General features: G+C 43.6%; 3 protein-coding genes across 6 annotated transcripts; 2 read left to right on the forward strand and 1 right to left on the reverse strand.

Annotated features, from left to right (window-relative positions):
• Positions 1-1734: 1734 nt before the first annotated feature.
• LPAR1 (lysophosphatidic acid receptor 1) lies at positions 1735-67504 on the reverse strand. Of its 3 annotated transcripts, none has more exons than XM_090130496.1 (4): positions 67030-67504; positions 42684-42852; positions 30907-31654; positions 1735-2740 (listed from the first exon to the last, which is right to left on the reverse strand). In XM_090130496.1, the coding sequence occupies exons 2-4, from the start codon at positions 42741-42743 to the stop codon at positions 2439-2441; spliced, it is 1110 nt and encodes a 369-aa protein (XP_089986622.1). In that variant the 5' UTR covers positions 42744-42852; positions 67030-67504; the 3' UTR covers positions 1735-2438. The 3 variants fall into 3 exon arrangements, with proteins under 3 accessions (XP_089986622.1, XP_031464210.1, XP_089986623.1); XM_031608350.2 differs by lacking the exon at positions 67030-67504 and adding an exon at positions 66792-66929; XM_090130497.1 differs by lacking the exon at positions 67030-67504 and adding an exon at positions 66673-66799.
• A 35444-nt stretch (positions 67505-102948) lies between these two features.
• On the forward strand, positions 102949-107963 carry LOC149912865 (E3 ubiquitin-protein ligase PHF7-like). 2 transcript variants are annotated; one of them, XM_090131083.1, is made up of 9 exons: positions 102949-104810; positions 105008-105099; positions 105187-105288; positions 105547-105671; positions 105853-106015; positions 106104-106210; positions 106427-106540; positions 106702-106820; positions 106959-107963. In XM_090131083.1, exons 1-9 carry the CDS (start codon positions 104759-104761, stop codon positions 107711-107713), a joined length of 1629 nt encoding a protein of 542 aa, XP_089987209.1. In that variant the 5' UTR covers positions 102949-104758; the 3' UTR covers positions 107714-107963. The 2 variants fall into 2 exon arrangements, with proteins under 2 accessions (XP_089987209.1, XP_089987208.1); XM_090131082.1 differs by having other exon boundaries at positions 102949-105099.
• A 6640-nt stretch (positions 107964-114603) lies between these two features.
• LOC149912866 (uncharacterized) lies at positions 114604-120297 on the forward strand. The gene is made up of 8 exons (XM_090132089.1): positions 114604-117325; positions 117523-117614; positions 117702-117803; positions 118062-118186; positions 118368-118530; positions 118619-118725; positions 118942-119055; positions 119217-120297. Exons 1-8 carry the CDS (start codon positions 117274-117276, stop codon positions 120226-120228), a joined length of 1767 nt encoding a protein of 588 aa, XP_089988215.1. The 5' UTR covers positions 114604-117273; the 3' UTR covers positions 120229-120297.
• Positions 120298-129214: the final 8917 nt, after the last annotated feature.

The following is a 129214-nucleotide window of genomic DNA, read 5'->3' on the forward strand; positions in this document are numbered from 1 at the left end:
TGTTGCCTATGATCTAAAGCATCACACTTCACCTTCTACAAGAAAAAGCCACATGCTGCAGCACGTTGCAAACAGTCACGCTCCTGGTTACATTATTCAGCCGCTGCTTCTTCAAAATCACCACACACTTTCAGCACAGAAAACCAGGGTGAATGAAACTGCTATTTCTCAACATCACCCTCCCAGCTCACTCTGAAAAGAACATAAAACAGCAGTTAAAAGGGCACTGGGAAGATATAAATCTTCCCCCAGAACAAAGTGTGTGTGATGCTCCTCTTTTGTGTGGAAGGAAGGGACACGAAAGGGTGCTATCTCTAGATCCAAGGAGCCCTCTTGAAATAATAAAAAAAAAATGTTTCTCAGATGCCCCCTCTCTGTGGAGACATTCTTTCCCTCTCCTTTCTTCTGCTTACCTGCACTAGCCCGACCATCACGTAGGCACCGTTAAACATTTATGAGTGGCTTACCAAGCAGATGCTTTTAAATGAAAAAGTTAATTCTGATTGTTCTCCTCTTTCTCAGTAGAGTCATGTGAATAAAACACAATCAACCTTCGGATTCACCTGCTCTTATACAGTCAGAAAGAAACCTCTGCTTTGTCCAAAGGAAGTGCCACATAGGATACCCTGGTCAGCTGGCAGACAGTGCTTCTTCTATCCCCTCTCCTCACAACACTGCTCTTAAAAATTTGGCTCAACAGTACAAGTGAATTTCAGTTTTACTGAAAGCAGTGGCAAAGATCTCACTTTATCCAGTGGAGTCAAATTTTGCTCACTTGTTTTTCTTCCCTCAGTCTTGCTTTTTCGAAGCAATTTTTTTTCCCCCCATGATTCCAAACAGAGATGCTAAAAACTCTGCTTTGTGATAGGTTGATCCTCTCCTCTCCATTTCTTCCCTGCTCACATGGGAGAATATTGTGACTTATGTTACATTCCAGTACATTACACTGACTGATACACCTCAGATTTTTCTCAGATTTTTTTTCTTTTTTTTCTTTTTTTTTTCTTTTCTTTTTTTTTTTTTCTTTTGCAATAAAGGCATATTACTATAAGGAAAACGATCCTAAGAATTTACCACTGATATATCTTACATTGTTAGAAGAACATAATTTCTCAGGGAAAGGTCCCAAGTTCTTTATCTGCAAAGTCCCATCTTTGCTTCAGTTCATTTCTGTCAAGGAATTTTGACTAACATCTTTGATTCTTGGGAAGTGGCATTCATGTTAGTGGCATTTCTCTTTGAAACATCCACATACAAAAAAAAAATCCATCTGTTACCTTAGCTTTTCATAACAATGTCCAAGTGTGGCTATTATGTATAGAAAAGTTCAGTCATTTGCAATAGACTACTAAATATTTGTTCTTGACTTTACAAAGTATAATTGTACCTTGGTTTCTAGTAGCCCACTGCTTTTAAAATGCAAGGTAAATAAACTAAAAGACACCCCATAAACATTTCTCAGTGCAAGACACAGAAGTTGTTTCATTTCTAATTACAAGTATCTTCTTAAACAGTGTGCTTTTTTTCATGTTAAAAATCTCATTCCCTTCCATCATAAGCAAGAAAAGCATTCAAACAGCAAAAAAAAAAAAAAAAAACCACATTTTTTTTTCAGGTTTACCACCATGACTGTAGTCCTAGAGATGTGTCCTGCCTTAAGAACTTGACCCTGAAAAACTTGGGACCCCTTACATGTTACACATTTCATACCACACTTCAAAGAAGAACATTAAATACCTTGTGACTAGAGTACTGTTTATTTCATAATCTAAACAAACACTGGAATACAGTCTACGCTTTTCTACGTTCCTGCAGACTTTACAACGAGCTTTTTTCCCCCCATAATTAGAACAACGCGCATACACACAGAACATGCATGCTTTCTAACACCAGTAATGAAGGTAAGGAGAGTCAGTTCCTACCATCTTCCTGTTGCCTGTATTACAAAAAAATACTTTTGCTCTTACTGTAGTTATGGCAGTGTGGCTAAGGATACGAAGACTACAGCACAGTTTTACTCCCTGCACAGAAAATGTTCATCAAAAGCATGCTGATGGTGATAAATATTACATGTCTATTAAATGAAAGGCATACTTTTATCCCCTTTACTCCCTTTTTAAAAAGACTAAGTGGCTACATGTAAATGCAGTGAAGCAGGTATAAGCTTAATTAATCAGTTTATTCAGATTGGCACCAAGGCGCTGCAAAGGCTGACGAAGTCTCCGTGAGGCTCCCCAGGGGCCAGCTCTGCTGCAAGGTCTCTGCTTTCCACCTGCCACAAGCAGAAGGCAAAGGCCTCGCAGAACGGCGATGCCGGCACAGCGCCGCGCGGGACTCCCTGGAAAAGAAGCGCTTGTGGTCCATTAGTGTTTGAGAAAATCTTGTGAGTGGGTTACCTCCCTGGGGCAGCTCTGTCGGTGGGGTGGCCAGCTGGGCCTTTACACCACCGAGTGGTCGTTGCTGTGGACGCCGGCCAGGATGGTGTGGTTGAGCGAGGAGGCCGAGCGGTCGGAGCCTTCGGTGGGGCCGTTGGCACTCTCGCTGCGCTGGCAGCAGAGGATCTGCTTGAAGGTCGCGCTCATCTCCTTGTCCCGGTAGGAGTAGATGATGGGGTTCATGGCGGAGTTGAACTCCGCCAGGAGCAGGAAGAACTTCTCGTAGGCCAAGACATTGCACTGTGGGCAGCACACATCAAGGAGAAGCAAGACTAGTCCTGGGGTCCAGCAGATTATGAAAGCACCTAGAGAGAGAAAGAGCAGACAAAACACAACAGGACTGGTCACACACTGCGAGGATCTAGCGGTCGGCAGCCCTGCCTGCTGCAGGGACTTGGAACTGGATGATCTTTGAGGTCCCTTCCAACCCCAGCCATTCTATGATTCTACAGCCATCCAAATGGAAGCAGTGAAATTTAATTTTCTTTTTCAAGAGTATCTATTCTTCACTGACCTGATGAGATGGCTGCCCTTCAGAGACCCATGAAAAGTTATGAGCAGCACATCACATGAGCAAGGTGCTTCTCCGTTCTCATTATTTGTTCTCTGCAAGTACACTTGCATTTAACACTGATGATGAGGAACATCTTTTTCTTTATCTAGAGACCTCTGACTAATCAATCTGTTGATCAGCAGAAACAATGCTGTAATTTATTTCTCTAGCTAGTAACAAAGAAAACCATTTTGTGAGTGCTGTGACTGAAGCAGCAGTAACAGAGAAAAAGTGGTGCAGGCAGCAATTCTCAAGAAAAAAAAAAGCCTTGGGTCATGTTAATCCATATCAGTCCCATTATGTAATGGAAAGTCCTAAGCACACATCCTTCTTGCACTGAAATGTCGTCCTTCAACAGATCTACTTCTTTTCTTAGGGCTCTATTCAGCAGAAATTCAGAGGCTCCTCAGGCTTCAATAGGGTAAATGCCAAAGAGCCTTACCCTGATTAAAATGCTTCCTCCTCCCTTCCCTACTTTGTAAAGCTCTGGCAGGGACAAAGCCCTGAACATAATTCTGAGTTCAATGCAGAAATGAAATCAGAATGACTTGAATTTTTCCAGGAGTGAATGGCAATGTATATTCCAAGGTTAAGGATGTTTTGAATAGAAACACCACGGGGAAGTCCTTGCACAAGGATCATGTCAGAGCAAAGATGGTGATTCTGAGATTCTCCAGGCTGACGTGCTTGGTGGAGGTGGGAAATGAAGCTTTATCATCAGCCAGAAGGCTCAGTGCAGGAGCTGCCACGGGGGCTTCCCAACACTACTCAGCCAGTGCTGCTCCCAATGGGTTCCTGTGTCACTGTGGTATGTGCTAACACACCACCTCCTTCTTTTTGGCAGCAGTGTGCTCTGTGGGTGCATGGCTGATCTCAGTCCATCTATTCCCTGTGCACCATCAAGAAGGTGCAGTATGACACCTTTCCCTTTGGACACACCAGACTCACGTAGGTCAAGTAGAAAAGTGGTTTCCAAACAGCTTTTCAGAGTGTGCTGTGCTACAGACACTGGATGCCAACCAGGAAAGCACAGACAGGCTTTCAACACACCAAAAAGCAACTCTAAACTGAGCTTGCTTGCAAACAGTGGTGGCACAGTGCCCCTCAATGCCTATCGTTTTGCTGGCCAACAACGCTCACACAGGGAAAGTATCTGGAGGCGAGCTGCCAGCTGCTGATACAAAGCCCTGACTTCTTTTGCCAAATGACTTTGTTAGGGGCTGCCAGTAAATTTACAGAAGAGGGCTGAAATTCTCCCACGCTGAGGTGGCATGAGAGACATGAATCCACTTCATAGCTTTTGTCTGCAGGTCTTTTAGATTCCAGCAATCCTAGAAAAGAGTACTTGAAGCGTGGGCCAAGGACTTTATTCTTCTATTCCTTCTCATATCTACTCCCTCAAAAGCAGAAAATTGCATCTCTTTATGCACACATTACCCAGGTTGGTTCAGAGGCTGCCCTCTATGCAGAGCAGCTCTGCTGAGCTGGCTTCTGCAGAAACTGAGCAAATCTTGCAAATTAAACTACTCACTGCAGAAGTGATATGTGTTGTACTCACACTCCTAGCCAGTGAGGCAGTGGTGGACTTTGTTCCAGCTTGAGCATGTATTTTCTCTATTATACACTGCCTCAAGAGAATAACATCAGAGACTGAAACACTACAAGTCATGGGATCTCCAGTCAAGGGCAAAGGACAAGCATTCTCACCTGGCCTGCCGCAGAAAGCCCAATGTGGGAACAGTGGAGCTGATAGGAAAGTTCTTTTAAGGCTGTTCAAAGTTGCAACGGAAAGCTTCCAATTTTCCACCAATTCATTGATCTTGTTTTAGTTGTTGTTTTATTTCCAATGTTTTGTTGAGAAATTAAATATGACATATAGAATATTTTACTGCTATCTTTTTTTTTTTTTTTTTTTTAATTATTCTTTCAAGTATGTTAGCAGTAGCAAGAGAAAGAAGTAGGGAGCCATTGGTCGTGAGAAAGTCCTGAATTTGACTGAATTCTGGTCTCAGGTGGAGTTCTGGAACCCTTGAGCTCCACACTGTCTAGGCTAGGTCTCATAAACTACACTGTTTATGAAGAAATACATGGCTTCACACATCAGAGGTAAGTCCCTGACTTTCCAGCTAGCTTCTTCCTCACAACATCCAAGACTGACCTTTGGGCAGGCACAGCAAGTTCCACGCTTCCGAGCAGATGGTCCATTTGGTATTGGGAAGCAAATCCATTGAAGCCAGCCCCACTCAGTGTAACGGGTTTTGTTTTTCTTTAGCCCCTGGGATTTTCCTTGCACAACTTCCCACCACACTAATGGCTCCTGTGGCTTATTAAGTGAAGTGCTTGCAAATGGTGAAACAAACAATGACTTGGGTTTTCTCGCTTGTTATTTAACTGTCAATACCCTGGAAAATACTGGGTAGCATCACACACGGTGAGGGCATGTTTGAAGTAGGAAAGTAAAAATGCCAAGCTCCAGTTACTTCAGATTTAGGTCATCTGTTAAAAGTGGTATTCTTTCCCTGGAATGAAAAAGCTTGAAATTTATTTTTTCAACTTCTTACTTGGAGTACTTATCAAAGCAAAGTGCTACAAGCTAAAAGTGAGGTTAAATTCTTCCCTTTTCTGAAATCAGCTGTGCACTGATTTCACAAACAATGAAGACCTAAAAATATCATGTTCAATAAGACAATGAGTTCTGAAAGCTTCCAGCTGTCCATATACTGAAAAGGTTTCATCATATTTCAAAGTGTTGATGTATTCTCTGCTCAGGAGCATTGCTGACAACTCAAGCAACTTGCAGGTCCATCTCTACATGGCACAGATGCAGTGAAACCCACACTACAATGACATACAAAGCAGATCTCCTGCATTCAAAGAATCAAATCTGACCATTTGTCTGGATATGTCAGCATCCTGCACTAGGACAGAACTAGGAGAGCCCAAGATGCACAAATGAAGTGCAGACAGGGGCTGAGGAGCACTGATACCTGGTCACTCTGTGATGCATGGCTGAGCTCAGCCCTGGGAAGATGGACCTGATGAATTAGTGACTGTCAGATTGAGGAAAGAATGGCTAAGAGGTGGGAAGGCTTGGGGAAACTACAAGAAGTGGCACAGTATCTTTTAAAAAGATTTAGAGACAAGAGGAGTAGTCTTGCTATAGACTGGGAAGCACACTTTATAGCAGAATACAAGACAGAATAAAGCAGTCAAGAAACAAATCTCATCTTCTAGAACTTGCTGTGTGGTATATCACACTCAGAGCTGAAAATCCCACTCCCTGAGCACAGTTTTGTGCCACTTGCTGTGCTGTAGCAGAAGCCCACTGAAAGCTTTCCAGTGACCACAGTGAAACTACATCAGGTCTGCCCTGAACCCCTGTCAGGTGCAACAGTCTACACTGTATTTCTATAGTAGATGCAAGCTTGGAAATTCCTGTGCAAGTGTGGCATCATGTCATGATGTGACTGTAAGAGCATAAAGCCATTGTGGTCAATAGGCATGAAACCAAGAATGATAAGTCATACAAAAATGAATGACTTGAAAAAGGTAAGAGAAAATAATTCCAACAAAACATCAGTGTAAAGGAAACAAGCTACATGAGAATAAACACTGCCAAACCTATCACTCATTGCTAGGTCCTTGATCCTCTCAGGAAGGTCTGCAGGAATAACACAACAAACTTCAGACATCACAAGATAAAGCAGGAGAAAAGGGTATGATAAAAACACAAAAAAAGGGTATGTGAAAACACAAAAATATTACCTCAAGGCTAGATGTGAGATCACCTCTGTGTTACAGCAGCTAGCCATGCCTCCTGATTTAGCTTATGGCCAAAAACAGACCATTCAGGATGGTAAGTTTTCCTATAAGCCAGACTGTCTTACACTGATGCCTGAGCTTGCAAAAACTTGTTAACAAACAAAGCAAGTACGAGTTCCTCTCCTGACAAGCTAACATAACTGGAGGGAGGACTGGACATCGTGGTAAAGATGTTGAAGAGCAAGGAGAAACACTGCCAGCTTGTCTTAAGTATCTTCTCTTTGTTTTTCAGTGACCCGAAAGGCAGATCAAAACGAACCTTGTCCCAACTCCAGGTCCAGGCCCCATGCTCCTTGCATGGCCATGTGCTCCACAGCAATAACTCCATGGTAGCAGTGGGTCAAAGACATAATCCAGCCCTGAGAGTGAGGGCCCTCCCAGTCACAAGGCAGGGTAGCTGCTCTTGCAACTTCACACATCAGCAGACAAAGCATTTCCTAAGAAGCAGTTTTTTCTTCTGTCTTTTCACCTTGGATGGCATAAGACACCATTTGTTCCATGAACATTCATTTTCCTCTTTCTCACAATAGCTAAATAAAAGGAGTGCCTCTGCTCCTGCCAAGTCACACTGCTCGCTCACAGCCTGGCAGCCACTCCTCTGCCCACTGAGCACCCGCTGCTTCTCACAGAGGAGAAGCAAAAGCCCATTTCAGGCAATGAGGCAGACAGAAATGGAAGGAAGGTGTGGGGGGTCATCCTCAAGCTCTTGCCCTCACCACTACATCCCTCTTTTCAGACACTCCTGTTCTTCATCCTAACCACTGTGCATCCCTCCTGTGAGCCTCCTCCACCCCTGTAGGTGTGCATCGAGGCTCTGCTGTTTTCTCACATGGAGAGAGGTAAAGAAATACAGAAAGGGCCCATCTTAGGGAGCAAGAAGGGACGCTGAGCTCTCCAAACCTTGGTCTCTTAGTGCACCTGGGCAGCCACACCACCTCTTCCAGCAGGACCAGGAGGACACTGAGCATCACCGCTGGCCACCAACAGGGAGCAGGGTCTCGCCGTGCTGAATCCAGCAGCACAGACTCGGCTGGTGGGTGGCTGGGAAGGGAAGCTGGAAGGTGTGGAAAGCACAGTGAAAGAAAAACAAATCGCTGCATCCAAAACAAGCTGCAGGCAAGTGGTGGCCTGCCCGCTGTGCAGCATCTGCCACCTCAGAGAAGGTGCAGAGGAAAGTTGGCATTGCAGTTGCCTTGCTGATTGAAAGCAAACATGGAAGCAGAGAGCTCTCTGCTCGACAAAGCTTCAGCCATCAAGGGCTTCAGAAATGCCTGGCATTTTCCACATCCCCACACAATCACACCCTCAGCAGGGACAGCCGCTCGCTCATCAGCTGCAGTACAACTGCACTTCTTCATGCCCTCCCCATCTGTAAGCTGTATCAATAAACCTCCTTATCACACTGCATACCCTCGTGTTTGTGGCATGATAAGTACTGTGTGAAACAGGGCTTATTTATAGCTATGCATTGTTTCCCTCTAGATAGAAATACTACAGAATTAAATGCAAAATGAATGCTGAATTATTATAAATGCAAAGGACCTGCAAAGACCATTTATCATGCTGCAAGCATACAGAGTGTAGGCATCATTCTTCTAATTTGAATCTGACATCATTGTCCTTGATTTGCCACAACATTACTACAATATAGCTTATAGTTCTTGGTGAATGAAAACATACTTGTTGCTATTATTTGTAGTTGTTGCTGGAAACAGCACTGGGTAAGGATTACTTCCACCCATGGAATTCTTATGTGAAAATATAAAATGTGGCTACCACAAATGGACTGGATTAACAAAAGTAAAATATTCCCATGCGAAATTCATAAAAATCTGTACAACTCAATATATGACAGTCACGTCCTTGCACCCACTGACTCCACAGGTCCCTGTAAGGATGGCATTGAAAGAGCATTGTTGCAAAATATCCCATGCAGGACAGGCAGCAGCATGCAATCTGTCAGCAAGAACTGTCTTATCAAAATGGGTGCTGCCCAAACCCTTTGTTTATTTAAGGTGTTTGTATTTTTGGAGTTCCCCTGGATGAAGAAGTAGCACACTTCTTTTACCACTGTCTGTATTCCTATTTGAGTGCAAAATGTTGCTTGGTTTTCCTGGTTGAGAAGCTCTGATGCTGTGGAAACTTTGGGTTTCACACCAGACAGTATGTGTGAGGGGCAGGGGGAATATTGCCAGTAGTGTAAAACGAGAAATGAAAACAAAGGAAAGCTAATTAAAATCTGCATCTTAGTGAAAAAGCATCTTGCATGTACTTCTTGTAAGAGAATTTGGAGCAGGAAAACCCAGGCAAATTGGAGAAAATTCTCAGTTAAGAGGCATATGGGAGAACCCTGTCTTTCCCAATGCTATACTTTCCCATCCCTGGGGCTCCCTGTTCTAGTCTCCCATGAGCTGCATAACTGTGAATTTGCAGGTTACAGACAAAATTCTGACCTCCTTATGGGCAGGGAGCAAATCTCCAACAGTTTTTTTCCAATATCTGAATTTCATATGGAAAATTGACAGATTTGCCATATTTTTCAATCCACTGCATGCATGGCTGACAAAGGGATTTTAAAATAATAAACTGTTTCTCCTGGCACTGAATCTCTCATTTCCTACCTTCTGCAGATAGATGCACACTCACACTCCAATCTCCTTCTGAATCCTGCTTTGGGATATTGAGCTGCTGTGTTTGGTCAGGCTTTGCACAAATTGGTGGCTGCACTGCATAGGAGCCTTGTCCTACTCCAAATCTCACTTCTCCTTCCCAGGAGGAGTACAGGTCTGCTTCAGCTTAATCTCTGAACTCCTGTTCAGAGACAGAATTTATTCAGTGTTTAAGGTATGGCTATGTTTGTCAACAAATCATCCCCTTTCAGAGGAACCTGGAAGCTTCCTTTTTGAAACACTTACGCTTCTTAGACAGAGTAACAACTTCACTTGAGAGTTTCCTTGGGTTTTTGCCTTTGCTCTGGCTGGGCTGGGAGCAACAAGCACATGCCAACAAAAAGTAAAGTATATATCTAACATATATATGCTGATATATATTCCAGTATATATCAGCACCATCTCATTCTTGGTCTTAATCTCTAGTGTTTCATCTGTGACTGTTCACTACTTTCATCCTCACCATAGGATCACAGAACAACAGAACAGCCCAAACAGGAATGGACCTCAAAAGACCATCAGGTTCAACCTTTCATAGAAAAAAGGAGCCCCCAGAAATTTTCTAGCACCCTGTCCAGTTGCACCTTGAAAGCCTTCAGTGATGAGGACCAGGCCGCATCCCTTTGGTGGCTGTTTCAGTGATTGACTGATCTCACTGTAAAAAAATCTTGTATCATGACAAACTTCTCCTGCTCCAGTTTACACCTTTGCCTTCTCCATGTGGCACCTCATGAAGAGAGAGCCTTTGTTATCTTTGTAGCTGCCCTTTAAGTACTGGAGTACTGTGATGAAGTCTCCTTGAGCTCTCTTTTCCAGGGAGTAGGCTTCCATCTTTTTAGAAAAAGTAAATAAAATGAAAAACTCTCCCTAAACTCACATACAATTCTGACCACAATTGATTAATTTTCTTGGTGTACAAACTCTTCTGCTATTTTTTGTTTTCTCTGTTCTCTTTCAAAGCTCACATCACCACACCACCTAATACAATTTATCATTTAAATACTTTGCCTTATAAATTCTTCTGTGAAATCCTTAAGTCTCTACTTTTAAACCAGGTACTGTTCTGAATCCACACCTGTTGCACAACTGCATGTACACTGAAGATACATCTGACTCAACATAGAGACTCATGAAATGCTGACAATAAATGCTATTTAACACCATCAGTAGTATCCTTAACTGCCTTGAAGGATGGAAATGTGCACACAGAAAACACCAGTGGCTGGTGTGGTTGTATCTACAGTCCCTACCATCATTATGTTTTTCCATTTTTTGGGTAGCTGACATTTTTCAGTCTTACTCCTTCTGCCAGCCTGCATATAGCATGGTGCTTATAGCACAACCAACTTGGTTTATAGGCTTAAAGTAGAGATAACACCGAGCAGGTTTCTATGATCAGGACTAAGAAATGTCAGGCTTTCCAGTTGGACTCTGGATGGCCTTTCCACAGAGCCTTTTCCAGCTGCAGATGTTTTAGATACTGTGTGAGTCTCTGGGCCCTTGTCAGCCTCGCCAATGTCTGAAACTTTTGAAGTCCAAAATGACGACAGAAAAACCTGAGGATGACCAACATCAAAGCAAAACTGAAGAGAAAAATGAAATGTGGGCAGCAACAAGCTGTCAGAATGGGCTGGTTCACTTTGCGGGTACTCGCTGAACTCCATCCCAGGTTAGCACTTACATGGTGTCATTCTTTGCCTGCTGTGAATTGAGTTTGCCGGTCTCTGGCCAGCTCAGCAAGCCACATGGAAAGAGTCTTTGGTTGACATCTCTGCAGGAGAAATCTAATGCAAATGGAGGAGACTGAGGCTGTTTTTCAAATGATGGGTGCAAACCAAAGGTGTTTGAGTATCCCTTCATTTCAAATGTATGTTTTTGTTTTAAAGGACATTTTCCAAAGAAAGCATATTCAAGATGCTTTCAGAAAATAGAAGACTGAGTGTAAGGCAGCTTATCCATATCCATTTGGATCCCTCAAGTCAAAAGGCTGTTAAGAAAAGATAGATATTGTCACTGATCTAATGACTACAGAAGAGAGACAGTCCTCTTTCCCTCACAAAAGACAAAACTAAGCCACTTAGCCATAAAAAATGCATTTTAGACAAAAACAGGAAGTCATTAAGTGTCAATGGTCAGGATCCCAACTGGTTTTTAAATTCATAAAGATATGTGAAGCTAATCTCTGAATAAAGGCCCGGCTGTTGCCAAAACAATTTGAATATTTATCTCTGTGTAAAGACAAACAGTAGTCCCTGTGGAGTTTCACTGTTGCCAAAAACCTGACACAGAGAGGAAACTTGAGTGTCTTTTTCAACTTCTGTGTTCTAGAAGAGACTTAATGCTTTATTAAAGACAGAAATGCTCACGCAGTCCCAACCCAGTGGCAGTAGCTTGGTGGGAACAGGAGCACAGAAGTCCTGCTGATAGCAGGCTCCCAGGGCAAACAGCACTGGTGCCCCTTGGTCATGGTGACACAGGACAAAGAAAAGCAGGCAGCAGAGCTGTGGAGAAAATTACGAACAAGAAACCACCTTTCAGCCCACATCAGTTGTCCTACTTACACCACCTAGCTCTAATTCTGCCTTCTGTTTAGTGGCATAAGGTCATGACTTGATGGGTTGTTTATGGTCATTACATGATTCGCCAGAGTGGGGACAGATGGGTCTCAAAAGCAAGAGGAACCTGGGTGGGGCTTTCGGGTTCCTTAAATGGGGACCCGATAGGGTTTCTCACCAGAAAGCAGCTGCTCTGGTCAGAATCTAAGCTCTGGCACCAGACACCCTGAAGCAGAGGTGACCAACAAGCAGCCCAAAGCTGTTCCACCCCAGGTGTGAAAAACACTTCTCATGTCCACCCATATCTCCATGGAAGATGCCATTAGCCCCATGAACGGTGACAAGGCAAGTGAGAAGGCTGATGGCCAGAGGTCACCTCAGGTAGGACAGCTGGCACATGCAGACAGCTTGCAGGCTGGCTCTGTTCTGCCTGTGCCTGCAAGGTATATTTAGCAGGAGTGTTCCTTTGCTCCTGTACCTGCAGTTTTAAGCACAAAAAAATATTTCACATCAACAGTGATGTTGAAAAACAAAAGAACAAACATGTATCCCTCACTTTGCTTTTGGAAATCCATTAGCTCACTGTATTCTGTTATTTTCCCAGCGATGGTCACAATGCTACACTTAGACAATACACTTTGATTGGTAGATTTCAAACAACACTGGTAGAAGAGATTGTTTAATTGTATTTTCTTCTGTTGTTAAGCACTTCTGGTATTATGTTTGGATGGGCTCCAGTTGCAACACAAGTTTCCAAATGAAGCATGGGTGGATGCAACTTAATGTGCAAAGGCCTGCTTTGATCTTACATAAGATGAAACCAGTTATATTAGAAGAGACATATGAACTTCTATCTGTTTCCTTAATAGGAATTAAAACTGCTTCTCCCATGCTAGTACCAGACTGTGAATAGGACAAAGTGCTACAAAAGGGCAGAGACACTTGAAATGACAGCATTATATAATCAACTGCCAGAAATCCGTGAGTGCTTTCTTTTGATAGAGCCATAGTGAACTGATCCAACAACAGCTGGCTGGCTAAGGTGTGGCACACGTCCCTTGAGGCAATTGTGTTAAGTCCAGTTACTCAAAACACAGCGTTTAGAAGTATAATCCACCGTGACAGCTGTGCAAAACTAAGGGCACAGCTCCAGGGTGATGTGGACAATGTGGTGGTTAAGAAGACTCCAGAGATTCCAGAGTTAAGTCTTCCTAGAAAATTAAGACTTTTGGATTTGTTTGGTCTAAAACAGACCCCCTGCTCCCAGTATGAATGCTAACAAAATAAGATACTGCCTTAGAGCAGCAGCAAGCTTGGGATACTACTACATCATAGAATCATAGAATCCCAACACCCAAACAGCCTGCCACCAAGGCAGTACAGGGAGAGTGTCCATGCTGAAAGGACACTGCCCCTGCTATCAGACAGCAGCTGACACGTCCACAAATAGCAGCAATAAAACAGATGGAGGGAAAAGCTGTGGGATAGCAGAGAGAAACAGCATTGCTCTGCACAAGGGAACCACTAAGTGATTACCCCAATTCTGCTTGTGGTGAGTATATGCTGACAGTTTATCAGACGGTCAGATTCCAGGTTTCAGCACTTAATTCTATCTGTGCTCATTTAAACCTGTCCAGATGAGGCTGATAACGTGGGCAGAAAGCACAGCTTTTGGCCTGTATTTCTACTCTGAAGATGAGACATGATTTAAAGGGAGGCTCTCATGGATGCTTCTGATTTCCTTTTGAACATCCAATGTTTGGTATCTGGACAAGATCATGTTATACTGTAACCTATGTCCTAGGTATCAGGGAGAAGGAAGATTAGTGTTTTATCACCTGCAATGAAACCAGTCTCAGGATTCATTAAAAGTATTATCAGAAGCAGGAAGCACAGCAACAGTGTACAGTAAGTATTTTTTTTTTTTCCATCAGAAGGATATTTGCTATCCTGCAGCATTTAATTTTACTGTAGAAAAGACAGCATTTCCCATTCTTAAAATGGGAGATACAGCTAAGAGTGGAAATGTTTCACTGCTACTGGTAAATACCTGAATCCCAGAGGCAGCTTCTTTGTTAACTTCCTTTGTCTGTGCCCTCAGTGTATTGATATTAATTAAAACCCTCTTTCAGGCAAACACACAACACCACCCTGATAAAATTTAGCCTTTATTTCAACTCATAGCTTCGAGAATCACATTGCCAAAACATGTCTTAAACTGAAAAAGAGCATGCATCTTCAGCCAGTTCTTTCTCTGTTAATAATGGAATACAGCCACTGTCGAAGAGATGCTTTGCACAGCTCTGCATTATGTTGTCAGGTCAGCAGGGCAGGCAAAAATCAAAGCAAGGGAAGAATTCAGAACACATCAGACACCTCTAATTGCTAATGAAAGAGGTAGTACCAGCCTCATCCCCCAAGAGGGCCATTAAAACTGCTTCTGGGTTGGATCAGTGATGAGTATTCTGAGTTTCCTCACATTCATGCACTTATTGATGATGTGAGTTCAAAGCACTGGTCTCATTCTTGTGTCCTCACTGCTTTTCAGGAGCAGCGCCCTCCTGGTCTCAATTTAACCCCTGGTAGGAGAAGCATGGCACCTCGAAGTATCCAAAAATAGCACATGCCTTTCAGCTACTACGTTAACACCACATCCTGCGTCATTGTGGCTTAAAGATTTCTGTATAAATAGCTTTTGAAACCACAAAAAAAGAACACTGTCATACCACACTGAAGGTTGCTCAATCCATGTGTTTCTGGGGATGCGACTGCATTAACCTCTGGCAAACTGCTTGCTTCAGTGTCCCCATAAAAGACTGCAGATTTTGGCTATGATAAAAAGAATAACAACGATGAAAAAAAATAGCACAAGGTCTTCTCTTTCATTTCATTCATTCCCACCTACTCCTGAAAGAGAAACTATATTGTGTCAGAATGTGCAAACTTTCCATGGCACAATTGATCTGGTACCTAGCCACCTTCGTCCAGACAGATAAAGGTCCTTTAAATTCAATCCCTATCTGCCCAGGGAGGAAGGAGGAGGTAAGTCTGTCCTTTTTTAAAGTGAACACTAATCCCAGATGTGTAAGCATGCAGGCCACATCACTGGGTGTCAGGAGCAGAACATACTCATGAAAAAATCTGCTCCATGCTTGGAAATTCTGAGACTGAAAGAAGAACATAAAAAAGCAAACATGTAGTGCTCACTGGCATGGCCAAGCACATGTCCAATAGACTGAACTCAGGCACACAGGAATTACATTTTATTGAAATACCAGAGCATCAACACTAAGCGTTTCTCCTACAGCACAAACCTGAAATAGTGCCTGCAGGATCATTCAGAAGTTTTGATTCAGCAGTGCTCACATTTTGACTCACAGAGTCATAAAACAGTTTGAGTTGGAAGGGACGCTTTAAGGCCATCTAGTCCAATTCCTCTGCTATGAACAGGGATACCTACAGGGATACCTACAGGGACATCAGGTGCTCAGAGCTGGATCCAGCCTGACCACGCATGTCTGCACGGATAGGGCATCCACCATCTCTCTGGGCAACCTATGCCAGTGCTTATATCTGATTGCTTTGGGATGGCCACACTGATGTATGAGTTTGCAAGACTTCTGCAGTTCTTCATAGCAGATAGTTGTGCATCTAAAGCATATGGGAAGCAGCATGGGTTAAATGGGAGACCTTCAAGGCCCTCTGCTCAGGAATTTTATGGGGAAAAAAAAAAAAAAGAAATTAATTAGTATACTGTAAGCAAATTGCCTGCAAAACCTTTCTACTCAGCAAAGTAACCGCATCCAAGAAGTACTTCTGGTGTTCTACGTGAAACAAACAGCTTTTTTTCTTCTCCAGATAAGAAGAAAAAGCTTGAACCATTCAGTAATATGCTAAAGGAAGCCAATCAGAGCTGACCTCATTTTCTTTCAAAATGTGTCACAATAAAAAGAAGTACTAAGGAACATTTGCCAGAACGTGAACACAGGAGAGGGTTGAGCAGGGGTGCCCTGCTGCAGCTCTGATCAGCCTTGTGGACATGGTGGAAGGCTCCCGGTGGCCCTGACCCTGGCTGCCTTCTCACCATGAGCTGTTTCCTTCCTGTGCTGAGTATTCAGAAGCAGAAACTTGCTGACCAAATCATTCTTTGCTACAACTCTTAGCTAACTTATACTGGGAGCGTTTATATTTAAAGTGACCTCCACAGCACTGAGCACCATGTCCAATTCACGTACATGCCCTTCAGCCTCCAGCAATGGAAATAACCTAATGTGAGCCCCCTCCACCTCCACTGCAGAACGACTCAACCTTCAGGGGAGCTACGAAATGATTAAACATTTTCGGATGTTTCTGTCACTGATATCTCTCGTGCTGGTTCAGGAAGTTTCTGAACCTATCTCTAACCCTAAAAACCCTCTTCTAACAGCTCTTTAAAGTGCTGGCAACGTGCCTGACTTTTCTTAGCACTTTGCATTTTTTTTCTTTTTCCTGGAGCGCTGAAGATAGAGGTCTTTAAACAATGAAAATATACTTCTAAGTATGCAGACTTTTTTCTTTCTTTTTTTTTTTTTTAATGGTCAGTCCATGTCATGGAGGTAGCGGAGATGGATTCAAGATGTTGATCACATTCCTTATTATCACAGATTTACAAGGCACATGCAACATCAAGTATGTTTAGCTTTGTAGGCAATATTAGTGCCTTTTCCACACATAATAATAGGACTGCTTTCTTAATAACAAAAAACCTAAGCATCAGAAGCCATCTTCTCATGTTTACTTTTTGTTTGCTGTGGTTTCTGTTGAAGAGGTATTCAACAAATTGCTACATCCAGCAGACATTCCTCTTTCCTATTAGCAAGCAATAGCAGCACAAAGATGTCAGAGCTTCTCTAACAAAATTTTTGGCAAATATAACATTTTCTGTTATCCTTTCAGTTAATTTTGGGGAAATTTCCACTCAGCAATGAAATATGCAAAGGAGACATCTCATAACTGACACCTTGCAAGATCTGATCTGCTGTACAAATTGAAGGCAATGTGTTCACCAGGGAGAGAATTGCAAGCAGAGGGTAGAAACTAGCTATGATGGACCCCAAGTACCGATGGTCCATAGGCAATATATCTGAAGACAGATGTTTTGAGCTACCACTCACCTACTCAGAAGGTGGTCCTCCCACCCAGGTAGTGCTCCCCTACAGATGGAGAGATAAACCCACATTTGGCTTGTGAAATTAAGATCCATATTCATAAAAGAAATTTAAGAGGTTAAATCCTCAGTGCATGCTCCTGAACAGTTTGTTCAGATCTACTCATTGTTTAAATAAATCTGTTTTTAATACACACTGAATAAAACATGAGGTAGAATGCCAGTGGCAATGTAAAACACAAGAAATGAAGAATTCCCCCTGAAAACATGAAAACCTCATGAGAAACAGCACCCATCACTAAAGTATGCTCTGTAATGTGTTTAAAAAGTCTCATTTCTTGTGTGCACATGGCTTAATCCAGAGCTTACATGCCTGTGTGGTGGAGCAGCGCAGTGTATCCGGAAGCCTTTTGCTCTCCCTGAATAGCATATGGCAGTATCTGATGTGTGCACACACTGAAAGCCCAAATGTTCTCCTCAGCTAGAAATGCAAAGTTAATTATTTTCAGCTAATTATCTGGTTTGTCTAAATGGACTCCTCCTTACTCCACATGGAAAGAAGCTGAATTTTTCTGTTCTTCAAAACCAGCACAAGGGATCCATCCAGGGGGTCTTTGACAGTCTTGAGGAGTGGGCCCTCAGGAACCTACTGAGGTTCAACAAGGCCACGTGCAAGGCCATGTGGTTGGGGGCAATTCCAGATATGAGTAGAGAATGGGATAAGAATTCACTGAGAGCAGCCCTGCCAGAAAGGATATTAGGGTATGGACATGGATATGAGTGGGCTGGGTGGGCTTACAGGTCCTTTTCAACCCAAGTCATTCTGTGATATTCAGTGGCAACTCTCTTCATGCATCTTTGGCTGAACAGCCAAAGATTAATGCTGATTATCCTTAATGGGGGCTGTTTTAACCTACATGGCCTATATAAGGCATATATATACATAGCCTATCAGCTAATACACATTCCCTTCATTTTCACCTTTTCAAAACACAAAATAACAATATGAAGGATGATGAGCTGCAGCAAACTCTGCTCTTGATGGGAAGTGGATCCAAGTCAGAATAGCGCCTGTGGCTCAGAGAGGGCAGGTGAAAGGCCAGCTCACTACACTACTACATTCCCTGCTCCACTACACTACGTAACAGGTACTTATATTTGAATAGTAACTAAAAAAATCATCAGCTCTTTAAGGAACAATGAATACATTCCACTGTTCCATACTACAAAAGAAAGCTTTGTTGAAATAGATGCATAAACCTTCATAAACACATCACACAGCTCCTAGAAACTATGCCATGCATTGTAAGAAACACCAATTTATTCTCAGCCTGCATTGCAGATGGCTTCTGGAAGCCAGGCTGATGACATTCTTTCAAAGGTAACTTCCTTGGCTTTGAGGTTTTACACCTGTCCCCGTGCAAACCTCCTTCACACCAATACTCACACCTGCCATAAAGGGGCACTTAGAAGTTTAATATGCAGTCAGTGCAGTTATCAAATGGATACTGAGGCTTTATGATGGCATGTGCTCAGAGGCTGCAGCAGAAGAGCACTGACCAAGCAAGCCTTTCACTATTTTAAATTACATGTAAACACTCACTATAAATAGACTTAGATGTCAAATCATATGCTTCCAGTGAAGCTGTAGGAACACACATGAAAGCATAACACTGAAGTACCCCAAATGCACACTGTGACCTCTCTAATTTCTTCACAGGTTGAAAAGAAGTAATTTCTTGTTCTTGCATGGAGGCTGGAACAGCTGAACATCTCAGCCAGAACACTACATACATGCACCTCCTGCCCTAAAGTGGAAGAGCTTGCAGTCTCCTCAAATGCTCTCTTCTGCTCCTCCAAGGAGTGGGACGGGCAAAGTTTCCAAGTTACAAATGGTTAATGTGAGTTCAGAAAGTTTAAAAGGTAGTTTAGATAACAACTACAAGCAATACACAGCAGTTCCTTTTGTGTGCAGTGAGATGCAAACAAGAGCTGCTGCATAGGGAACGCTGGATAACATCAGTACAAAACAGAAAGAACCTTTTGATTCAGAAATTGGAGAATCAAATATCCCTGTACATTGCTATTGCTTCAGAAATCACCCATCAGAAAATAAAAATACGATATTTTTTGTAAGATTAAAAGGGAAAAAATAGTCCTAATGTGTTTTGGTTTTGTTCTAACTTTTTTTTTGCTTGGGCATACACACAACAAAGGCAGGGGATCTCCTGGGATAAAAGTTGGTTTGCACTGAATGCATCTGCATGGGAGCAGTCCCAAATCCTCATGTTTAGAGCATTCAAACCTTAACTGAAGAATCAGGAGAGACACACAACTCCCATACTCCAATCATCAGCCACAAGAAGAGCTGCAAAAAGAGGAACCAAGGCAGAAACCACAAACAACAAAACACACTCTATTAAAACCTCCACAACCACATAAACATGCAAAAGAATGCTGTGTCACTGCCTATGCTGGGCAGTACTGCTGTGTTGGTCAAGTTCTTTGCATCCTGGTTATGCACTGGGGATGCAACAGCATTGATTTTTAGACTGGTGCAGCTATCTTGCATGTTACTCACTGCCTCCAAAGCAGTCACCTTTCTGTTTTCAGAAAAGCAACAGAAAAGCCATGCTTTGGCTCCCTCAGAAAACCTCTTCATAGCCCTTTTCCCAGTTAACTGAGAGAAAGGGCTGCCTTCCACATCACTTAAGGTGGTGATTCCTTATTATCCATTGGAAGAAATATATTTCCCCAATAAATGTTTGTAAGCTGGAGCTTGGTATCTCACTACTTAAAGTACCCACCCAAATAAATGGGTATGCTAGCAAATTTTTAAATGTAGCCCACCTGTGTCAAACACAGACCTTGCAGCTGATGATTAATAAGGACAACAATATTGGCTTTGTAATAATGTTATCAGTCCCTCTTTGTTTCTTATCCTGCTGCCAGCTGAGGAGAGAAATCAAAACCCAGGCTGTTCTTCAGCTGCTCACTTTGACTGAAATGAAATGGTTCTCTGGTAACTATGCAGATGCTCTTTTGCACAGCTCTTGGGAGTTGGTTGATACATGTGCAGGGATTGGCAAGTGACAGTGAGTCCCCAGCGCTGGTACAACTGCATCACATCTTGTGAGCAGGGTGTGCAGTGCCCTCTCCTCTAAAAGGAGTTGGATGCAATTATGGTAGAAAATGTGTCATTAAATAGCTTTATTTTGATTAACAACGGTTAACAACTTTAAAAAAACAACCCCATGCAACTCAAGACATCCAGTTACATATCTAAAACCACTCTGCATCTTTTTTTTATTTTTTAAGTATCCTTTCTTTTCCTTTTATGGACTGAAATTTCATTTTTAGTTTGTTTAACGGAAGAGTGCAGCAACTGTTCTACAAATACACAATAGATTTATACAGCTTTTTTTCTTTCTATACACACAGCTTCTGCTGGGAAAAATTCAAGTCTTTGTTACTCCTTATACTTCTAGAAAAGCAGAAAGTGGGCACATAGAGGCAACTTCAAACAAGGGGAGAAGAGATTTATCAATACCATATGTAAGAAAGACTTCTTCCTGTTGCTACAGCAGTATCAGAAAATAGGAAACAGCTCCCAGAACTGCTTTTAGGTGAACAAGGGAGGCACTGAGTCCAAGGTGATAGGAAACAATTTCCATGAAAAGGAGATAAATACGTCAGCTTGGCAACTTTGCTCTTGTAACAGCGAAATTATCTCCCTCTCCTTCAGAGAACACTTCCTCTCTCACAAAAGGAGATATTTAAAAAAACTAAATGGTCCTTGCAAACCCACAGTTATATTTGCAAATGCATACTAAGATACAAAGTCATTTGTTGATGCAGAAAGACCCAGGGAGACATACCTTAGTCCAACACAACAAAGACCAACCGTCATGCTCCTCCTCAATTCCCTCACTGAGTTACTGGAAGTCTGGTTCTGTTGATTTGGTTGTTCCAAATAACCCTCTAGGCTTTCAACACCAGCATCCAAAGGTTACTGCTCCAGCACACTGCAGCAGATGCCCTCTGAACACGAAGTACCCACTTATGGAAGGTTTCTGAGTTTGAGCACCTCATTATTGAGCACAGCCTCCCACCACCGACAGCACTTCAGAGTGGAAAAGAAACGCATCAGACTTAACAAGTGATATCATCACTTCTAAAGCCCTTCCATACCAGCTCAGAGCCCTTTTATCTGCTCTCCAGGTTTTCCTCCAAGCTTGCACTCATCATGCTTTTTGACCTTTCTCCCTGTGCCAGCAATCAAAATAAACAAGAGTAAATTCTGAGGGAAGCCAGGCTCCGAATGGGTTTAGGATTTCTGACAGAGCAACTATGGGGAGTGGAGAGGAAGAGGAGGGACAAGTAAATGCCCAGACCCAGGCCAACACCACGCTCACCACCAGCATGTCATGGCCCAAGCCATGATGCAGCAGGCATGATCACCTGCTTTTCTGCAAGCACCCGCATTTTCCAACATCATCTGACAGACAGAGGGCTTTTTTTCTTTTTTAGGCTGAGCCAAGTGGAAGGGTTCCAGCATGAAGGGCTCTAGAATGAGACCTGCAGACAGCATGAGGATTTTCTGCTGTTGTCATTACTTTCAGCATTAAAGAAGTGCAACAAGTGTGCAAGTGCATGACTGAACCTTACTCATAGAAAGGCTGAAAACATAAATTAAAAAAGCAGACTTTCGTCTGAAACAAAAAAACACATGTGCATCCGTGAGCTCAGTGATGGCATCCACAGCTCTATGAAACAGGAAGCTGTCCTCCTAGTAACTCCAGAAACAGAAGCGCTCCGATCACATTTGTCATTCACTTTCAGCTTCAAAATGCATGCATTGACAAAAAAAACAGACCTTCTCCTTTAACACATTTCCCATGTGGAGACTGCAAGCAGGGGGGCACAAAGGCTGTTGTCTGAAGGCTGCAATCACTACCCACCAGCCAGGAAGAGGGCAGATGATGCATCTTAGATGTCTCCACATGCATTCCTACTGGAAACAATTATATATTTTGATGTTACGAGCCATTAGAACTACAGAGACAGGAATAATTTCAGACAGAAAATTCTATTTTTCTATTTTCAGGACCCAGAGTTCTTGCTCCTGCAGCCTGTGTGGAACGAAGCAACATGCCAGCATCACCCTTCTCCTCTCCCACAAAACAGCCTCTTGTTCAAAATGTTTTCCACTGCTCCAAACAAACAGTCGTTCAGTGCCTTGCTGAGTACAGTTTTGCAATGTGACAAGTTAACAGCTGGCATTTTTGTGCACACAGCCCTAAGCTGAGGCCTAGCTGTAAATTTGGCCTTGCTCTCTTGGCTTAGCACTTCAGCAGTTTCCACCGATACACAAATGCCATCCCGCAAATGAAAATGCAAGCCAGTGGCCAGACTTGTACTGTATACTCCAGATCTCTGCACACTGCAAAATGATGTACTCTAAGCCTGACTGTCACCTCTTCTAGAGGACAGATTCCCATCTTCTGTTCCAAAAATGCAGCAGGAGAAGTCTGAGATCAGAAGGCTTTCTTAGCTGTGTGCTGGGCTGTTACAAGCGTATCTACTTAGACACACTGACTACCTGCTTTTTTATTGATCACAACTTCTAACTTCAGCTTTTTTTCAGGTTGCTGAGAGTTCTGACTTAAAACAAATGCCTCACAGGCACGCGTCCATCTCAGCCCCTTCAGAGAGGCCCAGGCTGATGGCTGCGGTCATGGCTGCAGCACTGCTAAGTGGAATTACGGCAGCAGAGAGAGCACGATGGTGCTGACTCATTCTGGTTTAGCGCGCATTTTCACTACGTGAATTTAACTCTGGAGCCAGCGGTTTGTTACTTCACCTGGACTCAAGGGAAAAGGTTGTTTTCTGCTGACTGGGGATAAGGGTGTGACTTCCAAATGCTACTATTCATAATAAAGATAAAAAAACAATTCCTTTGGCCTTGTAGAGAAGAAAACCTATTTCTGAAATTTATTTTTAAAGACTTTTTGAAACATGAAACAACCAATGCAAGCAATTACAAGACTTTCTGTTTCACTTTTATTTTTAAATAAAAATGTAACCTTGAACTACTCAAGTTTTATCTCTCTCTGGCCATTCTTAGAGGAACCCAGAGAGTTCTCGTTTGCCCCTCAAGTTTATTTCTTCCCTGAAGGGTACTAAATTACAGTGAAGTCAGGGGAAAGACTTTTATTAAAGTCTCATTTCCATCGTGTGTAAAGGAATGGATTTACTAGAGCGATTTTTCCCCCTCAAAAAAAAAAAATAAATAAATAAAACCACATTCCCGCCTTGGGAAATGATGGAAGTTCCTCAAAGCACAGTTTCAAAGGATCCCAAATGCAAATAAATAGTACTTATTCTTAACTGAGGGGGGAAAGAAGGGGAAAAGTTTCAAATGGTTTCCCTAGGGTGAAATGATGAATTACAAGGGGATACCTGGAATACTTTAGAGAAAAGACGGTTACCAAGGACATATCCGCTTTAGCTGAGAATGTAATAAATTCAATTGTGAGAGTCAGTGAAGAAATTAAAACATTATTAACTAAACTTGTAACACACCCCATCAGGCTCCAGGTTCAGAGAAAGAGCTGCCTGCTTCCAAGGCACCAAACAATTCTCCTTTAGGAGAGAGAGCTTGCACAGGCTTGTTTTGAAAAAGGAAGGTAGTCAGGAGGTTTATCGCACAAAGAAACAGTCCACAGTGTAATTTCTACATGCCACGTTTCTTTATTCTTTCTCTTTTCTGTACCCTCACCTGCCTCACCTCTCAGCAGCTGAGAATTCATTTGGTTTGGGGCTATAGGTGTGATTTGATAAGATCAGCTGGACTACATTTGCAGGAGTAAATACAGCAGTAAAACTGATCAGCAAATGTGACTTGTTAAGTGTCAGAGAGCACAAAGAATACTGCTCTTTCTAGCAGCATAGAAAAAGCAAGAAAGCAAGAAAAAAACATCAAGTACAAATTACTACATAATGATGTATGCATTGTAACTTCGCAAGTTTTCACACTTCCATTATTTCAACTGAGAGCAGAAACCCATCCCTCTGATTTTTAATTAGATCTTTATAAAAAGTATTCGTCCTTTTTTTTTCAAACTGCAGTATCGAGTCAATACAGCAAGAGAACTACATCAAGAAAATAAGAATACAGACACTTACATGTAAGAAGTAGTAACCTGCTTTTGTTATAGATAATAAACAGCATGAAAATTTTATTCTTTGTTGGTATTAAATCAGAGTAACTTCACAGTTACACAGTGCAACAAATAGCAATAATCTAAAGACTGCTATTTTTCCTCACCTACGTGCAAGATGAAGGTACACTTTTTTTTTTTTTTTTTTTTTTTTTTTTTTAATTCCAACATCAAAATATCATTAGGACAGAAAAGAAAAAAAGGATAATATGTAATAACAATTTTTGAAACCATCTGCACCACAACTGTATGCACTACTTTCCTTAAAGGAAGCTTCAGAGGAGCAATCATAACTGCTCTTCCATTGAGAAAAAAAGAAGAAGATCCAAGCTACCAAAAATCATAAAGGCCAAAATATGATATTAAAAATATTGCAGCATAATTTTAATGATTTCACTTCTTCATGCACATAGTTGGTGATACAGCTCGGAAGTACTGCAGCCATACTACAGCTTTGAAAGCACTTATTATAAATCTTCTATTCCTCCACATTCCCCATGCAATAGTAATAAGAATTAATCTTGTAAACTCCATGAGGGGCACTCCATTTAGACTACGGCCATCAGCCACAATTTCCCAGTTTACTTGACTGTGGGTTAAATTCACAGTTTATGCACTTTTAAAATATACTTATCTAAAGACACTGGGACTGTGCATAACTGCACTCTGTGTGTTACAACAGAAAGTCATTGATGCTCAGGCTCATATTGCCAGCGCCAGTCCCAGAGTTTATTGCCTTGTTTTTCCGCCAGGACTAAATCAATACACAAGCAACATTACTGTGATGCAGGGGTCAGTCTGGGTTGGTAACTCTGAATGAGACCCCGTGCTGGCCACAGGGTAACCTGGTATTTATGACTTCACACTCCCTCACTTTCAGAGAAGATGGGAAATGTCCTTATGCTGGCCAGACCTCATTACGCAACTCAGCTGTCCATGAAACACACAATGTTAGTGAAAAAAAAACCTGGATACTACTGTTTTCTCTGAACAGGGCCATCAATACTTTGTAGGAGGATGTGTTAAAGATGACAGGCTCATGGCCAGCTGAAAAATGCTGCTGAAGATTGTCTCTCTCTTCCTGCCAGCACAACTCCTCAAAGAGAAGATGGAGAAGTCAAGCTGTCCCCTTCCTGTCGCAGAGCTCAGAGTTCAACCTCAGCCTCTCTGAAGCATCCTTTTATCAGCTGCATATGCTACCAGAGCTGATGTTCACTTTGGACCATGACAGTAACCTTCCATGGGCAGGGAAGGTCCACTGAAAGTCAACTGAAGTCATGACCAAGTCCTGTCTAGACAATATCATCTTGATATCAACCCAGGACCACTTGGCAATGGGTGAAACATATTTAAGAAAGGTTAGGTGTATCAAAGCCTTAAGGTTCAGGAGCTAATGAAGATGGGCAATGCCTGTTAATCATCTGATGTTGCATGAGAGTTATGAATATAAAGGCATCCCTCTGGTGAAACTCAGAATGCTCTCATTCAGACTGTAGCACTAGTTCTTGTCCTTTTCATTTCCTACTGACAATTTACAAGTCATGCTGCATGAAGAACTATGCAGTAGTTATACTCCCGGGGAGGGAGTGGGGAAAGATGTAGAATGCATGCCAGGAGAGACAGCAATGATACTGAAAACATCTTTTAAAAACATACTCTCATAGATCTCCACAGTTTTGATCAGACAATCAGACAGACAGAAAGGTTAAGGTTATCAATATCGTATTTTATTTGCCTTGGTTGCCTGCCTACAGTATACTGAAACTTGGTGCATTAACCATAATTGTTGTTTGCAGCTTTATAACCCTATCTGGTACCAAACTGTGAAAGAAAAGCTACCAAAAAAAAAAAAAAAAAAAGTCTCTTGGTCCCTCATGCAATTCATAACTGTGGCAAAAAAAAAAAAAGGCAGAAAAAAAAGCTGTTACTGAGCAGTTCCACTCTTCCAGATGTTTATACTGAACTTCCAGATGTATTCCTTGCATTTATTGCTTCATTATAGAAAGGCAAGGGACTATCTTCAAACACAGTAAGACTCCTTTAAATCAAAACAGTTTAGACAAAAGGAACCTCCACTTTTTTTTATCTGTGCTCACATTAGTTTCCACATTTTGCAGATTAAATCACGTCCCTACAAGCAAAGAAGATAATCTTACAGTCAGTGAAGGCCCAAAGCATATTCTCAGTTTTCAGGAGCTTAAGGGGTGAGCAGCAAGGAATTCATTGTTTGCTCTGCCTCTGTCAGGGTGTAGCTGTGCTGCTCAGCCCAACAAGCATGCCTGGTTTTGGCCAAACACCACGGAGAAGTAAGGCTAACTGTATCTGACTATGGAAGAGTTGTTGCTATTATTACTTAAAATGTAGTTATAAAACTTCAATATCATTATCCCACTGACAGCAGTCTCCTACCCTGTCTCATGGAGAGCTACTGACTAATTACTGAGAAAGGACGGGCAAAACTGCTTCACAATTTTAAACATTCTGCAGGGGGACCACACACCAGTTTCAGGTTCGTGGGTTTTTTTTTTTAACCTTAATTATTTTTTTTGTACCATAATGGTGCCATGAGAAAGGCTCTCAGACAAAAACTACCATCTAGATACAGAAGATTGCCCAAAGATATGCACAGAAGAATAAGGAAGAGTTATTTACATTATGAAAACAGGAGCTGTAAGCAAGGCAGGAGACCATACAGTCTGATCAGCACTTGTGATCTCTGCTGATATTTACCCACAAAAATAGTTTTATAAAAACGTCTAAAAACACTTCACCTTTCATGTCTTCTTTCAGGTCATGGAAAACTAAAGCAGAGCTCTTTTTTTGGCCTGAAGTTCTGAGATTCATTGGTGGTGCCTTCTACCACAAAAAGCAGCTTAGAGTTGTCCTTAAAAATAAAACACAAAAATGGGGATGACAGAAGGGATGACGCCAGCTTTTGGCTATTGCATCCACTGTGTTTCTGCTTGTTCATTTGATGGCTTGTTTAAACGTAACACATGGTAGTGGTGAAATGCAAAGTGTCACTGAGCTGCAAGCCAAGCCAGATCCTGCTTTATGGCTGTGTGTGGTGTACAGATCAGTCCTGCCTTGGCCCCAGTGTGCAAGAAAAGGCACGCTCTGGAGAGAGAGCTTTATGTTCCTTCCTACATTCAAAGAATTTCAAAAGCTGCCTTGTTAGATGAAAAAAAAATGGCTTAACTATGAAATCATTTCCTTCTGTTTAAAATATTTCACTCAAGAGGAAAAAAAACCCTAAAACACAACAGAAAGCAAAAACAAAAGAGAGGGAAAAAAAAAAAAAAAAGGAAAGAAAGAAAGAGAGAAAGAAAAAGGGGAAAAAAAAACCCTGTTCTCTGCCTCTGATGTGTTCCTAGGACTCGGCACCCTGGGATGATGCTGGGTGCCAGACCCTGACTACTCTTGATGCACAGTTGGCCTCTTGTGCGCAGCCAGGGACACGGCGCTCAGTGCAAGAACTCTAACAAAGGTCCTAAAGCAAGGATGTGTGCGTTTCCACCTGCCAGCACGCACAGGTGTACCCAGCTCCCAGCCTCCCTCGCCTCCAAGGGTCCCACAGTGGGAATCGCTCCAGCTCCTTCCCCATTCAGCAGTGAGCAGAGCCTCTCACACACTGCAACACTGCCTTTCCTCTCTCTGCCTTCAGAAGAAGTTGGTGTCTGCCTTCAGTGTGATGTATTAGTCTCCTCTGCATTATTAAGGAAGGCAGAGGGGTCTTTTCCTTTCTGTTACAGAGGCTCACTGATGCAGGAAAAAGCAGAGGTCATGAGATAAACATTCAGCACACTGCTGCAAGCAGCCCTGGAGATCCACTCATCTTTACTGCCTTTGCCAAAGCAGTAACAAACTTTGCCCCTACAGCATTGCCTTTGGAAGGAGGTAATCGGGAAATACCACATTAGGGAATTCAATCTGTTGCTTGAGAAAACTGTAAACGAGATCTGCAAGCGGACTTCAAGCAGCACAAGAGCACCAGTACATCAGGGGTTGCTGCAGGTTTCATCCGAGCTCAGGCTTTACCTAGCAGCGCTTCCAACTGCTCAGAGCCAGAAAGCACAATTCCCTTGCAAGTGATTATTTGGAGATGTGGGACAGCACTCGTGCGCTGGTGGCAACTAACGAGCTTTTCTCATGGCTCAGCTGGTCATCTGCTAAATGTCCTGATATACAAACATTGAACCTCCACAGTCTCTGAGGTTGCCCCCATCTTCATCTTGCAGCTGTGCCTGAGAAACCTGAGAGCAAGGTGAAAGCATGGTTTTAATTGTTGGCTCTGTGACTGAACTCGTCCAAGCAAACCGCCTGGAGATTCATTTCTCTTCGAGATTTAATACAAGAACCCACTGTCTCTCGCTATAAATGGTGTCTTATGTAGATTAGTAGAGGTGCTACTGCAAAGCACAGCACTGAATTTAGGGAAAGGAAATAAGGCATTGTTCAAGTTTTATGGAAAACATTACATGCACTACCTGCAGTACTGATAAATTTTACTCAAAATAATCTAAATGTGGCATCAGAGATCTTGGTGAACTTTAGCAGCATTTAAACTCGAGTCACCTTGACTGAATGTTATTTAACCATGGGAGAACAGAGAAGGATGTAGTCACTACTTACACAGCCATCTATTTCCATATGTGCTTCATAATAACTACAGTTTGCTGTCTATTGAGTCACTTGTATTTATTTATTCCTGCAAGAATGTATTTTACTGATATCAGTGCTTACTATCCCCCAGTCGTGTTTTTAAAAGCCTGAAACAGTCCTTTTGCTCAGAGGAAATACTTCAGTGGTGTATGAACAACAATTAATTCAGAAGAGGAAACAAGGATCTATTTCCAAAAAAGAAGTCTGCAAAATCTAACTCTATTCTTTTTCATTTTCTTAACCTCATCTTGCCTTCTGTGAGGAGGGAGGTAGGGGCAGCTGTCCAAATCACGGGAGGTTTTACGCACTCCTACAGCCTCCCATGCAAAACACGAAGTTATTCTTTTCCTGAAGAATAAAACAGAACACTTAGGACTACCTTTTCAATAGGTAAACAAGTCAGTTGACTACACAGTTCATATTAAAAAAAAAATCACTAGGTGAGAAAACAGCATTTACATTTTTTAACTAAAATAAGAGTTGCTGCAGTGACTCAAAGTTGATGATAAAAGTCAACTATCTTCTTTGTGCAGGTAGTAAGTGCTAGAAATCAAAAGTCGCAGTGTAAAGCGACTGGAACTCAGGATGTCAAAGCAAAAATTCTGGCTAAGTTTAGGTCCTTGCAGACTTGGGGTCAGTTGCACTTATGGATAACTAGGCCAAGTTTACAACACAACAAGGGACTAGCATTGCAAGGGACCCATGTGCCATGCTGAAGCACCTCATGAGTAGGTACACAGCTGGGGACAGAGATAACTAGCACCATCCCTACCTGCCTGCAGCTCACCATCATCAGCTGCAACAAAGAACTGAAGGAACTGCCCGGATAATCATCAGGATGTGGTATCATCCAGGATATGCTTTTGCATAAGAAAGCAGAAAGCACAAAATCAAATCAAATACACTTGTCCAAGAAGACAGAAAACCTTTAAAGTGCATTGTGATATTTGCTTGATATTTCCTCATTTTCCAAGCCCTGAACCTTAGGGACCTCCAGAGAACTGTACCAATACCTCATGTGGTATCTTTCCCTATAAATAGAGGCAGGTACTCCAGATGTGCCAAACCATACAGCAAAGACCTGAGCATACTGTTCAGAAAGACTTGTTTAGCATGTGAAGTCACAGAATCACAGAATTGTAGGGGTTGGAAGGGACCTCAAGAGATCATTGAGTCCAGTCCCCCTGCTAAAGCAGGTACCCTTACAATAGGTCACTCAGGTGGGTCCAGGCAGGTCTTGGATATCTCTATAGAAGGAGACTATACAACCTCCCTGGGCAATGTGTTTCAGTGCTCCATTGTCCTTACCGTAAAGTTCTTCCACATGTTAGTATGGAACTTCCTGTGTTCACATTATAGGCCATTACTCCTTGTTGAGCATCCCTTCAATAAGAGCCTCTAGCTTCTTCTTTTACTTCAGACACAAAATACTACTCGAATACACACATCACTTTTAGGGTAGCAGAAAGGAAAAAAAGGTATTTAGTGTATGATGGAACTTCTTCATTTGGCATCTTCCCATGCCAATAGGTGAACAGTGCTGGGGACAAGCTGCTAGAAAAGGTTTCAAACTTGCATTGCTTCTAAAATCCCTTACTTATCAAGATCCTGTTATTTTCATCATTTTCATGTTACGTAACTGGATGACCACATCTGTATATCCTTTTTCATAAAAACTTGATAATACCCATACAGTAATGAATGCTGGGGCTTCTTATTGCCCCTACCTCTTCTATCATCTTCCAAATGACGCTGACCTCCCAGAAGCTGGACATGCATTACTGCAATCACCTGGTAAGAAACAGAGTGGGGGAGGTAGAGGGGACAAAGTAAAAACTTACCAAGCACAATGACCACAGTCTTCAGGAGGCTCATCATGGTGTCCCGATTCCTGCGAGGTCCAGAACTGTGTCTGGACATTCTCATAGTCCTTTGGCGGACGTACCCAAAGATATGAGCATATAGGACCACCATGACCACAAAAGTGACCAGGTTGAAAATAGCCCAGAAGACCAGGTAGGAGTCACTATAGAGCGGTGCCATGTTGGAGCAGTGAGTGATATCACAAATACAGTTCCATCCGACACTTGGTATGGCACCCATTACGATGGCCATAGTCCAGATAACAACAATTACGACCACCACTCGCCGGTTGCTCATCCGAGTATGTAGCTGCATGCGAAAGACTGTAATGTGCCGCTCGATAGCGATGGCCAACAGATTGGCCACAGAGGCTGTCAGGCTAGTGTCAATGAGACCCTGACGGAGAAGCCAGGTGCTTACAGTCAGTCTTCTAGTATTAGGTCCCGTGTTGAACATTAAGTAAAAGTAGGCCAGCCCTGCAAAAAAGTCCGCAGCAGCTAAGTTGGCCATTAAGTAATAAATAGGAAAGTGGAATCGGCGGTTGACATAAATAGCCACCATAACCAAGAGGTTGGCTAGCATGATGAAGATGCAGACGGTAATCCCCAAGCCCATTACGAGCTTGCTGACAGTGTTCCATTCAGTGGCTAGATATTTTCCACTCCGGTTATAAAAGAAGGCAATGGTTTCATTGTAGTAGCACTGTGGTTCGCTCATGGCTGTGGACTGAAAGAAGAGGGGGGGCGGGGAAAGAGAGAAAAAGAACGACATCAGAACTGAAAACATATGATTGCCTCCACAGACAAGGCATGCACAAGAGAGCAGGGAGAGGCACTGGAGTAAGAAAGGGAACACACTTTAGAACAAATTTACTTTTTCAGAACAAACAGCATTTCACAAATCACAAACTATTGCTCTGAGGAGTCTAGTAACTTCAACCAGATTAGAAGCAACTGGGAATACTTCATTCTGCTCTGGGAATGAGCTCAATTTCTGTCACAGCTGTAAATTACATAATAAACATTAGAGCTTCTGTCCAGGCAGACCTGCCGAAAAATTCACTTAGGGAGACAGGCATGCAATTCATAATTAAAAGAAGTTAACTCTGTTACAGAACACTTTGTTTATGTTATGAGTGCATAAAAGCATTGTTTGGCTGTAGCTGTGATATACGACACGTTCCTCAAAAAGGAAGACCTTAAAAAGGGAGAAAGGTTGCTGCACTTCCCAGGAGGTTTTAATTCACTCAGATCTCCATCAGGGACATTTCTTGTTGTTCTATTATAATCACTTACTCAAAGTGCAATTCCCAAAAGCCAAATCTCACAAAAAGAAACTTTCTGTACTAACACAGTGGATCCTTGTTTAGAGTGCTTTATCAGAAAGGACTCAAGGATGAAATGATAATAAAAAGAGAACCAATAAGAATGTCTCAGTCTGAAGAGACTCAGGAGACCTGTCTCTGGTTTTATTGCTGTCAAAACTCTACTCACTGAAATTCATTTTTATTTTTCTCAATGCAGAAACAGAGGAGTTTTAGCAAGAAAGCAGGTAGTACACCCAAACAAATAACAGATCAACATCAAAATGTAAGAATTTTTTTCCCATTAAAACATGCAAACAAAAAAACCCCAAGTTTTGGACTGCTCCCACCATTCTGATGGAAATGCTTCAAGTAACACAACTTTCAGGTTGAAGCTAAAAATGTACACAATTAGGAAAAAAAAAATAGTAACTGCACTCCGGTTAAAGTAGTATCTGATAAAAGATTTCCTCAGAACTACTCGAGGCTATTTCTCTTTGCTTTCATTTGCACCTATTTGTCAACACAACTAAGCAAATTCCAATGAAGCAATATACAAACCTTTCCACCCATAACCCAAATGCTTTACATAACAGCTAGATCTGTGCTACAGAAAAAGTTTTTTTTTTTTTAAATGATTTCAATTCTAACCTAAACATTGATCAGAAACATTTGCAAACCCAGGATAATTAAGAACTAGAGTAAACAGTATTTTCAGCACACTGACTATAAAACTTAAATTGCTCCTTTAGGATACATCAATTCGTAGGTTAAAAACCTTTCAACCTTAATTATTTAAGAATTTTTCGAAGTTCTCATATAGGATTTCTCCACTGCCCAGAAAAACTGATTTACAAGGCATACTTAACAAAGGGAGACTTAGCTACAAGACATCTGGCTTTAATTCTTTGCTTAAGGACTGTGTGGCAATAACAGGTCAAGTGTAAGAAGCCTTGAGGGAGGGAGGAAGTCATAGGAATGAATTAGTGGCCCTTATAAAAGCTTGCCAACATCTGCATTAATTATGTGGATGGCCTGTTTTTTGCCCTCTATAGAAGTATTTGGATGCAGTCTTATAATTTCAGTTGTAGAGGAGGTCAGGACTCCAAACTCTAGTGAATGTTTGTTATCCTAAATAAATTCTCTCTTTGTCCACGTGTTTATAGATCTAAATTCTTCTTGCAGCTGGCTGCTGCCCATACTTGACGATTTTCGCTCCGCTATTGCTCCTGCAGAGAGAGGCAAATAACACCTGGCAGAACAAATAATTCAAATGCAGAAAATTGAAACCTGGTAGATACTCCTTTCCTTTCTCCCTTGTTTCAATTTTATTTTGCATATGGGCTTAGACTTTGAAATACTGCCCTGATATTGTAGCACCCTCCCTGCTCTCCTTATATGAAACGTAAAACAAGACAGGGCTCACTGTAACAAGCACCAAGTGCAGTGCATTTGTCTCATTCACAGAATGCCAAGCCAGGGCTGAACAAGTGCAATGCACATAAAGTATGTAAAATGTTACAGACTGAGCCCTGTTAGGTTTGAAAACAGGACAGTGCCTAAATGACCCTGAGATAACAGCATGAGGCTTTTTTCTTCTCTCATTTTGAAGATGCAGTAATAAAATCCTCTGCTGGTGTAAAGGATTCTGAAAGAAGTTTTGTGTTCAGGCTGTGCTAATCTAAAACCTGGAATCCTCCTTTAAGTGCAATCTTTTCAGTCCCAGAGGAAAGAGTAGTGTATCAGGATCTTGGTTGTGCAGGTGCTTGCTTCTGAGATTTGAACTGGGAGCTGATTTGTGTCCACCAGCAGAGTTTCCAGGTGCTGTAACAAATGGTCCCATTTGTGAGAGTAATAAGAAACAGGTCGCTGGCCAAAATTCAGACAGGGGACTTCCAGACGATCAGCTTTCTCAGATGCCAGCAGATACCCTACAGGAAAGTTTTGACCTCACAGGTCACAAGCATATGGAGATCCCAAGGCATCCCATTTACGCATGACACTGCTGTCTGGAGGCAAAGGCTTGAGTAAAAGGAAATATAATGTACCCCTGAGTACTGAAAGTGTTAACATCCTACAACAGCACATGCAAGCAGGCAGATCCAGCCCCTCTCCTGTCCCTGCAGGAAAAGGGGCAGGGAAGTTTATATTTTAATTTCCTGAAGTTTCACTCAGTGTGTTTCATTGCCTGGGTAAGCCAGATGTGCAGTGCCCCGAGATTTACCTCATCCACTTAGTATATCTGAACAGAAGTTTAAAACAAACTGAGCTGTAAATTGCCTGTGTTAACTAAACCCTGAAGACACATCTGTGCAAGAAAACATCTGACTTATAAACCAACAAGATAGATAAAGGAAAATGGAGTAACAGCAGGCTGAAATCAAAGCCTTCTCTAACCATAAGAGGTTGATTTAATAGTCAAGACACAGTTGTCCCACGTCAAAGAACAAGAAAATCCTGAGTACATGGGGTTAAGTCTCTTAAAAACGCAAAACCGAGTCACAGCCACAACACAGTGCACACAGACCAGGAAGCTTGGCACTAGCACTTAATAAATAAAACTCACCCTGCTTCTACATCAGACACCTATTCAATTCCTGGTGAGAATTGGCACCTCCAGCCACCATCTGCTACATATGTCCCCACAGCTCCTCTCCTGTGGTGGTACACAGCTATATTACTAGGGTGGCAGTGGGAAGACAGAGAAGAAAAGTGACTTTATCTCCAGCGTTTGGTGCTTGATCCATTCTTCTACTTCCTTGGACCCTCCAGAATCGCTGAAGGAGTGGGGTAAGGAACTGGACCGAGGCATGGGGCAGTTTTGCCCACAGGATGTTCTTGGGTGAACATCTCATTGTCACCTTCTCCTCCTGCATAAGAGATTGGAGTGGAAAAGGCACTGGCTGCCCAGAGCAGAAAGGTGAGAAGGGAGCTTGGTGGTGAGTGGCAGCCCAAGTGGGGAGGGCTGTGCACCTGGGGATGGGTAGAGTGCAAGATACACTGAGTGATACTGTCTAAATGAAGTCAGCACCTTGTGTGTGAAGGACAGATGATCAGCTTATAAACCCCTGCAATCTGAGAGTTTGGTCCTTAACTCACTTAAAAGGAAAAACTCCCAAAGACTCCCCCCACCAAGAACGTGGGCACACTGATTTCTTGCTGAGAGAAAGAGAGCTGAACATTCTTAGAATACTAAGGTCTGACTTTTACAGAGTTTTTAAAACTTGGAAGCCACAAAAATGTTTCCATATCCAAGAGAACACTTTAAAATATTTTAACCCTTCCAAATGCAGTCTGCTTCTCTCCTTTCCCTTATACTGAATTAACTTTGACACACTGCTGTTTTCTTACCTAGAACACAATGAGAAGATGAAAAGCCAAATATCTGGCAAGGAAGCCTGAGGAAGATGACAGTTCTGCACAGAATGATATGCCAAGTGGAAGCCAGAAACCTCAAATTTGTAGAAGTCATTCAACTTGCATGCAATCTCCTTGAAGTTTATGAGACTCAGAGGAGACTCATCCTATACAGGATGAGCTTTTAATTCTGAGGTAGTTGCCCTTGGATCCCAAAAATAATATTTATCGTTCTCAGTGTTATCCAGAAATCCAGAAAACATTTCAGAGGAAAAGCAGAAATTGGAATGTTAGGTTAGTACTCCAAAATAGCAATGGGTGGCTTACAGCTCTACATTTAGAACAGCAAGCATTGACGAGAGAAGCAACAGCATGCTATAAATTTAGCTAAATACTCTGAAATTTACCAACATATCAGGAAGGCTAAAGCAGAAAAGCTTGGGGAAACTGCCAATTTCAAAATCCTCAAAAAGGGTATCAATTAAGAATATCTTTAAAGTAAGCATAGAAGAGTACATTTAGGAATAATTGAATAAATATATGAATAATTTCTCAAGCTGCAATTGCTAAAACAAGGACTTTATAAAAGTAAAATTGTAACAGATGAGAAAAAAGTCCAATTTGAAGAAAAATCTCTCCACTATCTAATGAAAAGCATAACCTATTGTTCAGAGTGCAGAGGAAACAAGAGGTTCGAAAGTAAAGGGATAAAGATAAATGTATTCCTTTAAGAATAAAAGTTGAATTTGAAAGGGGCCATTTACACAACATGTCAAAATCCAAGTACCTTGAGACAAGGGTAGTGATTCATCATAGCCTTATGCAATTATTTATATCTGTAAAACGAAGTATAATACACTAACACCAAGAGACAGTAGATCTTCACATACCCTTTCCAGAATAGCATTAATTGTTTGATAGACTGGAATAAAGCTTGTATGTTAGATTTAGTGGTTCAGACACAGCAAGCCACTTCCCCATTTCACTACAAACATTTTTCATTTCTCACAGCTGAAAAGGCAGGAAAAAATCAATCCCTTTGCATGGGAGTCCCTTTAATTCTGCTGTGACATGATTAAAAAAAACCCAAACAACCACATAGGCACTGTGGCAACATCTTAAGAATGTATTTGTAGTTGATTCTACTGCTGAGTTTCAGACCAAGTAGATCTTGCAAATTGAACTGAGAAATCCTTGGTTGTCTTGCAGCTTACACCTGAAAAGGGTAACCTAAACTACCTAAGCACACAGGGCACCAAAGAACCCCAGCAACACCGGAAAAAGAAGCAGTTTTGTTGCTGGAAGGTATAATTCACAAGTGACACAGATTCTGATGGAAGCTATGATTACAACAACCTCCACAGATAGACTATAAAACCAAGAAGGGTGTTGACTTTCCTTAGTGCTTATTCACTGTGATTACTACAAAATCAAGGTCAAAAATAGCTTTTGAGGACTAAAAAAACCAGAATGGGCAAGAGCTTGAAGTCCAGCAAAAGCTAAAAATTATTTTCCTCTGGAAGCTAACTAGCCAGTCTGAAATACCCAGACTCAATGGTATAACTTTTCAGGATAGATAAATGAGGAGTCATGCCACTCAGACGTGAATTCTCATTAATGCAGTGCAGTGATAGTGAGAAACACTTTTCCAACAGGCCCCCATATTGCTAACTCTCGATTCAAATTTCTGCTGCATGACAGAAGCATGCACATGCAAATACAACTCCTTTCACTGCACAGGGAGACTTAGGAAATTAAAAAGCTAACTGAACTGGAAAAAATATCCAGTAGAAGACAGAGAGTGAAGCCATTCCTCCAGCAACTTACCAAGTAATTCAGGCCCTGCTGAATCATTGTTCCTTTCCCACAGACCCAACTTTGTCAGATGAGCTGCATTCTTCCCAAGCCATACCTACACGTTCTGATGACTATTTTCCAACTCAGGACCACCTGATTCTGGGTGCAGTTCCACATCACCACATTCCCCCCTTCCATTAGCTGGATGGCTCGGGCATTGATTACTTGTTCCCAGACCACTCAGCACTTCTCTGCTGCCCTGATGCTGCCTTCCAAGCTCCTCTCAAAGGGAGAATATCACTACAATGCAGAGATACTGAAAAAATACACTAATTGGAAAGGCAGGATTGAGCATGTTTTGCAGAATGTTGAGTCTGAATGTTCCATGCACTCTACGTAATGGGTTTTTGCAAAGCTCTTTGAGTTTCACTCTTTTCTGGAGGAGCCTTCATGACTGCTCCCCCCTGTAAGGGGGAGCTCAGCAAGGCCTAGTACAGGCCAGTACCTCCTGGCACTGTGGGAAACACAGCAAGGTGATTACATTCCATCAACTAATATGCCGACTGGAATATACTGCCTCTCACACTTTTAAAATAGTCTGTGCTATGATATAGACCAGACTTCTTCAGTGTATCACCCAATGGCCTCCTGCCTAACTCTCCATTTGATCAACGCAGCTGACATCTGACCTGCTTAGTTATTCCTGCATCAAGGGCAGCTCAGGACAGGCCTACCCAGTCCCAGGAGAAAAGGGCTTTTGCTCTGTGTGATGCCTTAGAAGCCTTCAAAGTGGAACAAACCAGAGGGAAAACAGAACAAAACAAAACAGAACAAAACAAGAAACAAACTGAAACAAGCCTCCACAAAACCCATACCTCCAACATCCCAACTGAGTTCCCATGCATAATGAAACACAATGTGCATCCCTCAGGCCCAGTTTGGTGCTCTACAAGCCAAGCTGGGGGTGAGCTTTTGGCTCCAGCAGCTGAAAGACTGGTCTTTTATGCTGAAAAAATTCTGGAGGCTACTGAGGCTGTTTGCATCTCCAGGGCACACCTTCCATCACTCCTCACAGAGCAAACCAGTAATGCAAGCACCTGGGAGAGGTTAGCCTACAAGCAAAACCCTTATTCAGAATTATGTTAACGAGACCTGCACATTTCACTGTGGGCTGGAAACCAAGATTTCAAAATGGGAAGAAGATTGTCCTGCGTTTACTGCTGCAAATACATTTTTTTTTTCTTCTTGAAATATACATTGGATAGTTTGGGTTTCTTTTGATGCACTCTTGTGAAATGTATAAACACAATACAGAAGAATCTTTCTAGCTCAGGGCTCTGGCCTAGGAATAGGTTCCCTATCAGGAACATGTCCATACTGTACTAAGAAGCTTTATTGGTCAATTTTGAACAAATTGGAATTGTACTTTAAACACCAGATTATTTCATTTACATATCATTCTTTGGCACAGATAGCTTAAATAGCGGCACAGATAGCTCTTCATCTCTAATTTCAACAAAAGGAAGGGAAAATAAAGAGGTATTCAGTGGCACTAAGTGGAAGAAGTGGTTTTTGGCTCTGGTAACCAACAGCCATGAAAGGACACTATAATGGAATCTGCTATGGGTTTCTCTTTGGAACAGCTGCAAGGCGGTTATTTAAATGTATTCATTTACTTCTAGTATTTGGCTGGTAGAATCCTCTGCTGGCAAAAGCAAAGAGAGTGATGAATTTTGTTGTTTTCTTGTTTTAAGCATTTCTGAAGCACTGTTGGAAGTCCCTATTTCATTAAACAAGTAAGGCTCACATCATTTCTTCTTCAAAGCTTTTATAGCAGAGTTCATCCCATGCCATTCACAAGAAGATACTAATCACTCCACAGAGTAAATTGCTCTGTTTAGATCACCACTTGTTGTGCTTCCTTTTTGCAAAACGCAAAGCCCTCAGGGATACTAAATGTTTCCTGCAGGCTGCTTTAACTTTCTGCTTCTGTGTATTATCAGACCAATCAGGTTTCTGTTATCTTTCTGCACATACAGAGCTGAAGCATGAAGTTGTTAGATCTGCAAAAAACTTCTCAAACTTAAAAAACCAGAAAGTTTTGTAATTTTGCTGTTTCTCCTTCTTAAGGAATGAAACAGCTTATGTCTCATTTGAAATCAATAGATTCAGCCTTACAATAAAAAAAACTCCATCACAAAAAAAAAAAAAAAAAAAAAAAAAAAAAAGTTAACTATGGCAATTTTTCTTTTAATTGATTCTTTGATATATAGGGAGTGCTGTCCTAGGACCATTTTCTGTTCCAGACCTCAGCTGCGGACACTCAAACAACCCTGAAACAACTTTATTTATCCTTCAATTTAAACATGGACAAGATGCATTAAGTGCTTAATGCTGGAGGGGGAAAGAAGGTTGAAGCAAAGCTTCAGAGAGACAGCAGAGTGTGGGAGAATATCAAGAGACATTCGTGTGGAAAACAAGTGTTGCTTCAGTAGAGGCTTGTAGAGATGCATCAAAAAGTCCCTTCCTGTGCTGACAGACTGGCAATAAGAAAGTAGTAGCAATGTTATACCTGGTATTAAGAACTTTCAAAACCTTTCCAAAATCTGAGCCTTTTTGTTGACTCAGAAAACAAATCACATGAAAAATACCAATTTCAATTATATTAGCAAAAACTTCCCATTGCGTTGTCACCATAAGCATCTGTACAATCAAGCCTAAGCCAAAACCTGTCAGAGTGGGCTCTGGACTACAAAAAGCATTGCTGAGGTCTCTGGGATTATCCCGTGTGGTATCAGCCTATTCTTGCTTGTCCTTGGCACATAAAGGGCTGATAACAATCAAAGGAGTATTTGCTTCTGTGATGAGTACATATATACCTATTTCTAATGTAAAGTGTCCAAATGAAAGGAAACTAACTGTCCTGGTAACACTAAAGGAAAAAATTCATGCTAAAAGATTTAAAAAAAAAAAAAAAAAGAAAGAAACTTTCAAGTAAAGTGGCAAAACACTTTTTTTTTTTTTTTAATAATAATAAATGAGATGCCATCTAGCTCATGTAGAAAGCATGCAAGGCTATTTCCAAGTTGTTTTATTTTTTTTTATCTTTAAAACATTAGCCCCTAAATATCTTCTGCAGCTGACTGTGGTATCTACTCAGTTTTAAAAGGAAAAATAATGTGCTGCAGAAAAAAAATAGTATTCTAACAAATGTACATTTTCCTAAACAATAACCAAAGCTCATTTTAATGCTCATTTAGCACAAATGCTAAAGGCAAGCCTATTCACTAGGAAAATGCTTCATCTCAGTAATTCTATCTAATTATTTTCCCCTTAAGATATGTTATAATGCCCTTTTCTGTTAAAAAAATATTCCTCACCCTCAGCAACACAAGTCTCCAGGCTATTTTTTGGAGCCATTTCTCCTTTACATAGGTTAAAGCCCTGTAAACCATCATATCCACATGGCTTACTGAAATCTGTGGGGAATTCACATATGCACTTATATCCTCCCATGTGGATATGATCTGTGAAATTAGAATCTGCTTTTACAATAAGAGGTTCAGAGACATAGTATTTTACAATCTACACTGAGATATCACTCTTTCCTTTGCTTCCTGTTGCCATTTTGTTTTTGCTCTCAAGTCAAATTCTATGGAAGTATGGCCTCTGAAACCTGGACATGGAAGGGAGAGCCATAGAATCATAGAATCACCAAGATTGGAAAAGACCTCTAAGATCAGCCAGTCCAACTGCTCACCTATCACTAGTATTTCCAACTAAACCCATCTTTGTTACCAGCCAATGTCTAACATAATCTATATTTAGATTATACTTTTTGCCTCTTGTCTTTGGTCTAGAGATCCAAATCCTGTGCAAGGTACAGTCAGCAGAAAGTCCCTGCACAAAGCATGCATTTATGGTAAATGTAACAGAACTGTGACCATACGGTTTAGAAAGCTATTTTCAATCAAACCCTTAAAAAGTGATAGCTTTTCTCCCACTCGTTCTTACACTACAGTTGACCTTATGTTCTCTTCACAAAGGCATTTATCCTGAACAGCAACCCCTGAACAGTAGCACACATTTCCTACAAGCGAAGAAGCTTCTGAAAAGAGAATGCATGGAAACAGTGGTGCAGGTGCCTTTCAGAGCATGCAGGAGATGGTCTGGGAGAGACTTAGTTCTGGAAACCAGAAGAGTGCATCAGTGGCCAAGCACCCTGCCACACAGCCATACAGGATCTCCTTCCTGCCAGATGTCCTGACCTGCTGCAAAGAGACAGAATCCTTCTCTAACCCTAATACGAATTTGAAAAGCAACAAGAATAGTTTTAAAATGTACCAGTTCTTAATCTGAAATCCAGGAGGAAAAGGAGCACAAATAATTCTACCTAAAAAAGATTTCGGTTTTAGCTCCACCACCCATTAGTAAGTTTTTTGCAGCTTCTCAGAGGTCCAGGGATCTCTGCAGACTGCTGCATTCCTCAGTGCTCACTGCTAAGAGATTCAGTTCTCCCGAGTCAAAAGATCTTTAGCAAAAGGAAAAAAAAGAAAAAAAAAAATGTTATATTGCCAATTTTCTGAGGTATCACCTAACTTAACCAGTTGTGGTTTGATGTTCAGTAAAGTACATACCCTTAAAAGTTTTAAGTTCCAACAGACACCTGGGTCTCAAGTCAGAGGGACTTTCCAAGATGAAACCTTCAGTGGTACTAACATCTCCTTTTCTGTTTGTAGTATTTACTTCACTAACAGGAAAAATTATGTGGTGTTCAGTGCATGGAGCTGAAGAAATCACTTAGGTATTTATAAATATCACGTCTTAATCACGCACTTTGACTCATGAAAGTAAGATTAGTAATTGTTAGTAATTGTAAGTATATTATTAATTTTATTGCTGTTTTTGGCTTAAAACCTTAGTTCTCCTGATAAGAGCACTGAACCTGAAATTTCCTGTGGTTTTATTCCAAGTGAACCCCATTGTGACCTTATTCTACTGTGTATTCATTATGCACAGTAAAATCAAACCATATGGCAGGGAACACCTACGTGGAAACAATAAAGATCATAATATGCCGTATCTTTTCTTCTACAAATAGCAGTATAACGCAGTGTCATGCCTCAAGGTATAACAACATTCTTAGCAAATGATGAGTGTTTTTAATACAATGTTTCAGGGAAAATTCCCTCAATGACTCAAAACTGAGAGAGAGAAAAAAAAAGCAGGGATTCAATGGAGAAATAAAAAAGAGGTTCAGACAGCTTGGCTGCCTGTGTTTCACTGTGATCTCCTCACCTCGATCACCTCAGGCTGCGACATCATGGAGGATGGCACCAAATCGGTGGGGATATCCATTTTAGCTCAGAATGTTCCCGTTGTCCTTGCACCCTTCCTCTGCAGCCACAAACTTCTGGTAAGAACACAGAGATGCCTCCTCAAATCCCGGTCATGCTGGCATTTGCTCCTGGCAAGAAGAAAAAATATGGTTGAGAATAGCACGAGAGCTGGGTATGCAGTCAACACCCAAGCCCACGAGCTGCTGCAAAACTAGCCTGGGAGTTTGTACAACCCAACTGGCTCACACGGCCATTTATAGTAGACTCACAGGAGGAGTTTCAAAGGGTACCATGTAATTTAGTCCAGAGCAGCAAAATAATTCACTTGACCACACAAACTAGAACTCACAGAAACTGCACACAAAGAAGTGTGTAGACCCTGCACACATTTCTAAGCAAAGATGTCACTTGAGAGTGCTACATTAACAGTAATATTTTTTCTCCACTGCGAGGAACAAAAGGAAAACCTCACACAAGATTACCCTCAGGTTCTCAACTGCTATGTCTTACATTTCAGTGATCACAAACATTCTTCAACTTAAGGATTATGACAAACTTATTGTAGGTGAATTTCAGCCATACTTATTCTTTCTGGCAGATATGTACTGTGGGTGAATATACTGAACTGGTGTGAAGACTGATGAGATGATACAACAAAGCAAGTTATTTTCTTAGCTATCATGTTTATCAAGGCTTAGATCAGCTTCAGTATATGTATCTATTCCTATATGCAAAGGAAACCAAACAAAAAGGTGGAAAACTGCAAATGGCCACGAAATCATACCCTCTTAAAAATTCCAGACTTTTGCTTCTGCAGCTATTAATTTTTTTCCACAGTTATGCAAGACGTACACAATACAGCCCACAGACTAGCCACCAGAAAGGATTTGGGAGAAAGATCTATTGCTCATAGCATCTACCACTTCCTAGTTCGTAAGTCATGGTGGAAAACCACCCCCGCAAAGCATAGTCAGCCTTCATCAAATACACCTAAAATGAACCCTGATCTAACTGGTATTATTCAAACTCAGACCATGGTGCAAGCACACAGCCAAAGCTAGCAGCTTTCCTGGCCTTTGGTCCCTTTTCTCAAAGCCAGCCCATACTTACACAGCCGAGACAGAGCAGATAAGCCGCACTCCACATGCTCTTATGAGCTGATTTTGTCTTTTTGTGTACCCATGTGTCCAAACTCAGCCTTCACACAGCACCGTGGAAATTACTCCTCCTTCTCCAAAAGCATTATCTTCAAATGCCTGCTTCACATTTCAACACATCCCAGCATGCCTGACATCACTTGTAGCTGCCTGGCTCGTCTTCCAAGCTCTAGGATCATTTTTCCCATCTTTATATAGCTTTCCAGTGACCCCTATTCCTTCTTACTCATCTCTTGCTAGCAGCCTTTCATTCTTTCCACTCCTTGCTCCAAATTTTTACTACTATGCTCATGCAGAGGACAGAAAATGGAGATTTAACATTCCTCCAAGAAAACCTTCACTGGGAATCAAAGAACCACGAAGCAGATCTTCTAGGCTTCCCACTTCCATTTCAAAACAGACTTTTGGTCTATTTTCTGAAATTCACTGATTTTTATCTCTGTGCCTGACAGATGAAGGAAATATCATTATAATGTCACAGAATCACAGAATGGCCAGGGTTGGAAGGGACCCTCATGAAACTCCAACCCCCCTGCCACATGCAGGGCCACCAACCTCCCCATTTAATACTAGACCAGGCTGCTCAGGACCACATCCAATCTGGCCTCGAACACTTCCAGGGGTGGGGCATCCACAACCTCTCTGGCAGCCTGTTCCAGCACCTCACCACTCTCAAGTAAAGAGCTTGCCCCTGACATCCAACCTAAATCTTCCCTCCCTCAACTTAAAACCATTTCCCTTTGTCCTGATGTTATCTACCTTCCAGTCTGTATGGATACCTGGGATTCCTCCAGCCTAAGTGCAAAACCTTGCACTTTGCTGTACTGAACCTCATCAGGTTCACCCGGGTCCACCTTTCAAGCCCATCAAGGTCCCTCTGAATGACATCCCTTCCTTCAACCGTGTCAACTGCACCACTCAGCTTGGTATCGTCAGCAAACTTGCTGAGGGTGCACTCAATTCCATCATCAGTGTCACTGATAAAGATGTTAAAGAGCACCGGTCCCAAGACAGACCCCTGGGGGACGCCGCTCGTTACCGGCCTCCACCTGGACACAGAGCCATTAATCACCACCCTCTGTCTGCAGACTTTCAACCAATTCCTTATCCATCAAGCAGTCTACCCATCAAATCCACATCCCTCCAATTTGGAGATAAGGATGTGATGGGGGACCGTGTCAAAAGCCTTGCTCAAGTCCAGGTAAACGACATTGGTCGCTTTCCCCTTGTTCAGCGATGCCGTCACTCCATCATAGAAGGCCACCAGATTGGTTAAGCATGACCTTTCCCTGGTGAAGCTGTGCTGGTTGTCTCAGATCACACGCTGATTCCTCATGTGATCAAGCATGTCATCCAGGAGGATCTGTTCCATGATCTTCCAGGCACCGAGGTGAGGCTCATCAGTTCCCAGGGTCCTCCTTGCTCCTTTCTTGTAAATGGGAGTGACGTGACCCTTCAACTTGAAAATGCTGCCATTCTGACTTAGGGAAGTTTTGCTATTTGAACAAGAAGAGAGTGACTTCCAGTAAAACTCCATCAATAGCCTCAAGGTCATCAGCTGCAAGAGATCATCACAAATCTAACTCAAATAACACCTCATTAGAACCTCTGTTTCTACCCTTCTTAAAACATGCTAAAGAGTAGCAACGACCCTGCATATGCCTTAGAGCAGCTCACAGCTTGTTCCTATATTCTCCTTTCTTGCTCCAGAAATGTTGGAGAACAAAATACACTATACATGATGCAGACTTCAGAGAGGACTATCTTGAACAAAATCAGGCGTATGCTCAGAATCCTGCTTGCCAGCAGGATTGATAAAATTATTTTATCAGGGATTACCACAGAACAGAAGAGAAAAAGTAAAAAAAAAAAATAAAAATCTTAAACCTGTCTGGCCTTTAACTAGCTCCAGGTACTACACCAAGAACAGAGAAAGCCTAATCTTGTACTAGACCCCAAGTACTTCAACACAGACAAAAGGAAAATCTGCTGTCTGCAGTCACTTTTCAGTATCTCTCCAGGAAACCAAAAGCACTGATCAGTGAAAAACACTTTGGTGTGACCATTTTGTGTACCCACCTAGTTGCATTTTCAATGTATGCACTGCACTATCCCTCCTTTAGGCAGGAAAAGGAGGACTCTTCTGCACACATCTTGCACGGCAAAAGGTGCCTCCAACTGGTACAATTAAAAGCATGCAGGATGCAAAAGATTAAAGCAAAGCAGGGTTCGCCATACTGGAGCTACTTGACCTCCTGAGCATAAGGTATGTGGTGATGAGGACTTTATGCCAAACAGTTATGCTCCTAAAAGCATTCCTACTGAAAATGGATCAGACTGTACAAAGGGACTTTCCCCCTGCCCCCAACCCACCCCAGCTCCTTCAGCAGTAACAAAATGCAAAGGGGACTCTGCTTTCACAGCAAACAAAGGTGGCTCCTAACCTAATACCCGTGTGAGCTCTGGGTGCAGCCTCCTGTTTTTCAAGAACTGCAAATAAAGGCAACAGGATCTCCCAATGAACTCCACTCAGGAGCATTGTGGCAAAAATATAATCTCTGCTAAAAAGGAAGTCCAAAACACAAAAGCACAGGAGTAGCTTCTTACTAATGAGGTTTTGGTGGTTTACTGCCCACAACACTGAAAAAAATTCCCCAAATCTGGAAACAGCTTCCCACATATCAGTCCCAAACACTGGAATTGGAAGCACTGTATGCAATAGTTGTCTATGTTGTCTTCTCTTGATAGGTGCTGCTGTCTTTGCTGATGCCGAGAGAACTACAAAGTGGGGAAAGACATGCAACATTTACTTTAAAATCAGTAAAATGAAAGCTACTGAACTCCAACAAATAGAATTTCACCATAAATATGACATGTAGGAAGTCATTTATGGTAACACACTGTGTTTTAAAAATTGCTGACACCTGAAAGAGTAACACCTATCTAATGCATGGACCAATGATCTTACCAAATGAAAATGTGTCTCTTAAACACATTATGATTAAACATCATAATTTCTGGATCACCCATCTGAGAACGCAGAAAAGAAGAGCAGTGTAGTTCTGTCATTACTTTAAGTAGTTAGGAGAAATGCAATTACATACCAGAGAAACACTGATTGAGCTACTTCTGAAATATCCACTGCAATGACAAAAATAATTATCCTATTTTTTGCAAAGACCTTCAAAAAAAGCCAGCTGTGTTTTCAGAATTTGGGTCTGCCTCCTGTGTTGGTTCATATCAGATTTTTGGCACTGTTACAGTTGTTCAGCCTTGACACTTATCACAGTATCCTTTCCTACCACTGCCTCTCTCCACAGACTTCAAGTTTCTGGATTAGGTGACTCAAGACATACTGATTCAGCATGATCTTGAAGCTACTGTATTTGGCTCAGCTAAACAAGGCTTCTCTCCCTGTCCATCTCTAGTGAATAAAAGCCTAACTTGCGGTTGTAAAGAAGACAAATTTAAGTACTAATTGACCCCAGATGGCTAGGAAAGTCAAGGAAAATAAAACAAAAAAATGAAGTAACTTTTAGAAAGGCAAGATTAGAAAAAGATCTGATACATGGGGTTTCACTTCCAGATGTCGCTCCAGAGACATTCCACATTTCACATGGCATTCTCTGACTTGCCATCCAAAGAGCCATCATCTGGCATCGCTCACCTCCAGCAGCCTCCTTTGCCACGCAACTCTTGCCTATAAGGTTGAGCATGTTCAACACACAAATAAAAGCATGTCTATCCCACAACAGCCTTATGAGACAAGAAAACACAGAAACCTGGTCCAGGGAATGGCTGTAACGATCACCGACCTATCTACTGCTTCACCACACCACTTGTTTAAGTGATGGCAATAGCATGACCCACCTCATGAGGAAGCTTTGCCACTCAAGCATTTTCAGGGAAAGTATCTAGGGAAGAGACAGGTCATGCTGCTCCCTGCGCTTTGCAAGGTCTTCATATCCAACAGACTGAGCCAAATCTTGCACAATGTATTTGCACCAGCAGGGTTGGTTTGATATTACCACACTTAATACTTCACTGCCTGTCTATAGTCCACAGTCTATGGAGGGCTTGTGATTTCTCCATCTCATACAGATGGAATAGCCAGTAGTAACACAACCCTTCCAGCCTCTTGTCTTTTAGTTTACAAAAATATTGTTTTCCTCTTAAAAAAAAAAAATAAATAAAGAAGGAAAGGGAGAATGATTTTACAATGAAAACACGAATTTTTTGTTACCTACTATGGATTCATGGAGTTGTTGCTTCCCTCTACAATAATTTCACTCAGCGAACAAAGGAAACAATAGATACGCTCTCTGGTACATTAAATAAAAATGAAAGACAGAAATTTCATTTCAATTTCATGCTTCTAAGAAAAAAGAAGACACTGCACTGTTATTCTTTCCTTTACTATAGTGACTGCTAGGAACAATTGCAAAAATTCAGGCCTTCTTTTGCACGTTGTAAGGCATTAGATCCTCTGCCTAAAATAAAGTTGTTCCTTCTTTTAAGTCCTTGTTATTTTATGCCTTTACCACCTCTGATACTGGTACTTCGAATAGCAGATGTGCAGATTCATTTACATCTATGTAATTTTCTTCCTTTAAACTATTCAGACATTCACAGTAACTTTTTGAACTTATTACAGAACCACAGAATGGCTTAGGCTGGAAGTGATCTTAAAGATCATTCAGTTCCAACTGCCTGCTTCAGGGCTGGTTGCCACCCAGCAGGTCAGGTTACAACAGGGCCCATCCAACCTGGCCTGGAGCATCTCCAGAGATGGAGGACCCACAGCTTCTCTGGGCAGCTGTGTCAGTGCCTCACCACCCTCTGAGTGAAGAATTTTATCCTAACATCTCACCTAGAACTTCCTTCTTTTAGTTTAAAGCCACCCCCCCCTTTTCCTATCACTACCAGACTGTAGAAAGTCAGCTCCCTCCTGCCTGTAAGCTCCCTTCAGGCAATGGAAGGTCACAATGAAGTCTCCCCACAGCCTTCTCTTCTCCAAGCTAAACAATCTGAACAAGCTAGCTTCTTCAAACTTCTCACACTTCTCTTCATATACTTTAAAGAAAATAAGAAAAAAGCAGAAAACCTCCAGGATATGCTAACATGACTTCATAAGCAAGCAGAAGTATCAGCAGCAGTGAAACAGTCACCCCAGCAGACTGGCACAGGACAATTCATAACACAGAAATGTAGACAAGAAGTTCTTGGTCACCCTGAAATTCTTGTAGCAAGCTCCAAACTCTGCTCTCAGCAGTGATTTCAGTGAAAACAGCAAACCTTGGTAAACTGCACTGCATTTTTACCCACATTCACCAGTTCTACCGGCTAAAACCAGAGAAAAAGCCATGTGCCATCTCTGTGCCCCGTCACCAAGGACATGCCTCCTCCTTCTCCCATGGTGTGCCTTGCATGGCACATCAGCAAGTGCCTGGTTCTGGCTGGGGACCAGAATGCTGCATCTCACAGTGAGTTCTGCACATGGTTTACTGTGACAAAGGCATCTGCAGAACAAGCTCTGTAAGAGATGGGGAGCTTCACCAAATGGTCCACCAAAGCATACTGACAAGCCAAATTAATTCAAGTGCTTATGACCTCTAAAATGCAATTTCCTTTCATTTCTGTCTTCTCCTTCTGCTCCTGGACATGTTTTATCTGCAAATGAAGATCACCCCCATGACCCACATTAACTTGCTTGGTGATTAAAATCATACTAAGTTAATAGCTATGATTCCATATTAAATAAAAGAAGCAGAACATTAAAATAATAATAAAAAATAGAGTTAGTTTCTGGATAGATGCTGTAGCCTCTTGTTGTATTATTACCTTAAATCTTTCTGAACAACCACAGCAAATTTGCTGATCTTTTTCTTCTCAGCAAGACTCTTCCCCTGTGGTCTCCCCTCTTAAATACCTGTTGTCTCAGAGGGGGAATCTCTCCTGCCTTACCCTCAGCAGATGTGTCACTGGTTTAGAAGCCAATACAAAATTAACCATTCCTGTCAGGTTCTGCTTGCCATGTGTGCATTAGAATACATGTTTTACAGCAGTTTTTGCAGCCTAGTTGACACCAGCTTGGCCTGTTCTCCTGATGTCTTTCTCCAACAAACAAGATAAAGGTTGTCTTTGCATCCATCACTCATTACTACAGCAGTAAGTATCAGAGTAATTCTAGTAACGACACTGGCTAAACTGGCTTAATAGCAGTGAACCTGAAATTACACTGCTGGAGTAAAAAATGAGTTTCTCACTAGCAGCATGGAAGGCAAATATCAAGTTCTGATATCACATATGCACTGAGTACACCACAGCAATACTTGCAACCATTCAGCACATCTTCAGATCCAGGGCCATCTAATGGCATGAGTTGCACCCATTACTACTGCTTGTTTAACATTACTCTCACTGTAGCACTGGAGAACTTCTTCTGTCTGTCACTCCTTGTCAGTGGACAGGTTACTTTAAAGAGTAGCACAGCTATCACATCTCACTCATTTATACAGAGAACTTCCAAATGAATGCAGTCACCGAGGAAGTGATTTGTGAGGTTTTACTGAGGGGTCATGGGAATCTAAAAGGGGATTGTCAAACAAAAGGGACAAAGTTGCTCTTTTGGACATTTCTAAGTCCAACTTCACTGTCTATGTGTTCTGTTGTAATTACCTAACATATGGAAACATTCAGGCACAGAGATGGGCAATCTTTACTGCAAAAAATGGAGAATGAAACATACATCGCAGTCTCTTTCCCACTAACATGAGCTCATGTCACTGAAATTGAAACTAGCCCTAAGCACTTGGTCAGAATTTTCAACTCAAAAATAAAGACCTAGAGGAGACTACAAATGCAAAGAATTACTCATTCTGCAGAAGCAAGCAAGACACCCACAGGAAATATGGCAAAGTCTTCCATGCTGCTGTTAGACTATCACACTGTATGGGAGGTAAAAACTGTGTTTCGCATGCACCTAGGCAGGCACAAAGAACAGACTGCAAGATGCTATGTAAATAGCAGCCCATTCCCAAAATGCCATACATATGTTGCCCAAATGGAAACTGGAAATTAATCCATACCCAGGAACATTTTTCCATCAGATCATGGTGGAGAAAGAAACTATTCATTTATTATTAGTAATGAATGGTTAATTCACTTAGGTTTTAAAAGCCATTTATCTGCAGGTGCAATTTAAGAGATGAAATACATTCTTCTGCAGGCTGATTGGGTTAATCCAACAGCGTCAATTTCCCAGATCATGTCTGTTTCCAGAATGTTTAGTGAAGTAATGCACTGTTTGTGCACAAACATTTCCAGAGCAATTATTAAAAAGGGATTTATTTTCCCAACATGACAGAACAGACAAAACACAAAGCAGCTAAATAAAATATCATTAAGGCTTAAAAGGGAAAGAAGGAGGCTGAGAGGAAGTAAGGGAGGGAGATACGCAACAAGAATAATGCTGTATTTCAGATGTTTCAGCGTCATCAAGAAACAACTTGTTAGTAACAGTCTGGCAGTTACAATGGAGTCTTGAGATTGAAAGGCAGAGCAGGGTAGTGCTTTCTTTCTCCTAGTTGGTAATACAATAAAGCAATGGGGTTTTGCAATCAGAGAATCATAGAAATATAGAATTGTTTGAGTTGAAAGGCACCCTTCTGGTCCAACCCCCTGTCATGAGCAGGGAAACCTACAGCTCCACCAGGTGCTTATACCAGCCTGACCTTGAATGTCTCCAGGGTCTGGCAGCTGCCCCCGAGGCAGGGAGCTGGAGGGGCATGGCCAGGGCTCCAGGAATGGGCACAGGATGCCCAGGGTAAGCACCCACTGAAGAACTGCCACAGGAGAACCAGCATGGCCTTTGTGGAAGGAAGCATGGCCTCCAGCAATGAGAGGCCTCCAGCACCCACACTGCCCAGACTGCTGAGGAGCAGGAATACCCCCGGCCTGGGTCACAAGAATGGAGATCCCCTCCTTCTTCTTTTCCTGTGGGCATTGTATGTTTTCTCATTCAGACTTATACAATCTAAGCACTTGTGACATCAACAGGCAAAAAAGCAGAAGGACAGCAACTTACACAAGTTTGGGCCTAGCCTGGGCATTGAACATGTCAAAGCAGAAATCTTTTTACCTGTTCACATTGCTGCTGCTGCTGCTCCATCTTCAGAGTGAAGACTCTTCAACAACTGTCTTGGAAGCAAGTCAGTTCTTCCCAGAGAACTGGGGGTTTTGTTTTTGCTGAGGTCTCTCTATCCAGTACATCAGTTTCTGTGTTTGCATGATGTCTGCTTTGCCTTTTGCAATCACAGTACAGATTCTGCATAATGCATGTACAACCACATCTTAGCTGTCACCAGCAGCAAAAGCTGGTGGTGCATTTGTTGTACACCACCTTGCAGACTGCATGACTGAGAAGAAAGCTTCATGCCACAGCACTTAGCTTCCATGCAGACCAAACTAATCCAAAATAACAACAAACACCACTCTGGGAAATTTAATTTTTACTTGCCCAGCCAGCAGAAAAGCATCTATTAAAAAATACAGATGTAAGATAGTTAACTTACTGAGATAAGATGAAAATGCAGAAATCCAAGAGTGTATTAGTAAAGCAAAAAGAGGAAATAATCTTTTCTACTTTGCTTTCTGCCAACTCACATCCGTACGGCTCAAAGAGTCTTAAAAAGGTTCTGAAGGGGAGCCTGCAGCTGCTTGCAGCTAGAAGAGACTTACACTGAGACTGACTGTCTCAGTCTTACATGTTCAGGAGAATAATACACATATTACCCTTTCCTTATATAAGGAAAAAGATGAAGTTTTCAGCAGATGCTAGAAAGAAAATTGTTTCAAAGCTATTGAAAAAAAAACCTGCTCTTGCTGTCAGCAGGAGCCTTTCACAATACAACAATCAACAGAAGATCTCAAAACTACATCGCTTGCACTCGCAGTTCTGCCCGTGCTTCAGAAAAAATGACATCAGTCAGACCTCTCTGAATAGGGGCTCTGTGGCTAAATAGGGAGAGATCATTGTTCTGGCCTCCAGAATTAATGATATGAGTGCTGCAGGCAGCTGCTAAATCTTTCCATGGACAGCTAAGAGATGGGCCTGGATTGCAGAGAGGTATGTCAGGTAGAGCCTGTGCACCCATGCTGAGCAGCCTCACAAGGTCTGCAAAGACAGGGCTGGGTAGGACCACCCCTTCCTCACCACAAAGCAGTAAAACTCCAGTGTTATTTCTCTTCCACATGCTTCACTCATTTACAGCAGAAAAAGAGGAGCACCGTGCAGCGGCACTCCCTCCAAAAAATTATCTGTTTGTGTAGAGAACGCGTAGGTCGGAGATAAAACTTCCCCGTCATACCACTGAGGCAAGATCAGAGTTCCACCCCATTCCCCCAAAAACCCCAAAAACCATCAAAGATCAATCTGAATACATATGAGAAGGAAAACATTTCCTTTCCACAGATTTGCAATGCAGAAGTTTCAGCAGACCATATACTGCCCTGAAGCTTTTATCTTGCAGGGAAATCTTTTCCATATGCCAATCTGGCTTGACTGCCACCATGCCACATAGCCCTTTGAAGATGACAAAGGCAGGCTGACCACAGCTATGTACTGGGTTCCACCAAAGGGCAGGCAAGTTCAAGTCTGTAATTAACCTGTGCTCTTCTGCCTTTCTCCCTCAGCTACTCTAATGCTGATCTGCAGAAGGGACTTCCAGATGTCTTGCTGAGGCCACCACCAAGGGTCTTCAGAGAGCACATTATTCCTAAAATTGCAAGCTGTTTACTGTTTTTGAAACTGTTTTAGTCCTTTTTTTTTTTTTTCTTTTCTTTTCTTTTGCTGTTGTTTATTCTGGCAAACCAAGAGTCTGATCCTGTGCTCATGAAGTTCAGTGGCAGGCAGGCAGACTCCCGCTTCCCAAGCATTTGCTACAGGTCCAGCTGGGCTGAAGATACCCCTGACACCACTTGTTCTGCTACACATAACCACACCATTTCCTGCTGTTGTGGTTACTTGGGGCAAAAGGTATTTTAGAAGATGGCTGGGAGATGTCACTGCAGTGTTGATAGAGGCAGAATGGATGCTTGTTAGGCCCTCCCTGACATTTACTTTCAGATTAATGGAAATGACCACCAACATCTTTAAGAGAGAAAAACAAACATCTTACCTTCCCGTGTAAGAGGCAGTAAGAGGCTCACTTTAAAGGTCTTCTCTAAGGCACATAAAAATCTCATCATGAGGGCAGGAAACTAAATATTGCTGTATCTGATTTTAAAAAAGAGGGGGAAAAAAAGGAATTTTCCTGGCCTTTCTGGTTTTCTGTGTCCAAAATAATTAACTCCTTTGCCTCTGGATATTCTAGGGGACTTGCATCTTTACTATTCTGACTTCTGAAATCAAAAGCAAATGCTGCATTTTACTAATAAATAGAAAACACATTTTAGAAGGAAAAACCCACAGTATTTGGCTTTGTAACATGTGAAATCATAAATGTACTCTCCCTAAATCTTGTCAATTATGGTAAAATCTGGACTCACATCAGCTGCAGGGTAATCAGCAAGGCATGCAGCAGCACACCAAGTTTCTCTGTGCGCTGCTCAGATGAGCTTAAAGAAACCCAGGAGGCACTTGGGCAAGCGCCGTCACCAAGCTGTCCACAACCCAGTCATGCTCCTTTTCCCCACTGAACACAGGACACAATTTCTCACTCTGTTACAGACTGAAAGCTTTCAAATTGTTTCAGCAATTAGGCAAGACTGCCTCATTTGCTTAGGCGCTCTTTTTAAGAGTCTTTTTTGTACATCGCTGGCCGAGATCATTTTGCACCAATGTGCACTCAGCTTCCTCTCCTGATTATGTTCATGTTATTTCTGTTCTACACCCATCTCCTGGACAGCATTTTCTTGCTATTTCTAAATCCAAAACTGTACTTCATCTTTTCTTGGAGCTTCCATTTCTCTGAAATGCTTTTTCTGAGCATTGCCTGAAAAGTTTAAAAAACTTCTGCATGGCTTCATCAGGTTTTTTTTCCCTATTTTCTTGCAGTTTCCCCCTAAAAGCATGTCTGCTGCCTTCCCCTTACCACCCAGAACTGCTAGACTTATTTCAGTAATTATCCACGAGCAGTGCTACTTTTCCCAGTGTTTTCCTTTAATGCCTGTAAGTTGAAGACTGCTTAGAGATGGTTTCTGGTTTGCTACTCAGCCAGGCTGCAGAGCCTCCTCCTGCTCTCACTTTGGTGCTGAGTGTGCATCTGCCTCAATGTCTGGGGCTGGCAGCAGGCACATGCATGTTTCTTTGGCTACATTAAGTGCTTCTTCACCATAACGATCTGTTCAAAACATGAACAGAAAAACCAACCATCTAAAAACACTCTTTAAAGCATATGTACTGACCACAGTGTCATCAGCTGCAAGAAGCTTACTGTCTGGAACAGTAAAATATCCCTGAAAAAGAATTTCTGATTTCCAACCTTCAAGTACATCCAATGCAGACTGGGAAAACTCCAGAGCTAACAACACAAGCCATTACTGAATTTCAACATTATCTCATCACTCTAAAATGAACTTTATAAAAGGACCACCAGAAAACAAGAGAAAAATGAGTAGACACCGCCTGCCAGAAAGAAACGCCAATCTGCTCTGGCTGATGTAAACAACCGACTACAACATGGATGTTCTCTCAGAGCACAACCACAAGGAAGCTGCTGTCATATGACAATGTTTTCATAATCTGCACTTTCATCGTAATGACTTCTAGAGAAACAAATGCTTCTAAAATAAGCCATTTCCAAGCAGTTTCTGAAACTCTTTCAAAGTGGTTCATTCTTACCAACAGACGTATGTGGAGAGTTTGTGAGTTTAACTAGCAGGGAGAAAAGTTCAAAGTCACCATGGATAGCTCATCATTTATGATGCATCACCAACTGTCACCAGCATCATTAGGGTGAAGGTGTGAAAAAAAATAATGTGTTGCATGGCTTTTGTCCTCCTCCTCATAAACAGTCACCACCACCACTGAGCAAGGAGCTCACTGAAACCATTCGCTGGGACAGCAAGCAGCAACTTTCACACTGCTGAGCCAAGTGGGGGCACAGCCTTATACAGGTAATTGGGAGAATTTCTCTCTAAGGGAACTCTCATCCCTGTTCTGCTCAATAATTGGGATGACAGTGGTAGACAAAGACGCTTATATCAAGGTATATATCACCATATAACACTATGTTACTTTTCTCCAGCTATCACTCCACAGCAGGAAAAGCAGCAAAAAGCATTCTTCGTAAGAACTTACAGCTTTCTAATACATATTTACAAAAAGGAAAAAAACAGTGTAATATGAAACAACACTTTCATGGATCAACAACATAGGCTCCATCCGCTAACCCCACCTGACATGACCAACCCCTTGTTTAAAACACGAAAGAGAAGTACTAGTCTGGCATTCCTCTGAAACGAGTTTGTGTTTAGAAGTTAAGGCAATATCCTTTTCACTAGATAAAAAACATCTGGATGATAACAGAATGTCACAATTCCCTAAACAGTTTTGAGGGGGGGCAAAGTTAAAGCAAATACTTCCCCCACCCCACATGCACAGAACAGATGTTCAGTCTTCAGACAGAATGAATGACCACAAAATACAATAATCTGGAAGTGCTGAAGCCAAAGAAGTCCACAACTAAGCGTGCCAGATCCCAAACCCCAAATTACAAATGTACCATCTTAATACAGATTTGCATGAACCTTGAGCAGTGCTGTGCAAACAGGAGGTTAATTAAGTGTATCTGAAACAGAAACCTGCCCACCACTCCCCAGAGAACAGTGCATTGAAGATGGCAAGGCATTGGCTCTATGTGGTTGAGGCCAGCACCAATGCAGGCACAGCAACCATTCATCAATCACATGAAACAAACAAGAAATAGCAGTCAGAAAATTGTTCCTAACATCAGCATCAGTTCAACTGACTTATCACAGCAATTTCTGTGGCACTGCATTTCGCATAGCTAAGCCGAATGAAGTTTGAAAGAACTAAGAATTGACAACAAGAAAGAATTATCTTAATGGTGGGGTTTAAATTCCCTGTTCTCACGTCACTGCTTTTTTCCCCAAGGCCGCAAACAAACTTATCTGATGGACAGCAGTGACCCAGAAATAAGATCTTACCTTTGATCTCGCCACAATGGAGTGGCAGCAAACTCAGGAGCTCAAGACAACAGAAATCCTAATGTTGACAAATGAAAGGTAATTACTTCTTGCCCACCATGCAAGCTGCTGGTGTGTCCTCCTAACAATAGGCAATAGAAATTCGTGAGCCACGATGCAAAATCGGGGCTGGCTGCTATTTTTCTGGTGGGGATCAAAAGGACTTCCTTTGTCCCTCTGGTCTATACCACCAGACCTCAACTTGCCGCAGTTTTTGAGGAACAGCTTTTAGGGATGGTCAGGAAATAACATGCCCCCCACAGTGTCCCAGGAGTAGCAGCTGCCAGAGGTATTTAGTGAAGAGCTGCAGCAGAGCATTGGGTTTTGGCCTCAGGTAGCTCATGCTGATCATTCCACGAATTCAAGATTTATAAACACAAATCAGTTCTGAAACATGCCCTAGAAGGACACACCAACATTTAACCACCTGCCGACCCTTCCCCTACCAATTATCAAGTGAGGTTCAGAGCAGCTCAGGCTTTTGCATATCTGAATACACAGGTAAACACAGAGGCTTAGTGCACAGCTTGATTAATTCACTTTAAGAATCAACTGGGATTAACTCTAAATTGTGTTTAGCTTTCAGTGCATAGAAGAGGTCACGTGAATTAAGTAGGCTGTCGTAAATTCACACCATACTTAAGTGATTACTCACCTTCTCTGACCAGGTCCTCTGCACACATACTGTCCAACAGAAACGATATACCTAAGTCAGAATGTCTGGAAGATACCAAGAATTCAAGAGAAAGAGCCAGGAGGCAGAATGCAGTCAACATAAAAAACCACCACCACCAACAACACAAAGAGAATACTTTTAACACTTAGACACGATGAGAGAAAAGTTAGTGTCCAAGGACTACTACCTAGTCTATCTTGCTGTTTTTCAGATACATTGCTTTTGCACATCTCCTAAGGAACAAAAAAGGATAAAATCCTTAGAATTATGTATGTAGTAGCACAGTTGTTTGCCTCAAACCTTCACATTAGCAAGGGTATTCACATTAGCAAGGGTACAAACACCGAAATGAACACTGCAAGGCCTCGCTCCAACACCTAACAAACCACGAACCATAAAGCACTACCAGGGAACTTTTTGTGATGATATACATAAACTAAGGAGTCCATCCAGACCACAGGGGTGGACGTACCACCATCTGCCCTCATGCCAGAATGGTGGGTGTCCACCGTACCCAAGCCCAGTGGGTGGAACTGGCTCTGAGGAACCATTTCTCACTGGACTTCCCAGGTTAGCCAACTTCATGCAAATGACACCACTCTGTACTTGTCCCTTGGCCAACTCCACAGATAGCCACCATTGGTTGCTCCAAAGATGTTCTACTTACCCAACAGCAAGAACAGCTGCCAGGAAGCCAAAGGCAATATAAATGGCCAAATCCTCAAAGCTACATAGTATAGCTGTACTGGCACCCCCCTCTAGTGGAGACGTGGCTTATATCAGCGAGAGTCCCTTCTGCAGAGTCACGGACTGAGGGGGGGACAGGGAATTTAATCAAACCCCACGCAGAAATGGAGGGGTAGATATGTGTCACCACTTGGCCTTGCAGGCTCCTAAGGATGGCATTTCCCATCCGTCCCACTCCATGTGCCTGAAGATGCCTGAGCACGAAGCAGCCAGGGCAGCTGTGATGCCAAAGCCCTTCCTGTGCCACTCTGACTAAGGAAAAAGCAACTGTGTTCCTAGAATGATCATGCTTATGAATCCCTTCACATGGTCCTTACAGAGCATTAAGAAAAATTCAGATAGAACTAAAAAAAGAGTCAAGCAAATCCCTCAATGAAAACTTTGTTACAAAAATATGGGCAACTGTTTTCTGTTCATAAGAAATTTCATGGAGGAGATGTGGAGGAAGCAAACGTACAGGAGGCAGCAGGAGAGTTTGCTGAGGCTTATTAGTTTTAAGGCATTTCTGTGTGCTCTGCAACCACGTGATTGCTCCTGTCATCAGGTTGTCATCAGCTCACACAGCTCTCCCAATATAGTCTTCTCCAGGCTGAGCCTCTCAGGAAGCTTTTGGTTGTGAAACTCAGGCAACCTGAACAAGGAACAGAAACATATGGCACTTCTTGGAGAACCAGGTGGCAAACTATGCACTTCCTATCAAGTATTTGCAAAAATGCAGTGGTTTCTAGAGACCCATTTAAAGTCTATTCACTAATTACCTGAGTTGCTTTGATCACAGTAATATCCTGCAGCCTCAGCCAGCTTCCAGCCACAGCTGCACGGGGCATTTGAATCAGAATGCTACAGCCACTATCAGCAAGAAGCTGAAAGATGATGGCAGCAACCAGACTGACTCCAAGACTTGTCTCCAGTTCACATGCTTTCTGTGAGGGGATGTGCTCTGTTCTAAAGCAAAGTTTTTTATCAGTTCCATCCAAGGAAGAGCAAAATGAACCTGGCATGTGGCCAGACATATTTGGGACAGCTCTCAAAGCCTCACACAGACACTGTGCTCAGGGCAGGTCCAATGCAGCCTGTCTGCAACATTCTAGTAGGAAAAGCAAGCAAAAGCAGTGACCATTCAGCTCTGCAGTTACAGACATACCTTTCAAGCACAATATGTCCTATTTACTATGCTATGTTCAGTCCTTGGATACTGGATATCTAACCAGACACCCATTTTCATGAAGCTGGCTACCCTGCTGCTGCGCTGTCTGGGGAAAACAATAAACCAATCCAGTTTCCTTGACAAGGAATGAGAAGCACAAAGAATGTTGGAGTACTGGCTTTGCATCTGCAGGAGTGCAGCAATATTTCAAATCATCTTTAACCATCATCCTGAGCTTTACACATGGACAGAAACTGCTGAATGTCCCCAGAATCCCACACCAAAAGCCAAACCTTCACTCCTTGACTGCATCTGAAGATTCTGTGGTTGGCAAATACTCACTTAAACGTGACTCCCAGCAGGTCCCAGGTGTTGCTGTGGCACAGAGGACAATATGCTCTTTGTACCTTGGCCTGGTTTCTCCTGACAGGACAGGAATGCCTGGGGACATTCTGATGTGAACTCCAAGAACTTTCAAAATGGTCTCTAGTACCAGTAAATTGCCAAAAACCTGTCAATCTCACCCTAAGCAGAGTTTTATACACATTTGCAAAGATACCTCCTCCAAGTGCAATATTCACAATAATGGAGGCATTAGTATGGAATTTAATGGGCAACACTTCCCTCTAGGATTTACATGCTTATTGTACGCAGTCTGAATCTATTCTGGCCCATTCCCTTATCAAATTCCCAAATGCTTTTGCTCTTCATTAATTAGTTTTATATGTTTAAACTAGCAGGCAACGACAGAAAGGTACTAAAAAATTTAATCCTGTAAGCACAACCTCAGGCAGCGTAGCCACACTATCCCTCTACACCCTACCCTGCAGCCACATTACCACATCAAAGCAACACCTCTTCACTGCAGCCCATCTCACAACTGTACATACCTTGTAAAACTACAGACCTGTTCTCTTTGGGGAGTCACAGGAAATGTACCTGGTGCAATATACATAGAAATGGCACTAGAAGGCATCAGTGGCATGGGAGTGCTGACGTCCAGCAGGTCAGGTTAGAACAGGGCCCATCCAACCTGGCCTGGAGCATCTCCAGGGATGGGGCACCCACAGCTTCTCTGGGCAGCTGTGCCAGTGCCTCACCACCAGTGAGGAATTTTATCCTAACATCTCACCTAAATATCCCTTCTTGTTTAAAGCCATTTCCCGTTGTCCTATCAGGAACAGACTGTATAAAGTCAGTCTTGCTCCTGATTTATAAGCTCCTTTTAAGTACTGAAAGGCCACAGTACCTTCTTCAGGCTGGGCAAATTTTATCACAGTTGCATGGTAAGAGATCAGATAAAGAAAATGGATGTGTCTGTGCAGGTCTGTGAGCACCTGATGCAGTCCTGAGAACCAAAGGAATATGATGTGTTAACTACAATGACAACTGCCTTGGTCTCAGGGTGAGAAGACTGCTTCTGGGGACAAGCTGACTCTGCCTGCTGTAACTGCTGGCTGGAGATGCTGACCCAGAGTACATCTGACCATTTGCTTTTCCATCCCCTAACATCCCAGGAAACCCATAGTGCTCTGCACCCGACAGCCTTGGAGACCAAGACATATTCAGTGAGATCCATCAGTATGGACCCTTTCCCAAATCCTACTGTGACAGGTAAAACAGCAGTGATTGCGCTTGTAAGGTACATGGCTATTACTCATGGTATGTTAGCAGTCCTTCTTCTTTCCTGCAAACGCCAGCCCAAAATACAAACAACTACATGGCAAATGGATGTGATCTGTACCACGTTTCCTTGACTTCTCAGACACCAGTATGTCCTTGAAGGGGTTCATGTTAAGCTCAGCGCTCTTAAGTAACCACTCACTCACCAAAAGAGGATATAAATTTCTCCATGCAGTTAATATTCAATACTCATTCAATTGTTTTTTTATTTTTTAAACAGAGCTGTAGCTAGCTTCTTCAAGACAAGGAAAAGGATACTGTCCTAGTTATACATACGTTTTTCCATCCAGGCTGAGAACAATCATCTCCAAATGGCCAAATAACTTCTAAGAAAAGTCTCTGGAAACTGCTCCCATAAATAATGTGCTGGCACCATTTTGTATTGACACACACTCCCTAAAAAGAGGGGGAGGAGGCAGGGAGGGAGAGAGAGGGGCTTACAATGAAAAACAGTATGCATTTCCTTTGCCAGGCTTTTACCACTCTAAAAATTTCCAGCATTTTGTACAGAAAGATCTTGCCTTTGATGTCAATCCAATGCTTTTTTGCTTGCTCCTGCAAGCACTGCAGTGTGCAATACATTTTCTATCTGGCAAAGAAATGGCGTACTGTCTGAAGGGTGCCTGTGAAATTCACCCTACTCAGGGGGTCACTGCAGCACATAAATTCCTAAGGAAAAGGCGAAATGTGCGTGGGCCTCACTCATACTGGTGTATTTCTGAGAGATGAAATTCATGCATGACAATCAAATTCATTAGCACTGTTCAAAAACCTGACTTCAGCAGATGTTTGCCTGCTACCTACAGTCAGAAGCAAAAACAGAAAGATAGTATTAGTCTTGCACACTTGGCACCTTTGTATTTTTAAATAGAAGGTGAAAGCACCATATTTTATCTAGCTCATGCCACTTGGAAGCCAAAAAAAAAAAAAAAAAAAAAAAGTTCCAATGCCTCTCAAGTTAAAGTAACATTAAAAAAAAAACCAACAAAAAAAAAGCTAGCACATAACTATAGTGCAGTTGTCTCCAGTATGGTACCAATGGCCCAAACCCCAGCTCGTCCCCAGGGAGATGCAGCCTTCCACGTGCACATCTGGAGGCACTTCTCCTGCTGACCCACTGACTCTCAGCAGCTGACTCCATGGCCTGTCACCACCCAGGTCCATTGGCCATGATCCTCGTGGGTGCCAGCATCAAAACAACAGTGGTTGGCTACCACTAAGCAGCTGGCACAGGCACACGCACCTTGCCCACAGTGGCATCCATGGCTTCTGATGTCTGCTGGGAGTATTCATTTTGTTTTTAAGAAGAAATTCCTTGCCCAGGGGTAAAAGCACCAGCGCTCTCCCCTTTATGTGCACTAACATAATTGACAACATTATCTGACTGAAGAAGCTGAATCCAGTGAAAGATAAAGGCAGGACTCAGAAAAATGTGTTTAACAAACCATTCCAGGCTGTGCCTGTCAGGAAATGCCGAAAACTTTACACTACTCCAAGCAGGGCTATTGTTCCTCTATGTAGAAACATGTGCACAAACCACCTCGGAAGGCCTCTTCCAATGGTCACACAGTGGCCACATGGGATGTGGTTGCACTCACACGACTCAAGCTGGCCCTAAAGAGGCTCTTTTTGTTACCAGTGATACGCATTACACAAATGGAAACTGTGTTTTCATGAGTAAAATGCACCACTCATTTAAGATTAAGACTAAATTTATCTTAAATGCAACCTTCAGCTAAGCAAAGACCAAGGATTTGCAAGCCAGGCTGAACAGGCTGAGTGTGTGAGAAGGATGATGGGCAGTCAAAAAATTGCAGTAGATGAGAGCAGAGGGGTCTGGATATACAAAGACAGACCTTCCTGAGAATTCTCCTCTAGCTTCATTAATAATTGTGAAGTCACTGTGCTTGGGGGTGCTCAAGAAACCTGTAGATGTGGCACTGGGAGACACGGTTAGTGGGCACAGTGTGATGGGTTGGACTTGGTAATCTTTGAGGTCTTTTCCAACCTTAATGATTCTGTTCTCTGAGCCGAAGGAGGCATCCAACCTGCTTCTGAAGTTGTGTGTCACTTCCCTCAGAACAGCAATGAAGGAACAGGAACGTGCTGCCAAAGCTTCTACTTGTTTTATGACAATTAAGCGTGGAAGACAAAAGAGGAGAAACAAAAATTCAAGTTCCCTGAAATGTAAACAGAGAAGCAGCTCTTCTTCCCCAGACAGAGCTTTCCCCTGTGCTGGGACTGACTGCACAGTTCTGTCAGAATAACACATCAGCCTTGGGTCTGATCCAAAGGTGTTCATTGTAGATCACTGACCTCAGTGGTCCATTGATGAAGCAAACTGTAAAGGATACTCAGACAAAATACAAGTTCAGCCTTGAAGGCATGCTACATTTCTACAGTATCACCTAGTGGTGCATGGGAAAGCAAAGCACGACACAAACATAATCATTATCATTTCAAGCCATTGCCAACATCAGTCATTCATGATCAGAGCTTTCTGATTTCTCCCTTCAAATCATCATTAAATTCTAAGTGGTGAAATGGGCACATAATCTGAAGAATAAATAACCTTAAAGACATAAAAATCCATTACAGTTCTCTTTCGATAACTCTTGTGTTGTGTTTGTTTTGTCTTTTATAATCATGTTGTTTCTTTTTTGAAGTTCATCTGTTCCTCTCCTTTTCTATTCCTACTACAGTAAAAAAAAAAAGAAAAAAATATATATGTATGTATCTCATTGTGCAGGAAGAAGCAGTAAAATAATACACTGCATACAAAGAACTAGTTTACAAACAACTAAAAGTGGTGCAAAGACGAAATACTGTTGCTCTATTTTCCTTTCAGTAAAACAGTGGTACGCTTCTTTTCTTTAGCATTGCTTCTAGCAGTTGCGGTATAAATAACTCATTTACATGCATTTAAGCTGAATATAAGTGTACCTTATTTCACACATATGTTTCTTTACGAAAAGATGAGGAATTCCCGCAAACGTATCAAATTCCAATTTGTTTTTGGCAGTGATGACAGAAGGGACAACAACTTCACAGTACGACCTGTTCCTGCTCCCAGTGTGTTGTAGGTCCATTCTTGGACCATCACCAAGCCCACAAGGAATGGTTACCAACAAGTTCTCATCAGTGACAGAACTACACTCAGCATTTTGGCTGTTTTCCCCGCCAGCCATCTACACAGCAAATGGCACTCTGATGGTGTTCACAAGTTGCTAGCAGCTCACCACCTAGAAGCGCTCAAAGCCAGCTGACCACCAATGTTGCTGGGTTCTCAAAGCTAGATGCTGGTGGTCTCCCAGTGACAAAAGATACTGGGAAGAAATGCTTTCTTTTCACAGTTTAAACCCTTGAATACTGGACAAAGCAGGCCCAATACAGAGAGGCTATAGAAAAACAATTAAGGTGTTATTAATGGTTCATCACAGCGATGTAAAACCTGACCCTACCAAAGATCCTACCTAAGCTGGGGTAGAATGCTCAGAATGCTTTCCCCAGCACCCCTTCCCGGATTCTCCACACGCTTTCTTTGGGACACTTACCAGAAGACCAAGCAAAAGACTGATCCTTTATTTTATCCCACTTCTTAGCAGAAAATGAATTATACGTTAGTTACAACACATTCTCTTAGAGTTACTGATGAAAGCCACGTGGCCAGAAGTATCTTTGCTCACGGTGCTAGTAGCATTGCCTGCTGCTCACACATCCAGTTCACATACTGAAGCTGGGTACATAGTCTAGCATTACTTCAGTTTTGCACTGCACATGTGTTTCATCTCAAGGGCTGTTTAATCATTCCATTCTCAGTATTTGTTTTGAAGAGAGGGAAAGAAAGCAGACACCAGTCAGTATTTTTCCCCCACTCAAGGCAGCAGTTACCAGTAACTTCCCAGAACAAGGTTTATAGCAGCCAAGGGTCCAAGCAGTGCAACCTGCAGTAGGGAGTGATAAGAGCAGCACAAAACTATTCTCCAGAATTCCTGAATAGTACTTCCTCAGTTACTTGCAGTTGCAAAGACAGAACAACCACAGTACACGTAGAATTGCACAGAATGGGACAGCGCCAATCTTTTCTAAAGAACAGCATCTGATTTTGAGTAGCTGTATGTAATAAAAACAATGATAAAATTGAGACATACCAAACTACCTTCTGAGCACTTATCAGTTAAGGAGAAGTGCACGGCACACCTACAGCCTGTGCTGCAGGACAGACCTCCAGCTGCACCTCTGCAGGCAGAATACTGCTTCAGACCATGGCTGAAACTGCCAGCACATATTGTTTTAATACTGCTCTGCCCATCTTAACACAGGAGTAACGAGGCTGCATGGCTGCCAGACTGAAACACGACTCTCAGACCTGAGAGTGACTCACTTCAGACCAAATGGTACAGCACACCAAACCTGACTTTGCATGCCAGAGCCTTTCTTTGAAAAGATACAGGAGCAACAGCTTCCAGAACTCTGAAGCTGCAGCTGCCCCACTGCCCCGGAACTTGGGGAGCACCGGCTGCCTTTGGAGGCTCTGCCTTGAATCTTCAAAAAACAAAAAGAAAAATGCAGCAGTAAAACAAACAAACAAACAACAACAACAAAAAAAAAAAAAAAAAAAAAAAAAAAGGAAAGGAAAAGAAGTGGAGATTAGAGAGGCTTCTAATTTATTCACAGACGACTTAAATGCGGGAGAAACCGGAGAGTTGTGAGCTTGTTTCAACGAGAAACCCACAAGAAAAAAAAACAGAACAGTTTAGACATTCCAACATTTTCCTGCTCAAGGTCTATACAGAAGACTTTTCAGATGCTCGCAAAGAAAGGTTTTTCTGGGTTTTCCCACTGCAGGTCTCTAAAAAGAGTGGGGAACGTAGCGGGTCCCCCTGGTTCCACCTCCCTTTCACTGCAGTTTGCAGGCGGCTTTGTCCCGGCGCTCCCTTCCACCCTCCGTCACTCCCTACCGTTGCGTTTGCCATCCATCCTCTCCCGTCCCGCACCTCTGCGCGGGCCCGCGAGGGCAGCTCCCATCCCACCTCCACGGGCCCATCGTCCGAAGGACCGAGGAAGTCAGGACGGAGAGGTGGCAACCATGTTTAGCTCGGACTACTTCCACTGCCTTAACTTGGTACAACCAGATCAAGAGAGACTTAAAGGAGGAAGGAAAAAAAATTAAAAATAAATAAAAAAAAAACAAGGACGGACCTAAGTAACCGAACAACGGCAGCAGTATTAGTGCCCCTCAATCCATCAAGTGCCCATTACTCCCCCCGGTCCAGCCCCAAAGACGCTCGTCCCGCAGGAGCGGCTCGCTGCCCGCACCGACACTCACCGACGTTTAATCCACTTTCCGAAACACAAAAGCAACCGCGACTGGAGGAGCGGAAAAAGGCACCGCAGGCGTGGAGCCGGGAGCGGCACCCCGGGGCGGGCAGGACGGCGGGCGCTTACCTGCGGGGGTTGCGCGGGGCTCCGCGGGCGCGGCTGGAGGGAGCGCGGCTCCGCCGCCGCCGGCCCGCAGGGAGGGGGGAGGAGGAGGACGAGGAGGAGGAGGAGGGACGGGGAGGAACGGGACGCGCTGCCTCCGTTCCGCCCGCCCCCGCCGGGTTGGAGCCAGGTGCGGCCCCGGGAACCCCCGCCCGCCCCGCCGCAGCCCCCCGAGCTGCGCGGCGGGGATGAGCGGAGCTACCTGAAGTGAGGGCCGCGGAGCGGTGTGCGGATGGGCCCGGAGCGAGCGGGCTGCTCCTCCTGCAGAAGTGCCCGAAGCTCCCGCCGGCGTCTGCAGCAAGAGTTTGGGAACAACGATTTCAAGTTGAGCTGGTCCGCGGGGTCAGCGAAGTTGGAAAAGGACAGAGTTGCAGGATGGGTACTTTTCCAGGCTTGGAGGAGTTGTTTCTATATAGAAAAACAGGTTCAAGTGACTTCTTTTTTTCTTTTCTTTTCCTCGTGAGTTGTCCAATAAGGTCCGATTTAGTTGGATTGCAGTAGCATCTAGAGGCCACTCTTGCATATGCAAGCGTCTAGTGCAAAGGCAGTGTATGCTGCAGAGATTCAGTGCTCGGTGGCTGAAACGGTTTGCTGCTTCCACACACTCAGTGAAAGACTTCTTAGAGAGATTACTAACAGCTAAACGTGCCGGCTGCACCTCCGGCAGCACTTGAAGTTCCCAATGAAGGACCCAGCCCATTTAAATCACTCCCTGTGCTTCCCTGGAAACCAGACACCAGCAGATTTTTTCCTCTGTGTTCAAGGCAAGCTACTGAGTGTTGGCCAGTGAGCCCAGGAAGGACATTCTGTCACATGCTGTAATACCTGGCTTAGCATCCACACACTGTGTACCAGAATAGCTCTTGATGGCTGTTCACATGCTGCATCCTGTCCGGACCGCAGCTCAGATTGCTCAGGTGGTCCTCAATCCCTTTGGGAAGGACCTAGGGTCACTCACATGGCTACTGTAGGCAAAGCAGGTCTTCAGAACGTAAATGTGATTCCTCCACTGCTGTGGCAATATGCTTTTCACAAGTGGAAAGCTTTTCCTTGGCTGTGCAGTTGGATGGTGCAGGTACAAAGGTGCTTTATGGAGAGAGCGACTGCTTCTGTATATTGGATATCTCCACTACTTCCGTAAGAATGATGGGATGGTCACTCACCTTTGCTGGTCAGTAGTGACTCTCTAGTTATGCAGGAGAACAGCAGTCCTTGCTGTTGCTGGTGGGAAAAGGCTGCCCCACAAGTGAGATGGAATTATAGGCAAAAGAGTATTTGTTAGTACACAGAAGTGGTGAAAGTTGGAGGTGTTCACAAAATGTGCAGATGTGGCACAGAGGGACGTGGTTAGTGGGCATGGTGGGGATGGACTGACATTAGAGATCTTTTCCACCGCAAATGATTTTATAATTCTATGATCTTTCAGTTTGCTTTGACTTCTGTTAGTAACTTCGTGCAGCCTTGCTGAACCCTGAAACAGTGACTAGTCATCTATATAGAGCTTGGGTAATTAATGTAATTAACTAATTCTCATTTTCTGACTAGAAAATGTAGGCAATCTTCAGAAAGTCTTAGAAACAGGCAGATACTGAGGTCATGTGGCTCAATGGAGTTCAGTGAATGTAACTTCCACAAGGCTTGGCTGTGCCATGCCGCATTCTGTAGCGCGTTCCTCTAATCACATACAGATGTACCGAATCGCATCAGATAGGGAAGCAGTTTCCACATCCTTCAGTCTGGAAAAAGCGTCTGTTTCCAGAACAAACCACATAAGTTCCATGTGCCTGATTTTGTGAATTGATTCAAATCATAAATATGCTGAACGTGTACGCACATTGATCTATTTACATTTAATTCTCGGCGTTCATACAGTTTGAGTGTCTGCAGGATTAGTCATACAGGCTCTGAAAAGTTACACATCTCATTCCAGTTCAGTCCAGGCCCGGAAAGCACCTCTGGTGTTTTTAATTAAAAAATAAAAATTTGGGGAATTTACGGTTAAGATGTGTCTTCACTCTGGCACCTCCCTATGCAGCACAGTGTGGAGTTCTTCTCATGGTGGATAATTTCATTTCAGGTTGGAAATACGCTGCATCTCTTAGTGCAGTGGATTCTTTGAAGGAAGTGTTATCTGCGACCACAATTATTGGTATCTTAGTGACAAAACAAAAGGTGAGCATTGGCGTCTCTGAGATAGGAATGACAGGAGAGCATGAAAAATAGATATATAAGGATATAAGGAAGAAGCTTTCCATAGCTAGATGGCCTTTAAGGGTCCTTTTCAAATCAGTGAAATCTATATGAATCTGTATTTTCAGTGTACACTATCAATTGATGGGATGGAAATGGCCTTGCAAGTAAACAGCTATGAAAAATATTCTGATTTTCTAAAATACTGCAGTCCATTGTGCATTGCATGTTGTGAAGAGCAGCTACAGCAATGTGTGCAGAAAAATATGCTCCCTGGAGTTTGATATTTCATTCATTTATTGTATATTTACTTCCAGAACCCCAGTGCTCACAAGTGTTTGAAGAGGGTGCAGAGGAGTTTGAGCAAATGACAACATTATCTCACAGTTGGGTGTGTCCTGCTCTTCTGAGCAACTTCAGGAAGATTGAAGTCTTACAGAAAGCAGAGCTATCCCAGGGCGTGCTATCTTCATGTCACTGCACTTCTGCCCTGGTTCGGTGTTTATTGTAAGTGTTGTTAGTTTTGTTGAAATATCATTTACTCCCTTCTCTGTCTTCCAGAGCTTTGGCAACCAAGAATCACTAACAGTTTTCCAAATGGTGCTGTGCCCACAGTGAGATGGGGAACACACACTCCCCAGAGGAGATGCTTAGGGCTGGAGCATTAACTGGACAAAATGGATAAAGAAAGAACTTGCAATATTAGCTGAACTGTGAAGAATTTGGACATATTCAGTTAATGAAAGTTTTTGCTTGAAGGTAAGATTGGGTCATTTATGTCTGCACAATAACAGCCTCAGCACAGAACATATGAATGCCAGATGGCTGGAACTGTTCCATTAATGAACTGATGCTTTCATTGTTCTGAATTTGATTTTGTAGCTTTTTGCTTATAATGATTTGATTGCACCATTAGAAACCTTCAATAACCTCCTGATAAATTATTCAGTTCTCAGAATGCAAAAGAGGAGATGCCTCTCAGCCTCCACTTTCCACCCATTTCAAATGGAACCCGCAGGTGTGCAACACCTCTGGCAGTCAGGCTGTTTCCTTAGTGCTGCCATTTAAATAATGTATGCAGGACCCATGCACAAGGCACTCTTCCCAAGCACAGGTAAATTCATTCCAGTTGATGCTCTGTTTGAGTCAGCAGGGTTACCTGGTGATAAATGCGCTGGGCAAAAAAAAAAAAAAAAAAGAAAAAAAAAGAAAAAAAAAAGGAAAAAGAAAAAGAAAAAGAAAAAGAAAAAGAAAAAGGAAAAGAAAAAGAAAAAGAAAAAGAATGATGGGTGTGTATTTAGGGAGAAATTCCTTCCAGATATGTGAAAATAGAGGAATGATGTCAGGCTCTGGGAGATACAGTCCTCTCCCAGAGCATACACTCCCTTCATTAAATATCATTTGTATTAAAAATACCCAGCTTCTAGGTTTACTTAATGGCCAGTCCAGGAGCTCACTCCTTGGGTCTCTTACCATGGGCACATTCCTTTTTTCTGGCTTACTCCTCCCCAGTAAACTCACTCTCAGCTCCAGCACTCAACTCCATGCTAGATGCAGCTCTACCATGGCTCTGAGGTCATTCATTGTCACAGATAAACCTGTATATTTTTCTGTCCTCAGTAGCTCATCTCTGATCTCCATGAGAGCAAAGCTTATGGATAGGGAGCTTGGAAAAAGGGGAAAAAAATCTCAATATTAGGTTAGCTGCATGTAAGAGTTTCCTACCAAAGCTAGATTTCTGCTGTATGCTTGCTTTGGAGATGCTGGAGGAACTGCAGTCCCTACTGTCAATGGTAAAGCCAGCTGTGTCATTTCCTCTTTTACTTCCATGCCAGTTCTTCGAAAGTTTACTCCTTATGCAAGCTAAAAAAGAAGGTAAAATAAAATTTTAAAAAGTGTGGGAAGATGGAAGAAAACCCCTCTTTCTGCGTAGAGGAGCATGGATGTGGAGAGACCCTTGGAGACGCTCTGCTTGCTGAATTCCATAGAGCCTCCTTTTTTACCTAGGTCCTGCACCCCTCCCCTGAGGTTTTCCTGATGCAGATTTTTGGAGTGGGATCATGCTGAGGAAGAAGTGGATGAGAGATGTTTTGGTGGAGGAGACATCTCAAGGCTTTGCACAGCACTGCAGGTACTAGGCTTATGTAACCCAGAAACCCACACTTTACCCTTATGTCTGCTCTGCTGGCTGCTGGTGGGAGATGGTGGCACCCACCCTTCCCTGCCATCAGGCTGGCCTGCATGCTGTGTGAGATCTCCCCTCTCTGCCTCACACAAAGGAATGACTTGGGATCAACTTGGCCTCCTGAGTTAATTATTAAGACCTGGCTGCTACTGCAATCTGTTGTCATTTAGGGCTGAATCACTGCTGGCGTTTACAAATTTACATATAATGTTTGCAGCATTTGTTTGCAAATGTTCCTGACATTCCTTTGTGCTGCCTTTGCAGGGTAGGCAGAGTAAGAGCAACAATGATAAACAAATAGAAAGTATTTGCTTAATGTGAAGGGAGCTGGGGAACAGACTTCAACCACTCAAGCCATTTTAAGCCTGATGGAAGCCTAGCCCCATAGTTTTAAGAGGTGAGCACACGTTCCTTCCTGTCACTTCTGCTTTTCTGAGCAGCTGAGAGAAGTTTACTGGTTCAGATTGAGATATTTGGATGTCCAGTTCTCGTTTCCTTTACTAGGAAGAAAGTGTCTGAAGAGCTGAGGAAGTTTCATTAATTTCCATCATAATTCAATGGAGACATTCTCATTCTGATTGTGACATAGTCAGCACTGATAGAAACCTGAAATAGCTTCATTTTTCACTTTCGAATTGTGCCATGAAACAAATGCAAAAACCTTTTGGTTTTCAGTTTTGGTTTCAGGAGCAGGGAGAAGACACAGGAGGATGCACAGTTCCAAGGGGACCTGTGAAGGAGCTGAGAAATGAGAAAACTGGAAGCCAAGGACTCCCCACACACCAGCCCCCTGTGCTACCCCTTGCACAAAGGGGGGAGGAGCTGAGTCAGAAGCAAAATGTCTATGAGTTTTTTTTGCCTATTTTTATTTTTCAGTACCAGAGTTAGTAATTAGAAGCATGCTCAATAGAAATATTGAGTTTTCCTGACATAAATTTTTTTGTTTGTTTGTTTGTTTTAACTTCATGACAGAAAGGAGAGGAAAAAGCCCACAAGGTTGATGGTTCCTATAGTTTCGTTGATGGAAGTAATGGATGTCATGTTGTACAGGACTAGATATCTGAATTAAAGGTCTTACTCTACAATGGCTTAAGACCTTCAAGTCAAAAATATGTGGATACATCTTTTTATGGAAAATGTGCTTTATCGGTCACCAGTTTTGTACACAAACAATGTGAATAAAAGGGAGTATGTGTAAGTATGTGGCACATGTTGCACAGGAGGTCAGACTGAGTTTTCAAATATTGAAATTGAATGAAAAATTTGATTCTGCATGAACCTGACCAAGGAATATCCTCCCTTCCAGAAATCAGTAACTATGTTAAGTGGAAAGGAAAAAAGTGTGCTGCATTACAGAAGCAAAGCTGACCTTTCCAGAGGTTAACAGGCAATGTGCAGAATGGAGATTTTTTTTGTTCATTAGGAGGAAATATGAGAGTGTAATTAGAAACAGGCTGTACTGTATGGTTTTGCATACTACTGCTATTCAAGACAGCAGAATAGAGAAAGGCACCCACTAGTTTGGAGGCTGAATTAACAATTAGAAGTTCAACAATGAGTGATTAAAATAGCCCCTTTATTTGTTTTCCCCCAATAGGAGTTAGGAGACTGATCTGCAATTGTGTGTTTGGGTTTAATGTCAGTTGAATAATGGCAATTTTAAAAATGTGAAATTTTGGATTATTCGATGGTACAGCATAATGGAGAACATACACTGCTTGAGCATTTTATTAAATGAATACCACAAAAAGAGGCAGCAGGAAAATTATAAACATACCACTGGAGACAGATTATTCAAACTGTCCTGGAAACCTGTTCATGGAAGAATCTGAGCCAAAATTTGGTCTCCATCTCAGCAGCTGTGCATGAAGGCTAAAAGCAATGGTATTTCCCTCTCTTTGAGGTGGGTCCATAAGCCCTCTGAAGTTTAATGAGAATATAGAATCATCTACTCCACAGAAAGGTGGAGATATTAATCATACATTATGAAAATGCTCAAAGAGAAGTCTGGGCTTTAGCATGTAGAGCCTCCATAGATATGATGAGTTTTTTAGTTTTTTCCCTTCTTAGCAAAAGTTCTCTTGAAAGCTGTGAAACACTGAGGTTGGGTAGGATGAAGTAAGTCAAGGAGAAAGGCTGCTCAGCATTGTATACTGAGAGCCCTACCTCTGAATGGCAGAGTTTAAGGTACTCTAAGTAGAGGCTTTAAAAATCTGGCCCATCCTGATTCCTTTCTACCAAGAGGTACCAAGTCAGGAAGTGTGCTTCAAGCCAGGGCTTTAACACAATCTCATGGTAACAGAAACAAATCCTGACTCAGGTTGCATAATGGTTGAATCACTGGAAACAGACGTTCATCGTGCCTCTTTCCATTCAGCTGGCATCTATATGACAAGTTTCGTAATCTGAAAAAGATCAGATATCCACCTCCATTTCAGGCAAAATCAAATGGGTACCTTGATCTGTGGTCACGGATCTACCATCCCAATGATGTATCTTCATTTGTGATACATAACAAAAAATCAGTGTTTGAGATTGTTAGGAAAATATCAGACTGCAAGGACAAGAATGTCTATGCTAGGGACCAATTTTCCTTCTTCAAGGCATGTTATGAATAGCCAGATGACTGAAGTAAAACCTACCTCTCAACATGGGTTCTTCCTGGCTGAGGGAGAATACAGGTAAATGGCAGCAAGTCTTCTTACAATGCAGACCAGGTGAGTACCTGTCCCCATAAGTAGTGTATAAATGAATCTAGCTGCTTTCTTTTACCAGACCAACAGCACATCCCCAGTTGGTGAGCTGGACAAAGTGGCCGCTTCCAGGACTTGAGTGCTTTGTACACCATGCTCTCATTTTAGAGTATAGTGCTTCATAGAGGAGGCAACTATTTCTCCTTTAGGGGGAAGAAACTGATTGCAAGCATTGAAAACACCAGCTTCCAAGAGAAAAAACACACTTTGCATGCTCTCCTGTAGGTGAATGGGAAACAATGCTGAAAATCTAGATGGACTGCTAAATGGCTGAAGGTTATAAACCTTTGGAAAAATGCTATGGCAAAATGCTTAAAAATTCTCTTTATGAAAGGACTGGTATAGTGTGCAGTCTTTACATTAATCTGTGTGCAACATAAAACTTTTGAATACCATGACTTATTGCAGCTTCATGAACGGTGGTAGAATAACTTCTAAATTTGTCACATAAAAAATATGCCCTGTTGCTCTTTCTTGCATTTTGAGTTGTGACCTATTCTCATCCCATGTGATTCATTCAAACTTCTACTCACTGCAATCAGTGGAAGGTTACATTTTGTGGAGACCTAATAACTAATGAAAAAAGAGAACAAACAAAACAAAAACAACAACAGCAAAAACAAACAAACAAACAAACCACACACAAAACAAGTTGTGTAGACGATGATGAGTTAATGTTTGAGGTCAAGATCAAGTCTTCAGTATCAGGAGAGGGCTAAGGTGATTTAAGCAGCTTTACATGAAGCAGTCTACACAACTGTCTGCATGCCAAGGTAGCATGGCATGTGACTCCCATTAGCTCTTGAAAGGAGTATGATACAGCAGAATCCCTCATCTTCAGACTAGCAGCATAGCCTCATATTTCAGCATATTCCCGGGAAGGCTGGAGCAATGTGCTCATTGTGACTCAGGGTGAGTGGTTTCCAGATGCTCTTTTGGTCAGTCACTCAAGCAGAAGCTGTGCACAGTGCTGCTCCTCAAATTGCAGCGCTCCTTATGCTACTCATTCTGCAAAAACAAATACTCATACTCCCCAGGATGAAATTTAAGAATAAAAGGCAGCAGGACTTCCTTGCACTGCTTTCTAGTGACTCAGGAGCTTGGCTTTTGTGTTGCTAAAGATTTATTGGCTTGATGATACTGGATTCTGGGTACAAGGTTTTCTCTCAGAGTAAGGGACTCCCCATACAGAGCACAAAGAGCTTGTTTCAGTATCCCTGGTATTATGAGAATATTTCTTCCTTTCTCCCTTCCTATGCTAGTTGGTTGGTTTCCATCCTGCCTTGCAGGGACTACCAAGAACAATAAATTTACTTCCCTTCTTCCCATGCATAGAGGCACAGAGTCTCTTTGGGAGGGGGTGCAGAATGGAGCTTAGAAAAAAACTCTGACATTAATCTCTGCATTTAGCAAAGGATATAGTGCCTTCCACTTTCCTTTCAAATGCTCCGTTTAAAAGCATCCATACAAAACTTGGTGACAGCAATAGCAGACATGGTAAATTCTTTGGCACAGAGATGGTTTTGACAAAGTAACATCTGCTTTGAGTGGAACCCATGGGCATTGTCATAAAAACATATCAGTGCTGTTGAAACACTGCCACCCTACAGATCTTGGTTTGTTGGTCGCAGTTGAGTCTTGGGTTTGAGCTTCAAATGTACAAGAAGCCCACTGGTATTGTCATTGCCTCTGGCCACATACCTTGCAACATACTCCTATCAATGCAGACATTGACCAGATTTTGCTTAAGTTCTGAAACAATTTGCACAACCCTGTCATGATGCTACAGACACGTATAGGTGCTCCATGATGACATCAAGGCCACCAGAATTGTCTCTTTTCTTGCTGGTAATGTATACACCACATCTGACATCCAGCAGTGCAGGAGACAACCCCTGCACCTGGGGAGAAGAGTGAGGACATGAAGCCTGGGCCTGTGTGGCACAAGGAGACTGATCTGCAAATGCAACGTGGTGCCTGGGCTGAGCTGAGGGAATGATCCCACAGCGGCTGAGGGCCATTCTGTGGTGCAGATGTGATGGCTGTGGAAAGCCAGGAAACCATTGAATAAGCACAGCTGGAATCCATCAAGTCTCCCAGCCTGCAGTAGGCCTGCAAGTAGACTAACTTTACACGTCCCCCTCCTCTGCCCCACGTAGCCGATTGTTGGGGGGTCACTTGGATGGGGGTTTGTGGGCACCGAAGGTATGGGTCCAGCAATCAATCCCCTTTAGTATCTTCATTTGTGAATATTGTGCTGAAGAGGTGGATTTGGGTGGGATTGTGTGGAATGCAAGAACTGGCAGCAGGAGTCTGGGAAGGCTGTGTGCTGCTCTGAGATTATAAAGTAGCGATTTATGGAAAGGCTGTAGAAGAAAACTGAGTTTTGCTTAAACAAGTATCTGGCCTAATAAAATTAAAAAAGACCTTTTGTCTGCATGGGTTTCATTGTTTCATCTTGCAAGCAATGTTATCTGAAAAACAGACAAAATTTCCACTTAGTTCAAGGACAGTGGCTGTCTCCTCCTTTCAGTTCTCTCTACACTGCAGGAATTAGGGAGCAGCACCACTAAGTTGTCTTTTTAATCAAAAGGTCTTTTTTTTCCCCTGCATGAGAACCTCCTCTTAAATGAACACTTTAAAAGAGAGCATACTTCTCTGTCATTCTCTGTCATGAGTATTACCTGCAGTTAAGTTCTTTGGGATGGTCTCCATGCATAACAACTTCCTGTGACTTTGAGAGGCAAGCACAGGGTACACAAAACCAGTACTGACGATGCCAGAATGGAGCATCATTGGCATAGCTGGATTACTCTGTATGACAAATAAATGTATAAATAAATTCAAGTCTGTATTTGTCTTGGTTGGAAAAGCCACCAGGAAGTAATTATCCACCTCTGCTCTTTTGTTTAATCTTGAGCTGAGCAGCGCTTCCCTTTCACTGGGCATGAGCATTAGGCTGCATGAAAGCTCATGACTACTCAAGTGCTTGTCTCTGTCAGAAGGCTATCTTTGACTAGCTGTCCACTTAACCTTCACTGCAGCCTAGTCCCCTACTGGTGCATCTGGAAATTATTTCTACTCTAGCAGCTCTTACATTCTTTTCTTCCTCCCAGTCTCCACCCACGGACATCAGGACTGTACTGAGACAGATGCATTTACTGAAACAGAAGTTGATCATTTCTATAGCTTGTGATCTAAATAAGCAAGAAATGCAGAGAGTAGGAGGGAAGGAAGAGTTATATTCATCATTCAGAGAAGAAGATTTAGTGGTATGCTCAAAGTTTTGGAAATAATTTCTGTTGGATTAAGAATCGGAAACAGGAGTCTGGAGATCAGAAGTGCCAGAACCAGGAAAGTAGACTTCAGCAAAGCTTGCTCAGCTCTGATTAAAGGATATAAAGAGCACCTTAAAAATAAAGCCTGAAGTATTGTTTGCTTGACATAAATCAAAACACGAGCAAGTAAAATCCCTCTTTTCTCAAGCCTAGATTCCTTATGCATGTGCAGACACACACGAAGATGTAGTCAGAGTATAAGTGGGTGAAACTTGGTTTATTCCCCTGGAATTGTACCTGTTTATATAGGGCTGAACTAGAAGTATTGTGTCTTTGACGACATGCTCCATTAATATTTTTGTACATATGCATCTGCACCACAATTTCCAACTGTTGTCTATTTCTCTGTTTTTCAGTTGTTTAAACTTTTCACCTTCCTGCTGAGTTCCTAATGGAACAAATTCATAATGCTCTGGTTTCTGGTTTCTGGGTTTTGTTTTTTTTTCTCTCTTAATTTTTCTTTCATTTTCTTTTTTTTCCCCCTTTCTCTCTCTCTCTCCTCTCTTTCTTTCTTTCTCATTTCTATTCTTTTATTTTTTTTCTTTCTTTTTTTCTTTCTCTTTTTCTCTTTCTCTTCCTTTTCTGTTTTTCTTTCTCTATTTCTCTCTTTATTTTTCTTTAAGGTTCACAAATAATGTTCAACACACTGAGCAAAAGCTTTAGGAATAAAATAGTGGGGCTAATACTTTGGTGCTTCCTCAATATGGGGTTCCTCTTTTAGTTTCAAGAGCAAATCTGCAGAGCAAGACTCAGCAGAAAAAAAGTTGACAGAAGGAGCCATTAAGCAGAAACAGAACTCCTGTCTTTTAGCCAGAAGGCATTATAATTTCTGTGACAAAGGAGATCATATTGCACTGTTGTTCCTACAGTCACAATAAGAGGAACAGTCAGTTCTCAGAAATATGCGATTTTATTTTAAGCAGTTTTGCACAGTGAAGGAGCTGAGCTAACACCGCAGCTAGCCTCCTGCAAATAAAAAACAGAAATAAATTTCCAGGGTCAAATCCTCCTGCCTTCTTTGGTCCTTCAAAATACAACTGAAGGGTGCTAGGGATAGCATGCCATTGTGGTGTGGTTACGTGACTATGTGCACCCTCCCTAGTCTGCCTGAAGTTGACCTCCAGAAGCTTTTCCACAGAGCACAGCAGTGGAAAATGCCTGACCAGTTTCTTCTAGTATTAACATTCATCTTTAGTCCATGTTATATCTTTTTCCTACAATAAGAAGGGGCATTAACACACTGTATTTAACATAAAGCAGAATCCAAAAGATCTATGACATGCTAACCACCTTCTAGATAGGTACACCTTTATGACCCCAATTTTTCTTCTGAAACAGGTCTACACCTTCAGAGAGGAAGGAGGAACACAATGGAAAATGCAGAGTACATACAGTAGGAGGCAGAGTATGTGTTGGAAAACAAGGTGTTGAGAAAAACTTCCTTTTTATCAGGGGATGTGTTTGACAGGAGGAAGAAAAACACACTGAAAGAAAAGCTGACATTATTCAGAGAGAGCACAGTCCAAGCTGCTTGCAGGACAATTAGATGTCAACCCAGTGAGCAAGAACTCGAGAAACTGAAACTGGAAACTTTCTGAGCAAAGCTCATTGAAAAAAACTATAAAAAACTAAAAAAAATAAAATTGGAAGCAGTCTGAGAAAAACAATGCAAAAAAGGTATGTGAAGAGATATTGAAGACCTAATGATTGAGGCAGAAACTGCAGTAAAGTGGGAAAACATAGAACTTGGTGCCAAGTGACAATCTGTAAGACAAGAATTGGGTCAATCAAACCAAAGGCGGAAACACTCTCAGATTTGGGTAGACAAAAAGCATAACAGAACAATAAAGCAAAAATCACAGAACTTTCAAAGAAAATTAACAAATTTGGGAACTTAATACAAATAACAGTTAATATCAGTCCAATAAAGATGTCAGAAACAAAAGCTGCAATTGCAAAGATGAAAGACAACAGAGCAGCAATCAAAAATGTCTCAGCAGTAATGCTAATGATATGTGACATCTTGACTTTTTTAAGTCAAGATGGTGAGCAGTGGAGTTCATCAGCTTCATCAACTGAAAAAAGAGGTCCCCTATTGCACTGGAAATGCAAAGTTACTGTCAAAATGCCCCCAGAACATGATCACAGCAATGGAGATATTTGGAGATAAGTTATAAGCAGTCTTTAGTCTGAAAAGTTTCCTGCAAGTACTTCACCCCATGGGATAAAAGAAGTGGTGGAAAGTTTTGAGAACCAGACATGTTCACTAAGTCACTAAGAGATGTATGCATACAAATTCCTGGCTTTCAAAATTCCCAGAGTAATTTCAAGAAATCTTTGCTGTCGTGTGTCTTTTGATCCTGGACAAACGTGGTTGCCATTATTATTAACACTAAGAAAGAGTGAAGCGCTATATCAGAGAAAGAGTAAATAGTGATTTGGCAGGAATACTACTATAAAAGGTGGATGCATTGCTCTTCCACTGATACTAGCTCTTGCATGAATGGACTATGGGCTTGTTCTTGAACAATGCAAATCCTAGCACATGTGGATTGTCAATAGTTCATAGAATCATAGAACTGTTGGAGTTGGATGGAACCTTTAAAGACCATCTAGTCCAACTCTGTTGCAATGAACAGGGACACCAATAAGGACATCAGGTTGCACAGAGCCTCGTCCAGCCTGACCATGAATGTCTCTAGGGGCAAAGCATCCATCACCCCTCCAGTAACCTGTGCCAATGCCTCACTACTCTTATTATGTAAAATCTTTTTTTCCGTATATCCAATCTAAATCTCCCCTCTTTTAGTTTGAAGCCATTTCCCCTTGTTCTATTACAACAGACCCTGCTCAAGAGTGTATCTCCTTCTTTCTTCTATCCCCTCTTTAGATACAGAAAGGCTGCTATAGGTCACCTCACAGCCTTCTCTTCTCCAGGCTGAAAAACCCCAGCTCTCTCAGTCTGTCCTCATTAGAGAGACTTTATTCCTTGGATCATTTCTGGGTCCCTATTCTGGAGACGCTCTATCATGTCCAGATCTCTCCTGTACTGAGGACTCCCCATCTGGATGCAGTACTCCAGGTGAGATCTCTCCATTGCAGAGCAGAGGAGCAGGATCACATCTCTCACCCTACTGACCACGCTGCTTTTGATGCAGCCCAGGACATGGAACTGAGATAACCTGGACTTCATTGCTGACATGCTACTGAGCAATGCTTCCGAGGAGCAATGGATGAAAGCAAAACACATAGGTAAGGAAAAGAAAATCAAGCATAGCTCAGATTCAGTTATGCCCAAGAGATTTTCCTCAAACTATGGCTGATCAGCAGGCATAATCCTGATTTTTTTTTTTTTTTTTTTACCTGAGGAGTACAGTAACTCCCAGCAGAAACCACAGAAAATTCTGTGCAATTAAGAAAGATAGGAGAGGAAACTGCAATAGTATTAAATAGAATAGTATACAGTATTAATAGTAGAATACAGAATAGTATTAAAATCAAATATGCATATTCATAGAAGCAAGCAGAGAATTTTGGAATTATATTTAGTCTGCCCAATAGAGATACATGGGAACTTACCAAAGTTTCAGATTTGAAAGCTAAAAAAATTCCTGTGCTTTAGAAAGTTTTGAGGCTAGAAGACTTCATTGCCAAGCAGGAGAAATCACCAGCCAGAAGGAACATCTGGACATACCTGGAGTATGCGTGGTGAATGGGCCAACATAAAGTCCTCCCTAAAAGCATCCAGTGGAAAGTCAGAAGAGTAACAAAAGAAGGGTGAATAGGAGAAAACTTTTAGGAAGAATTTTTCCCAGATACCTGACCACAGCTTCAGAGTGGACAGAATTAGCACTTAAGGGGAGAGCAAAGCTAAAGAGGTTCCCACACTGAGTACCACCACTGCTAATGAGAAGACACTAATCCACTCCCAGCAGATGACCCTATGCGTAGCTAACTGCCACAGAGAGTCCAGGTTTTCAGGGCTTCACAAGAAAAAAGTAAAGACTGTCTTTGGATGACTGCATGAAGCTCACAAACGTCTAAAGATTGATCTTCGGAGGAGATAAAAATATCCATGCTTTAGAGAAGAAATCTCTAAGCTTTCTGGACAGATAATGGAAGGCAACTGTTACATTACATGGGATGTGATCCATGATCACCCCTCTTTTTATATGCTTGACATGTCCAGGAACTTATCTGAAGGGTCTAATCCACTGTGGAAATGTAAATTGACTGCACAGTGCATTTGCAGAATTAAGTTCTTCCTGCACACTTTCAAATGCCTCTGGGAAAAGCTGCAGGGGACCAACACCAGAATAACGCTTGCATGTTTCTGTCCTTTTTCTTTTTTTTCAAGGTGCTTTTGAATAGGTTGGATACATTCATTCAAGGACCCAGAACACTCCATGTGCTACTTTTGCTGGGAGTTCTGTGACTGCTACTTATTAACATAGCAGATTAATTTCTTGGTTGTAAAGTAATACCAGATCCAAATGAATTGTACACTGCAGCTATTGTTAGCTGACTGCATTGTGTGCTTTGCTCAGTCACAAGCAGTAGAAGTCTACTGCTTCTCCTGGAGGATGCCCTAATGGACCTCCCTGCTTTTTTTGCCACTAGGAACTGGCAGGTGAGCATCCATACCTTCATGGTTGCTCTGCAGCATGGCATTCAGCCTTCGCTGCCACTCAGATGTTTAGCTTACACAGCAGTACAAGGATGGATGCACACCTACTCTGACTGATTTTCTGGTAGCTCCCCAGAGCAGATTTGGGACATGATGCTCATGTTTTTCAATTCATTTTGCAATTGCTTCAGTGCACCAGAGTATCTAAGTGCTTACCAACATACTGAGAGTTGTACAAGTTGTATAGAGCAAGAAAAAGGCTACCTGAACCCTTCCTTTCATGCTCCTTACCACTGGAGGCTAAGTCAGGAGAAGGTAGAGATTCTCAATTAGTGGATTTTGGTTCAAGGCTGCCTCCCACAGTATGGACAGAAAGCATTTACAGGTGCTCCCAGCACAATATTCAAAGGGTGCAGCAGGGAAATACGTGGGTGAACATGTGGATGTAGGATTTGTTTTTTCTGTTGTGATGGGTATTTTTCCTCCATCAGCTTGTTGTGACACAGACAGCAGGCTCTGCAGAGATACTAGGGCTGTACTTAAAGAGAGCAAGCACTGCACACTTCGGAGCAACCTGCAGAGCTCTGTTGCAACTACTTGCATTGCCAACAGGCTGGCTTTAGTAAGATAAATGTAGAATCACAAGGAATGGCAGGCAGTATTTTTAATGAATGTTTTCTTGGCTTTGAATTTTGTCACTTTGTGGAAACTTAGGCAGCATAGAGAGAAAGAAGGGGAACTCCTCCTGTTTTGCACCATTGCTTTTTGCCAGGGATTAATCATCACTCATGCACTGCAGTTGTATAACTTATTATCCCAAATTTAATTAAATCCCTGCAATCCTTAGAACTCTGTGCAGTTGGGACGCCAGACTTACCCATTGTATTTAATCAGTCAGCGGCGGAAGGAAATTCTTGCTTAGAATATGCTCTGAATCTCTCAGCCTCCCCTTGTATCTTCCAATACCCAGTTTCTCCAATGGAGAAAGCCTTGCAGTTTACAAGATGAAGTCATGTAAGGATCCTGTCTGCTTTTCCTTCACATGAACAGCATCATGGGGGTCCATACTCTGCTACTCATGACTCTGCATTAAACGTAGTGTGTACATAGATTTATTTGATCTCCCTGGCTCACCCTGTGCTTGAAGAAGGAGGTTCTTCTCTTCTTTCTTCCTTGATCTTCACCTTGAAGGGAACAACTGCTGCAAGCTGAACAAAAGTGTCTGTTGCATGCATGTAGAGCTATTTCTTATGTAATCACATGACCTCAGCTGCTTCTGAAACTTTGTGCTGTAACAGGATTGAAATGGGACTCCCAAGGCACTAGAAAAAAATGAAAAATGACCAAGTGCCTTAGTAATACTTTCTATATTCAGTCAAAATCTGGGAAGGTTAGAAAGGGGCTGCCAGTCATCAGCATGAATAACTGTTGTAAAACCAACAGATTACTGCACATCTTTCTTAATGTCATGTGCCATTTTTCTCCAGCAGAGCAGCCATCCCTTTTTCTTTCTTTCATCGACTAAGAAGGACAGCATTTTAAAGAGCAAGTATGTTAGCCAAAATTGTCTCAGTATTCTCAGAAGTGAGAAGACTAAAGCAGGCCCAGATTTTTTCATGCACAAAAAAGCTAGAAGTCTGCTTCTCTGGATATTGTTTGTCTAAATGATGCAGTCACTTTGGTATGAATCTGATTGATTTCATGAGCAAAGTAACAGAACTTTGGCTAATGTACATTACTGGTATTGTGCAGCAAAGTAGAGAAAATAATTGAAGATGGCTCCTTCTCTGTTACCCCGGGTGGCTCTTGAGTGCTGGCTAGACTGAAAGCCAACAAAAAATAACAGTTTTGTCACTAATGCATCCAGACATCACTCTAAGTTCAGATCAGGAACAGAACAGTAAAGAATGGAAGTAACACATTTTTCAGAGTAAAGTCACATTCCAGCCAAAGAAAAGATGGGGTAATCTCCATACTCTGAATTGTTAGCAGAGGACAAGATGACTTGTAGGAACTGTGATGTAGGAACTGTGATTGTGAATTTGGCTAACCACAACTTTAAAGTAATGGAAATATATAAGATTCATGCAAGTAAACAGAGCAGAGGAGACTTGTGCCGCATGAGGGGGTCATGAATGTTGTGAGCCAGTTGCCTTCAGCACTGAATTACGAGCAGGTCAGTTGTAACAAGTATGGCAAGGGATGGTTCCACAAGTGCTTTTTACACCATTTAAAATCTCACTGTTGCATGTTGGAAAACAGGTGAATGCAGGTTTGTCTCTGAGTTCAGTACAGATTTATGTATAGCCTGAAATAATAGTCATGCTCAACATGTTTGATTTTGGTTTGATAAAGCACTAAGATGCTTAATAGATCCTTTCATCCTGTAGGACTGGGTTAGAGAATATAAATGCAAGACTTCTTTTTAAGGATTTTCTATCAAAATAATTTGGCTGGATGCATAAAGTGCTCCCATCTGACAGAAATAACTTCCTTTTCTGTCTCCATATCCCCAGCTTGAAATTACACAAAAAGCTCAGAAAATCTTGGGAGAATTCCATATTTATATCATGGAAGGTTTCCCCTTTGAGAGCATTTCATCTGTTCTTTTGTTAGAAGTCCATATTTATCTTTATTTCTTTGTCTTCTTTTCTTCCAAAATGCATGTCAGAGTCTTGCAGAGAATGAGATTACACTGGGAGCATACAACTATAACCTCTATCCAAGGAATACTCCAGATGGATAGTGCTGGGAAGGATCCTTAAATGAAAATAACCTCAAAAATATACTCACTCACAAATCACAGCTGAGTAGCTTCATGACTAATCATTTATAGAATATTTCTTTGCTCCTCATTTAGCTGTAAAGAAATAAGAGCTGGAGTTCAAGTCACATAAGATGATTTTACATGATGTTGCTTTTGTTAATACTAAAAGCCTTTTTGTAGATGAATTTTATCTGGCTATTGAACAGACACGGTGAGCAGCACTACTCAGTATGAGGCAGGACCTTAAGGAAATTTTTTAAAAGTAATTAAAATGGAAAAGATTTAAGAAACGAAGTAGAAGACAGAATAAAGGATGTAAGTGAGAAAGAAGTGAAGAGATAACAGGATAGAGAGGATGAGGTTTTGTATTGCCCCTTCCAGGAAAGCTATTTAAATTTCTGCAAAATCGTTTATTCTTATTACAGTACAGTACAGGATTGTTTCCATGCTAGTCTGGCTTCCCATCTTAATCTTCTGTCCTCATCTACTGGGTGTTTCTTGAATTTGAATCCTTGCAGAACAGACCTCTGAGAAATGATTCATGCTAGGCTAAATGGAAACACTCAGTAGATAGTTTCCATTTAGCACGTGATTAAAGAAGTGAGCTCCTAACTGTTTTGTTGAGAGAGAAAGAAACTAATTCTGCAATTAAACTCTGCACAGAACAAATGGATGTAAGAGAACTCCCAAGGCATGTGGATTAAACCATTGGCTGCTAAGTCACATCAGTGTTTGAGCAGAACTTAATCTCAATGGTCTGGGAAGAATCCAAAGCAACTTCTATGTGACTTTTTGCTGAGTGATGCTTAGGAAGGACTCCAGGAATCAATGTGACTGCTACATAGGATAGATCTCTTTTGTTAAAGAGATGAAAAAAAAATAAAAAGAAAATGAATTCTCTAGAAAATAAAAACATGTTTTTAATTCTCTTTCACTGCGTGTATTGCATAGACATTTTTAATAGAAATATTTTCTACAACACCAACAAGCTTTGGACTAACCTGGACTTGAGTGGATGCCAGAGGCAAACTGTCAGGGAATCTTTTGCTTAAACTGAAAGTACAATGAATCCTTCCTAATTTCTGGAGGAAAGTTTTCCTTCAATACGAAGAAAAAAATGAGAGAAACTTCATATAAGTCCAACTCATATTCACTACATATCATGAGGAGAACCATTTTAAAACAACAACAACAACAAAACATCAAACTAAGCCAACTAAAGCTATTATTTAAGCAAAATAGAGCAGTTTCTTGATACTGAGGTTTATAATGGGTAAAATATTCCTCATTTTGCTGCAGTCACATAAGGGGATATAACAAGAGGGTTTCAATCTGCTGTTAAACACAGGGTAAAGCACATAATTGCATATAGAATTGCCAAGAACGTATAAATCTACTAGAAAGTTATGGGTTTTGTGTGTTTGATACCTTTCAAGAGGACCTGAGTAAGTTGTCACAGTAACTCTACAAACAAAGAGATTGAAGTACAGAAAAAACGTGAAGCCAACACCAAAACTTTGGGTTGAACTAGAAGGCTATACTGAACAAGGCATGTTGGAATCTTTGGTCCATCCAGCTTCCCCTGGTATTTAAAGATGAAGATGCCAGCAATCTTCACTCATACAAACAGTAAAGGTATTTAATGCATCTTTGTTTGATTCCAACCCTCCAGGATGCATACCACTATGCAGAGTGTTAGAGACATTTTGATTTTCCTTTCATTTCCCTTATAAAAATAACAAGCTTGGCTCAGAGAGAAGTGTAGCAGAGCTTTCATTTCTTAGCTAAGCGCAAAGGTAAGCCAACCTTTTGAGGTCACAGATTGGCAAAGGCCACTGAAAGCATTTTGCTTTGCAAATTCTGTGCAGACACATCATAACCATCTTAATCATGTTTGCTTTGGAGGGGAAAGACAGATTTAGGAATCATAAAGCAAATACTAGAGCCAGGTCTCTTGGGAATGCTGCCATTTTTTCCCCTCTATGGAGCTGTGTAGTATTTTCCCATTATCAAGGATGTACTTCACTGTGGGACAAGTATTATCCTTCTGGAGTAAGTACCTTTGCAGTTAAGAAGTACTGTGAAGTTCTAGAGAGGCTGTTAGGACAAACAGAAGTATTCCTTATGATGAGCACGTAGTGTGTCCAACAGATATTTCACAACAATTCTTACGTCCCATATATATTTTTAACAAGAGGATTGTGAGTTAAGACAACTCTTTGCTATGTGAGTTTTCAATTCCCTTAATTTCTCACAGCAGTTTTCTCCTTCTAAAACATAAATATACCATGCTGAAAGCTGCCACAGCTGAATCTTGTGGCTTTCTCAGACTATCTTCTTTAATTTTTTTAATAATTCAAATCCATGATATATATGTATTTAAATGCATTCTGATGGTAGCTTGGGAACTAGCTATCAATAGGAATTGTCTGCCTTTCCATGACATTTCTACTATTGCTCTTGTGCCTCTATTCCAGTCTATCTGGACTAACCCTAGACTTAGGCTTATGGAGAACCCATTGGAACTTGTATGTTTGTCTCTGGGCCAGCATAAGAAGATTGCTTGGAATAAGCGTGCATGCCTGATTGGGCTGTTCAGCCCATTGAGCTTATACTAATCTTGCAGCATTTTGTCATGGGTGTTAGACAGCACTTCTCTATGGCTTATAGACCTGTTATCCACAAATTTGTTCCAATGCATTCTTAAACGTTGCTGTTCATATCATTTCAAGAACATTATTATTATTTTTTTTAATTAAATGTTGATGATTTTGTTCTGATAGATCCTTGATTTCTGTGAACCGTGAACTATGAAGAATTAGGTTTCTTTTGTCTCCTTTCTGTGTGCTGTAGCACACAACTTCTATAATAGTATTTTTAAAAGCTCCATGGTTTCTTTTTTCACTTTTCTGCCTTTGATGTTTTGTAATGTTTTTACAGTTTACTTCATTTTATATGGTTCCTTTCTTAAAATTAAGCAGCTGTGTGCTACATTTATTTGTCTTATTCTCTCCCACTATAATGTTGAACCTTTCAAATGGAATTTCTGCTACAGCTCCTAATTTTGTTACTGGAAGACCTTACAATTTTACTCTTCTAAGATCATTCTGTGGAGTCCCCTGAGTGGCATGCTTATTGCTGCTCCATACCTACTTTCCTGAATTTGTGCTTATTATAGAGACAGAGTATGGAATTAACTCTGTAATTTTTCATTGTCATATCTAGTGGCTGCTCCCATAAGCTTAGTTTGGATATGATTTGCTGTGGAACTTCCCGTTGCTTTAGAGCCCACCTTTCCAAGCTGCAAACTTCATTCCAGACATGGAGAGTATCCAGCAACAACTGAAATAATGACATTCTCATTTCCCCATAAAACCTGAGAAGTATCTTGTCCCCAGAAATATGCAGGGATTTGCTTCCAGAGAAATGATTTTAAGATATCTTTACTGAGAAAGATAACTTGTGAATTCAACAGATTTAATAGTTACTTAACACTCATATTTAATAAAAAATAGTCAGGAGATATTATTTTATATATTGAGCCTCAGTATAGAAACTGCTAGTGGTCTATCAAGAAAGATTCTGAGCCTTCCTATGGCTGTATCTTTCCCTTTTGCTGAAAGGATACAGAGGTCTCTGTACCTGCTGGTGAGAAACTCAGCATGCTGTGAGGCTGTGGACAGAGAGACGATTTTCCATTGTTAAATCACCATTACTGACTCTTGCTATCACAGATGGCTGTACTTAACTTTTCACTTTTTTTTTTTTTTCTTGGAAGGATGGATCTATAGTTACTCTACTTTGTGTGCGTGTGTGTTTTGTGCTTACCCAAATCAGTGCAATTTTGTTCAGTGGACAGCTGAACTGAGAAGTTCCCCTTGTTCTTCTGTCTCCAAACATCAGGCTCCCAGGTGCTTTTTATAGACTCTGAACAATGTTCCTCATTTTCACCCTGAAATATTTCATAGACACAGTCCTCACTTGAGGTCCATTATCCAATTTCAGCCTAATTCTTCCTGTAGATCATCTACTTTATGAAGCCATAAACATAATGCTTTACTTATAAGTCATGTTCTTGTGATAATGCATGGAATAGCTTTTCTAAATGTTCTAGTTAATATCTTTAGGTATTACTGTGCCCAAAATTATGTTTTCCAGCTGCACAATTACTTTGATCCAGAGTGGCTGTATTTTGGTGACATTATTCTCGTGGATGATGACCACTCTTGCTGTAACTCTTGCTTCTTCATATTTTTGCTGTACACCTGAACACCTTTATTCTGCATTCCTTTGAGATGCTATACTGTTGTGTTGAGACTTGAGTTGCTTTACCTGGTTACTAAGGAAGCTTACGCCATTGCCAACAATTCATAGAATCATAGAGTCTTTAAGTTTGGAAAATATCAAGATCACCAAGTCCAACCCACCCCCACCACGCCCACTGAGACACATCCCTCAGTGCCCCATCTGCCTTTTTACTGAATGCTTCCAGGGACAGTGACTCCACCACATCCCTGCGCAACCTGTGCCAATGCCTCACCACTCTGAGAAGAAATTTTTCCAAATATCTAACCTGAACCTCCCCTCCCCTGGTGTAACTTGAGGTGATTACTTCTCATCCTATCTCTGTTACCTGGGGGAAGAGACCCCCCCACCTTACTACAACCTCCTTTCTGAGAGCTGTAAAGAGTGATGTTATCCCCTGACCCTCTTCTTCTCCAGACTAAACAATTCCAGTTCCCTCAGTCACTCCCTTTCCTCTCAATCTAGATGTCCACTGCCTGGGACTCACAAGCTCCTCTCCTGGCTTGAATACCAGGGACAATTGACAAAAGTGGCCCTGGCAGTAGGAAGGATTTTAAAGAACCACTTTTCCACATTTTTTAGACAGTGCTTTCCTTTGGCAAGCCTATTCACTGCTACAGAAATGTGTCCTACAGCTAGCCTTATGCAGACAGAGATTCATTATCATGAGAACTACTGCTGCTGATTTTACCTTCATTTTATGGTTTCTTCAGTACCAAATAGCTATGGCTAATCCCAACACTGCTGAGTGCTGAAAGCTTAGAGTGAATTTGTCTTTGGGTATTTTAGCAGGGGTTGGTATTCAGATAACACAGCAATTTAACTGCTGAGATAAGGCATTATCTGACTGAAGCATTACCAGTATAGCAAATAGAAACCTGTATGCAGTTGGCCTGCTATCTTTTCCTGTGCAATGTTTAGTTCTATTGGACTTGGAGAGGAAACTATCTGCTCTATGCTGCATTGTGACAAATAATGCTTTGAAAGAGCATGAGCTAACATAACCCCTGACATCTCTGTTGACTTTTCCAGTAGCAGTACGGGAAGATAAATTTGCTTAAATGTGAAGTGAAAGTAAGAATGCAAACAGGGAGCAAAGCCTCCAGCATGACTGCTGTACTTGCAGGCTGGACAAGTCCTGAATATATTCCTGACATATTCCTGGATGCATACATGTGCACTTGTGAGAACAAATCAGCCTTCACTTTTAAACAAAAGCACTACCAATGCTGACACAGTGAGCCCCCAGTGTGATTACAGCTTCCAGCTCAGAAGTGATGTCATTTGTCAAGGAGCATTTTCATGTTTTAACCTTTCTTTTTAGGCAGGGATATGACTCTGGGTATTATATTTAAGCATCTTGCAGCTGTTAATGCATTTATCCCTACCTTTGTGTAGTTCCCAGTATAATTTTCATCTCAGCTGAGCTGCATGAAGCACTGTGATGTCTATCAGCATGAGGACTGAATGCTCCTATGACTATGTGGGTATTTCCTGCACAGTTCTCATGCGCCAGTGCAGCACCTCCTGCACGGGTTTGAGCAGGGGTACTGGGGGCAAAAGTCCTGCCCAGTGTCACATGCATGTCCGTGAGACAGGACTCCAGCAGGCAGATAAGACTCTAGACCATGTGCAGTACAGATATCACCTTTTCCAGGTATTGCATGGACCCTAAGGACCACTGCAGCAGCATGCAGTGACAGAGCATGTATCAGGTCAAGTTCTGCTGCAGTGACTGCAGTGACTAAGTCTGGGTAGGGAAGTACTTGGTTGCAAAAGCATCAGGAGGAAGCTAGATGCTTTTTTTCCCCTCTTCTTTCCAGGTACACATAATGTAAGAAAGGCCTGCATGCTGACAAGGCTGGCTTTGAGAATAGATGAAGAATGTTTTACAGTTTAGGATCAATTGGAAAAAAACCAAAACCTTATCCCTATTTGTTTTTCTTTTTTATAAAGCACTGGGATGCAAAAGGGATACAAGAACGAAGTTTCCTACAGCTATATTCTTTTCTCCTAATCACAGTTTCAAGATATTCTTCACAATAAAATAGACAAGGGCAGTTAAAAGAAGACTTTCGAAGAAGTAAGATAGCAGCCAGAGGCATCGTCCCAAGTTGTCCTCCTCTGGTGTATGCTTTTAGGGCCGAGTTGCCTCTTCTCCCTGGAGTTCTGCCTTCCTCTGGTGTCAGGTTTGGAACATCCAGAATTTATTTAGAAAACAATCTCCTAACAAACAAGCCATGCCATATTTACACATGCAACAGCCATTTGACTGAAAGCCTGGAAGCCCCTACAGTGAGGGACCTGACTGGTGCTTTCAACACATTATTTAAAAACAATCTTTGTTGGTTTTGTAGCTTTTGGCTATGTAGACAGAATACAGCTCATTAAAATAATAAAATGAAGTAAAATATGAAAACGTCTGATAGGTCTTAGGCTCTTTCCTTTCCATGCCATGCTGATGGATATTAGGTTGAAATCACAAAGCATTTGGTATCCTTGGTGCTCTGAACACCAAGAATTACTCCTGTGCTGAACTGTTCCTTAGGGTTCCTACAGGCTTCCTGACACATCACCACACTTGTTCTGCTAATGCAATAAGCTTAATTTGTTCCAAACTGGTTCCTCCTCTTATTCTAACAGATTTAATTACTTCATCTCTTACTGTCATTACCATAATCAGAAACCTTCAGCTTTGCAACACTCCGGACACTTTCCTGAACATAGCCATTTATTTATTCGGCCATCCTACATGTAAATATTATTTCTTTCACTTCCTTCATATGGCTTGAATCCTGTGGCACTCTATAATAAGAACAGTTAAAACAGGAAAAGGAAGATCTAATGAATAAATTAGTAAGTAAATAAATAAAGTATCTGTTACAGGATCTAACAAAATGATCAGAGGAAAAGCAGCGTATCTGGTTTTAAATAATGAAGACGTTCAGATGCCTAGCCCAGAGACTACCTTCCACTGGCTGTTTGATAGAGGTACAAATCCACTTACACAGCCATAAAAAAATGCACGCTTATAAGTAAGAAACCATTCCCTGGTTGTTTTTGTCTGTACCATCAGGTGTTCTGAAGTCAGAGATATACTCTGGCTTTTTTTTTTTTTTAATGATGTGGGGCACTTCATTGAACTGCAGAGCTATTCTCTTGTCAGCTTATACTCCTGTAAATATCCCTCTCAAATGGCAGAGAGCTAGCTAAAATTAAAATCATGTGTCTTTCCAGTTGTAGCCTGTAAATGAGGATAAAGGCATTCCTGAATCCCATTAGAGGATCCCTGTGGTATTTCAGACATCTTGAGGTTGCTGTCATCAAGCCTGACCCTACTGAAGCTCACTCCAGCACTGTAAGAAGCTCACCCTCACAACTGCTCTCAGTACAGCATTAAACGTCCCAGAAACCGGGCGGTCACAACAAAAACGAGGGCACATACTTGCTCCTGCAGCCTGAAAGGACAGGCTACAGTCTTGCCAGCTGCCTGTGCAAGCCAAATCCTGTAGCCATTTGTGAACATCCCCACGTCTCATAGAAGGACCATGTTTTGGATGAAATGCATCTGCAGGAGCAGAGGAGCATGGGGAGAAGACAGCAGTGTGTCTCTGGACTGGCCAGGTCAGCACGGAGTGTGTAGCAGAGAAATGATGATATGTAGGATATTAAGCAAATATGACATTCATCAGAAGGGGAAGGAAGCAAGCATTCAAGTCCAGTAGGTGGGGACACATAAGATCATGTAATTCTCTGTTATTTGCCGGAGCCCATGAATTTTGCACATTTTCTCAGCCTCTGCAAGCTATTTTGAGTTTCCAAATGTTTTAGTGTCATCCATCAAATTACCTACCATCCCATTTGCTTACTAACACCAGAGAACAAAAATGGCTTTCATTTGCAAAATGAGGTATGGCCCAGCAATTTCTTGTGGTTATTGCAAGCCCAGCACGGACTTCCCACACACGGTGCTGCACACCCTGCGGGACCTCACACCACACAAGGCAGCCTTGTATGTCAGAGCCCTCAGGGGCTCGGGTCACGCCAGTTATCGGCTCTTCTGCAAACGTTGCTTCTGTGGGCCCTTCTCTCAGGGCAGCCATGCTTGCAGCTGTGACCTTGAACATCACTCTCAGCTGTGCAGACCAGTAGGAAAAAAAAGGTTAACTCATGTGGGTGAATTGTTCCTCCCTGCTTGCCTGTGACTGCTTGACCTGGTGGAAGCAATTTTTGTGGTAAAACCAGATGTTGCATTTGCTGAGTTGTGGCTGCAGATGGAAGGGCTGTGATGTGAGGGCCAGCCCCCCTCCCTGCCTCTCCCTCTGCAGCCCTCTCCAAAAAGGCCACTCTTCTCACAGCTGCAAACTCCTGCAGAAGAGGCAGCTCTCAGTCTGCACCCTGCTGCCAATTGTGGTTGTCAGAAATTAGCTTTTGGCTGTTGAAACACAGCTGAAGGACATCATCTTCCTGATCTTTCTTCCTTCCAAGGTGCCGAGTTGAATCGTGGTTCCCTTCTTTACGCATGGATGTGATGCCAACCACTGATACTTAGCAAGTAGTTGTGTGAGTGCAAGAAATAAAAGGCTACTGTAAATAAAGAGAAATAAGTTGTATCGAGGATTGTGATGTTTCCTCCTTATTTTCCCCAAGGAAATCAATGTATGTTCTAATCCTTAATCTTTGGGAGGGACATTAAGTCGCATTTTAGACTTTTTTCCTTCCTGCATGAAGGTTTTTTTTTTTGCCTTGGCTGCTGAAAATATTCAACTAATGATTTTCTGATTAGCCACCATTACCACAGCTAAGTGGATACAGTAAGGCTTCTACCAAATTAAAGCAAATTCATGGGTTACTCTTTTATCCTGTATTTTGGCAATCCCAAACAGGAGCACACTCATGAAAAGAAGCCTGCAAGTCTGAGGTCACAAAGAAGGTAAAAACCAAGCGCCATAGAGTGTCTTGATTGCTAATAATGCTGAGAAAAGCTACTCAGTATTTAAAACATGATGATCATCTTTAGGAACATAAACTGCTCATAGAGTTGTGCCTCTTGACATATGGCTCACAAGCTACCTCTTCTCCTTTGCGTTTTTCAGACAGATTATAGCAAAAACATTTTTCAGGAAACAGTGTGAGAAAATTAACTATCTCATGAGGTTTCTTGGCATCTCTGAAACCATCTTCTACTTCTGGAGAGATAAGACTAGCATCTTCTGTGGGGCTTAGTTGTCCTTTTTATGCAAAGTTGACAGAGTTACCACAAGTAGACAGAAGGCAGTGGCATAGATACATGGAACAAGGTCCAAGAGGAGAAAAGAAAAGAGAGGGGTTTCAAAATATAGCCCATGCCCAAAATAGAAGTTCTCGTGTATATATTTTAACTTCACGTTCTGGGATGCTCTGTTTGCAAGAAATGCTTGTTTCCATGCTATCACCTGCTATGCTTAGGCACCATATTCCAAAATAGAATTTATTCTTCATTTCCTGAGTCTCGCCATGAACTATATGCTACCAATGCCACAGCCTTTACAAGTGGCACAGAACACTGTGCTCTGCAGATCATATAAAGGCATTAAGTCTAAGAAATTAAATGTATGTTAAGCATAATGAGAAGTATTCTTTAAAATAGAATGAGTTTTCGCATATCTGGAAGTGAGAAACTGTAAAGCTGAAGGAGGCTCAAATGACATGGGTCAAGTTCAAACTGAAAACTGAGTATTCCCAAAGGTGTTTGGATACAGAATTTTCCATGTGAGTATTGAAGATGCAGTAAACTCTGAATTTAATTTCAAATGCAGCTCCGAATGCTCTTAAATTTCCTTCAGATGTAAAATCTTGATCTTGGAAAATAAACATGTACCTCAAACTGGTGCTTGGTTAATCTCATGTCTGTTTCTGCCCTCTGCTGGGAATCGACCTGGTGGCACTTGTACAGCCACAGCAAACTGGAAACACTTACTGGCAGAAAAATATTTCCATGTATGTGCGTGGGTGACTACTTATTGACCATGCTTATTTTCTGCTTTTGTGACTGCTGAGTAGTTTCACGAGTAAAACCACTATTTTGGGTGACAATACCAGAACTGATGCAGCTTGTAAGCCTGAAGTTCTATTGTGAATCCAGTGAAGATTTTAAGACAGCAAAACATGGGGAAAGAATTTTAAAAATCACATTATCGCTTCTACATTTCGTGGTGCAATTCTGTGATTCTGTGATCTGGCCCTAAATGATAGGAGGGGCTGTCACTTGTTGGTGACAAACAGGAGCACCTCTCCTTTTTTGCTGAGGTGGGATTCAGGAGCCTGCTATCAGAGCCTCACCACTGACTGCCAGCTCTCCTCTAAGTTACGATTATCACTGCATTACTCTACTGGCTTGTGGCTATCCCAGCCTTCCTGCAATTGCAAGACAGCCTTTTTTGAGAGCTCTGGGAAAAAAAGGAAGCAAATGTGTTCGGGAAAAAATAACTAAGAATGTGGATGAAGCTATGAATAGTGTTACAAAGTTAGCATAAGCAAATTGAGCTATTGCATGGAGAAGGAACCTTTAGCAATTTCTTCTGAGGCATTCTAGGGTGAAGTAATCATCCATAGATTCAGAACCGCAGGGGCTGGGACCTCTCTGCATCTCTCTTTGTTCTTTTGGTTTCCTTGCCTTGGTGTGTCATGTATGCCAGCAACTTCAGGAGGCATTGTGAACTTGAAGCAATCCCATTTACTTCAAATAAAAGTATTTGAAGTATTTACTTCAAATAAAACAATGCCGGTCTAAAGAGCTGCTGTATGAGCAAACAATTTTATTATACTTTCCTATTTAACATCAAACCAAAATTAAGGCAACCATATATATTATATTCTTGTCTTGATAAAAATGCAATATGCTGACAAACAGAGGGCAATACCACAGTTTTGTATCTAAAAGTCTAAGTTGAGCTCCCTGGAGTCTTAGTAATTTTCTATTTACTATTGTATCATTATTTGCAAAAGCTACAGGTTTTTTTCCAATTCATTGTTTTAAAAGGAACTCAATTCTGCTTTCCTTTCCTACTCCTCACTCTTCTTTCCATCAGTCCTTGCAGAGATGAATTTCCTTGCAGGGACAATGAAGAATATCAAAGCAATTAGGAGCTGGATGGTTAATCTTCATGAAGCTTCACAACTAGTGTCGCTCAGCATCACTCTAAACATCTTCAGCTTAATTAGGCCAGTGCTTCTTGCTCTCTGGTCAGGCCTTAGATGCACGCTCAATTCTTGCAGCTGCTAATAAGTTGTTTGCAGGAAACTTTAGGTTTCCTGAGGCAGTAGCAGAATGCACATTCAAGATGATATCTGCAATGAGCAGTATAGTGGAAGTAGGCAGAAGGCAGGCTGACTTGTGGAAAAACTGACTGAAAACCACAGTGCATTTTCTGAAAACCCCAACAAAACCTCACTGTCTTCACAATCTGACCTTTTTTGCTCTGCAAGAGTCATGAAATGCAGGGGAGAAGGTGACTCTCTGACCACTGCCTGTAGAGTCCCTCCTGCAGCCCTAATTGCTGTCCTGATGGTAGTGGGGAGGAGACACGGGGCTGACTCATGCTCTGAGCTGTTTGCAGTATCAAGCTGTGGTTCAGTGGGAGCCTTGTGCATGACAGCTTCACTTCAAGACACACCCTCAGCACTTGCAGTTATGTCAGATGATTTTCAGGGCAGTAATTTTTCCCATGTTCCCAGAGAGGGACAAAAGGGACTGCACTGTTAACACCCAGATGCAACTTCACCACGGTTGATGAATGTACTCTGGGGTCAGCCATAGTTTGCATAACAAAACAGGATACTTTCTTCCTGAGACAATATGCTATTTCAGAGGTCTGTGCCCAAATCAATGGTCAGCAGTCACTCCTCTTCCTGACTGATGAACATTTCTCACTTCTGCTCCCCTCCATCAGATGCTACCCCACCAGCCCAGGGCTGACACAAGTGTCAGCTTAGCCTCGAAAAGGTGACGCTGCCTTGTTTAGCTTCAGTTTACATTACTCCATCTAGAACAAGAATTTTCCTTGACAGCTTCTATTTCTCTCTCTCACTTTTTCTCCAATCTTCATCCCATCCAAAAAGAGTGGAGAAGGTTTTATTTCCAGCTGTGTAGGAAAGGGAAGAGAGCAAAACAATTCGCAGTCCAGCCAAATTTCAACTGAAAGAAGACAGTGCATTTACTGAGCTGTAAATGCAGATGAAATGCTTCTTTGTTACAAATGGGAAAGGGTGAAGGGAAAGCCAAACTCTGTCTATATCAGTAAAGGCAGCTGCAATTTCATGCATTTAGCATCATTTTGCACTACAGCCCAGGTAATACTCTGCTCAAAATCTATAGACAGAAGCACAGGAGAAACAGCCTCCACTTCTGCAAAGACCACTTCATCCTGTCCAGGATCTTCTTGTTGGCCTTGAGATTAGAAGAAATCCAACCTTACACTGATGGGTTTGACATGACAGTGAGTGAGGGTTCAGCTGTGTCACAGCAAATGGAGAAGGGAAAGTATACATTGCTCATCAAGAGTATGTAAGCCAGCAGTGGGGAAAACTGATCTGCAGTTACAAGTCACAGTTTTGCCCTGAGCAGATGCCCTTCTTAATTTTGATTTATACTGAGCTCTGCCTGACCTAAAACTTGTCCCTTTCTTCTGTTTTTCCAAGCTTACATTACAATAGCACATGGAAAAACAGAGTACAGTCAGCCTGCATTTCAACCAAACCTTCCTCCCTGTTCCTTGGTTCAGTTCTACCCGAACTATGGGAGATGGGGCAATGGCCAAATGGGGCAATTTGGCCAAAGCTTTCCCTTTCCACCCCTAAATTGGGTTTCTTCTGTAAGTCCCACTCTATTGCTCCAAGTGCTTTGCAAGAATTGTCCTGGTCAAGTATGTGAGATTCCTCCATGATCTGATAAGTACCTACCATGTCTCATTTTGAGCAGGTCAGCTGGCATGGGCTTTGCCAAATGTGTGGGACTCAGTGGATGGCTATGCCACACTAAGTTGGAAGGCCATCCTGCCTTCAGGAATCTCTCCTGTCTGTGGGACTGATCTGATGCTCAGCTTCCACACAAACTTTCTTGTCTGCGAGACAGCATCACTTCCCAGAAAACTACACTTAGCTGTGGCTGAAATACCAGGAGTGTGATTCTATCTCAGGGATTTGTTGCCTTCATGCTGTGCTCCAGCTGTGCTTTCATGGCAGATGACTTCAGCAGCGCTCCTCAAGTCCAGCATATAATATTCTCAAAGCAGTACAGAAACTAATTAATTCCAAGTGTGCCCCTTATTTCCTGACACAGCTTGTATCTGCCTTTACTTTTGCACATTCAGGAACCAAGCCTTCTTCTTTCTCCTCATCCTAAGTGGTCTTGAAATAAGCAACATTAAATAAACATGCAAGGTTGTATATATTCCCTACAGGCTGCATGGGGTTTTTGCAATGTGGATCTCATTAAGATCAAATGTGCTAAGGGAACAGCAAACCTGGCATTGAGTAGCAAAATAATCATGATAGTCCTTGTGTAAACCAAAGCTTTCAGAGGAATTTACCACCAAATTCAACATTCCAAAAAAGTGTCCTATAATTTTGAACATATAGCTACAGCAATTCTGTGATTTCTGAACCTAACACTGAATACAAACTACTAGTGTCATGAAAAACAAGGAGATATTAATATCATGCCAAATCAGCAACTATCTGATTAAAACTCAGCAGAGATGATAAAAACATTTTTCAGAAAAATCAGTAGTTTTTAGAGCACATCCTAAAAAATCAATTCCAACCAAGACTGCACCCTTTTTAGGGCTTGATTTAGGTTCAAATACTTTTGAACCACTCTTAGCAGAAGCTAAACATCACACAAAGCAGTTAAATGTGTTTTAACACAACAAGAAATGGATTTGGTTAACTTTATGCAATTTTACCAGAAGCAAACTGGCAATACAACCCTCACCCCACCACCACAAAGGTTAGTTTGATGCATTTTCTGTAGCGCAACACTCACCTGTGAACCCCTCTCTGCCTGCTTAGTTGTTTCTGGAACTCACAGACAGCTGCAGTACAGGTTTGTAGATGCCATTGTGCTTTCAGAATGACATGCAGACGCTAGTAAAAGTGGTTAAAAAGTTATCTCCAAAATTCTGGTTGATAGTGGAAAGAGAAATATCAATTCTGCATTGATATGGGTTTTTCCTCTGCTGTATTTTTTTTTTCAATAGTTGCATTTATCTTGCTCATCCTGTATCCCATTCAGCTTTTCGTTTGAGGCTACACAGAATGAATGAACATGAATGAAGGTCTAGGAATTGTGGTTTTTTTCCAGAGTTTCTACTGTTCAGTGGTGGAGAAAAGCTCAAAAATGTGAGTAAAGTAATTGCTATGTGGTTCACGATTGTAAAATAAAGAGAAGGGAAGTCTCTACAGAGTGGACAAAGTGGTTTCTCAGGGTCCTTTCTCCTAAGATGAATTCAGCCATCTCCTGGATTTTGAATGCTTGATAAGACAGGCAGCATCTCACTATGACTTGACTTTGACACTTGAGAAAAAGTGGGGAGATGATGACTGCTGGAGATTATTAACTGGAATGCTGTCTTACCTGCCATTGAGCATCCTCACCTGTAATCATTCGCAGTTTAAAAATACCTCTTCATGAGGCTACTGCACATTCCTATACCTCCTACTCTGCACAATATGCTTCTTGCGGGATTGGTCTCCAAGGATGAATTCATTTAGTTCACTGAGCCTGCAGACTGGATTTTTCCCTGCAGTTTTTAGGAGTCTTGATGTCATGATCCCAGAACAACTCTACACCATCTAGTACCACTGCAGCCTTCCACAGAAACTGTGCCATTTAAAGAGGGATTAGCAACTTCTGATTTCAAACACAGATCTCCCAGGCCTACAGTCATGATGGTGCAGGCCAGGTATGAATTAGGTGAATTACCTCGAGCTGTTAATTCTAGCACTGTCTCCTTCCTAGTAATTAATGGGAAGGAGGGAAGAGATGTTCTCCAGACTCCTGCTGTGAGGTATGAGTTGGCTTACCCGGGAGTAGAAGAGGTCCCTGCCCTCATGAATATGGGCTCAGCGGAAGTGAGGACTCCAGGCCATGTGAGTAGTTTGTTATGCAGCATGCTATGTTCTACTCGATCACTAATGAAAGAAAAGGTTTAGGGCTGGAGCCTGGGAATAAGCCAGAATCAGTAAAGGTGTCACAGCTCAACCACAACAAGGTGATTCTGCAGAAGGAGATAAGGAAGAATTATCCAGTACTGTGCTTCAGTTATGAGCCACAAACTTCTAGAACATGTTGCAGTATTCAACAGCAATTGTTTTAAAAAAACTTAGTCCTAGGATTTTCCATCACAGTGGAAAACGTCGTTTGCTCCATATCCACCTCCAATCATAGAGATTCCTGGTCTGGGACTTTTCTTGAGTCACAGTGCCAAACACTCCTTCCCTTGAGTGGGAAATTCTTATTGAGCTTTGCAAGGCCTGATCCCATGGCTGGGATATTCCTCAATAGAAGATGAACAATAGCCCTAAGAGCACTGAAGGCTTCTATGTGAGCTGAAGATGAAGTCTGGAGGAGGTTTTCTTTCTCTCCATTCTACTAGCTGCATCAATACTCTATTGAAATAAAGATAGAAGATTTGTTTGATTCAAGTTTTAACTTTACAGACATGGTTGAAATCACATCCCTCATACCCAGATAGCTTGGATATAACACCTGTTGTCTTTACAGAGGCCAGGAACCAGCCCAAATGAGAACCATTCCCTCAGTATCCATCAAAGAAATAAATGCATTTAAGGGGTGGTGTGCAGAACTAACACGAACTTGCACCCATGGATCTGATCTGAAAACCTGGTCCTTGCAAGGAGATCAGTGGCAATGGACTTCTGAGGGGTGCAGCAGCACCTGGCATAAGCAAAGATAAAGTTGATAATAACAGAAGGGAATATTTCTGTGTACTTGAGGTGCAGTGGGGCCCAAATTTGAAAAAAGAATTCAGTGCATTCAGTCATTCAAACACTTAGATATGTTCCTTCCAAAGTCCTATTGTATTTCCGTATGTTGGACTTAATGATTCCTATGGGTCTTTTCCAACTTGGGATGTTCTATGATTCTATGATTATTTTTTATTCCAAACCCACTACCGAACAAAAACTTAGAATAGCTATTACACACACTGCATTATCTTATTTTCAGTCTTCCATGAATGCAATCAAGCCCTAGGCTATACTGTATATTAAACTATGGCTTGGCATACTCCCTCCTCCCTATATTTTTCCTTATTTTGCTGATGCTGCAAGATTTTTTCCCACTGGAATCTTATTATTTTTAATTAAAATAAATAGTTGCAATGTATCCTTTCTCAAATAATGTAGACTATCTAAAGAATGCTGGAGCAGATGTGGTAATTCACTTCCTTCTAAAATCTCCATCATAGTTGATGCATTCCTTGGGCCACTTCTGAGATTCTTTCTAGTCTAGTACTTCTCCCTTTGAACATTTTGCTCTACTTCCTCCATTTGTTCCTTCCTTAGGATTTATCCGGCTGACTTTCCAAGTACAGAGTTACAGTGCATAAGACATCTCCTAGGAAGTAGTCTGCATTGCCACAATCATTCTGCCCTTATGCTGGAGCCCATCTGAAGCACTGACAAATACCAGAGGGATCTACCACTGTGGGACATGTCCAAGAGGTGACATCAGGTTGAAGGATTTTCCTCTCTCTCCTGTATACCTTCAATATGCTGTTGGCAAAAGTATTTCAAGTAACTAACAATACTCTCCCTATCTTCTCCAAATGAAGAGAGGTATTGCATGACACCATAGACAATAAGTAATGTAAACCACAACAGCTATCTTGACAGATATTTTCATTGATATACTCAAGAACTGCTCATATTCAATCTCCCATTTCTTGACAATACCATTCATTCAGTAGTAACATGTGAGTCCCATATCAACATCTCCTGGCTTTCTGACAACTCACTTACGCCTGCAAGCCAGTTACAGGCTTCCATATCCCATTTTGATATCATTCTATATAGTATGACATCCAATTGCAGGCAAAAAATGCACACACTCCAGTGATGTCAAGACGATGTTTGGATCATCTGGCAGTGACAGTAGTTGACATTACTCAACCTTTCATACAATGCAGGTGATAATATCAGGCCTTCTATTTCCCTAAATAATCAAATAATCTTTTTTCTTCTAGCAAATATGAAATGAATGTATCAGGTGAATGCACAGTTTTCATCTCTGCTAACCAACTCCCATATTACGTATGAAACAATGGCAACAGAAAAGCTCTAAGACACTTGTTTGCACAGCTGATATGAAGCTGTGCAGTTCAGCTAGGAAAGGTTTAAGGCAAACTGAAAATATCCTTACCATAGGTTGCCATGAAACCTAGAATCGTTGAATGATTTTTTTGAAGTAGAAACCAGTCTGACTTTACTCAAACATGGGCCTGATCTCAAAGAAACAGGTTGTGCTCTTTTCAAAGCATAAACTACTTCTTGTGTTGCTGAGATGGAAAAAAAATTAGATGTGGCTTGTTGTTTACTAAGATTTCCTAAAACATTTTGTGTTGTCTAAAGTAAAATTAGTTCTGATTGTCTAGGCAAAACTAGTAAGAAACCTGGGCGTGTAGAAATCATAAAGTTGAAGTAATTGCTGACTACTATACGCTGCATTACAACACAAAATGCTGAAAACAAGGCTTTTTTAAGCGATTAGCAACATTCACTTCAATTACAATTCTGTGTCACTGAAAGCTTTGTCTGGGAATTTCCAGAGAATTCTGAATGGAAGTTGTGACACTAAAGACTATTATAGGTAGAAGAGTGTCTGGCTAGAGCCTATATTAGCAGTCTTAATGCACAAAAAACCAAGGACCCAGTGGGATGAATGACAAGCAGTGAGGAAGCTGGCAGAAGTGGGTTGCTGAACTGATATCTAACATCTGTGAAAAGTCATCAAGAACAGGAAAGATGTCTGAAGACGGGAAGATAGCCAAAAAACTCATGATGCTTGTTCTTCATCTGCAAATGCAATCAGCACAGGCCATGTGCTTATTCTGCCCACTTTGCAGCGGAAAAGTGCAATTCCGTTGCAGAATGACCATGCTGAGGATCCAAGTCAGAGTCAGGTTGGTCTTCTGACTGGCTCTGCAGACATTCAGTCACAGGTGCTGTGCCTGCCCAAGAACTGCCCAGGCACACCCTCTCTCTTGCTGTCCTGAAAGAATTGGTCTCATGGATATGCTAGGAATTAGGCCAGGATCCTAGCCAAGAGCTAGCGGGGCTCATTGAGAGGGCTTGAAAGTAGGTAGGAAGGGCAAAGGGGATGCAATGAGGCTTGCTATGGTAGAGCAAGTAGTCTGCGGTTTTATACTAGATCCAATGGGGGAGAGAGTCAAGTGCGGTGGGACAAAGAAACACTTAGGGTTGCTGTCACACCAGGAGATTGCGGTGAAAAACCTCCAAACTGTCCTGTAGGATCTTGTGGGAAGTCCACAGAGGAGGGAATTTTGCTGACCCCTTGTCCAAAACCTTCTCATGTCCCTCTAGGAGGCAGTGAGGGAAAACTTCAGATTTCTTTTGGAGGTTTGAGGGAAGGCCCTTCTAGAGAGGAAGTGTGCCAGAAAGCCCAGCTGAAGTGCCTTTCTACTAAAGCACACAGCATGGGAAATAAGCAGGAGGAAGAGTTGGAAGCCATGATGTGCTTGGGAAATAATGATCTGGTTGCTACCAGGGAAACGTGGTGGGACAAATCTCATGACAGGTGTACGGTGATTGAGGGCTGCAGGTTCTTTAGAAGGGATAGACAGCGTAGGAGGGGAGGGGGTGTTGCCCTCTATGTTAGGAAGTGAACAGATTGTGAAGAGCTGTGTCTGAGTGACAGCCATGACCAGGTTGAGAGCTGACATGGAGTTATCTCTAGATCTGTGTTTGTGACAGGGGCAGCAGGCCCCTAAAAAAAAAGGCGGGGAGAGGATAAAAGAATTGAAGGCCTGTGGCTGGTCTGCCTGGCCCTGTGACTAATGAGGCAGCAGACTTGCGGGCAACGGTAGGCAGTTATTAGATGGGTCTAACAAAGAAAAATAACAGAAATGGCAATGATCTGAGGAGGAACGTTAGTTTACTAAATCCAAAAAAATCAAACACAATGAGAGCGTCAGGAGCCAAAGCCTTACGCTGTACACTGCAGAGGGAACCACGTGCTTCTCTGCTGCAGAACCAAGAGAATCCGCGAGAGGCAGAGAGCTGTGCCAGGGCCTCACTGCCCTCCGAGTGAGGAATTCCCCCTCGCAGTTCACCAGACCTCCTCTTCTCTCAGGTCAAAACCTTGCCCTGTCACCATCAGGCCATGCAAAGTCGGTCAGCACACACACACTAGAAACGCAGGCTGTGCTGTTGACCCGCAGACCTTTATTAGACTCTGTGCTGCGACGTCCCAGCGCGGGCGCGGTGCAAAAGGCCTGAGGGAGGCCATCCTTGCTCCCTGCTGATGGCAGCACCGGGCCCCTCACCCCGTGCTGCCCATAGGAGCCACCGCCCTGCCACGCCCTCAGCCCCGTGAGGCGGTGACCGTGATGTCACAGTGGTGGCCATTGTGACCCGCGGGGCTGGGAACAGAGCAAAGGCTGCCGGGCTGGGGCCCTGCTCATTGCGGCCTGGTGAGGCGCGGAGAGAGCAGGGACTTTCTTGACTCTCTTGTTTCTCGCCGTCGATGCCGATTATGTCTGAAAGGAAGGAGGAGGCCCCCAACTCTGGGGAGCCAGGTGAGAGCCCCAGCTTGCACTGTGGCTGCCCGCTGGAGCTGCTGGGCCTGCAATGCCCCCTTTCCCTTCACCCCCTCCAGCCCTGCCCCTCAGCCGGCACGGCAGGCACGGAGCAGGCCCTGGGGACGGCCCCCAGGAACTCCCGGCCCTGCCAGGTGCTCACCGCTGCTCACGGTTGCTCTCTCCTTCCTCTCCAGTGTGCGTGCTGTGCCGCCGGGCACAGGTGAACCCGGACATCTGTGGGCGGATGTCTGCCAGCGGTGGGCTCTGCGCCCACGAATTCTGCTTGGTGAGTTCCCGCAAGGGCTAGGGCTCCTGCCAGGGATGCTCCCTTCCTTTCCGGCCTCACGAGATCCCGCTCTTTTCTCTCCTACAGTTCTTTGCCAATGGCCTTTTGGAATGGAGATACCCAGTGGGGGGAATTTTTGGCTTCCCCATTGGCGCCATCCAGCGCACAGTCCAGCTGGCAGAACAGAAGGTGAGGACCTGAATGGAACGGGGAGCTTGGTGCCGGCAGAGGCTCGCACCGGCTTCGCCTGGACCCAGAGAAAGCGATCGCGGCCCTTCCAGCCGGCTCCGGGACAAAGTCCCACCACAGCAGACGAGCCTCGTCTGCCAGGCAGCTCTGCGGAGTGTGAGGCAGCGGTGCCCACACCCTGCGCCCTGCCTGGAGAAGTGAGGCCGGCCGTGGAGCCCCCGAGCCCACCGCTAACGGGGGCTGCTCTGCTCTTTCCAGCACTGCTTTGTCTGTGGTGAGAGCGGAGCTGCCATCAGCTGCGCGGAGACAGGCTGCGAGCGCAGCTTCCATCTGCCCTGCGCCGAGGACGGGGAATGCGTCACGCAGTACTTTGGGCAGCACAGGTAGGGGGGCTGTCAGCAGCAGCCAAGCTGCCGTCCCTCCCTGTTGCTCCAGGGAGGAACCCGCAGCGACACCTTCCAGCCTCCTGCCAGAGACAGAGCCCGGGCCTGGCGCTCTTTCCTGGTCCTCTGCCCTCCTCACAGCACTTCTCACCATGCCCATCCCTTCTGTCCTCCTGTCCAGGTCCTTCTGCTGGGAGCATCGCCCTCGGCAGGCAGCGGAGGCAGCTCCATCGCAGAACACCATCTGCGTCATCTGCCTGGAGCCCGTGGGGGACAGCACGTCCTACCACACCATGGTGTGCCCGGTGTGCAAACAGGCCTGGTTCCACCGGGGCTGCATCAGGGTAGGAGTCCTCTCTTCACCCCGTGGGCACGGCCAGTGCTCAGCAGCAGCCAGCCCCGCTCACGCTCACGCTTGTGCTTCTCCTACAGAAACACGCCCTGCACGCTGCCACCATGCGCTTCTTCTGCCCCGTCTGCGGAGGAAAAACACGATTCCGCTCCCAAATGACCACGCTGGGGATCCAAATCCCAGTCAGGTTGGTGTCCTTCTGCCCGGCTACGCAGACACTCGGGCACAGGTGCTGTGCCTGCCCAGGAACTGCCCCTAGCCCTGGCAGGCCATCCTGCGAGCACTGGTCTCAGCTTCATGGAGAAGCTGGGAATGAGCTCAACGGGCATGAGCAGAGATGCCCTGAATCTGCCTCATGCCTGGGGCACCCGGGACTCATCAGATTCCCCCTCTCCTCTGGCAGACGACCATCCTGGTGGGACGATGCAGCATACCAGCTGCTGCAAGAAAGGCACAGCCGCTGTGATGCCACAAAGTGCCTTTACCTAAGAGGCAGGGAGACGGCACAGGAAAAGGGGTGAGTGACCTCCACAGTCCTCTGGGGCTCTGCGTGGGATCTCGGCCTCACCACAAGCTTGGAGGTGTCCTTGGAGCAAGGACAGAGCACCAGAGCCACGCCGGCTGCTCCCTGCCTTGGCGTGCTTTGTCCTCACACCCACAATCCGTTTGCTTCCCCAGGTTCTGGCAGCTGTTCATCTGCAACTCCTGTGGATCACAAGGCACGCACTGGAGCTGCTCCTTCTGGGCCATTGACAGAAATGGCTGGGAGTGCGACACCTGCGCTGGTGTGGGCACCGGTAAGAGGCACAGAGCCGCGTGCTGCGGGACTGGGGCCGGGCAAGGCCTGGCAGCGAGTGCTCAGAGTGGCCTTGCCACAGTCTCTCTGCCCTGGGGCTGCATGTTCATCCTGCTGAGCTTCCTGTCTCCCCTTACAGCCTCCCGCACCAACTCCGAGTTTGCCAGCCCCAGCACTTCCAGCCAGGAAGTACCGGTGCCTTCCCCCGTCTTCACAGGACCTGAAGACATCAGCTCTGGTCCTGCTACACAGGCAGCATCCAGCTCATCCTGCAACTCCCAGCTGCCTGAGCTCAGTGCCCAGCCCACAGTGCCGGAGACCGAGCAGAGCACCCGCTCACATCCATCTGAGGAGCGGGACACATCTCAGCAGCGCCGAGGACGTGGCGGGAGAAGAGGGGCACCAGCTGCAGGCGCTGAGACCTGCTCCCAGAGCCCCACCAGACGGGGGACCACGCGGTCCTCCAGAACCTCCCGCGCACCTGCGGCCACAAATCGTCCCAAGCAGAGGGAAAGCGGCCGCACAAGAAGCCGCTCCCCATTGCGAGGCCGGGCCTCGGGCTCCCAGAGACGGCCCCGAAGACAACGTGGTGGGAGCCATGCAACACCCCGAGGTGCTCAGAGCAGCACCCGCACCTCGGCCAGACCAACACCATCAAGGTCCTCGAGGGCTTCCCCGCTGCCTGCACGCAGGAGACAACAACCCAGGCAACGAGGGCGGGCCCGCACTCGAAGCCGATCCCCAGTGGGGCGTCGCGCTTCAACTTCCCGCAGCCGGCCCCGACGAGGCCGTGGGAGCCGGTCCAGGCAGCGCGGACCAGCCCGGGCACGAAGCCGCTCCCGGGCAAACCACCAGAGAAGACGGCCCCACAGCCAGTTCCGAAGACGGCGCTGATGCAGCCGTGTCCCATCCCCAGGTGATGGCTGTGGTCCCAAGCGGCAGAGGAAATCAACCTTCAAGAGAGTCCACGCATACCACCTTCATCTTTCAGTGGACCAGCCCGGGCACAAAGCCGCTCCCGGGTCCAACATCAGAGAAGACGCCCCCACAACCCAAACTCCCAAAGACAGCGCGGAAACACCCATGTCCCATCCCCGCGTGACGGTTGTGATTCCATCTTTCAAAAAAAAATACACCTTTAACATACTCCCCACATGTTGGCTTCTCTCTTCTCTGCTTGTCCTGCGGTAGGCAGTGTTAGGAGCTGAGACCACGGGGTTGTCGTCTCCCCAGCACCTTCCCAGATGGTTGTCGTGGCCTTATCTTTAGATCTATCCGACAGCATGCCCACAGGCCCACAGGCAGCATGTGCGCAGCACCCACAGCATACTGCAGCAGCAGGTGCGGTAGCTTGTGCAGGACGGCACAGAAATAACTATCAGCAACTATCAAAAATAACTTCAGGGCTTGTGGGTGAAAATCAGGGATCGGTTCAGTAAAGTGCTTCTTGTGGTTGGGGTCTGCTAGAGGCTACCTGATCGGGGGAGCCTGCTGACGAGGCCTTCTTGCTTCAGTGCTGGAGATGTCGTGTTCGTGGGCTCTTGTCCTGATGGGGGAATTCAACCACCCAGGTCTCTGCTGAGATAGCAGCACAGCAGGTGGCAGACAATCCAGGGGATTCCCGGAGTCTGCTGAGGATTACTTCCTCGTCCAGGTACTAGGCAGACCGACCTGAGGTGAAGCCCTACTGGACCTGAAGCTCACCAGTGCAGAACTGAGTGTTAGAGAAGTTAAGATTGGAGGCAGCCTGAGCCGTCGTGGCCATGCCCTTTTGGAGTTTGTGATCTGGAGGAGTGCAGGCTTGGCAAAAAGCAGAGTCAGCACCCTGAACTTCAGGTGAGCAAAATTCCAGCTGCTCAAGGAAATGCTGAATGGGATTCCCTTGGGAACTGTCCTTAAGGGTATAGAAAGAGAATGCAGCTGGCAGCTCCTTAAGTACACCCTTCGGCCAGCGCAAGAGCTCTCCATCCCCCAGCAGAAGAAACGGAGCAGAGGAGACGGACAACCAGCATGACTGAGCAAGGACCTGCAGCTAAAACTGATAGAGAAAAGAGAAATGTACAGGAAATGAGTGCAGGGTTGTGTAGCCTGGGAAGAATATAGGAACGCTGTCTGCATGTGTAGAGATAAGATTGGGAAAGCCAAGGCATCAGTGGAACTGAACTTGGCAAGGGATGTGAAAAATAACAGGAAAGAGTTCTACAGGTATATAGGCAGGAGCAGACAGACCAAGGAGAGTGTTCCCCCTGTAATAGATGAGGATGGAAAAGTGGCTTCCTCAAACATGGAAAAATCTGAGGTGCTCAATAAGCGCTTTGCCTCAGTCTTCATGGGTGGTCAGGCTCCTCATGTCTGCCAGGACCTTGAACTTCTAGGTGTGGGTGAGAGAAGTGGATTCCGTCCCACTGTAACAACGGAATGAGTCCGAGACATCCTGATGAAACTGAAGGTATATAAGTCCATGGGGCCAGCTGATATCCACCCTAGGGTTCTGAGAGAGATGGCTGATGTGGGTGCCTAGCTGCTCCAAATCATGTTTGAAAAATCATGGCTGTCGGGCGAAATCCCCAGTGACTGGGAAAAGGGAAACGTTACTCCCATTTTTAAAAAAGGGAGAAAGGATGACTAGGGGAACTCCAGGCCGGTGAGCCTCACCTCTGTGCCTGGGAAGATCATGGAGCAGATCCTCCTAGTCACCGTGTTAAGGCACATAGGAGACAAAGAGGTGATGCGAGACAGCCAGCATCTTGGCTTCACCAAGGGCAGATCGTGCCTGACCAGTGTGGTGGCCTTCTGTGATGGAGTGACAGCAATCGGTGGATGGGGGAAGGGTGATGAATGTATCTTCCTAGACCTCTCCAAAGCCTTTGACATGGTCCCTCACCAAATCCTTCTCTCTAAATTGGAGAGGTATGGTTTTGAAAGGTGGACTATTCAATGGATTAAGAACTGGTCGGCTGGTCGCAGCCACAGGGTTGTGATCAATGGTTCTATGTCTGGGTGACAGCCAGTCCCAAGTGGTGGTTCTTGGGACTGGTGCTCTTCCCCACCTTTATCAGTGACACAGATGATGGCATCGAGTGCACCCTCAGCAAGTTTGCAGAAAACACCAAGCTGAGCAGAGCCATCAATCCGCTGGAGGGAAGAGAAGCCACCCAGGGAGACCTGGACAGGCTGGAGAAGTGGGCCCCCGTGAACCTCATGAGGTTCAACAAGGCTAAATGCAAGGTGTTGCCCTTGGGTTGGGGCAATCCCAGGTATTTCTATAGACTGGCGGAGGATCTCCTTGAGAGCAGCGCTGTGGAGAAGGACTTGGGGTTCTGGTGGACAAGAAGCTGAATGTGAGCCAGAAGTGTGCATTTACAGATTGGATGGCCAAGTATATCCTGGGCTGCATTAAAAAGGCGTGGCCAGCAGGAAGAGGGAGGTGATTGTCCTCTTCTACTCAACTCTTGTGAGGCCCCATCTGGAGTGCTGCGTCCAGGCCTGAGGACTCCAGCTGAAGAAAGTTGCAGTGGTCTTGAAGAGGGTCTAGAGTAGGACCACTAAGATGATCAGAAGGCTGAAGCACCTCTCCTATGAGGAAAGGTTGAGGGAACTGGGCTTGTTTAGCTTGGAGAAGAGAAGGCTCCAGGGAGACCTCATTGTGGCCTGCCAGTACTTGGATGGAGCATATAAACAGGAGAGGGAATGGCTGTTTGTGAGGAGGGACAGTGATAGGAGAAGAGGAAATGGTTCTTACCTGAGACAGGGGAGGTTTAGGTTAGATATTAGGAGGAAGTTTTTCACACCACAGAGGGTGGTGACACACTGGAACAAGTTGCCCAAGGAGGTTGTGGATGCCCCATCCCTGGAGGCATTCAAGGCCAGGCTGGATGTGTCTCTGGGCAGCCTGGTCTGGTGGTTGGCGACCCTGCACATAGTAGGGGGGTTGAAACTAGAAGATCATTGTGATCCTTCTCAACGCAGGCCATTCTATGATTCTATGATTCTGATTCTATGATTCTATGATTCTATGATTCTATGATTATTCTATGATTCTATTATTCTATGATGATTCTATGATTCTATGGTTCAGCTCACTCCCTGCCAACAAGGAGAAGCAGTTTATTATTGTATTGTTTTGTAACTTAATTGAAAGTTTATACACTTTCGCATTTTTTTTACCACCAAATTAAACACCTATAAACACCTCCAGCTGTTTATAGGAGGTAATATTTTCTAAATATTTCATGACTCTTGTTTGACTCCACTGCTCTCATCGTGAAGGTGCCACAGCACATTCCTGCCAAAGCGTCCTCAGGTCCAAGTAGGAAACTGGTGATTACCTCTGCAGCCTGCATGAAGAAGGAAAAGGATTACCCTGCAAAGTTTATGGCATAATGATGACGAACAATTCATTTCTTACCTATTTGATATATTCAGACATCATCTGATTGATTTGTGTTGTGTTTGTTTTTTTTTTTCAACTTCCCTTTTAAGAAGAATATGTTTTAGAGCAGAAAAGCCAGTATACTGACCCAGAGAGAAAATGTGTGTTAGACAGTTTTTTCTTAATACCTGCAGAATACAATCTTCCAGCAGTGGTTCTTTATCTGTGTCTTCTCCCTTATACTTTGCATTATTCATCATCTGCAAAGTCTTGCTTGAATAATCTGTATTTGGCAGCAGCAGATCCAAACACATGATTTTGCCAAAGAGACAACCAGTGAGACGTGCCAGATATGTTTAGTATATGTAGGACATTACTAGACAACTAAACAACTAGAATGAACCTGTTCAATTACAAACACTAAATTTCTTTTGTCCCACATGTCATCGAAGATCTATCAGACATAAGGTGTAGACCGTATGGGAGACTAGATTTTCAAAAAATATCAATTCTGCATTGATATGGGTTTTTCCTCTGCTGTATTTTTTTTTCCAATAGTTGCATTTATCTTGCTCATCCTGTATCCCATTCAGCTTTTCGTTTGAGGCTACACAGAATGAATGAACATGAATGAAGGTCTAGGAATTGTGGTTTTTTTCCAGAGTTTCTACTGTTCAGTGGTGGAGAAAAGCTCAAAAATGTGAGTAAAGTAATTGCTATGTGGTTCATGATTGTAAAATAAAGAGAAGGGAAGTCTCTACAGAGTGGACAAAGTGGTTTCTCAGGGTCCTTTCTCCTAAGATGAATTCAGCCATCTCCTGGATTTTGAATGCTTGATAAGACAGGCAGCATCTCACTATGACTTGACTTTGACACTTGAGAAAAAGTGGGGAGATGATGACTGCTGGAGATTATTAACTGGAATGCTGTCTTACCTGCCATTGAGCATCCTCACCTGTAATCATTCGCAGTTTAAAAATACCTCTTCATGAGGCTACTGCACATTCCTATACCTCCTACTCTGCACAATATGCTTCTTGCGGGATTGGTCTCCAAGGATGAATTCATTTAGTTCACTGAGCCTGCAGACTGGATTTTTCCCTGCAGTTTTTAGGAGTCTTGATGTCATGATCCCAGAACAACTCTACACCATCTAGTACCACTGCAGCCTTCCACAGAAACTGTGCCATTTAAAGAGGGATTAGCAACTTCTGATTTCAAACACAGATCTCCCAGGCCTACAGTCATGATGGTGCAGGCCAGGTATGAATTAGGTGAATTACCTCGAGCTGTTAATTCTAGCACTGTCTCCTTCCTAGTAATTAATGGGAAGGAGGGAAGAGATGTTCTCCAGACTCCTGCTGTGAGGTATGAGTTGGCTTACCCGGGAGTAGAAGAGGTCCCTGCCCTCATGAATATGGGCTCAGCGGAAGTGAGGACTCCAGGCCATGTGAGTAGTTTGTTATGCAGCATGCTATGTTCTACTCGATCACTAATGAAAGAAAAGGTTTAGGGCTGGAGCCTGGGAATAAGCCAGAATCAGTAAAGGTGTCACAGCTCAACCACAACAAGGTGATTCTGCAGAAGGAGATAAGGAAGAATTATCCAGTACTGTGCTTCAGTTATGAGCCACAAACTTCTAGAACATGTTGCAGTATTCAACAGCAATTGTTTTAAAAAAACTTAGTCCTAGGATTTTCCATCACAGTGGAAAACGTCGTTTGCTCCATATCCACCTCCAATCATAGAGATTCCTGGTCTGGGACTTTTCTTGAGTCACAGTGCCAAACACTCCTTCCCTTGAGTGGGAAATTCTTATTGAGCTTTGCAAGGCCTGATCCCATGGCTGGGATATTCCTCAATAGAAGATGAACAATAGCCCTAAGAGCACTGAAGGCTTCTATGTGAGCTGAAGATGAAGTCTGGAGGAGGTTTTCTTTCTCTCCATTCTACTAGCTGCATCAATACTCTATTGAAATAAAGATAGAAGATTTGTTTGATTCAAGTTTTAACTTTACAGACATGGTTGAAATCACATCCCTCATACCCAGATAGCTTGGATATAACACCTGTTGTCTTTACAGAGGCCAGGAACCAGCCCAAATGAGAACCATTCCCTCAGTATCCATCAAAGAAATAAATGCATTTAAGGGGTGGTGTGCAGAACTAACACGAACTTGCACCCATGGATCTGATCTGAAAACCTGGTCCTTGCAAGGAGATCAGTGGCAATGGACTTCTGAGGGGTGCAGCAGCACCTGGCATAAGCAAAGATAAAGTTGATAATAACAGAAGGGAATATTTCTGTGTACTTGAGGTGCAGTGGGGCCCAAATTTGAAAAAAGAATTCAGTGCATTCAGTCATTCAAACACTTAGATATGTTCCTTCCAAAGTCCTATTGTATTTCCGTATGTTGGACTTAATGATTCCTATGGGTCTTTTCCAACTTGGGATGTTCTATGATTCTATGATTATTTTTTATTCCAAACCCACTACCGAACAAAAACTTAGAATAGCTATTACACACACTGCATTATCTTATTTTCAGTCTTCCATGAATGCAATCAAGCCCTAGGCTATACTGTATATTAAACTATGGCTTGGCATACTCCCTCCTCCCTATATTTTTCCTTATTTTGCTGATGCTGCAAGATTTTTTCCCACTGGAATCTTATTATTTTTAATTAAAATAAATAGTTGCAATGTATCCTTTCTCAAATAATGTAGACTATCTAAAGAATGCTGGAGCAGATGTGGTAATTCACTTCCTTCTAAAATCTCCATCATAGTTGATGCATTCCTTGGGCCACTTCTGAGATTCTTTCTAGTCTAGTACTTCTCCCTTTGAACATTTTGCTCTACTTCCTCCATTTGTTCCTTCCTTAGGATTTATCCGGCTGACTTTCCAAGTACAGAGTTACAGTGCATAAGACATCTCCTAGGAAGTAGTCTGCATTGCCACAATCATTCTGCCCTTATGCTGGAGCCCATCTGAAGCACTGACAAATACCAGAGGGATCTACCACTGTGGGACATGTCCAAGAGGTGACATCAGGTTGAAGGATTTTCCTCTCTCTCCTGTATACCTTCAATATGCTGTTGGCAAAAGTATTTCAAGTAACTAACAATACTCTCCCTATCTTCTCCAAATGAAGAGAGGTATTGCATGACACCATAGACAATAAGTAATGTAAACCACAACAGCTATCTTGACAGATATTTTCATTGATATACTCAAGAACTGCTCATATTCAATCTCCCATTTCTTGACAATACCATTCATTCAGTAGTAACATGTGAGTCCCATATCAACATCTCCTGGCTTTCTGACAACTCACGCCTGCAAGCCAGTTACAGGCTTCCATATCCCATTTTGATATCATTCTATATAGTATGACATCCAATTGCAGGCAAAAAATGCACACACTCCAGTGATGTCAAGACGATGTTTGGATCATCTGGCAGTGACAGTAGTTGACATTACTCAACCTTTCATACAATGCAGGTGATAATATCAGGCCTTCTATTTCCCTAAATAATCAAATAATCTTTTTTCTTCTAGCAAATATGAAATGAATGTATCAGGTGAATGCACAGTTTTCATCTCTGCTAACCAACTCCCATATTACGTATGAAACAATGGCAACAGAAAAGCTCTAAGACACTTGTTTGCACAGCTGATATGAAGCTGTGCAGTTCAGCTAGGAAAGGTTTAAGGCAAACTGAAAATATCCTTACCATAGGTTGCCATGAAACCTAGAATCGTTGAATGATTTTTTTGAAGTAGAAACCAGTCTGACTTTACTCAAACATGGGCCTGATCTCAAAGAAACAGGTTGTGCTCTTTTCAAAGCATAAACTACTTCTTGTGTTGCTGAGATGGAAAAAAAATTAGATGTGGCTTGTTGTTTACTAAGATTTCCTAAAACATTTTGTGTTGTCTAAAGTAAAATTAGTTCTGATTGTCTAGGCAAAACTAGTAAGAAACCTGGGCGTGTAGAAATCATAAAGTTGAAGTAATTGCTGACTACTATACGCTGCATTACAACACAAAATGCTGAAAACAAGGCTTTTTTAAGCGATTAGCAACATTCACTTCAATTACAATTCTGTGTCACTGAAAGCTTTGTCTGGGAATTTCCAGAGAATTCTGAATGGAAGTTGTGACACTAAAGACTATTATAGGTAGAAGAGTGTCTGGCTAGAGCCTATATTAGCAGTCTTAATGCACAAAAAACCAAGGAGCCGGTGGGATGAATGACAAGCAGTGAGGAAGCTGGCAGAAGTGGGTTGCTGAACTGATATCTAACATCTGTGAAAAGTCATCAAGAACAGGAAAGATGTCTGAAGACGGGAAGATAGCCAAAAAACTCATGATGCTTGTTCTTCATCTGCAAATGCAATCAGCACAGGCCATGTGCTTATTCTGCCCACTTTGCAGCGGAAAAGTGCAATTCCGTTGCAGAATGACCATGCTGAGGATCCAAGTCAGAGTCAGGTTGGTCTTCTGACTGGCTCTGCAGACATTCAGTCACAGGTGCTGTGCCTGCCCAAGAACTGCCCAGGCACACCCTCTCTCTTGCTGTCCTGAAAGAATTGGTCTCATGGATATGCTAGGAATTAGGCCAGGATCCTAGCCAAGAGCTAGCGGGGCTCATTGAGAGGGCTTGAAAGTAGGTAGGAAGGGCAAAGGGGATGCAATGAGGCTTGCTATGGTAGAGCAAGTAGTCTGCGGTTTTATACTAGATCCAATGGGGGAGAGAGTCAAGTGCGGTGGGACAAAGAAACACTTAGGGTTGCTGTCACACCAGGAGATTGCGGTGAAAAACCTCCAAACTGTCCTGTAGGATCTTGTGGGAAGTCCACAGAGGAGGGAATTTTGCTGACCCCTTGTCCAAAACCTTCTCATGTCCCTCTAGGAGGCAGTGAGGGAAAACTTCAGATTTCTTTTGGAGGTTTGAGGGAAGGCCCTTCTAGAGAGGAAGTGTGCCAGAAAGCCCAGCTGAAGTGCCTTTCTACTAAAGCACACAGCATGGGAAATAAGCAGGAGGAAGAGTTGGAAGCCATGATGTGCTTGGGAAATAATGATCTGGTTGCTACCAGGGAAACGTGGTGGGACAAATCTCATGACAGGTGTACGGTGATTGAGGGCTGCAGGTTCTTTAGAAGGGATAGACAGCGTAGGAGGGGAGGGGGTGTTGCCCTCTATGTTAGGAAGTGAACAGATTGTGAAGAGCTGTGTCTGAGTGACAGCCATGACCAGGTTGAGAGCTGACATGGAGTTATCTCTAGATCTGTGTTTGTGACAGGGGCAGCAGGCCCCTAAAAAAAAAGGCGGGGAGAGGATAAAAGAATTGAAGGCCTGTGGCTGGTCTGCCTGGCCCTGTGACTAATGAGGCAGCAGACTTGCGGGCAACGGTAGGCAGTTATTAGATGGGTCTAACAAAGAAAAATAACAGAAATGGCAATGATCTGAGGAGGAACGTTAGTTTACTAAATCCAAAAAAATCAAACACAATGAGAGCGTCAGGAGCCAAAGCCTTACGCTGTACACTGCAGAGGGAACCACGTGCTTCTCTGCTGCAGAACCAAGAGAATCCGCGAGAGGCAGAGAGCTGTGCCAGGGCCTCACTGCCCTCCGAGTGAGGAATTCCCCCTCGCAGTTCACCAGACCTCCTCTTCTCTCAGGTCAAAACCTTGCCCTGTCACCATCAGGCCATGCAAAGTCGGTCAGCACACACACACTAGAAACGCAGGCTGTGCTGTTGACCCGCAGACCTTTATTAGACTCTGTGCTGCGACGTCCCAGCGCGGGCGCGGTGCAAAAGGCCTGAGGGAGGCCATCCTTGCTCCCTGCTGATGGCAGCACCGGGCCCCTCACCCCGTGCTGCCCATAGGAGCCACCGCCCTGCCACGCCCTCAGCCCCGTGAGGCGGTGACCGTGATGTCACAGTGGTGGCCATTGTGACCCGCGGGGCTGGGAACAGAGCAAAGGCTGCCGGGCTGGGGCCCTGCTCATTGCGGCCTGGTGAGGCGCGGAGAGAGCAGGGACTTTCTTGACTCTCTTGTTTCTCGCCGTCGATGCCGATTATGTCTGAAAGGAAGGAGGAGGCCCCCAACTCTGGGGAGCCAGGTGAGAGCCCCAGCTTGCACTGTGGCTGCCCGCTGGAGCTGCTGGGCCTGCAATGCCCCCTTTCCCTTCACCCCCTCCAGCCCTGCCCCTCAGCCGGCACGGCAGGCACGGAGCAGGCCCTGGGGACGGCCCCCAGGAACTCCCGGCCCTGCCAGGTGCTCACCGCTGCTCACGGTTGCTCTCTCCTTCCTCTCCAGTGTGCGTGCTGTGCCGCCGGGCACAGGTGAACCCGGACATCTGTGGGCGGATGTCTGCCAGCGGTGGGCTCTGCGCCCACGAATTCTGCTTGGTGAGTTCCCGCAAGGGCTAGGGCTCCTGCCAGGGATGCTCCCTTCCTTTCCGGCCTCACGAGATCCCGCTCTTTTCTCTCCTACAGTTCTTTGCCAATGGCCTTTTGGAATGGAGATACCCAGTGGGGGGAATTTTTGGCTTCCCCATTGGCGCCATCCAGCGCACAGTCCAGCTGGCAGAACAGAAGGTGAGGACCTGAATGGAACGGGGAGCTTGGTGCCGGCAGAGGCTCGCACCGGCTTCGCCTGGACCCAGAGAAAGCGATCGCGGCCCTTCCAGCCGGCTCCGGGACAAAGTCCCACCACAGCAGACGAGCCTCGTCTGCCAGGCAGCTCTGCGGAGTGTGAGGCAGCGGTGCCCACACCCTGCGCCCTGCCTGGAGAAGTGAGGCCGGCCGTGGAGCCCCCGAGCCCACCGCTAACGGGGGCTGCTCTGCTCTTTCCAGCACTGCTTTGTCTGTGGTGAGAGCGGAGCTGCCATCAGCTGCGCGGAGACAGGCTGCGAGCGCAGCTTCCATCTGCCCTGCGCCGAGGACGGGGAATGCGTCACGCAGTACTTTGGGCAGCACAGGTAGGGGGGCTGTCAGCAGCAGCCAAGCTGCCGTCCCTCCCTGTTGCTCCAGGGAGGAACCCGCAGCGACACCTTCCAGCCTCCTGCCAGAGACAGAGCCCGGGCCTGGCGCTCTTTCCTGGTCCTCTGCCCTCCTCACAGCACTTCTCACCATGCCCATCCCTTCTGTCCTCCTGTCCAGGTCCTTCTGCTGGGAGCATCGCCCTCGGCAGGCAGCGGAGGCAGCTCCATCGCAGAACACCATCTGCGTCATCTGCCTGGAGCCCGTGGGGGACAGCACGTCCTACCACACCATGGTGTGCCCGGTGTGCAAACAGGCCTGGTTCCACCGGGGCTGCATCAGGGTAGGAGTCCTCTCTTCACCCCGTGGGCACGGCCAGTGCTCAGCAGCAGCCAGCCCCGCTCACGCTCACGCTTGTGCTTCTCCTACAGAAACACGCCCTGCACGCTGCCACCATGCGCTTCTTCTGCCCCGTCTGCGGAGGAAAAACACGATTCCGCTCCCAAATGACCACGCTGGGGATCCAAATCCCAGTCAGGTTGGTGTCCTTCTGCCCGGCTACGCAGACACTCGGGCACAGGTGCTGTGCCTGCCCAGGAACTGCCCCTAGCCCTGGCAGGCCATCCTGCGAGCACTGGTCTCAGCTTCATGGAGAAGCTGGGAATGAGCTCAACGGGCATGAGCAGAGATGCCCTGAATCTGCCTCATGCCTGGGGCACCCGGGACTCATCAGATTCCCCCTCTCCTCTGGCAGACGACCATCCTGGTGGGACGATGCAGCATACCAGCTGCTGCAAGAAAGGCACAGCCGCTGTGATGCCACAAAGTGCCTTTACCTAAGAGGCAGGGAGACGGCACAGGAAAAGGGGTGAGTGACCTCCACAGTCCTCTGGGGCTCTGCGTGGGATCTCGGCCTCACCACAAGCTTGGAGGTGTCCTTGGAGCAAGGACAGAGCACCAGAGCCACGCCGGCTGCTCCCTGCCTTGGCGTGCTTTGTCCTCACACCCACAATCCGTTTGCTTCCCCAGGTTCTGGCAGCTGTTCATCTGCAACTCCTGTGGATCACAAGGCACACACTGGAGCTGCTCCTTCTGGGCCATTGACAGAAATGGCTGGGAGTGCGACACCTGCGCTGGTGCGGGCACCGGTAAGAGGCACAGAGCCGCGTGCTGCGGGACTGGGGCCGGGCAAGGCCTGGCAGCGAGTGCTCAGAGTGGCCTTGCCACAGTCTCTCTGCCCTGGGGCTGCATGTTCATCCTGCTGAGCTTCCTGTCTCCCCTTACAGCCTCCCGCACCAACTCCGAGTTTGCCAGCCCCAGCACTTCCAGCCAGGAAGTACCGGTGCCTTCCCCCGTCTTCACAGGACCTGAAGACATCAGCTCTGGTCCTGCTACACAGGCAGCATCCAGCTCATCCTGCAACTCCCAGCTGCCTGAGCTCAGTGCCCAGCCCACAGTGCCGGAGACCGAGCAGAGCACCCGCTCACATCCATCTGAGGAGCGGGACACATCTCAGCAGCGCCGAGGACGTGGCGGGAGAAGAGGGGCACCAGCTGCAGGCGCTGAGACCTGCTCCCAGAGCCCCACCAGACGGGGGACCACGCGGTCCTCCAGAACCTCCCGCGCACCTGCGGCCACAAATCGTCCCAAGCAGAGGGAAAGCGGCCGCACAAGAAGCCGCTCCCCATTGCGAGGCCGGGCCTCGGGCTCCCAGAGACGGCCCCGAAGACAACGTGGTGGGAGCCATGCAACACCCCGAGGTGCTCAGAGCAGCACCCGCACCTCGGCCAGACCAACACCATCAAGGTCCTCGAGGGCTTCCCCGCTGCCTGCACGCAGGAGACAACAACCCAGGCAACGAGGGCGGGCCCGCACTCGAAGCCGATCCCCAGTGGGGCGTCGTGCTTCAACTTCCCGCAGCCGGCCCCGACGAGGCCGTGGGAGCCGGTCCAGGCAGCGCGGACCAGCCCGGGCACGAAGCCGCTCCCGGGCAAACCACCAGAGAAGACGGCCCCACAGCCAGTCCCGAAGACGGCGCTGATGCAGCCGTGTCCCATCCCCAGGTGATGGCTGTGGTCCCAAGCGGCAGAGGAAATCAACCTTCAAGAGAGTCCACTCATACCACCTTCATCTTTCAGTGGACCAGCCCGGGCACAAAGCCGCTCCCGGGTCCAACATCAGAGAAGACGCCCCCACAACCCAAACTCCCAAAGACAGCGCGGAAACACCCATGTCCCATCCCCGCGTGACGGTTGTGATTCCATCTTTCAAAAAAAAATACACCTTTAACATACTCCCCACATGTTGGCTTCTCTCTTCTCTGCTTGTCCTGCGGTAGGCAGTGTTAGGAGCTGAGACCACGGGGTTGTCGTCTCCCCAGCACCTTCCCAGATGGTTGTCGTGGCCTTATCTTTAGATCTATCCGACAGCATGCCCACAGGCCCACAGGCAGCATGTGCGCAGCACCCACAGCATACTGCAGCAGCAGGTGCGGTAGCTTGTGCAGGACGGCACAGAAATAACTATCAGCAACTATCAAAAATAACTTCAGGGCTTGTGGGTGAAAATCAGGGATCGGTTCAGTAAAGTGCTTCTTGTGGTTGGGGTCTGCTAGAGGCTACCTGATCGGGGGAGCCTGCTGACGAGGCCTTCTTGCTTCAGTGCTGGAGATGTCGTGTTCGTGGGCTCTTGTCCTGATGGGGGAATTCAACCACCCAGATCTCTGCTGAGATAGCAGCACAGCAGGTGGCAGACAATCCAGGGGATTCCTGGAGTCTGCTGAGGATTACTTCCTCGTCCAGGTACTAGGCAGACCGACCTGAGGTGAAGCCCTACTGGACCTGAAGCTCACCAGTGCAGAACTGAGTGTTAGAGAAGTTAAGATTGGAGGCAGCCTGAGCCGTCGTGGCCATGCCCTTTTGGAGTTTGTGATCTGGAGGAGTGCAGGCTTGGCAAAAAGCAGAGTCAGCACCCTGAACTTCAGGTGAGCAAAATTCCAGCTGCTCAAGGAAATGCTGAATGGGATTCCCTTGGGAACTGTCCTTAAGGGTATAGAAAGAGAATGCAGCTGGCAGCTCCTTAAGTACACCCTTCGGCCAGCGCAAGAGCTCTCCATCCCCCAGCAGAAGAAACGGAGCAGAGGAGACGGACAACCAGCATGACTGAGCAAGGACCTGCAGCTAAAACTGATAGAGAAAAGAGAAATGTACAGGAAATGAGTGCAGGGTTGTGTAGCCTGGGAAGAATATAGGAACGCTGTCTGCATGTGTAGAGATAAGATTGGGAAAGCCAAGGCATCAGTGGAACTGAACTTGGCAAGGGATGTGAAAAATAACAGGAAAGAGTTCTACAGGTATATAGGCAGGAGCAGACAGACCAAGGAGAGTGTTCCCCCTGTAATAGATGAGGATGGAAAAGTGGCTTCCTCAAACATGGAAAAATCTGAGGTGCTCAATAAGCGCTTTGCCTCAGTCTTCATGGGTGGTCAGGCTCCTCATGTCTGCCAGGACCTTGAACTTCTAGGTGTGGGTGAGAGAAGTGGATTCCGTCCCACTGTAACAACGGAATGAGTCCGAGACATCCTGATGAAACTGAAGGTATATAAGTCCATGGGGCCAGCTGATATCCACCCTAGGGTTCTGAGAGAGATGGCTGATGTGGGTGCCTAGCTGCTCCAAATCATGTTTGAAAAATCATGGCTGTCGGGCGAAATCCCCAGTGACTGGGAAAAGGGAAACGTTACTCCCATTTTTAAAAAAGGGAGAAAGGATGACTAGGGGAACTCCAGGCCGGTGAGCCTCACCTCTGTGCCTGGGAAGATCATGGAGCAGATCCTCCTAGTCACCGTGTTAAGGCACATAGGAGACAAAGAGGTGATGCGAGACAGCCAGCATCTTGGCTTCACCAAGGGCAGATCGTGCCTGACCAGTGTGGTGGCCTTCTGTGATGGAGTGACAGCAATCGGTGGATGGGGGAAGGGTGATGAATGTATCTTCCTAGACCTCTCCAAAGCCTTTGACATGGTCCCTCACCAAATCCTTCTCTCTAAATTGGAGAGGTATGGTTTTGAAAGGTGGACTATTCAATGGATTAAGAACTGGTCGGCTGGTCGCAGCCACAGGGTTGTGATCAATGGTTCTATGTCTGGGTGACAGCCAGTCCCAAGTGGTGGTTCTTGGGACTGGTGCTCTTCCCCACCTTTATCAGTGACACAGATGATGGCATCGAGTGCACCCTCAGCAAGTTTGCAGAAAACACCAAGCTGAGCAGAGCCATCAATCCGCTGGAGGGAAGAGAAGCCACCCAGGGAGACCTGGACAGGCTGGAGAAGTGGGCCCCCGTGAACCTCATGAGGTTCAACAAGGCTAAATGCAAGGTGTTGCCCTTGGGTTGGGGCAATCCCAGGTATTTCTATAGACTGGCGGAGGATCTCCTTGAGAGCAGCGCTGTGGAGAAGGACTTGGGGTTCTGGTGGACAAGAAGCTGAATGTGAGCCAGAAGTGTGCATTTACAGATTGGATGGCCAAGTATATCCTGGGCTGCATTAAAAAGGCGTGGCCAGCAGGAAGAGGGAGGTGATTGTCCTCTTCTACTCAACTCTTGTGAGGCCCCATCTGGAGTGCTGCGTCCAGGCCTGAGGACTCCAGCTGAAGAAAGTTGCAGTGGTCTTGAAGAGGGTCTAGAGTAGGACCACTAAGATGATCAGAAGGCTGAAGCACCTCTCCTATGAGGAAAGGTTGAGGGAACTGGGCTTGTTTAGCTTGGAGAAGAGAAGGCTCCAGGGAGACCTCATTGTGGCCTGCCAGTACTTGGATGGAGCATATAAACAGGAGAGGGAATGGCTGTTTGTGAGGAGGGACAGTGATAGGAGAAGAGGAAATGGTTCTTACCTGAGACAGGGGAGGTTTAGGTTAGATATTAGGAGGAAGTTTTTCACACCACAGAGGGTGGTGACACACTGGAACAAGTTGCCCAAGGAGGTTGTGGATGCCCCATCCCTGGAGGCATTCAAGGCCAGGCTGGATGTGTCTCTGGGCAGCCTGGTCTGGTGGTTGGCGACCCTGCACATAGTAGGGGGGTTGAAACTAGAAGATCATTGTGATCCTTCTCAACGCAGGCCATTCTATGATTCTATGATTCTGATTCTATGATTCTATGATTCTATGATTCTATGATTATTCTATGATTCTATTATTCTATGATGATTCTATGATTCTATGGTTCAGCTCACTCCCTGCCAACAAGGAGAAGCAGTTTATTATTGTATTGTTTTGTAACTTAATTGAAAGTTTATACACTTTCGCATTTTTTTTACCACCAAATTAAACACCTATAAACACCTCCAGCTGTTTATAGGAGGTAATATTTTCTAAATATTTCATGACTCTTGTTTGACTCCACTGCTCTCATCGTGAAGGTGCCACAGCACATTCCTGCCAAAGCGTCCTCAGGTCCAAGTAGGAAACTGGTGATTACCTCTGCAGCCTGCATGAAGAAGGAAAAGGATTACCCTGCAAAGTTTATGGCATAATGATGACGAACAATTCATTTCTTACCTATTTGATATATTCAGACATCATCTGATTGATTTGTGTTGTGTTTGTTTTTTTTTTTCAACTTCCCTTTTAAGAAGAATATGTTTTAGAGCAGAAAAGCCAGTATACTGACCCAGAGAGAAAATGTGTGTTAGACAGTTTTTTCTTAATACCTGCAGAATACAATCTTCCAGCAGTGGTTCTTTATCTGTGTCTTCTCCCTTATACTTTGCATTATTCATCATCTGCAAAGTCTTGCTTGAATAATCTGTATTTGGCAGCAGCAGATCCAAACACATGATTTTGCCAAAGAGACAACCAGTGAGACGTGCCAGATATGTTTAGTATATGTAGGACATTACTAGACAACTAAACAACTAGAATGAACCTGTTCAATTACAAACACTAAATTTCTTTTGTCCCACATGTCATCGAAGATCTATCAGACATAAGGTGTAGACCGTATGGGAGACTAGATTTTCAAAAAATATCAATTCTGCATTGATATGGGTTTTTCCTCTGCTGTATTTTTTTTTCCAATAGTTGCATTTATCTTGCTCATCCTGTATCCCATTCAGCTTTTCGTTTGAGGCTACACAGAATGAATGAACATGAATGAAGGTCTAGGAATTGTGGTTTTTTTCCAGAGTTTCTACTGTTCAGTGGTGGAGAAAAGCTCAAAAATGTGAGTAAAGTAATTGCTATGTGGTTCACGATTGTAAAATAAAGAGAAGGGAAGTCTCTACAGAGTGGACAAAGTGGGTTCTCAGGGTCCTTTCTCCTAAGATGAATTCAGCCATCTCCTGGATTTTGAATGCTTGATAAGACAGGCAGCATCTCACTATGACTTGACTTTGACACTTGAGAAAAAGTGGGGAGATGATGACTGCTGGAGATTATTAACTGGAATGCTGTCTTACCTGCCATTGAGCATCCTCACCTGTAATCATTCGCAGTTTAAAAATACCTCTTCATGAGGCTACTGCACATTCCTATACCTCCTACTCTGCACAATATGCTTCTTGCGGGATTGGTCTCCAAGGATGAATTCATTTAGTTCACTGAGCCTGCAGACTGGATTTTTCCCTGCAGTTTTTAGGAGTCTTGATGTCATGATCCCAGAACAACTCTACACCATCTAGTACCACTGCAGCCTTCCACAGAAACTGTGCCATTTAAAGAGGGATTAGCAACTTCTGATTTCAAACACAGATCTCCCAGGCCTACAGTCATGATGGTGCAGGCCAGGTATGAATTAGGTGAATTACCTCGAGCTGTTAATTCTAGCACTGTCTCCTTCCTAGTAATTAATGGGAAGGAGGGAAGAGATGTTCTCCAGACTCCTGCTGTGAGGTATGAGTTGGCTTACCCGGGAGTAGAAGAGGTCCCTGCCCTCATGAATATGGGCTCAGCGGAAGTGAGGACTCCAGGCCATGTGAGTAGTTTGTTATGCAGCATGCTATGTTCTACTCGATCACTAATGAAAGAAAAGGTTTAGGGCTGGAGCCTGGGAATAAGCCAGAATCAGTAAAGGTGTCACAGCTCAACCACAACAAGGTGATTCTGCAGAAGGAGATAAGGAAGAATTATCCAGTACTGTGCTTCAGTTATGAGCCACAAACTTCTAGAACATGTTGCAGTATTCAACAGCAATTGTTTTAAAAAAACTTAGTCCTAGGATTTTCCATCACAGTGGAAAACGTCGTTTGCTCCATATCCACCTCCAATCATAGAGATTCCTGGTCTGGGACTTTTCTTGAGTCACAGTGCCAAACACTCCTTCCCTTGAGTGGGAAATTCTTATTGAGCTTTGCAAGGCCTGATCCCATGGCTGGGATATTCCTCAATAGAAGATGAACAATAGCCCTAAGAGCACTGAAGGCTTCTATGTGAGCTGAAGATGAAGTCTGGAGGAGGTTTTCTTTCTCTCCATTCTACTAGCTGCATCAATACTCTATTGAAATAAAGATAGAAGATTTGTTTGATTCAAGTTTTAACTTTACAGACATGGTTGAAATCACATCCCTCATACCCAGATAGCTTGGATATAACACCTGTTGTCTTTACAGAGGCCAGGAACCAGCCCAAATGAGAACCATTCCCTCAGTATCCATCAAAGAAATAAATGCATTTAAGGGGTGGTGTGCAGAACTAACACGAACTTGCACCCATGGATCTGATCTGAAAACCTGGTCCTTGCAAGGAGATCAGTGGCAATGGACTTCTGAGGGGTGCAGCAGCACCTGGCATAAGCAAAGATAAAGTTGATAATAACAGAAGGGAATATTTCTGTGTACTTGAGGTGCAGTGGGGCCCAAATTTGAAAAAAGAATTCAGTGCATTCAGTCATTCAAACACTTAGATATGTTCCTTCCAAAGTCCTATTGTATTTCCGTATGTTGGACTTAATGATTCCTATGGGTCTTTTCCAACTTGGGATGTTCTATGATTCTATGATTATTTTTTATTCCAAACCCACTACCGAACAAAAACTTAGAATAGCTATTACACACACTGCATTATCTTATTTTCAGTCTTCCATGAATGCAATCAAGCCCTAGGCTATACTGTATATTAAACTATGGCTTGGCATACTCCCTCCTCCCTATATTTTTCCTTATTTTGCTGATGCTGCAAGATTTTTTCCCACTGGAATCTTATTATTTTTAATTAAAATAAATAGTTGCAATGTATCCTTTCTCAAATAATGTAGACTATCTAAAGAATGCTGGAGCAGATGTGGTAATTCACTTCCTTCTAAAATCTCCATCATAGTTGATGCATTCCTTGGGCCACTTCTGAGATTCTTTCTAGTCTAGTACTTCTCCCTTTGAACATTTTGCTCTACTTCCTCCATTTGTTCCTTCCTTAGGATTTATCCGGCTGACTTTCCAAGTACAGAGTTACAGTGCATAAGACATCTCCTAGGAAGTAGTCTGCATTGCCACAATCATTCTGCCCTTATGCTGGAGCCCATCTGAAGCACTGACAAATACCAGAGGGATCTACCACTGTGGGACATGTCCAAGAGGTGACATCAGGTTGAAGGATTTTCCTCTCTCTCCTGTATACCTTCAATATGCTGTTGGCAAAAGTATTTCAAGTAACTAACAATACTCTCCCTATCTTCTCCAAATGAAGAGAGGTATTGCATGACACCATAGACAATAAGTAATGTAAACCACAACAGCTATCTTGACAGATATTTTCATTGATATACTCAAGAACTGCTCATATTCAATCTCCCATTTCTTGACAATACCATTCATTCAGTAGTAACATGTGAGTCCCATATCAACATCTCCTGGCTTTCTGACAACTCACTTACGCCTGCAAGCCAGTTACAGGCTTCCATATCCCATTTTGATATCATTCTATATAGTATGACATCCAATTGCAGGCAAAAAATGCACACACTCCAGTGATGTCAAGACGATGTTTGGATCATCTGGCAGTGACAGTAGTTGACATTACTCAACCTTTCATACAATGCAGGTGATAATATCAGGCCTTCTATTTCCCTAAATAATCAAATAATCTTTTTTCTTCTAGCAAATATGAAATGAATGTATCAGGTGAATGCACAGTTTTCATCTCTGCTAACCAACTCCCATATTACGTATGAAACAATGGCAACAGAAAAGCTCTAAGACACTTGTTTGCACAGCTGATATGAAGCTGTGCAGTTCAGCTAGGAAAGGTTTAAGGCAAACTGAAAATATCCTTACCATAGGTTGCCATGAAACCTAGAATCGTTGAATGATTTTTTTGAAGTAGAAACCAGTCTGACTTTACTCAAACATGGGCCTGATCTCAAAGAAACAGGTTGTGCTCTTTTCAAAGCATAAACTACTTCTTGTGTTGCTGAGATGGAAAAAAAATTAGATGTGGCTTGTTGTTTACTAAGATTTCCTAAAACATTTTGTGTTGTCTAAAGTAAAATTAGTTCTGATTGTCTAGGCAAAACTAGTAAGAAACCTGGGCGTGTAGAAATCATAAAGTTGAAGTAATTGCTGACTACTATACGCTGCATTACAACACAAAATGCTGAAAACAAGGCTTTTTTAAGCGATTAGCAACATTCACTTCAATTACAATTCTGTGTCACTGAAAGCTTTGTCTGGGAATTTCCAGAGAATTCTGAATGGAAGTTGTGACACTAAAGACTATTATAGGTAGAAGAGTGTCTGGCTAGAGCCTATATTAGCAGTCTTAATGCACAAAAAACCAAGGAGCCGGTGGGATGAATGACAAGCAGTGAGGAAGCTGGCAGAAGTGGGTTGCTGAACTGATATCTAACATCTGTGAAAAGTCATCAAGAACAGGAAAGATGTCTGAAGACGGGAAGATAGCCAAAAAACTCATGATGCTTGTTCTTCATCTGCAAATGCAATCAGCACAGGCCATGTGCTTATTCTGCCCACTTTGCAGCGGAAAAGTGCAATTCCGTTGCAGAATGACCATGCTGAGGATCCAAGTCAGAGTCAGGTTGGTCTTCTGACTGGCTCTGCAGACATTCAGTCACAGGTGCTGTGCCTGCCCAAGAACTGCCCAGGCACACCCTCTCTCTTGCTGTCCTGAAAGAATTGGTCTCATGGATATGCTAGGAATTAGGCCAGGATCCTAGCCAAGAGCTAGCGGGGCTCATTGAGAGGGCTTGAAAGTAGGTAGGAAGGGCAAAGGGGATGCAATGAGGCTTGCTATGGTAGAGCAAGTAGTCTGCGGTTTTATACTAGATCCAATGGGGGAGAGAGTCAAGTGCGGTGGGACAAAGAAACACTTAGGGTTGCTGTCACACCAGGAGATTGCGGTGAAAAACCTCCAAACTGTCCTGTAGGATCTTGTGGGAAGTCCACAGAGGAGGGAATTTTGCTGACCCCTTGTCCAAAACCTTCTCATGTCCCTCTAGGAGGCAGTGAGGGAAAACTTCAGATTTCTTTTGGAGGTTTGAGGGAAGGCCCTTCTAGAGAGGAAGTGTGCCAGAAAGCCCAGCTGAAGTGCCTTTCTACTAAAGCACACAGCATGGGAAATAAGCAGGAGGAAGAGTTGGAAGCCATGATGTGCTTGGGAAATAATGATCTGGTTGCTACCAGGGAAACGTGGTGGGACAAATCTCATGACAGGTGTACGGTGATTGAGGGCTGCAGGTTCTTTAGAAGGGATAGACAGCGTAGGAGGGGAGGGGGTGTTGCCCTCTATGTTAGGAAGTGAACAGATTGTGAAGAGCTGTGTCTGAGTGACAGCCATGACCAGGTTGAGAGCTGACATGGAGTTATCTCTAGATCTGTGTTTGTGACAGGGGCAGCAGGCCCCTAAAAAAAAAGGCGGGGAGAGGATAAAAGAATTGAAGGCCTGTGGCTGGTCTGCCTGGCCCTGTGACTAATGAGGCAGCAGACTTGCGGGCAACGGTAGGCAGTTATTAGATGGGTCTAACAAAGAAAAATAACAGAAATGGCAATGATCTGAGGAGGAACGTTAGTTTACTAAATCCAA

Source organism: Phasianus colchicus, chromosome Z (genome assembly GCF_987193195.1).
Source record: "Phasianus colchicus chromosome Z, bPhaCol1.hap1.1, whole genome shotgun sequence".
Classification (NCBI taxonomy): domain Eukaryota; kingdom Metazoa; phylum Chordata; class Aves; order Galliformes; family Phasianidae; genus Phasianus; species Phasianus colchicus.

Coding starts and splice junctions, on each gene's coding strand:
- LPAR1 (XM_090130496.1), bottom strand. CDS start 42,743: ATGGATATCCCCACCGATTTGGTGCCATCCTCCATGATGTCGCAGCCT. Junction 31,655..42,683: donor CGCAGCCTGAGGTGATCGAG/GTGAGGAGATCA, acceptor CTCTTCTTTCAG/TCCACAGCCATGAGCGAACC. Junction 2,741..30,906: donor GACTGTGGTCATTGTGCTTG/GTAAGTTTTTAC, acceptor TTCTCTCTCTAG/GTGCTTTCATAATCTGCTGG.
- LOC149912865 (XM_090131082.1), top strand. CDS start 104,863: ATGCCCCCTTTCCCTTCACCCCCTCCAGCCCTGCCCCTCAGCCGGCAC. Junction 105,672..105,852: donor CAGTACTTTGGGCAGCACAG/GTAGGGGGGCTG, acceptor CCTCCTGTCCAG/GTCCTTCTGCTGGGAGCATC. Junction 106,211..106,426: donor GGGATCCAAATCCCAGTCAG/GTTGGTGTCCTT, acceptor CTCCTCTGGCAG/ACGACCATCCTGGTGGGACG.
- LOC149912866 (XM_090132089.1), top strand. CDS start 117,274: ATGCCGATTATGTCTGAAAGGAAGGAGGAGGCCCCCAACTCTGGGGAG. Junction 118,726..118,941: donor GGGATCCAAATCCCAGTCAG/GTTGGTGTCCTT, acceptor CTCCTCTGGCAG/ACGACCATCCTGGTGGGACG. Junction 119,056..119,216: donor GAGACGGCACAGGAAAAGGG/GTGAGTGACCTC, acceptor TTGCTTCCCCAG/GTTCTGGCAGCTGTTCATCT.